At 42.0% G+C, this 114,984-nt stretch overlaps 1 protein-coding gene and 1 non-coding gene across 2 annotated transcripts; one reads left to right on the forward strand and one right to left on the reverse strand.

Annotated features, from left to right (window-relative positions):
* Positions 1-2,019: 2,019 nt before the first annotated feature.
* Positions 2,020-73,739, forward strand: LOC124622491 (lipase 3-like). Its single transcript, XM_047148205.1, has 10 exons — positions 2,020-2,154; positions 2,229-2,327; positions 8,992-9,099; positions 21,288-21,483; positions 26,999-27,113; positions 33,754-34,000; positions 39,080-39,238; positions 54,702-54,786; positions 66,789-66,931; positions 73,217-73,739. The coding sequence occupies exons 1-10, from the start codon at positions 2,041-2,043 to the stop codon at positions 73,367-73,369; spliced, it is 1,419 nt and encodes a 472-aa protein (XP_047004161.1). The 5' UTR covers positions 2,020-2,040; the 3' UTR covers positions 73,370-73,739.
* Positions 73,740-89,858: 16,119 nt separating this feature from the next.
* Positions 89,859-90,048, reverse strand: LOC124623474. Its single transcript, XR_006980688.1, has one exon. It is a non-coding gene; the product is annotated as a U2 spliceosomal RNA (small nuclear RNA).
* Positions 90,049-114,984: the final 24,936 nt, after the last annotated feature.

Genomic DNA, 114,984 nt, shown 5'->3' on the forward strand with positions numbered 1-114,984 from the left:
ACACCAGCTTCAAGTTTTAGCGTGAGACTATACGCGTCTCTGTTACGTTGCAAACATTAGAAACAAATGCCCCACCACGAAAAGTATAACGTTTCTCATTGGGTAGACAGAATTTTTGTAGGCGGAGCTTAAGGTTAACATTGAGACCCTGATTGGTCAGTTGAAAACACAGCCAGATACCTTTTTCTTAAACCCACTTTGTAGTAAAAGAAGGTAGAGAGAGTTGCTACCGAGACGGCGTGGTGTGTGGAGCTGCGCCGCCCGCCACCCATGACGGTGACTAACCACCGACAAGGTAATGAACACACGCATAGCCGAATAAGAGCACGTAAGGCTTCACTCAGAACTGCGGAAGTCTCATCTGTTACATCCCCTTTTTGCGTAATACTAGTGTCGACCGTCAATTAAAGCTTATGGTATTCACATTTGCTATCTGAAGTTAAAATCTGAAACGCGATGATTTTTCTATTATAATTATTATGAAGCCACATCAGCCACTGTAATTTACGACAAGTTAAATAAGTAATTAAAGATAATTAAGGGTCATTGTAGACCATTTGTGATAGTTTTTTTCTTTTATGAAACTTGATTTAAACCTAGATTATAGATGTGATATGGCATAGCTCATCCTTCGATCCATTACAGAACTTGGAAACCCATTCAGGGAATATTCGTTCACATTTTTGTTGAACGCAGTTGGATTTTATCATCCTGTATTAAAATATTTCCTTTTCTAAATAGTGCAATTTATAAACAATGTTTTGTGAGTAGAATAAAAATTCCAGTGATAAACTGAACTGCTTTTTCGACTTTATTTTACCAGCTAACTAAAAATAGGAAAGCCTTGAATCTTTTCCACTAAATTTAGTTAGTATTAAGATTCTTTTACAAGGAGTGCAGTGGAGCTGACGCTGAAATCATTAAGTATTTGGTTATATCATCGCTAGTCTCACTGAATTCTTCTGAGCTCTACATGTCATGTGTGGTCTGGCGTCTCCTTACCAGCAACAGGTCCCAGGTTCAAACTAGTCAATTCCCTAAAAAACACGCTCAGAGCGTCGTTGCGCGGAAGAGGTTGGGAGACACGACTCAGAACAAATAGACACCACGAGGAATGTTAGACAGTCGCCTTTGTCAAGATCGCTCTCCACAAGGTCCGACTCCACCGGATACCGTTTTCACCATAATTATGCAACGGCTTCGAGAACGGGAATCTTCACCGTCAGCAGGCGTGACTGTGGTGCTCCAAGGAGACGTTGCGTGACCCGGTCGGAAGAGATCGTGCTGCATAATGTTGAAGAGAACCCGTCAATGACAACACGAGCGATTTCTTTGGCTATTAATGAGTGGAACTGTAAAACAAGTAATATGCTGGGTCACCCCTAAACAATTACTTGTAAAAATAGTCGGGTTGCCAACACATTTTGAAACATTTGTAGTACGGAAACGGTACTTTTTCGGACATGGGTTCCAATTCAAAATATCATGTACTCTCTCCCCTCTACCAGTTCTAGAAGTCTGTAACGGGAATGTCCCAACACCCATCGAACGTACAAAAAGTTCGACCGTTTGTAGTATTCAAGGCAAATTATATCACGACAGATGAGCGGATTTTCCATCGGTAACTTGCAGTCTAAATGTATACACAATTCATGGGAGAGAACAACGACTGAGAGGGAACTCGTTATTCAGGCTTTTGACAGGGGCTCACATTATTTTGTCACTGGACAGCGTATCTTACAGTGTCCCTTGGAACTAGATTACCTGTCAACATGACGCAGTGAAAACGAGAACAATAAAAGCACTCATCTGGTTGATATAATTAACCAAAATACAGATGAGCGTCAAAGGTCTCCTCACTTTTCGATAATTTTTTTTCTGGCGAACACGGATTACTGGAGGGATTGCGACGCACGTCCCGCAGTGATACCGGTGCTCGAATGGCGATGAGTGATGACCGCCGAGATAAGAGCGGCCGCCTTTAAAGAGCGCGGGCCGGCTGTGCGGGCGCCGGCTCCTCCTGCTTGACCCGCCGTCGCCATGGTGATCGCCCCGGTGCTCGTCGTCGCCCTGGCGTCGCTCGCCGCCGTCCAGGGGGCGGTGCCCCACCGCAGCCCAGCCGCGGCGGCTCAGCGGCACGTCGACCTGGACACGGTAGGCAGCTCTCTGGCTGGTCCATCCGCACTCACCTCTGGGCCTACCTCAACTGATCCAGCCTTTTACTGTAGCTGTTGCAGAGTCTCCGAGCGAAACTAGAGGCCGAACAGGGGACGGTCTCGGATCGCAGCCCTCTTCCATATTCCCACAAGCACATCGATGTGGACGCGGTAAGTACTAATCCGTTAGTCGGTACAAAAATCGCCGGCCGGGGTGGCCGAGCGGTTCTAGCCGCTACAGTCTGGAACCGCGCGACCGCTATGGTGCGAATCCTGCCTCGGGCATGGGTGTGTGTGATGTCCGTCGGTTAGTTAGCTTTAAGTAGTTCTAAGTTCTAGGGAAGTGGTGACCTCAGAAGTTAAGTCCCATAGTGCTCAGAGCCATTTGAATCGAAACTCCCACGATATTTGTTATTAAAATTTGCTTTGTAACTCGAGAAGAATTAGGACCACCTTTCCTCGAGAAGAGTGGGCGGACCTCAATGGCATAATATGTATAGAACAACCGCGTGCACAGACCTCCATGCGTCTAGGCATGAGCATCTATCTCAAACGAATGCCATGTCGAGCACTCTGCATCTTGCGGTAGCTTACCAGTAATTGACGTAGCAAATGAGCAGGAGTCAGTAAACAAGGAAAAAGCACCAAATTTTTAGTTGTATATGCTGATGAAAACTTGAGCTGGAAGAAGTATATTACTGGGCTTTTCAAACAGTTAGTTTTGCTCTTCGTGTTACTGCTGGTCCTGGAAATCAACGAATCAGCCTCGTAACATATTTCGATATTTCCGCTCACTAGAGAAACGTACAGTGGCATCCACGCCAGATTTAGTGGTAAGATGGTCCACTGGATAACTCGTCGAAAACTGAACACAGATGAAGCATGTAAACCGGAAGAAGGTGTACTAAACTGTGAAAAAGAAAGAAAAATTGAAACAGTGAACTGTCTAGTCTCAAGAGGTGCAACATCGAGCAAATGTTAATAGCTACGGCGGCGTGGTTATGTGATCACGGTGTGGAATAGGAGCAGGTAGATCCCCGCTCAAATCTCCCTCATGCCCCTCATTTTTTACTTCTCATAATTATGAACCAACTCGTTGGTTGTAGGGCATTGCCACCGCAAGGAAGTTGTATTCAAATTTGTATTCTTGTCGTGGTGTAGCGTCCGTTTGCAACAGCGAGGTGTAAGGAAGAGACCGCCAGACGTAATTAGCTCCTATTTGTTCCACGCAAGTACCTCATGTTATGCCTCTTCCGTTCCGTTTGAAGTAATGATTCTTGACATCCTTTTTTTGTAACATAGTTCAAATCCGATTATTTGTCGTCTCCGTTTCTTTGAGAAGTCTATGCGGCATCTCGCTTTCTGTCACTATTCATCACATTTACTTGCGACGGTAATATATTCGTACCTCATGGCTCGCAATATATAACCAATATATAATATGATAACTGCCAAGATTACAGAAGGAGAAGAGACACATCAATGACTGGATGGAAAATTCAAAAATTCGTGAAAAAGGAAGAACGGAGCAGGAGGAAGATTTGAATACGGATGGTCTGCTTTGTAGGCTAAAACCGTTATCATACAACCACAACGCTATGAATCTCACATTCCGATCAATGTTTCGCATCTTGAGCTTAGACCGTTCATTGCTTCTGTTTTGCTTCTTCTTTCAGAGTTCTGTACACCTTCTTCCTGTTTTGACGCTGGATCTGTGTCCAGTTTTAGACGGGCTATGCAATATGCCATTTTACCACTAAATCTGAGGGCCTGCGATGGGGAGTTTCCCTTGCCACTAACTTTTATGGCATAATTTTCTGGAGTGACGCACCACTTAAAAACAAAGTACTTACTGCACAAAAGCGCAGTAACAACAATTATTATTGATCGCTTTCCCAGTAACATGAAATGGCTGAAAGGTAGCAAAATGTGCATTAAATCAATATTAAACTCATTTGTTCTGGAAAACTCTTTCCATCGCATAGACGAATTTGTATACAGAAAACGGTAATCTATAAAAATTAAAAAGTGGAGTAGTTGCATGTGTAGGCCTGAAAAATAAATTTTTTATTATTTATCCTGTAAACTGACTCGTTCCGGATCATTTTCCTAAAAAAGTCTTCAAAAGATGTATAGAACGTGTAACTAACATAAACAGTCGCCAAAATATGATGCTCAGATCAACAAGTAGAGTGGACGTCGTGGCCAAAATCATCAAACGCTGGCAAAGCAATCGAGACAGAGCAAGATAAATTAGATGATCTGTTATATGACTTCTTCCAGATCAATCCACGGGAAAACTTTATTGACTCGTACGGTGATGTGCTATCCGGTATATTTCAATCCCACCAGCAATCATAAAAGATCTGCTTCGTAAAATTAAAAACGATCTAGGTCTTCGATAATAAAGTATATATATCCCCATTTTGTACCAGTGTAGCATGTTATATGTAGAAAAGCTCATTAGACAGACTTCAAGAACTGCAAGGAACATTACAACATGCATGAAACATCCATGCAAATAATTTGTAGTCGAAATGAAATACCACACTAGCCTTAACGTGGTGTAGGTTCACATAGTAAAAAAAAATTCCATACAATTAAGACTTTTAGAAAATTTTATAAGCAGATGTTGAGGTTTCAATTGAACAAGGCATCGTATTTGGAACTCAATTGATCTGCATCTCACTGGCAACCTCGCTCTGACAGAGACAAACAACATCTAGGCACGAGGGCAGAGAAATAAATTTACATGTTGACCCTTAGTACTGTTGTAAGTAACATCTTCCATTTAATAGTAATGATTTATTTACATCACTTACAATCGTTGTGAGCCACAATTACAATTAAAAGACGTTGTCTCACATCTTGTTTTGGTTGTAGGGCATCGCCACCCCAAGGAGTTTCGTCAGGTGGCGAAACAAAACACGAAATGTAACGTAAAACGTGAACTATCCGTCTGAAGATGAAGCTATCGGTTCGAAACCGGTAACGGCGATATTTAAATAAATAAATAGTATTGTAAAAAGTGGCTGGTTGCTGTAATCTGTGTAAGAGACAACATATATTTTACACACAGTCACGGGCTCAATAAGACAGTTTTTGACAAAACAGAAATAAATTTAGCTACGTTAAAGACCGAGGCGAGTAGCGCGAGAAAAATTCAGCTTCAACTGCGACCACTACGCCACGATCACCTCATACTCTGCTTGAAGTCCAGGCAGTGGACACATATAAGAGCACGGACAGCGGCCCTTGAATGAGATAATTTGTTCGGTAATATGGTACCGTCTCCTCGGATGAAAACATGAAAACATAATTACCCAAAAGGGAAAAAAGACCTAGGAGACTAGAAGAACGTTACAAGTAAGGAAGAAAAAGGATAGTAAGATGGATGATCAATAACTGGGAGTCATACGCTATGGTTTGAGGGGAACGCCCATACAGGCACACGAGTGAGGAACTGGTTGGTGAGTAACTTGGGTTAGGTCGTGAACGTAAGGAACTAGGTAGAAAAGAGTGTTGCAGCTAGGTACTACTCACATGGTCGGTTTGTCTAATTTATCAGGTGACAAATATTGTCAGTGCAGCCACCAACCCTATTCCGGCAACAGATGCCATCGTGTAACGATAGTGGGAAATGGGTTGAGGTCATCGCAGAAGGTGGAGCATCTTGGCTAAACAAAGAAAATACAGGTGTCGCTTCACTAGATTAAGAGCGTAAGTGATTATAAAGTTCTGCGATTTTGTAAACAATAAAGGACAAAGGTCACTTGACGAATTTCCCTTGTAGTGAACCCCGTTTTAAATAAATTTAGGAAAATAAAATGTCGAGAGACAAAAACTGCCTCTTTATTCTACTTCTAATATTTTCTTTTATTCAGTCACATAAAAGTTTTATGCGCTATCTGATATCGATTAGCATTCTGACAAAACATTAACAGGTACCATCCGGATGCCGTTTCAGATGTTCTGATACGACCAACGGTGGCCACTCCCGTTTTCCAGTACAAATTTTTTTGTGCTTGGGACACAAGAGTGGAATTAAGCAAACTTATTCAGTTCTGGTATGGGTAGAGATCCTACAATACGAAAATCAGCTCTGAGTTACTCTCAATAATAAACCGTGTGAATACACAACTGTTGTAGAACGGCACAAAAACTACGAGGACAGCGACTGTTGGGTTACGGTCCACATTCGAATAGCACAAGCAGGAACAAATTACGTGAGCTCCTTGCCATCAGTACACCAGTCAAGTTCCCTATGGCTACAGATAGCAGAAAACCACCTTTAGACTTTAGATTGATGCAGGCAGGCGATATATGTAATAGTCGCAACAGGAGAGCTGCAAGGAAAACACGCTTTTTTGTTTCGCATAGCAGCTACGTTTTTCAGAAAGGCAACAAATATAAATATAGTTTCAAAAATTTGAAACAAGCACTTTTGCAGACACCAGCACATAAACAATACATGCTTTAGAGCTGATGGTTATGAGTGGCTAATGATCCTACCTATATGATGGTCGTCTTTTTCAAAAACTTTGCTGCTTTGCCAAACAAAATAGCGTGTTTTCATTACAGCTTTCCTGTCGCAGATATTCATGAATGGTGGACGTAATAGGAATAGGGAGAGATTCACCTTACATAACCGGTAGAATGGCCGAAGAAATATTAGGATATTTTATATCCTTCATGAACTTTGTGTTATGACCTTCAACGTTAACCATACAAAAATAACAAGGATTTTGCGGCTCCCTCCAAACCACAGGAATTGCAAGATGCATTCATTTTCTCTTCCCATTTTTCCACAGTCTCAGTGTCTCAACACATGTATGGCATATCTTGTGCGGTGCCCAGCTTTCGTCTTGATCTCCAAGCCTTACACCAAAGTGGCTGGAAGACGTTTTTCACGAAACTGATAATTTCTTATCTTCTCCTAGCAATTGCCACAAACAAAACAGAATACGTTCTGGTTCTCTGAACACTTGTGGAAACTCATTTCTAAGAAACAGCAAAACTACTTTTAACAGCACAAATATAACCTCACAACACTATAGCATGATAATAATGAACTAAAATGTTCTTCATGACCCTAGATGTGGGTGACAAATATGGATAACTGCTCTATCTTACGAAACAAAATTTCCTTCACTTGCAGTAAAACTTCTCATTAGAACTAAGGTAGAAATGAAAAATGAGCTTACTTCGTTTGTGAAAAAGTTATACGCGATGGAAAGAAACTAATCAGCTGCCTGAAATCACCTTAAGAAAGTGTTTCAGAGTAGTGAAAATTACGTAAACGTCAAAAAGAATGTTGCATAGTAAAACCAACGTGTTGTCATGTAGCACTGACAGACGCCTAGGAGGATTAGTTTATCTCTTCAGAGAATAAATGGGATAAAATTTATAAAAAATAAATTGTCATTGTCGAATTTAATGTATTACAGGACAAGTGTGAGTGATCAATTACCCAAGAAAATAATTACGAACAATATTAAAAGTCACCTAAACTGTGTGTAAAATGCTGAACGAAAACGTGCTGTACATGGAATTGGGGAACGCACTCATAGGTATTGATAAAAAAGTGGTGAAACATCTAGAAGTATGTATATTAAATCAGTCATTGGCAATTTACAGCTAGACCTCTGAAAGAAAATTTTTGAAAAAGTTATTCGGTAGCTCTCGCTTGGTTCTCATCCTGAGATGACGAGAATAATAAATCAATTGGAAACGTGGAAATTCTTACATAGTGATACTTCTAACACACCTATTTTAGCAATAAGAATCACATCACCAACCAAGTGAACGTTTCCAGGGAGATCAAAATAATGTGTTGGGAAACTCCTTTATAAAAAGTTTGGTAAGGACAAATGTCACAAGTGCAGGGGACAATATTTTTTTATAAGTTTATTGAAGCTTTTTACGGGATATAACTCATTGTTATGTAAAATTTTGGGATTTTGTGAAACTAATGGCGCACCTGACAAATGGTTAACATAGCATTTAATGAAAAATTTGTGAAACTGTATTACGTATTTATACAGTTGTAGGTGAAGACAATTTTCTCCTACGGTGAAGTAACAGAGTTCGACAACAGTCAATAATTGGTGTATGACTACGTCTCATGCAGTTAAATGACCTTCCATTTAATACACAGTGAATAGAATTGGTTGTTTTAGCAGACGTGAATATAATCAGTCCCTACAGATATACAGCAAAATAAGAAATTGCGAAAAAAGTCTATAAAATTATTCACTGGTGTTCTGCAGCTGCTCAATGTCTGAAGCTTTTTTATGTTAAGCATAGACAGTTCTGCAAATCAAAGGACAAAACACCAATTATTAATGTTATGCACGAGGAAGAACTTCTGCGTGCGTACACTTTTGTGCTATGTGTCTGTGTTGTTCTAAAATGTGATTAACGAGTTTCACCTTGTAGCAAAACACTTATAGCTGTGTTAGAAAAGAAGGCAAACCCAATCTTCATTAAAACTAGCAATAGTCTGTAGAGGTATGAACAGTTTACATTCAAAATCTTTTGCCTCAAACCTGCTATATGAAATGCCCAACAGATAGAACTATATTCTGAAGTTATCTAAAGATGTTTCTTCTTGGTTGCTACGCCTATGCGACAAAAGTACTTCAGTTTTTAAATTTGTAGCTTCTGTAGTATAAAGGAATTGAAAAATATTTGTTTCAGTTGTGTACTGGGTTACATGAATCTAAGAACTAATTTAGTATCACATTTACTGATGTGCTTCCTCTCACTATCACATATATCGTCTAACTTACTCACAGAAAAAGTACTTATTTAGCTTAGTTGCCCTGTGTTGCAGTTTCTGCAGAAACTCAGGACAAGCCTGGAGCATAAAGAGGGGGCGGCCTCAGACCGCAGCCCTCATCCAGAGGTCCTTGAACGCCATCCGGACATCGACCTAGAGACGGTAAGAGCTGACGTTCAGACACCATCCTTGACGCGTTCTGTGTCGGAATTAAGACTTGAGTAGCACTAAAAAGCTGCAATGTGTAATAGTTATGACAAAGTTAATTCACAGAATGTGCCAGATCGGGTCTCAGGCGCCGGCACATTCTATCCTAACACGTTTCGCAGGTAGGCTCGCACTTTCAACAGTGGTTATTTTACGCGTCATACTATGTAAAAATTCATAAATTTTTATTTGTGGGACATCCACAGCTTTTTTGAAACATGTTCATTGTAAACAAAGCCGCCACAGTTGTAAAATATTTTTATTGACCCAACTCTCGTTCGACAGAAGTTTGCTACAAGTTACCACGGTTTCGGAACCTTAGCCCCACCATCAGGTGTATCTGAAATCTAGTGATAATAGGTGGCCATTTCCATTCCCGAACATCGAGCGAGGTGGCGCAGTGGCTAGCACACTGGACTCGCATTCGGGAGGACGATGGTTCAATCCCACGTCCGGCCATCCTCATTTAGGTTTTCCGTGATTTCCCTAAATCGCTCCAGGCAAATGCCGGGATGGTTCCTTTGAAAGGGCACGGTCGACTCCCTTCCCCGTCCTTTCCTAGTCCGATGAGACCGATGACCCAGCTGTCTGGTCTCCTCCCACAAATAACCCAACCCAATCCCATTCCCGAACAAGTAGTAGGCAAACATTTACCGTAGGTGGACCGTCAAATAACGTTCCAGAATGTGGCTAAGTGTGGCTCCAAAGATTCCTAACTTTGAAACGCGGCCTAGGAACATGTCTTTTGTCCCAAGATTGCCGTCGGAATACAAGGCTTTCGGGCGTATCTGAGAGAACACACAGCACCCATGTAACTATTTAGATACGCCGCGATGTGTATTCGACTATTGGGTGCATACGGCAATTTCAGTGTGGGTGCATACCATCGTTTATCCCCTCGCAGGAATACAGCGAGGCTGCAAGCGACGGGGAAAATGAACGGGATCTCAACATCAGTAGAGAGCAGCACTTGGGAATATGGGTCGGATGCGAAGCACCTGGATGGCTGAGGCGGTTGAGGCAACCGTTCTAGAGAAGTGGAGCGTACGTCTTCGAGTCTCGGTCAGGCATAAGTTTCCTAGAGCAGCTGTTGAATTATTGCAACGCCCAAAGCAGCTGCGTCGTACGAACTTATGTATTTCGATCCTGTCTCGTGCTTGCTTTCACTCCAGTGTTAGTTGCACGTTAACAGCGATATACAGCAGTATGAATGTACTTACTGATGCAGAGTTGGTCGATATAAATCCCGTGCAAGAGTTCACTGAATGCAACGGGAGAGTGGCACGAAGACCTATGCTGAAATGTTCCCTCACCTACAGCCAGCACATCGCAGTACTTTTGTACCTGAGGTTCTTGCATTTCTCTGTGTTTTGTGTTTGGGGATGCATACTGCATTGTTGTGAAGGTATTTTCACAGAAACTGGGATGATCGCCGTAACAACCGAATACATGTTAATTATGTCATTACTTTGTAATGCGCCGCCGGAGAACGCGGGTCCCTTGTACCCAAATAGTCAGACGGTATTCCTGTACAACCTCTGAAGGTTTGTCGGCATAGTTCTGGTTCATCCTGTATGTCCCTCCGTGTGCACTGTGAGCAGCAAATAACTCTCTACTAATGTCTCTATTAATTCACACTGATTGCTATACCTTTCGAAGTACGTTATGCTGGCTGGAACTTGTTGAACGTTACTACCAAGTTATCGACCAATGCCTTACTGTTGCCACTCCAGAGCTTTGCATTTGAATTGTTCGACAGAAAGAAGGACCACCGCACTGTCACGATGGATGTCCGCGCGTTACTTTCTATAGATCAATGGTAGTCACACTTCCTTGCTCAGGACTCAAGTATAACATTGTACAAATCTTATTATTTGTTGATAACCTACGTAAATTAGTACGTTATGAGCCCCCAATAGACTAAGTATAGTAGGAGCTTCATAAGTTGCCCGCAAGTAATGATCGTTAGAAGTCGGCACCATTCTGGACATTCAGAGTCGATCGTTCTCTGTTTCTGATTGGTGCCATCCTCAACGAAACCAAATATGTGACATTGCAATTGCCTAACGAACTATTGTTGTGTTGTCTGTGTGAGCGAATGATTGTGTTATAACAGTAAATGTACTCATATTGAAATGAATTATGCAATATGAGACACGACCACAAATGTTTACTAAATGTTACAAATGTCGTTTAGCTTCTGCTCACTGCCTTGCACTGCAAACAACCTTAATTTAATTTCATATTCCTGCTACAATTTGATTAATTTTTCTGATTTTGAGAGAGCTGAAGGGCGATCAGTTTGTCAACCATTCAATAGCCAAGATCGCCTAAAATATGAAGAATATGTTAAAATATTACCGTCTCTGTAAGTCTTCTTCTTTGTTACTGAGCAGGAAAACTACTCTCTTAAGAAGGCATTAACGTTAGTTGACGTTCATGGAGTCTACTGTTAGTGGCTAGTAGTATATTATTACAAAGTAGGGCCGAGAACCACAGGCCGCAGAAACACTATCCGGGCCGCAAGTGGCCCACTGGCCGCAGTTAACGACCACTGTTGTAGATGCTTACTTTTTCCACGATAACGCCGCAGTGCCTCTTAATACTTTAGTGCCACAGGCTTGCCACCTTCTCCGTACTTGGTTCGGAGCAGAGCTTTTGCAATTCAAAGACAGGTGACAGCAGTTTATTTCCATTTGAGTGATTGTGCGAGTGTGAATTCGTGTGGCTATAAACAGCAGAATTTAACATTTAGGGGTCTTCCGAGACCGACCCGTCTCACTTGAAGTGTACTACTAGGTAAGAATGGTGCTCACCACGAAAAATGTCTAAGAGCGAACTGCAAATGTAAAAGAGAAAATAATCTTACATTCAAGTAACTTTTTAGTGTGACTACTATTTTCTTAATAAAATCTTCAGAGCTGCCGGTAATACCATTTCTCATATTCATAGCTCAATGTTTCAAGTACAACACTTGTAATTTCCCTTAGAGCCGTCGCTCTTCATATGACTGAAAAGATAGGCACGAAGAGACCCTTCCACTTCGAAAATCGCATGGTCACCGATACGGTTGAAACCTTTAGTGTTGCACCTTTGATTATCACACTTGGCTAAGATGTTTGTAAATGGCTGTTAGTCTCTTGAAGTCACATGGCCTAATCGCTCGGAGGAAAGAAGCAGGGCAGGATATTGAAGGCTGGTTCTCTGTTCCTAGTCCTCTACAACTTGTTACTAATGTCCTTCAAATTATCTTCAGATCCGAGAAAAAGTAGCAAGTATGTGATATAGCATTAGCCAGTGGGCCGTTACTGGATTCAGCTGTTAGTGTAAAAACCATCGGTAACGGCGAAAGACAGTGATTCAGCAGTAAAGTGTGAACTAAATCCGTCCAAACAATAATCGAGGAGTTCCTCGAAGTTCATAAAATAACTGCTGCACTGTGGTAAAAGGAAGAAAGCCAGGCACTTCGTAACTGCCGATTTTGCATAGATTGTTACAGGAAGAGCTCTCTCTCTCTCTCTCTCTCTCTCTCTCTCTCTCTATCCCTCATCTTTAATATCGACCGAATGAATCTACCTGTCACGTTGCACTCTCTTTCGGCGTTTTCCTCTTTTTCTTTTTTTTCGTGACACTTCCTGCCTCAAGGGCTGTCTTGGCACCATTGTTCTATGTTTTATATTAATCAGGCATTTCTTCTTCTGGCGGATGATGAAAATGAATTCTGTTACAAAATAGCCAGGATTCAAACGCCTTGACTTATAACTTTTTGTTGCTCTTGTGAAACAGACCAAGATTTTCTGATATCTTCAAATCAGTTTTGCTCGTAGATGGCGTGACATGCAGGACTTACCGTGCAGTGCCTTGACAACGGTTGCTGAGGCTCACTGATTTACAGCAAGACCTTCCAGAATATAGCTTACAAATCATCGGTGATGTTCACCCGTAGGGTTTGAGAAAATAATGAAAGACATCAGTTCTAAGATTTGTTACCCGACGTGACAAAGGGAAATACGAAGTTATTATGCATATTGTAGTTCTCGTGGTTTATATAAACCTCTCAAGTTCATAAGCAGAACATTAGTGGGTGGATTACTACCCACAAAAAGCTTCAACGCAGCAGAAGTACAAGAATATTAAAATTTTTATAATTTCTTAGGATCGATCGAAAGTGAAAAGAAAGGATAGGAACAGAAAAGTAGTCCACTGAAGCTTTAGTTAACTCTGTGGCAAACCGCGTTTGAGTTGATTCATAATGCCGCACAAGCAAAAGTCGATACCATTTTATTGTTCCTGTCGCTGCTATATGTTTCCCCGAGACATTATTACTCTGTCCTGAAGGAAATTTCTGCACTAACAAGAGGTACATTTTTAGAGCTCGCAATTCCACATAGTAGAAATGTGCAAATATCACCATTGAGTCTGCTACGCGATGCAGAATCTGTTGCAGTTTATTGTGAAAAACAAGACAACAGAACACTACTGGTGACACCGCCAAGGTCATTCAGTTGCTCCGTCACATTGCTGACCAACAAGGAGTCAGATAATTGACGATAATGCAGCCGTTCATTCCGTTCATAAAACAAGGCCACGTAAAATGGCAGTATTCAGCAACATTCATTACTGTACAACGTCGCCACATCTAGTCAGGCTCCACAGTCAACAGAAGCCCCTTCTGCAGTAGAAGCCACACGCAGGAACCAACAGTTGCCGGCCTGACGAAGTGCAAACGTGTTGTCGATAAATTCAGTCAGGTAAATTTGATCTACCAAAGTTGGAGTGTCACAGGAGGAAAAAGTAGTGACAACACACCATTGAATCAATGCATCTCGCACCAGCATTAGCGAATGTGATCGTCGCAACTGTTTTAGCACTGTAGATAAGTACGGAACGGTTCAACATGGAAACAACCAACAGGTATTATGATTACGTAGCAGTAGTAGTAGTAGTAGTAGTAGTAGTAGTAATGTATCATTTTTATAATATTGTCGGTCATGTTATGGTATTACAGTTAAAGGAGGGAGGAGGAGGAGGAGATTAGTGTTTAACGTCCCGTCGACAACGAGGTCATTAGAGACGGAGCGCAAACTCGGGTAAGGGAAGGATGAGGAAGGAAATCGGCCGTGCCCTTTCAAAGGAACCATCCCGGCATTTGCCTGAAGTGATTTAGGGAAATCACGGAAAACCTAAATCAGGATGGCCGGAGACGGTATTGAACCGTCGTCCTACAGTTAAAGAAAAAACGATGGAATGAGTATATACAGGAATTTATATACTTACAGGATTTACGTACTTAGAGATCTAGTTTGATAACGATAGGATAGGTAATCGGTCGCAGTCGGTCGTGTCCTTACAGCAAAAAGTATTCTGCACTTCTCCGAAGTAATTTATGGAAATTACGGAAAACCTAAATCACGGCTAATAGATGCAGATCAGTGCTTCTGTCCTCCAACACACAAGGCCAGTGAAATCTCTTTCGATTCAACCGTACTGTACAATATTGATCTGCCAAGAAGTTATTTATTTATGTAATAAGCTAGTGCCACACGATTCGTTCATTTCTTAATCTCTATCTCTGAACAAACAACACACACATTACTTCATAATGTAAAATATAGCCCCTCTCAACTGATATAGCGATTATGGCGACGATTTTTGGTATCCATTTTAAGTATTGCAACTCCCCAATTGCTTAGCTGCAAAATTGGGTCACCATCTATCCATAATGAATGAGATGTTGAGCTCAGAAAAAGGATAAAATATTGCCATTATCCATTACAAAGCTTTGGACTATGGTTTCTCAGAAAATAAAAGAAACCATTTGCAGAGCGGAAATGTTGTAAAAAGACAGGTGTTTTATTATTATTATTTCGCGTCACATTTCTTTAATAACCTTATTGGTCAATTTGTGGTACAATTTTGTTCCATTGGCGAAAATCTTGCTTATAGTCTTATGTTTATTTTTTCTTGCTAAATGTAAGCTTAATGTAGCGCTTGTTACGCTGTCATGGACAGAGTTGTTTGAGCTGTATTTGGTTTAATTTACTGATCGACTGAGCGTAGACTGCCATAACGATGCCTACCGAGTGTTAGTGTTATTTTTACATACCGTGCGATGTCGTCGAGACGCAAATAAAAGTGGTGAAATGTTGTCACTCAACAGCAAGTATCGAAGATGTGATCGTGGTACACAGTCAGCTCCAGAAAAACTACAGGAAAAACGCAGCGTCGCGACAAGATTACTGATGTCTGCTGTCGCAGTTCATTGGCTTCTGATACAAACTGTGCCACTCACAGGCTTGTTCATGGTGCACTTAACATTGAACCAATAATTCTCCCAGGAACTATACGTATAGATTATCATGACCATCGCCCACAAAATATTATTCTGTATTAATTTACGAAGCGTCATGAGCCTCATGACATAGTCAGTTACTATTGTAGTGGCCAATTTTTCCGCATTAGATACAGACTGACTTTCAAGGTGATACTGAAGTCTCCAGAGACACAATGGTACATTCCAAAGTAGCTCTTTTAAAAGAACTTTGAGATACAGTACAATACACATAGCAAACAGAATCTCTCGAGTGTAAATGATAAGATGGAGAGTTCATTCACGTTATCATATAGCTTCACCGCAACACACCCAACCTGATTCGCAGATAACATTGTTTGTGGTTGCTTGTGCAGATTTAACGTTGATGACTGACAAGATAAAGTCAAGATCGTATCTTTGAGTTAAGTATCACATATGAAACTGAGTCAACCCGTAGGCGTAACTGATATGGTCAAGGTACATAGTTGACCAACTTCATTATCTTATATTGAAAGGCGCCTCGAAAAAAGCATAATCTGCATGAGAAACGATTATTGTGGTATAAATACAAATAAAAACTGTTCACGTATTAACACAACCATCATGGTTTCAGCAACACTGTATCCCCGACTGTAATGAACCAGTTTCCATAAGTCTCCTTACTTAGTGCGTCGCATTCGGGAGAACGGCGGTTCAATTCCGACCAACCTGATTTAGGTTTTCGGTGATTTCCCTAAATCCCTTCAGGAAAATGCCGGGCACGTCCGACTTCCTCCCCATCCTTCCTTAATCCGATGAGACCGATGACCTTGCATTTTGGTCTCCTCCCCCCCCCCCCCCCCCCAAATCAACCCCGACTCAGTGCATCCCGACGTATTCCCTGGTGTCTACAACATTAATTATAGGAAAGCTATATGCACAAGTTTCAAGTGGAAATAAGTCTTCCATTAGATCGTCGTTACCTAGGTCGATATGTAGTCACGGAAAATCTAAAAAAAAAGTCCTTATCTTCCGCCAGTTCGTCTGGCTGTACGCACAGTACGTGTGGACCGCCATGGCTCATACACACTTGTTACACTTTCCGTCAACTTAGGCTTAACACCACTTTCAGGAGACAATCTTCGACTAAAGGTCTTCATTGTAAGTCCTCTGAAAACAAAGATGTTAGTCTGAAATTATCGTTTACAAACATATTTTAGTATCAAATCTTTAACAGCTGTAGGCGCCTCCGGAAGAACTGTGGATGAAATAGCTGCAGTTTTGTCACGTTTACGCTTTATGTCACACCGTGGAGGAGTGCAGCATATTTCAACCTACAGTGATTAGTATCAGTAACTCTTCTTGCACGTTGTATCTTCTAAAGACAAGATGGGGATAGCACAATGAAGTGAGAACGTGTCTTGCACTATCATAAACTTACGATAATTCAGTGGATGTAGGAATACAAGTAGAAATACAGCCTTTAACGGTTTTTGTGTATTGTTGTGATTACCTACTTCCGCATAAAAGGCGGGACCTATAATGTGAATTTTCTCCCAGTGCCATTTTGTTGTAAACGATCCACTATGTATCAGAGAGTTTTAGGAAAAATCTAAAATATACTCAAGATTTATCTTGTGGTGCCAGAAGAATTCAGTCGTTTTATAAACTATCAATTTGAGGTTTCAGGTAGAGTACGCAATATTCTGTTAGTTGCCACTATTTTCAAATATGTGTCCCGTGCCACATAGGTGAGCTGCTGATCTTCATTTGTCACATTAGTTCAGCCTGAGTGCTGGCATGTCATTATATCTCAAGTCTTAATGCTATTGTTCTTCAAATTCAACGTATTTATTTTATAAATACAATGTCTGTCTACATTGTAATTGTAAATTGTCTTTACTTTTCAACATTTTTATTGCATTGTGTTTGAGCGGAGAACTATTCCGACAAATTTGAGTTCTGAAGACGGAGGTAAATCTCCGAAACACGTGGCGAACGCTTCTGACATACACGTATGCACACTGACGAAAAAAGGCGCAACATCAAGGAGTTGTGCGGCGTAAACGAAAGTTTATAGGCGTGTTTCTACATCTGAAAGGTGATGTCTATTCAGATTTCACACCAGTCGCGCTAGTAAAGCCTTTAAGAGGATGCAAATCAGATTTGCCTTAAATCCGAGCGGTAAAGGTCAAGAGCGTTAGTTACCTTTGAGATTGGACGTTGTGAGTTGACGTTAGTTAAGATTGCCTTTGAGGTGACAAAGATGCCATTGTCAGCACCTCACAGTGTTTGAACGAGGTCGTGTAATAGAGCTACGATAATCTGGATATTCCTTCTGCGTTGCTGCAGAAAGACTTGGCAGGAATATAGCCACTGTACATGACTGCTGGTAACGGTGGTCATGAGACTGTTCGGTCCCTACACGACTGAGCTCCGGACTACCACGTGTACTTACCGAGAGGGAAGACCGTCACGTTCGGCATATGGTACTGGCGCGTCGTACTGCTTCTGGAGTAGCAATTTCAGGAGCAGATGGCACCAGAGTGACACAACGAATGACAGCTCCGAGCCATACGCACTGGTGCGTGTATTCCACTGGCCCGAGATTACTGTCATTTGCGACTTCATATGTGTCAAGCGAGAGCTCACTGGAGGGCATGGTTTGGTCTGTTGTGTTTTCTAATGAAAGCTGGTTCTGCCTCGGTGCCAACGGTGGCCGTGTTTTGCTAGAAAGAGGCAAGTTGAGGGCCTTCAACCAAACTATATGCGTGCTACACACGCTTAATCTACAACCCGGAGTTTTGGTCTGGGGCGCAATTTCGTACAACAGCTGGACCACTCTGGTAGTCATCCCACGCAACCTGACTGCAAATTTGTACGTCAATCTGTTGATTCGGCCTGTTGTGCTGCCATTCATGAACAGCATCCCAGGAGATTTTTTCTAACAGAATAATTCTCGCCCACATACCACTGTTGTAATCCGACCTGCTCTATAAACTGTCGACATGTTGCCTTGGCTACTCGATCACCCAATCTGTCTCGAGCACATATGGGACGTCATAGGACAACTCCAGCGTCATCCACAACCAGCATTAACCTTTCTTCCCCGACCAAGTCAATAGGCTCTCCATCCCACTAAATAACATCTGGTACCTGTACAACAGAATGCATGCAAGTTAGCATGCTTGTACTCAATATTCTGGCGACTACGCCTGTTATTAATGTACCAGGATTTCACATTTCCACTGGCTGACCTCGTGCTTACGTCAACCTGTGATCTTGCAATGTTAAGCACTTAAATATGTTACCTAGATGAACGTATTCCCGAAATTTCATTACCCTACATTAATTATTTTTTGGTGATGGGATTTTTTTCGTCAGAGTCTTTTAGTTACAGAGCGTTTTGTGACTTCAACGGTTTATGGCATTGAATCTGCTGTGTAATACGAAAATGATTATGTAGTTTTGAATGAAGATTGCACATTTAGTCTTCAAAGGCTTACATACTGCGTTGCGCTATTATGTGTCACTTAATTTCCGAGTTTTTAGGTTACACCTTGCAAATCAGTGCAGTACATTGCAACCACTTTGAGCATGATTTGCCCACTAGATTGCATGCCTACCGATAATGTTGTGTAACAACGGCGATTACTTCATTAATGACACTACAGCTACGAGGGTTGTCCAGAAAGTAAGTTCCGATCGGTCGCTAAAAGGGAACCACAGTGAAAATCAGAAATATTTTATCTGCAAGAGTTAGCTACATTTCCCAGATACTGCTCTACATAGTTGCCGCTCCGACTTAGACATTTGTCGGTGCGTTATACCAAATTTCCGACACCATCGTCATAGAAGCCAGCCGCCTCCGCTTTCCGATAATTCTCTACGCTGGTCTATAGCGCGTAGCCAGCGCCCAAATGTTGTCTTCGTATCCAGCGTTTCATGTGAACAGAGATGATACTCAGGACGCGCCAATTAGGGCTGTGTTGTGGGTGATCGAACATTTACCATGGAAAAAGCTGCAGGAGTGTCTTCACTGCCCCTGCAGAGTGGGGCTATGAATTACCATGAAGAGGGAAGTGCGTGGCAGTTGTGTTAGGTGGGCGGCATTCATTAAGGCGAAGCCTCTCAGCGGGCCCTCCTACTTGGCGGCAGCCATCGTTGTTCTAGGCACCTTTACTCGCTCACAGTGCGCTCACAACTGAAAAGAGCGTCTTGATGCGGTCGACTACTAGAGACACTACCCAACAAATCTGTGCAAAGCTTCATCGGGTTTTCACTGTGGTGTCCATTTCGCGGCCGATCGGAACTTATTTTCTGGATAACTCTCGTATTAGGGGAGAGAGGGGTGTGTGTGTGTGTGAGAGAGAGAGAGAGAGAGAGAGAGACAGAGAGAGAGAGAGAGAGAGAGAGAGAGAGAGAGACGTCCTGTGAAGCGCGAGAAAGTGATGACCAGTGGTATAAACTGTTGTTTTTATGATACAGGTTTCAGCACTGCATCTCACTGCTTATGAAAATGCACGACGTATTTTGTGTGGTGTGCATAAAGGCATTTTGATGCCATTTACTACAGGCACTAGAATCGAGTAACACACTCGCAACTGTCGGGTGTTTCACTTGCTTTGCAACACTAAGATACGCCACCGAGCAACTAGTCGCTGAATTTGAAGAATTTTCCTGTAGAACAAGAATTTTATTTGTAGAATTCCATCTTCACGAACATAACACGACATGGTTTTAATGTAGTTTGCGGCAGGATGTCGATTATAGTATTTATCGCCCTCGATATGTGCGATAAAAACAACGCAGTCACTTGTTTATCTGGAAGTAACCATTGTGTTAAAGTAGGAGAGATGCATTTAAGCTTTCACAACCTGTTATTTCATGAACAATGTTATCTCTGTCCATTGTATAATGTCTAGATATTTTCATTTATCCATATATAATTCTTTTAAGTTTTTCGACTCTGTGCAGACTTTGGTAGGTTGTCTTCATTCTAGGCACTCAGTCCGGAACCACGGGACTGCTACGGTCGCAGGTTCGAATCCTGCCTCGGGCATGGATGTGTGTGATGTCCTTAGGTTAGTTAGGTTTAAGTAGTTCTAAGTTCTAGGGGACTGATGACCACAGATGTTAAGTCCCATAGTGCTCAGAGCCGTTGTCTTCGTTCTACTGCTGCTGCATCTCTAGCATCTAGCAAGATATGTATTCCTTAAATCGAGCGCTCAAACTTATTTTACATTTATTTTGCAGCACTGGGTAAAGGTGATGTTATGGAAGCCATATTTGTCCAGGTTTGTGCTTGTGAATTTTATACTGCCTCAGACCATCTTTTTAGGCCATTGGTGGTGTTAAACGGGACTGAATATCTGTGTTTCGGATTAGCCAAGCCAATTTATTAGACATTATACCAAGATATGACATTTTCACACATTTAACTACTACACATATTTTATTATTTTTCATTCAATTTATTTGTTATCTGTTGTTACGTTGTATTAACCAGTCAAAGCATGTATGCATTATTTATTGCAAAATTTATGAACTGTATGTCATGTTCGAGGATTCTATGTTTTGGAGTAAACCTGTGGAATCTGTATAGCAGCAAACTGTATACTGCTTTCTTGCTGGGACGGGGAACGAGTTTGAGATAGCACTGACTCTACCAGTAGGTTTCCTGTAAGTGTCAAGAAGCAAGATACTGGCTATCTTTATTTGTATCCATGTCAAGATAAGTACAGAGATAGTCTCTTCATGTTCAAGAGTGAATTGAACATTTCAGATTAATTTCTACCCCTATTAGTCTTTTGGGTCTGCAGAAATAATAGATGTTTTGGATCTGTTGTAGCCTGAGCTCATCCAGAAGTATGGCTACCCAGTGGAGGAGCACTTCGTTACAACAGCAGACGGTTACATCTTGCGCATGTACCGAATTCCTTCGAGCCCCAAGGCGACGTACCCTTCCAAGTATCCAATCCTGGTGATGCACGGCTTGGAGTCCAGCGCCGCCGACTGGGTGGTCATGGGCCCCGACAAGGCCTTCGGTAAGTTCGATGGGCGTGTCTCGTCTATTTTGGACAGTTATTAGAATCATATTTTGCTATTTGTTTGTAATTGTCAAAATTCCTAGAAAAAGAAGTTTAGAGATCCAAAATGGCGTTTACATAGCCCATTTTCTTGATGTGCTGTTAACGACATTTACGATACACATTTATAAGTCGACAAAAGCATACACGATTCACATTCAGTAGTCCATATAACATTTTACAAGATATTTATCCCATTAATCTCCGGTGTAAGTCAAAGTAGAAGTTATTAGACTCCAATATTCACATTCCAGTTGCATTAGTGTGCCCACACCATATGTTCTGCGTCAACGTGCAATAACTACTCAATGGCAGGTATGAGCATAAGTCGTGATGGGGGACATGGGAAACAGTGCAGTCGTTGTCATAATGCGGAAATGAACCGATTTATCTGACATCAAGAGGGTAAAGAGTAGAAACATTTCCGAAACGGTTAAGTTTGTAGACTCTTTGCATACCGCGATGGTTAAAGTATATGGTGCGCGACAAAAGGGCACTATCCAAAATAGACGCCGAAGAAACTGCAATGTACCATAGACTATAGATGACACAGGTGAACGAAGGCTGTGGAGATGTGCAATTTCGAATAAACGCGCAGCTGTTCTGAAACTGACAAACCAGATGAATCAAGGTGCTACCAACAGTGTCTTCTCAACGACCGTTCAGGGAACATTGCTGCGAATGGGCCTCTGTAGCAGGTGGCTGGTCCATGCTCTTAATCAGTGATTAAGGGTGGAATTTGTACACCAGTACTCTCACTGGACACCCAATGAGTGGCGACAAGCGGCCTTGTGACATGGATATCACATTTTATGCTCCATCTGCGTAAGAGATCTGAAATCAAACACCCTGCAACGATCGTCTGAAGGGGAAAGCCGGAATAGGGAACGTTATGGTCTGGGGAATGCTTTGTGACATTACCTGGGCAGCATCATCAATCTGAAAGGCACAATGGATCGACAGGAGCATGCATCTTTCCTTGGGGACCATGTCCATCCTACATGCAGTTTGTTTTTCCTCGGTACAATGGCATCTACTACCAGGACAGTGCTAAATGTCAGACAGCTCTCAGAGTATGTGCGAGTTTCAAAGAGCCTCAGGATGAGTTTACCGTATTCGCCTGGCCACCAAACTCCTCTCATTTAATCCCAGTCGAGAATCTGTGGGACCACTTCGCGCCATGGATCCTCAACCGAAAACGCTAGTGTAACTGGGAGCACGGCACAGTGTTCGGCATAGCTCCACATCCGTGACGGTACATTCCAGAACGTCACTGACTCTCTTCCTGCACGTCCAGCCGTGCTCTGTGCTGCAAAGGTAGTTGTTGAGACTTTTGACAGATGCTCACATTAATGTGGCTGGACAGGCTATTATTAGAACGTTCCTGTACGTCGTGGAAATGATCACACAAAGCCCAGTCACCAAATATCAGGACACAAGAGTGTTCCCAGATAGCTTAGCTCAGCAAGCAGCAGCAGAAGGCGGCCTGTGAACAGAATCGCCGAGCGAGACCATCAGCTCTCGGGTAGACTCCCTGAAAATGGCTGAGGTCACCCAGTAGACGGCGCCCAGCTGGAAGACACCATTCAGCTGCTGACAGCAATGAGACTAGGAGCAGTCCATAAACCCACAGCTGGTAGAGACAGCGTCTTTGATACGAGGGCTATTCAGATAGTAGGGAACGTTTTGGCATTAAAAAAAAAACTAAACACAAGAAATACATTTTATTATATACATCTGAAAGAACGACTGAGATACCACTTTCCCACGTTTTCACTAAACACATTGAGGCACTTATCATAGCGATGGACAAGCTTTGAAAGACCTTCGCCGTAAAATTCTGCCGCCTGAGACTTCAGCCAGTGAGTCACGGCCGCCTGGAGTTCCGCGTCGTCATCAAAGCGCTGCCTTTCAAGCCAGATCTTCATCTTGAGGAAACAAGTGGGAATCGCTTGGTGCAAGATCAGGGCTGTAGGGCGGATGAGGGAAAATTTCCCGTTTGAATGAATTAAGGAGGTCTTTAGTATGGTTTGCCGTGTGAGGTCGGGCACTGTCGTGCAGAAACAAAATTTTGGACGTCAGCTTTCCTCGGCGTTTCTTTTGATCTTCTAAGGCTGTGCAAAGTTTGACGGTGCCCGGCAATAATTTATGGTTGCTTCACGTTCGATAATATCAATAAGAAGCACACCTTGCCTATCCCAAAACACTGTCGCTATCAACTTTCTTGCTGACAAGTTTTGCAAACATTTCCTTGGTTTTTGGGGGGACCTTGTGCGTCCCCACTTCATGGACCGTAATTCTGTCTCGCAATTGACGTATTTCACCCAAGTCTCGTCACCGGTTACTATTCGATCCTCTAATGAATCACCATGTTTGTGGTATGCCTCCAGAAATGTCAACGTTGCCCCCATTTGCTGTTCTTTATGGTGTTCTGTAAGCATTTTGAGCACCCATCGTGCTCAAAATTTGTGGTAGCCTAGCTTTTGAGTGACAATTTCAAACAACAAAGTCCGTGAAACTTGTGGAAAAGAAAGCGAAAGCTCCGTTATCGTGAGGCGAGGTTTTTCACGAATCGTTTCATCAACTTTAGCGACAAGATTGTCAAGTCACAATGCTCGAGCGACCACTCTTCTCTTCATCATGAACATTGGTTAGGCCATTTTTAAATCGAAGTATTTCTGGACGGAGCAATCACTCATTACGTTGTTTCCGTACACTTTGCACAGTTCATTATAAATTTCTATGGGTTTTAGGTTTTTTGCCAACAAAACCCATATCACAGACCACACCTCACAAGCGGCGGGATTTTCGATTGCAGCGCACATTTCAAATTCGAATATCGGAAAAACCAGACGCGCAGAGACGCTCCCGCTGTCACAGATGGATGCCGACTGAGCTGCCGAGCACGCACACATCAATATATGCGAGATCGGCGCGCGCCTAGCGGCGTCAGACGGAAACGTTCCCTACTTTCTGAATAGCCCTCGTCTTTGGGCAGGATGATATACCAGGTCGACGACTGGCGTAGAGTACTTCTCGCAGCTGGTTGCGGATGACAGACGCTGGATAGTTGGAATGGGTGGTATACATATGGTCACTGTGACAAGGACATCACTTTCAACCACGCATTCCACGGTAGCGGTTCAGTGCCAGGCTCGGACGTGGTCCAATCCGACTCAACATTGCGACATTCTGGCCCTCGTACTGCTCTACATCGTCAATATTCCAGTCTTGGCAGCAAGAAGTTAGGCTAGTCGTGTGGCAACCAGAGCCGTCTTAGTGTCAAGGCGGAGACTTTCGTCGTGGTACGTTAGACATTTGCAGATTCTGCTCGAGAAACGCGGTGACAACTTCCTGGTCGTTTGTGTAGCAGGTTTCAGATGCCAATTTGAAAAGCAGTGGCGCAATAGAGAACTTTGGAAGGAAAATCAAATTTCAGAAGAAAGCAATAAGAACTGCATGGTTTGCCATTAACATAGTAATTATGTCAGAGATGACGAAGACTTGGTAGATAATCTGAGTGGAACGGACTGAACTGAGTTCTAAGTTGAATATAAGCAAAAGTAAAAGATCACTTCAATATTGTAGGATTAAATCAGACGATGCTGAAGAAATTGTATAAGGAAATGAGACACTAAAAGTAGGCAATTAATCCTGTTATTCAGGCAATAAAATAAGTGACTATGGGGAAAGTAGAGAGGATATACAATACTGACGATAGGAAAGCATTCCTGAAAAAGAGAACGTCGAATATAAGCATGAATATTAGGAAGTCTTTTCCGAAGATGTTTAACAAACTTGTAAAGAAACGCTGAATCAATTTGATGAAAAATTATGTAAAACTTTTTGAAACATTTTTCATGGAAACAGCAGCGCTCGAAAACTGCCAGCAGTTACTCATCATACCTACCTAGAGCGGTTCCTGCTCCGAGGCACCGTCTCCAACAGTCCATATTAAATTTTTCTGCTCACAAGAAGAATTAAAGTTTTACCAGCTGGTAATATTAAACTCGTTGTTACTGAACTAGTGTGTGTAGCGTCTCTGGTTGAATGTCTGTGAAGAACACTATCTCTATCGGCGTCGACGATCCCCACAGCCTACGTAATTTTGTACACGAAGACAAGTTACTCTCGTGGTGGAGAAGCAGCTGCCGACTCCGACGGTTGCCTGTAAAATTCTTGAAACATAAGAGAAAGAAAACTTCTATAGGATCTTCTCGAATTGGAACACTGCCATTCGCATTTCGTCATTTGATGATTTTCTGCGAGTGAAATGAGTTCTGTTTATCAGAGAAAACTTTCTCTATGCTTCGACCGTGTGATAGAAGCAGGTTCCTCCGCAAACATGGACCACCCGATGTTCGAAGTCCTATACAAGCTTGTAGTGCATAGTAGTTCCTCACAGAATCCTTTGGAAAAAAAATTAAATACGAGCAATTACCTTTAAAATGCAACAGACAGTATTCTGGCCGTTACCAAACTCCACATTAACATTAAATACTGCTTATGAATCTCAAAAACACAAATTATCCAATATGGCGGATAACAACGGCTGTTTCATTCTACACACTTCCTACACGTCCTCTCGTTATCGTGTCTCGTAACAAAGTCCAGTCACATTCCGAATTTCTTGCTTTTCTCCGCTCGCCACGGAGCAACGCGGTGTCAAGAGGTAAATATTTTGCTCACTATATATATTCACTTTAAGCCGAAAACAAGTGAATCTCGAATCAGTGCGGTCAAGATTTTTCTTTTATTAAATTTTTTTGTAAATGATGAGCATGGCACAGCCGGCCGCGGTGGCCGTGCCGTTCTAAGCGCTCCAGACCGGAGCCGCGCTGCTGCTACGGTCGCAGTTTCGAATCCTGCCTCGGGCATGGGTGTGTGTGAAGTGCTTAGGTTAGTTAGGTTTAAGTAGTTCTAAGTTCTAGGGGCTAATGACCATAGTGCTCAGAGAGAGAGCATGGCACAACTTCACTAACAGAAGGAATCGTTTTAGGACATGTCCTGATGGTTCAAGGAATAGTCAATTTATTAATAGAGGTAATAATTGTAGACTATAGCAACCAGATTTAAAATTATGTAGGTTACAGCTGTTGTGTATGGGTAAACAGGCTTGCACGAGCTACACTAACGTGGAGACCTGTGTCCAACGTGTCTTCGGATTAAAGACCACAACAACAACAACGACAAACAACACGACACACCTTTCCTTGGCGAACGAGAGTGTTATAATCTTATGTGTGTCCAATTTTGGTAGTTTTCTGCGATGAGTGTGTAGTGTAGTGTCGTTTCTGGATTGTTGTTGACGGTGATAAATGAGTAGAGAGGAGGTGCGGTCCAGTGCCGGCGCTTGGCCTGCAGTTATTGAACGGTACACTTGGTTAGCATAGCTGTGCGTTGATACAAAATTTATTGTAGCGTAGGTTAGTAATAAGTGCAGTGAATATGATCATGTGTTTTTATTTCACAGCATACATTCTGGCGGACGCTGGTTACGACGTGTGGCTCGGAAACGCTCGTGGCAACAAATACTCAAGGAATCACACTACCTTAAACCCGGATAAGAGCGATTTCTGGCAGTTTAGGTGAGTGACAAGCTTTCTGGATATATTGGAGAGTGAACACATCATGACCAGCTACTTAATAGAGTGTTGGCCCATCTGTAAAACCTAGCATAGCAGCTATTCTGCGTGATATGAGATGGGCAAGTCCTTGGTAGGTTTCTAGAGGTGTGTGACAGCACATGTCTATGCACATATCACGCTGTTCACGTAAATTACGGGCCAAAGGTTTGCTGGCCCAGAGCTGCCTATTGCTAGCTTCCGTACGTATTTCATGCTCCATTGGATTCAGATCAATGGCCGAGTGCACTAACCTCAATTAAAAGTTAGTTTTTCTTAAGCGGCATTTAACCTTGTTCAGCGCAAATTTCCGGTGCACCATCCTCGATGAAACTCAAATGAGGGAACTAATCCTGGTTGAACTTGACAGTGGCTCACGGCCGATTTTCTCTAGATGATGATGAGTTTATAAGCGTACAGTTTGAAGATGGTGGCGCGTTCCACTGTAACGATGGACTCAAGCTATCGTATCCATATTCGATACTTATGACGAACCCAGATAGTTCATTATGAATCAAACTTACTAGGAGTAGAATTAAATTGTGCCCCCAAGTGTGGCCACATTGCCTGTTTTTCTCTAAAAGGGGCACATGACAATCAGATTTTCGCAATTTTTTGTATTTGTGACGGCCGGAGTGGCCGAGCGGTTCTAGGCGCTACAGTCTCGAACCGCGCGACCGCTACAGTCGCAGGTTCGAATCCTGCCTCAGGCATGGATGTGCGTGATGTCCTTAGGTTGGTTAGGTTTAAGTAGTTCTAAGTTCTAGGGGACTGATGACCAAAGTAGTTAAGTCCCATAGTGCTCAGAGCCATTTGAACCATTTTTTTATATTTGTGGAACTGAAGTTCAGAACTAAAATGTACCTTTCCCTAAGCAGTCCGATGTAACCCTCAAAAATTCTCAAGTTCTGAGTTTTACAATCATAGTTAATACGCTAAAAAAACACTTTTTTCTGACAAGTAGTGTGACTATGTTAGCTTGACTGCTCACTATGTTGGGGGCCTGGGTTAGATTCCAGGTAGATTCAAATTTTACAAAGTTCAATTTTAAGAAAGTTGTATGTTCTGTGAGTATGTACTGGAAGTCTAAAATAGAAAAGGATAGAAAAAATTTTATTTGTGGTTTTTAGCTATACAACCTTGAGTAATAATCTTTTATAAACGATCCATAACTAAGAATTTTTGTTCCCCACGAAAACTAGATTGTTGTGAGAAGTATATACTTACACCACTGGCCATTAAAATTGCTACACCAAGAAGAAATGCAGATGATAAACGGGTGTTCATCGGACAAATATATTATACTAGAACTGACATGTGATTACATTTTCACACAATTTGCGTGCATAGATCCTGAGAAATCATTACCCATAACAACCACCTATGGCCGTAATAACGGCCTTGATACGCCTGGGCATTGAGTCAAACACAGCTTGGATGGCGTGTGCAGGTACAGCTGCCCATGCAGCTTCAACACGATTCCACAGTTCATCAAGAGTAATGACTGGCGTACTGTGACGAGCCAGTTGCTCGGCCACCATTGACCAGACGTTTTCAATTGGTGTGAGATCTGGAGAATGTGCTGGTGAGGGCAGCAGTCGAACATTTTCTGTATCCAGAAAGGCCTGTACAGGACCTGCAACATGCGGTCGTGCATTATCCTGCTCAAATGTAGGGTTTCGCAGGGGTCGAATGAAGGGTAGAGCCACGGGTGGTAGCACATCTAAAATGTAACTTCCACTGTCCAAAGTGCCGTCAATGCCAAGAAGAGGTGGCCGACACGCGTAACCAATGGCACCCCATACCGTCACGCCGGGTGATACGCCAGTATGGCAATGACGAATACACGCTTCCAATGTACGTTCACCGCGATGTCGCGATACGATAAACCGCAATCGCGATAGGCTACAATCCGACCTTTATCAAAGTTGGAAACGTGATGGTACGCATTTCTCCTCCTTACACGAGGCATCACAACAACGTTTCACCAGGCAACGCCATTCAACTGCTGTTTGTGTATGAGAAATCGGTTGGAAACTTTCCTCATGTCAGCACGTTGCAGGTGTCGCCAATCTTGTGTAAATGCTCTGAAAAGCTAATCATTTGCATATCACAGCATCTTCTGCCTGTAGGTTTAATTTCGCATCTGTAGCACGTCATCTTCGTGGCGTGGCAATTTTAATTGCCAGTAGCGTACCTTACATGATACTGTTTGACATATATTTTGGTAGCCATTCTGCTACACAATCTACAACTTCTTATCTGCAAACAGCAAAACGTAATTTTTATTTTTCTATTTATTATGCATTTACAGACGGAAATTAGTAGATATAACGCTTTTCGTGTACAACTTACGGTTTTGAAATTGTGTTCTTTCTCATATGTTGTTGGCGAAGTGAACAGGCAGATTTCGTGACCTATGGCAGCTTGACATTACACTTTCTCTGATTTTTCAAAACATATGCAGAGTTTTCGCCGCCATTACGTGTTGTTGTGGCTGTGTAGTAAGCATTTGTTTCGTTGCCTTTTGGCTGGGTGAGGCGCGCGCACTTGAAGTGTGTTTGACATCTGTGGTGTTCGGTTGTTTGAGTGTGAATGTGTGTGTTTTTCAACTTTGGAAATAAAAAACATCCGCAGGGGCCAAATCTGAAGAATACGGAGGATGAGGCAGCACAGTGATTCCGTTTTTTGTGCAGTAGTCACGCACCAACAGGGATGAATGTGCGATCTCGTTATCGTGATACAAAAGCCACGAATTGTGTCGCCACACTACGGACCGTTTCCTCCTCACATTTTCCCGCAGGTATTGTAACGCGTCCCGATAGTATTATCGATTTACAGTTTGTCCCTGCGGCATGAATTCATGATGAACTAATCCTCCAGTCAAAGAAAACTATCAGCATAGCTTTTCACATTTTGCTTGACCTGACGAGTTTTTTTTTTTTTTTTTTTTTTTTTTCTTGAAGAAGCTTTTTCGGCCCATTGTGAAGAACCATTGGTCTCAACATCATACCCATAGGCCCACGCCTCATCACCAGTTATGCTCTTATGGAATATCTCGTTCTCATTTGCGCAAACGTCATCGGTAGTCTTTGAAGGGTGTCCTGAACGAGGGCCATCCTTAACTTCTGTCAAGCCATTTTTAAATCGTATGAACCATTCGTAGCACCGAGTACGACTTAAAAACTCATCACCGTAGGTTTCCTGTGTGTCTCTGTAAAGGTTTTCTTGAGTTTCATACAAAATATAATTCAGACTCGTTGCTCTTCTATCTCTGCCATCCCGAAATTAGCAAACATTGCTACACAACGCTCTACTCAATACAGCACTGAACAATAACTATCAGACATACAGCAATGACCCTTCCGGCAGTTACAGGTTAAACGCAGGCGTGAGCAGGGATGCCAACCATAATTCGCTCCAAAACACCGTTGACGCGAAATTACGAATGTTCCGGAATTTTGTAACACACCTCGTATAACACATATTTCAGTTCAAATACATTGTCGAACAAAATGTGCAGTGTCCTGAAGAATAAGATCATTTTATTGGGAAATGAGGTAAAAGTAATTCATCATTGTGGGAATACATGATAACAAATTCAGACAAAATAGTCACAGCAACACATAGAGTACCCCTCCCCAGTGGGAAAGCAGGCGTGTATTATCGCATGCAAACCATCATAAAGCTCCCGTATGGTATGATGTGGTACATTGTGCCATGCGTCTTGCGCCTTTTGTTGCAATTTGGCAGTGGTTCTTGCAGGCCCTGAAGAATGAGTAAGTTCTGTTGTGTCTAGACCAGACAGCCTAGACACAATGAGAGGAAGCCGAAAGGCACACGCTAAGCTAAAGCAGGATGGCGTGAGGTCTGAAACAGGATACGTAATGAATGCTATAAAGAAAAGTACGTAGCTTCTGGAATACTTAACTTTAATCCATCCTTTTGGTACATCTGGAGATTGTGGCGATACAAGTGAGACTCTTTAGATACATGCAATGTTACTAATGGCGCCTTGCTAGGTCGTAGCCATTGACTTAGCTGAAGGCTATTCTAACTATCTGCTCTGCAAATGAGCGAGGCTTCGTCAGTGTGCATCGCTAGCTACGTCGTCCGTAGAACTGGGGCGAGTGCTAGTACGTATCTCGAGACCTGCCTTGTGGTGGCGCTCGGTCTGCGATCACACATTGGCGACACGCGGGTCCGACATGTACTAATGGACCGCGGCCGATTTAAAACTACCACCTAGCAAGTGTGGTGTCTGGCGGTGACACCACAACTTCCTGCCTCATCACGCCCCGTAAGTGTTCAGTTTGTGAGAGCTCCGGTGATATTGCTGGCCAGGGTAGGTGTTGTACATCACAAAAAGCTCTGCAGGTGTGGGAATGTTCCGCTAACCACTGCTGAATGCAACGACAAACTACTGACACACTGCGCCCAACATGTTCAGCAGTCGATCGAAAGAGCCATCCAGCTTCCCACAGGCTCACAATGTGGCCCAATTCAAATGGCTGAAGCTGTTCAACAAGAGTATTCGTCGATGGGGGATGGTTGTACCCTAAAATGGATGTCGCAGACACTGTTCACAGTAACTGCTCAGTTAGCGTTCGTGGAGTCGTAGCGCCTGCACTGTTCACAGCCACCCTCTAGGATCATGGTGTGAGATCTGAAGACGGTCTAAAACATACCCAAACCGGAAATAACATTATTATTTTAGATGCATGAACAAATAGATTAAGATTGTATAGTTTCACCATTTTATGGCATGCACCATCTTGGGGTATCATAATATTTCTGTCAACTGCGGTAGCTTTCCCTGTTCGTAGATGCTATACACCAGATTAGCTTTCCTCTTTATTTAAAAAGTTCAACTGGATTGTGGTCTATACCAGGATCTTCGTTGTTTTTCGGTTTCTTCAGAGCTGTTTCATACAAATCTTTGAAGATAGGTTCTCCTAGGCTATTTGCATCTTCTTCTGTTTCCCCTTGAAAATGTTGTTAGACATTTATTCTCCGTTGTACAGTTTTCTGAAATACTATTTCCATCTTCTTGCAAAGTCTAAAAGCAGCAATCGACAACGGTTGACGGTGCACAAATGAAGCCCGTCGTAGGAAATGCACAAATTAGATTGAAATTCATCAAGCGGATCATAAGCAAGTGAAGCTTCATCAACACAGCGTTGCTTACACACTAATCGCTCTATCAATAATTGAGTCTTGTCAGTCAATCTTTAACACTGCTGGAAATAACTAACAAAAGAGACAGTGTTTTGAAGAAAGCCTTCGCCGTTCCTAAACGGCTTGTTAAGCGGGAGAAAAAGTGTTGAAGAAGTGATCAACAATCTCCAGTGGGATATATATTAAACTTTTCAATCTTCTTCTATCTGTATTCTGTCGTCTATCTATCTTCTGTAGATATACCGTAGAAACTGAAGTCTCATATTGCTATTTTGTCTTTATGTTCGGACTAAACTCAGGAGATACTGTAAAGGTTTTGACAAGATTTTCACCAACAGGCAGACTGATTTATGAGAAAGGTATGTTTGTATAATTTATAGACATTTCGTGCAAATTGGCTGAACAGTGATTAATAGCACTCCCTAGCCTCTGAGAAAACGATACCATTACCATCTAGTGGTGAGTGGCAGAACTTGAATCGCAGTAGCTCGTGCGGTCTGGAGCTGTTGCGTAGCAAAGGGTGTTTTATACCAATTTTGCGTAGCTGATGATGCTTGCTTCATACCAATGTTGTGTGATATAATTTGGTTCACGCACAAGTGGTGTGGTGAGGTGCTTCGTAGGAATGTTACGAGGCAAAGGGTGCTTTGTATCAATATTACGTGGCAGAGGCTGCTTCACCCCAGTGCCGCACAGCAGAGGGTGCTTTGTACTGGTGATGTGCTGCAGAGGACACTTCATACCAAAGTTGCGTGGCAAGGGTGCCCCCTAACGAAGTTTTCTGCAGAGGGTAATTCATACCAGTTTTATTGGCAGAGGGTGCTTCGTACCTACGTTATTTTGGGGATTATTGGAAAACTTGACGTGTTACTAGTGTAACATGTGAAGTCGTAGTCACTCACTCGGTGTAGTCACTTGATTAACTAACTGCACTGAATATTTTATTAGAACTTAATGTGTTACTTTTCCAATGAGACACAAGACTTTTAGTTATGATGATGACGCTCCGGAGCTGAAACCGCTCAATAGTAATTTTCTGTCGAATGCGATCAAGGCATTTGCGAATAAAAGAGTGAATTGCAAATACACTGCGTGCTCCAGACGACAATGTCAAATTTCATCGAGGACTGCATTACTTGCACTCACTGTTAGCGTACCTAGATCATCCCAAGATGTCAGCCAACAAATGTCTTCTCCCCGTGGTTTATTGAGTAATGCTTGTGACGGTAATATTAAAGTTATTAAAACTTAACAATCTTAAATCTTCTCGTGCTCCAGGACAGAATGAAGTAAGAAAGAGGCAAACGTGGTGAGGTTGCACTGTATAAGCATTGCCACACACCGTAAGAGGACTTCCAGAGTACCGCTGTTGCGTTAGAAGCAGATTCAGCTGGAGGGTTGTTGATATTTCCTCTTTCTTGCACAGTTGGCACGAGATCGGCTACTTCGACCTGCCCGCCATGATCGATTACATTCTCGATCAGACTCGGCGAACTGATCTGTTCTACGCCGGCCACTCCCAGGGCACCACATCCTTCTACGTCATGGCCTCGACGCGCTCCGACTACAACGCCAAGATTCGCGTCATGTTCAGCCTGGCCCCTGTCGCCTTCATGGATAACATGGCCAGCCCTCTTTTCCAAATCCTGGCACAGTTCGTTGAAATCTTGTCGGTAAGTATGTGTCTGTGTGTGTGTGTGTGTGTGTGTGTGTGTGTGTGTGTGTGTGTGTGTGTGCGTATGTGTGTGTGCGTGTGTGTGCGTGAATTCCTAAGGGACCAAACTGCTGAAGTCATCAGTCCCTAGACTTACACACTGCTTAAACTAACTTGTGCTAAGAACAACACACACACACACACCCATGCCTGAGGGAGGACTGATGACTGGAATCTCCGTCGTGGGGGGTGGGAGGGGGGGGCGCAATCCGTGACACGGCGCCTCTAACCACGCGGCCACTCCGCGCAGCGGTAAGTATGGGCTTATTTGCGATATTTAACATAATTTTAGTCTTTTTTTCTTATTTAGGGCCCGCAACAGAAACGTCACTAAGCAGCTGAATGACACGTTCTTAGAATTTGTTGCAACTATTGCAGATCATTTCCATGCAATTTTTACGTAAGTAAATTATGTCCTGCACCGATTTTAAACCAGTAACATCTACGCCAAGTTTCATCTACATCTACATCTACATGGATACTCTGCAAATCACATTTAAGTGCCTGGCAGAGGGTTCATCGAACCACCTTCACAATTCTCTATGACTCCAATCTCGTACAGCGCGCGGAAAGAATGAACACCTGTATTTTTCCGTACGAGCTCTGATTTCCCTTATTTTATCGTGGTGATCGTTCCGCCCTATGTAGGTCGGTGTCAACAAAATTTTTTCACAAGTTTGATTTTATTTATTTATTTACTTATTTATTTTCGAGATTCTGATTTTCTCCGATGCCTTCGTACTTAATAGATACAGCTTAATGTTGTTGATCCATTTTAATGGTTGTAGCTGGCCCATCAACTGCTCAAGAACACCCTCGCTGGCCTGCGTTGTCAGTAACAACGCTTGTTAAATTAACGTCACATCACTCGCTCAACTGTGCTTCCCAACGCGTGTAGAAATCAGGCCATGTCAGCAACCGCATCCAAGGAAACAGATAGCAAATGAAAAGCAAATTTAGCGACACTGATTTAAGCTCAGGTGAAACATGCGAGACAGTGTGAAAAACAAGTCCCCATAGACAGAAAACACTTTACAGAGATATACGGATGTTATGCGTAAAAAATATTTTCTGAAAGAAGTGTCCCTGTTCAGGCTAAATCACACGATAAAATTCGTCAAATTTAATGCAGAAAGAAAGTAGATAATCTTAAGAAGGTGCTTGAAGATGAAGAAGAGGATGCCCTGTGTCTTAGGCGTCTCAACCCATTTTCTCACAGCAATCCAAGTGATGAATGGATTCAATGTGCAATTTGTTGCCAGTGGACACTTCTGTCACTTGTTAAAACTGGAATAAAAGTTGAATTTTTTATGAATGTTTGAACTGTGAATACTCTATCCGACACTCAGACGAAGACTGACAAAAATTCTGGACATACTTTTCTGTCACACTGTTATTGCGAGAATGGGAACAAGATTTATGATTGTAGTTTTTGTCATAAAAGTGTTGGAATTAATATTAAAATAGACTTTGAGTATTAAAATCGATATATTTTCAATCAAACAACTAACGTCGTCAGTAAATTAAATGATGAAATCATATAGACCAACTTGCCCTAACAGCTGGGCCAACTTGCCCCGTGAGTGGGGTAGGTTGTCCCACGTAGTATTACTGTGCTAAATATTTTTTATGATTAGACAAACAGTGAGGAGTCTTTATTATTAAGTTATAAAATGCCGGAATAGTGTACCACATAAAAAAATCTAAGGAAACATTTGAATTACAAGTTGGAAAATATCAAGAAGAAAAAGTGGGCCACCATGTCCCGGTCTTCCCTACTATTTCTTCCTTTATGGGCATAGTACTCAAGGCAGTTTTAAAAAACGATCAGTTTCTTCTTATACGGTACTACTGCCGTATGTTTATGCTGATCCACGGTGGATTTTTTACAGAAGCCAGAATAGGCGGTCTTTATAGAGTTCGATGCGCCTAACACGAATATGACGATTAAAATTATCTCCTAGCTCAGGGTAATAAGTAAGCTGGGACTTAATTGAACTTACTTAGTATATTGCCGCCGTTTCTTTGCCTTCATGTTGTGGGTGGTGTGGCGCTTCTCTATGTGGCATCCAACAGAACTCACCCGTCATGTCACTAATCCACGGTACTATGTACCGCTGTTCCATGCGAGAAATATACTGGTGGAACTGCTCTCTGTGTTCAACACTCCCTGGGAAGACATCGAGGTGAGTGTAAAGGAAGCGCATCCGCACGGTTATATTGCCACCGGTGGCATAAGCACGAATACGTTCGTCCACTAGTCCCTGTAAATTTCGGCTCTCCGGTTTCCCAAGAACAACGTCGTCATACTACGACAGCAGTGCCCCGCTTGCAGCTGATCAGGTGTTAGAGCAGACTCAGGTGTATGTCTCCCAACAACCGGCGTATCTGAGGCCGAATCCTTCGTGATCACCTCTGTGCTGAGCTGTGAAACTTCTTACACAGATACCGAAATGCTACTACATTCCTGTGCACAGCCTTAACAAATGCTGTCATAAGTCCCATCGTAATGTGCGATGATTGGAGGACAATTTTTTTCGGATGCACTAGAGATTCCGCCACATTTATTTTCTCTTGAGCGACTGTCTCATTTACACAGGTAGCAGCAAATACTTAGTTTAAGCATCCTGCAAATCCAACAGCATTGAAATGACGTTGAAGTCTCCAAATACCAGCCATTCATGTTCCGAATAACAACGGATTCAACACGGTATAACTTTATTTAGCTAATTCAGCATATGCATCAGGGATGGATGGCCTTTGATTACCACTATGTAATAGTGCTGCCTACACCTTGTTTTTCAGCTATCTACATAAACACTCCACTTTTCTGGCTTGTATGTAATGTTCAGGTCTTCCAAGAAATTGTCAATGTCAGTTCAGCAATTTACATTGCCCTCGATACTGAAACTAAACTGAAGTCTTCTCTGATGCTCCCGAAACACAAACAGACGTACTGTGTCAGCGATCCACAGGTGCAGTCATGACACCAAGAGTTGGGCTTTGCGCATTGGAAGATCTACATCCGTGATCATATCACTGAGTTCACACTGTGTGATTTTATGTGATTCTCTGGATGACCATGTTGGTGTAAATGTAACAGCAGAGTCACTGACAATTTTTCGGCTGTATGTGTCCGTTCAGCATAGTCGTTCGACGGTGGGATATGTGGGGGAATAGGAACCGGTAGTTCTTCGTCATAAGCCACCGAGCAAATGACAGGTGGGATGTCAGGGTACTAAATACAGTTTTCCTCGAGGTCTTGACTTCTTCCCTCAAGGAAAGTACCTTACAAAAGTAGGAATCGGATGCAAGTTTTGTTATTTCACGCCAAATAACAGAACTCCATGGAGACGTTTTTACCGTGCATCCAAGTATTCAGTGTAGACGAATACGAGATGCAATACATGAGCGAAGCCCACGATTTATCTTGATCTGCCACTCTCCACCCGAAATACAAATCGTATGTATGTCACGCTGCTTTCGGCAATGGTCGCCTTCTTGAGCCACAATTAACGTATGCACAAAAGTAACAAAATTTTTCAGGTTTGTTACTGCAGGTGCGGGGCATTTTTGTGAAAACTTAACACAGTTTTTCAGTTCCCACACTTCACATCACATACTCGTACATTCACTGTCAACCGTGGCGACTTTCGTTCTAGTAATAAATGAACCAACGCAGCACAAGAGCACTAAGCCGTTGAAAATGACAATTGAAATCCTGTCTTGCTTCTACATTCAACACTGCCCATCTAACTGAATTGAAAGCACCTGAGTTATGGTGCAAAGCAGTGTTTGCCAAATTGTATTTTGAGTATCCACCTCACTTCGTCACGGTGCGTCTGCATGTAGCCCTTATGATGTCCCATAAGAGTGACCATGAAACGTGAAAACCTCATTTACTTGTGACCCTGACGTAGGAGATAATTTTAACCTTGATATTCGTGGTCTATGCATCTACATCTATAGTACAGCTACTTCCGTTCTGTAAAAAATAAAAAGTTAAAATCTGGATCAGTGTTACTGAAAGACATTTTGAAGTTTTCTACATCGGCTGTTCTTCACAAGTATTCAATTTATTCTACCTTGCACTATTGGCCAATTGTGCTAGATAAAATAAATTAAATACTTGTGAAAAACAGCCGAGGTGATAAATTTCAAAATGTAATTTAAATAACATTTTTCTATCCTTCCTGTTGTTAAACATAGCATCCGAGAAAAACAGCTTTTTTCTATGACGTTTATTTCTGTCTACGGTGAGAAACTACTTAGTGGATATATTGATTTCCATTGTAAAACCATTATCCATAATAAATATGAGGTTATTAAAAAATAACTCCAGTCTCTTAGAAAACAACTGCACGAAAACTACAAGACATACAGGAAATAGATAAAAATCAGCGGTCTCCCCCCGTCTGTAACCTATATTACAGGTGCTCAATAGAACACCGTTTTTGGCGAAGCAAATGTCAGTACGACAGTCAAACTCTCGCCAAACACATCTCAAAGCATCATGGAAGATTTGAGCAAGCGCATTAGTTACCCTTCCTTGCAACTCTTCCAAATGAAGTGGCAAGTGGAACCAGGAACACGCGGTTAAGGGCACTAGTTACTCTTCCTTGCAACTCTTCCAAATGAAGTGGCAAGTGGAACCAGGAACACGCGGTTTTTTAAATAACCCCATGGAAAGAAATTTTATGTACTTAAGTCTGCTGTGTGTGGGGGCCAATGGAGATCTGAAGCGGTGATGTGAAGCACGTCTGGTCCAGTACTGTGACAGTCTGGCATTGAGATAATAACGAACATGGCATAAACCACTGCCGCAGCATGTACATGTACACAAACAAGGGATTAATTGGAAATAACTTTTTCATATTTTTAATTGGAATTTAGCGCATGCAAGGTATAATAATCGCAGTCTCTAAGCCGAAACTACACTTTTCGTATATAAAGAAGAGGGTACAGCTCCTTTTTTTTTTTACCTTGAGGCATATTATCATGGTGTATCTCTGTAGCCATAAGTGTTTTGCCTTCGCAGGTGCTGACCCAACTGATTGGCCTGAATGAGTTCAACCCGAACAACGAATTCATGCAGTTGGTGACGGAGCTGATGTGCAGCGATGGGGCGTTCACGCAGGACATATGCAGCAATCTCATGTTCATGATTGGTGGGTTCAACGAAGCTGAGATGAACAAGGTAAGTGAGTCAGTTCATCGTGTGTGTGTGTGTGTGTGTGTGTGTGTGTGTGTGTGTGTTTGTGTGTGTGATACCTGTTCTGTCCGATAAATATGTAAAGGGTGAATTTTAACAAAACCGATAAACTACAAGGGCATTTTCCTAATTGGAAATGGAGGAAAAAGAGTCCTATGAACATGCGTCCGAAAATGGACAGTGCGCATGCAACAACAACAGATCACTCTCAAACACAGTACAGAGCTGCATCGCATCCACGTCACAACCGATTTTGGCTTCGTGGGATATAATGCACGTATTCGCACACACCTGTCATGCATGATACACAAAATCTTACTTTGGCTTACACCATGTTGGAGTGCAACTTGCCTGGAGTTTGTACTAGAGTTCATCTCAGTATTCTGTAGAACCTAGTCCTCCAGATTTGGTGTACGAACAGTGCTCCGCCTCCCTGCAAGTGCGTCTGTCTGAAAGGAGCTATGATTATACAAACGCTCAAAGAGGGCTTCAAATGTTGTGTGACGTGTTTGGTGTGTCTGAGGGTACTTGTTTTGGTACAGCCATGCTGCCTGTCGACCATTTCCGTCTCCTTGGCCGTGCACAAACTTTATCTTGGCTTGTTCCCGACATGAATACCACACCATGTTGCTGCTTACAGCACGCTGCGTCAATCATACAGCCTGCAACACAGAAGGAACACACGGCACGTGGTCAGAGGAACTGTCATTCGTCAGCGCCATATGTCTTGGCAAAGATGCGTTTCCTGACACATGTTCACTGGACCTTTTCCCTCAATTTCCAGTCAGGAAATGCAGTTTTTAGTTTTCATTAATGTTCATTCTGTATACAAACAGTTTATCGGTACTCGTGATTGTCTTTGTAACTTCAGTGTAGACCCACAAAAAGGCCCTGAGACTCTTGTGTAAACACAGGAATCGCTGCGAGCAGCAAGCAGGTGAATCGAATGTACAGTGTATGCTACTTGGATTTGAAGAGTTGAGAATTTGTGTCAGCTGGGGAGCCTGACCGGATGACCAAGGCAGTTACGGCAACCGCTCGCGTTAAGCAGGAGATTGTGTTTCGAGACTCAGCCCGGCATAAATTTACAACTTTCTCCATCGAATTATTTCGAACCTGATTGCAATTGGCGCCGGTCTTTCTTCGAAATTATAAAAACTTAGGCACACATTCGGTACAAATTTTGGTTTTGTTAGGCGTCAGTCCCTGAATTTCAAAACTACATCCTGTACTAAACAGTTTTGATATGTGCTGTTTGTGTGGTGGAGTGGAATTCTAAGGCATACTGATGAGATTTTTTCAAAATTTCTGTGCAGTTAATGCTTATCTCTCTCTCCTTGTAACAAAAAAGTATTAGCAAACAGTTCTGGAAAAAACATCGGCAACATAAGATAACTACAAAACAGTACGAAACTGGCACTCAAAAATTAAACTAGTTTTCTGTATCATAACAACAAGAGATTGACAACCAACGTATTTGCAGTCCTGTTCATTCAGCGCATATACATAATTCAGGTGATTTAGATGTATCAGTCTGAAAAGAGTTTAGTGTTGTAGATTGAGAGATATAAACCATTGTATGTATATTATAGCTCCTTTTACATATATATTCTGCATTGAGGGTAAGTTAATTATATACTTACTTACTGAATGACTGCGGCAGTTTTCCTACTAAGGCTATTATTTATTGAAACATCTCCTTCGTTTCAAACCCAGTTTAGGTTTTTCTAACCAATTATCGACTGATTACTTCTATGGAAAAGCACCTTTACGAAATAGAAGTACAACGGTGTGAAAATAAATTAGTCCAAGAACAATGACATATGTGTATGAATGGCAGCGAATCCACACACTATATTGCTGTTCTTCGATTTACAGAAGTTTACTGTTTTCAAGAGATGACATTTCTGCACATATGGCAGGAAACGTGCAAAGATACAACGTTGACCAAAGAATAAAAGTAAAATCCATCTAAAAATTCCAGAGATTTATTTATGTACATGTAACTGTATAGTAGAGGAGAAGTATAACTAAATAAAATAAAATTATTAAAAAATGTAACAAAATGAGAAATTTCATCATCATCATTTAAGACTGATTATGCCTTTCAGCGTTCAGTCTGGAGCATAGTCCCCCTTATAAAATTCCTCCATGATCCCCTATTCAGTGCTAACATTGGTGCCTCTTCTGATGTTAAGCCTATTACTTCAAAATCATTCTTAACCGAATCCAGGTACCTTCTCCTTGGTCTACCCCGACTCCTCGTACCCTCTACTCCTGAACCCATGAGTCTCTTGGGTAACCTTGCTTCTCCCATGCGTGTAACATGACCCCACCATCTAAGCCTGTTCGCCCTGACTGCTACATCTATAGAGTTCATTCCCAGTTTTTCTTTGATTTCCTCATTGTCCACACCCTCCTGCCATTGTTCCCATCTACTAGTACCTGCAATCATCCTAGATACTTTCATATCCGTAACCTCAACCTTATTGATAAGGTAACCTGAATCCACCCAGCTTTCGCTCCCATACAACAAAGTTGGTCGAAAGATTGAACGGTGCGCAGATAACTTAGTCTTGGTACTGACTTCCTTCTTGCAGAGGAGAGTAGATCGTAGCTGAGCGCTCACTGCATTAGCTTTGCTACACCTCGCTTCCAGTTCTTTCACTATGTTGCCATCCTGTGAGAATATGCATTCTAAGTACTTGAAACCGTCCACCTGTTCTAACTTTGTTCCTCCTATTTGACACTCAATCCGTTTATATCTCTTTCCCATTGACATTACTTTTGTTTTGGAGATGCTAATCTTCATACCATAGTCCTTACATTTCTGATCTAGCTCTGAAATATTACTTTGCAAACTTTCAATAGAATCTGCCATCACAACTAAGTCATCCGCATATGCGAGACTGCTTATTTTATGTTCACCTATCTTAATCTCACGCAGCCAGTCTACTGTTTTCAACATATGATCCATAAATAATATGAACAACAGTGAAGACAGGTTGCAGCCTCCTCTTACCCCTGAAACTACTCTGAACCATGGACTCAATTTACCGTCAACTCTAACTGCTGCCTGACTATCTATGTAAAGACCTTTAATTGCTTGCAAAAATTTGCCTCCTATTCCATAATCACGTCCACTTGTTCTAACTTTGTTCCTCCTATTTGACACTCAATCCGTTTATATCTCTTTCCCATTGACATTACTTTTGTTTTAGAGATGCTAATCTTCATACCATAGTCCTTACATTTCTGATCTAGCTCTGAAATATTACTTTGCAAACTTTCAATAGAATCTGCCATCACAACTAAGTCATCCGCATATGCGAGACTGCTTATTTTATGTTCACCTATCTTAATCTCACGCAGCCAGTCTACTGTTTTCAACATATGATCCATAAATAATATGAACAACAGTGAAGACAGGTTGCAGCCTCCTCTTACCCCTGAAACTACTCTGAACCATGGACTCAATTTACCGTCAACTCTAACTGCTGCCTGACTATCTATGTAAAGACCTTTAATTGCTTGCAAAAATTTGCCTCCTATTCCATAATCACGTAGAACAGACAATAACTTCCTCCTAGGAACCTGGTCATATGCCTTTTCTAGATCTATAAAACATAGATACAACTCCCTATTCCACTCGTAACACTTCTCCATTATTTGCCGTAAGCTAAAGATCTGGTCCTGACAACCTCTAAGAGGCCTAAACCCACACTGATTTTAATCCATTTTGTCCTCAACTAATACTCGCACTTTCCTTTCAACAATACCTGAGAAGATTTTACCCACAACGCTGATCAAAGAGATACCTCTGTCATTGTTACCACCTTTTCTGTTTCCAAGTTTAAAGATTGGTGTGATTACTGCTTTTGTCCAGTCTGATGGAACTTGTCCCGACTCCCACGCCACTTCAATTATCCTGTGTAGCCATTTAAGACCTGACATTCCACTGTATTTGATGAGTTCCGACTTAATTTCATCCACCCCAACCGCTTTATTGCACTGCAATCTATTGACCATTTTCTCCACTTCCTCAAATGTGATCCTATTTCCATCATCATTCCTGTCCCATTGTACATCGAAATCTGAAACATTACTGATCGTATTTTCACCTACATTGAGCAACTCTTCAAAATATTCCCTCCATCTGCCCAAGGCATCAACAGGATTCACCAGCAGTTTTCCTGACTTGTCCAAAATACTTGTCATTTCCTTCTTACCTCCCTTTCGAAGTCTGCTAATTACACTCCAGAATGATTTTCCAGCAGCTTGACCCAAGGTCTCCAACCTGTTTCCAAAGTCTTCCCAAGATTTCTTCTTGGATGCTGTAATTATCTGTTTGGATTTGTTTCTTTCTTCAACATAACTTTCTCTGTCTACCTGAGTTCTAGTATGTAGCCATTTTTGATATGCCTTCTTTTTCCTTTTACAGGCTGCCTTGACTGTGTCATTCCACCAAGCTGTTTGCTTCATCCTACCTTTACGCACTACTGTTCCAAGACATTCTTTGGCCACTTCTAGTACTGTGTCCCTGTACCTTGTCCATTCCTTTTCCAGTGACTGCAATTGACTACATTCAACTAACTGGTACCTTTCTGAGATCACTGTTATGTACTTGTGTCTGATTTCCTTATCCTGAAGTTTCTCCACTCTTATCCTCCTACACATGGACCTGACCTCCTGCACTTTCGGCCTCACAATACCAATTTCACTGCAGATTAAATAGTGATCAGTGTCATCAAAGAATCCCCTGAATACACGTGTGTCCCTCACAGCCTTCCTGAATTCCTGATCTTTTATTATATAGTCAATGACAGATCTGGTTCCCCTGCCTTCCCAAGTATACCGGTGAATGTTCTTATGTTCAAGAAAGGAGTTTGTGATTACTAAGCCCATACTGGCACAGAAATCCAAGAGTTGTTTCCCGTTCCTGTTGGCCTCCATATCTTCTACAAATTTACCCATAACCGTTTCATACCCTTTTGTTCGATTTCCAACCCTGGCATTAAAATCACCCATGAGCAGAACACTGTCCTTGTCCTTTACTCTAACAACTACATCACTGAGTGCGTCATAAAAACTATCCATCTTATCTAGATCTGTCCCTTGGCAGTGCGAATACACTGACACAATCCTAATTTTCTTGCTAGACACTGTCAAATCTATCCACATCAGTCGTTCGTTTACATACCTTATTGCAACTACGCTGGGTTCCATTTATTTCCTGATGAAAAGCCCAACACCCCATTGTGCTATTCCTGCTTTGACTCCTGACAGGTAGTCCTTGTATTCTCCCACTTCCTCTTCTTTCTCACCCCTTACCCGAATGTCACTACCAGCTAAAACGTCCAACCCCATCTTACTTGCAGCCTCTGCCAGCTCTACCTTCTTCCCAGAGTAGCCCCCATTCATATTAATAGCTCCCCATCTCGTTACCATTCGTTTGCCGAGTCCTATCTTAGGAGCCCCTGGTTTGTCAATTAGAGGTGGGACTCTGTCACCTCCAAAGGTCCGAGGCATTTTGCTCTGCTTGTTGCCAGCATCATATTTATAGTACCAGGGAAGCAGGTTTCTAGCCTTACTTGCCCCAGGTTCCATTGAGTTTTACCCCTATCGGTTGAAGGACTAACCGGTGGATTTGGTAGTCTTTGCCGTCTGAGCACAACTCGGAATATGTCCGAGATGCCCAACCTTATTCCAAAGTAACTGGTACCCCGACTGTCAGGACCACTTACTTGGCCACTCATACGTTGCCCGTGGTTCATGAACTAGGACATGATACCAGGAACCCACACCATAAACCACAAATGAGAAATTTGAAAACTTAAAATTTATATTGGTTTATATACATTCCTGATTTATTAAAAGTTTCATTTCTGCAGGTGGTACCCCATGTAATACTTTCAACATTGTTTCCGGTACGATATGTACGACTAATTCTGATTTTGATAAAGTCTGACTGTTTTATTGGAAATGCTACCGAAATATGGGAGACCTCAAAGCAAAAAATACAAAAAATCCAACGAAAATAATCCTTGTGCATGCATGATGCAGCTCTTACATGAGAAACACACGTCCAAAAACATTTAGGGTGGATTCTGAATACTTCATCATCCAAAGAAACGGAAGAAAATTAATATACTGTAAAAATCAACATTTTTAGTAATTTTAAGAAACAACCATTTACATCTACCAACGAATGAACTCAACTACGAATATAGAACGTACCTCAATACTTTTGCTAACTAGACAAAAATAGCAATTCCATTCGCAGTTTGTACACCAACAGATAAAAATTTTCATTTGTAGATCATGAACTGCCTCTACACTAAGTGAAATTTTATATTTTCGAACGTACCATTTCGGTAGAACATCTTACAATTTTATTGTTTCGTGTTTGTTAGCTTCTCTTCTTTGCATATGCACATATATGTAGCTAGATAGCCTGCCGGGGTGGCCTAGTGGCTCTAGGCACTACAGTCTGGAACCGCGCGACCGCTACGGTCGCAGGTTCGAATCCTGCCTCGGGCATGAGTGTGTGTGATGTCCTTAGGTTAGTTAGGTTTAAGTAGTTCTAAGTTCTAGGGGACTGATGACCCCAAGAGTTAAGTCCCATAGTGCTCAGAGCCATTTGAACCATTTGTAGCTAGATAGATCTTTTAAATTTGTTAGACGAACCTCACCTTTATTCTTTGCTCAAAGTTATATTTCTGCACATTTCTCACCTTATGTACACAAACTAACTGTCAAAATACAAAGAGCAGTTAATTTTTTCTTAATGCAAACACAAATGTAAATATGCTGCTATTTTTATACATATGGTAACTTTTCTAGTTAACTATCCTTCCGTTAAGGTATTTTCACACCATGGTGTTTCCATTTCGTAGCGGTAATGTAAAGTGGTTTTCTGTACAGATAACTTGTGGGCAACGGCTTAAAAATTCGAAACCTAATGCGAAATGAAGAAAAAGTTTAACTAAATAAACTCAGCGAAAAAGATTTCGCTATCTTATCTGTATATAACATGAATATGCTGAAAAGACAAGTTCCCACGTAAATAATAGAAGATACGCGTGTAAAAAAGTTTATGGCTGCACAAATCAACGACAAGATGTATATGACTAGTACGATACAGAGATCTGAAGGGGTCAAATACACATGAAAGTTAATAACGAAGGAATTATAAAAGTAGTCACCAAGACTGTGACCACTCTTTTTATGGACATCCTGTCAACTCTGATTTTATTGTGGAGATGATTAAGCTTTGTTGCAGTTCATCAAGCAACAGTAATCTAAGGAATTGTCAGGGTTATAGTCCTACAACCACTTCCATCTCAACTCTAGCATGTGACCTACAAGAGGTGCCTCTGTTAAGCCTATCAGCCAGGTGGCACGATTGGGTTCCATACAGAGGGTTACAGGGTCGATAGGCTGGTTAGTGCTGGAGGATCACCAAACCGACATTGTAGCAGATGTGGTGATTATACTTTTCACCTTTGAGACATATTGTATGACATTAATGTAAAATGTTCCGATATTAAATTAGTTCCATATTCGGATCTCCGGGTGGGTTCTGCTTTAATATAACAAAATCCGAAGTCTAGGTAACAAGGTTAGCAGTGCTTTCATACACTTGTCGTTCGTTAGTGGGAGATGATAGATTAACAGAAACAGAAGAGGAACTAGAGACAATCAACTGGAACGTTGTTGGTTTAAGCGAAGTACCTGGTAAACGCGAAAAATTGTTCTGTTGCCATGGTTATCCATTTGGTCGAATTTTTAGTAAACAAAATAACTGTAGACAAGATAGTAGTATTAGAAGGAACTAGAGCAGAACAGCACTTTTGGTCCTTAAAATATAAGATAATTATAAGATGCAAATATCTCAAACAGATGAATCCTAACCAATCCGATGAAGAGATACAATCCTGCTATTAGTGCCTGAAAGAAACCTGTGAAATAGATGGACATTGTTTTCTACAAATTCATAACTGAAGTATTTAATGCCGAAGTTGGAACATACGAGAAAGGTGATACTGTTTTTGGTAATTATACATAGTTAAAAGAAGCGGTAGAGGTGAGAGATTATTCCAATTTGCAAAATGCATTAAGACAAATAATGTGAACACTTTTTACAACAAATTATCCTACTCGCAAATGGACTTGGAGGACTCCTGACAATGAAGTGAAAAATGAGGTTGATTAAATTCTAACCGGCAGGCTTCAAAATGTCAAAGATACCTCTGTACTTAACAGATTCAACACAAACATTGATAATCGACTAATAAGAGCAAGATTTGAAGTGAATAGAAACGATGAAAAATTGAAAGTAATTAAAAGAAACACAAAAATTTTAAATCTCAAAAATCTGAATGAGAGGAAAGAGGAATTTCCAGAAATAATTAAGCGCAAATAAGAGTATAAAGCAGAAGCGTAACAAAAGCACCAACCACAAAGGCTGGAGGAGCATGTGGCTTGTGTAAATCTCAAAAATAACCAAAGAACTGACAAGTGAAACGATAGGTTTGATGGACAAGAAAAGAAAAGTGAAAACAGGAACAGGCAAAGATAAAACAGAATACACAGAACGTTCCAATGTTCTGAAATAGAGTATGAAAGAACACATCAAGAAGAATGAAGAAGATATGCTGAAAGCCAGTCCTGAAAATAAATCTAGATAACAAATGTCGAAGCGCAGATCGTAAGGACTCAACTAACTGCGTTAAATACAGGGAAATCTAAATTACAAATAATGATACTCGACTATACTGGAAATTTTTTTGCACCCTACAGTAAGAGGAACGATGATACCTTAATAATAGATGAATTGGATGTTTCTGTCTCGCAAACTCCACAAATTCTTTGATCAGAAGTCAAATACGCTAAAGACACGATGTAAAAATGAACTGCTCCAGTTAGTGATGAATTCTCAGTCGATATTTTAAAGCTAATGGGTGAGTAATCTATAAAGCACTCAGAAAAATATTTTCATGTTGTTTCACAGCGAAATATCCAAGAGATCGGAATAAAGTCAAGATACAAAAGTGTTAAGGCTTTCGTGGCCACTTATTGACAAACTGCCTATTGGCTTCTGTCTCGGGTTCTTCGGCTGACGTTCATCTAATGATTTTTCTGACGTTTCGCCAGCACGAGTGGCTGGCATTGTCAAAGCTTCACCCTCCATTGCCGGTGGAGAACTGGAGCCGAGCTCGCGGCCGCAGACTACATGTTCCTGGCGCGCCAGCGTCCGAGGGCTTCTCCGCGGTCATTTCCGGTGCGGTTCTCCTCTTGCTACCTGCGACGGTCGTTCGCTGCAGTACGGGAAGCCAGGATCCGTTTACCTTAAGGCTTTCCTCTTTCTTGTTCAAACTGTTCGCGTGTTTTTGTATTTCCACAGCTTCTCTGAACAAGCGCGTGTGATAGTGCTTCTCTACAGCCAGAACTTCCGTGTCGGCGAACTTTATTACGTGGTTGGTCTCACTCAGTGCGTAGCCTGCCACGACCGATTTTTCCACCTGCCCCAACCTGCAATGTCGCTTATGCTCTTTGATCCTGGTGTTAATTGATCGTCCAGTCATTCCGACATAAACTTTTCCGCATGTGCATGGTATACGGTATATTCCTGACATTGCAAGTGGGTCTCTTTTCTCCTTCGCCGATCTAAGACACTCTTTGATCTTCCTTGTCGGTTTGAAAATCGTCTTTACGCCATGTTTGCGCAATATACGGCCGATTCTGTCCGTCACTCTGGGAATGTATGGCAGAAAGGCAGTACCCGACAATTCTTTTACTGGTTCCTTACTTCGCCGAGTGTTTGGCTCTGTTACACTTCTAATATAATTTGTGGAGTACCCATTGCTCCTCAGGACAGTTTCCAGGTGTTGCAGTTCTCGTTTGAGGTGTTGCGGCTCTCATATTCATCCTGCTCTCGTTACGAGCGTACTAATCATGCCTCTTTTCTGGCTCGGGTGGTGGTTTGACAGTTTGTGCAGGTATCGGTCCGTGTGTGTCGGTTTTCGATACACGCTGTGTCCCAGGTTTTCGCCGTCCCTTGTGACCAGCACGTCTAGAAATGGCAGTTTATTGTCCTTTTCTACTTCCATGGTAAATGTTATGTTGGCATGGAGGCTGTTCAAGTGTCTTAGGAAGTCACCGAGCTGTTCTTCACCATGGCTCCACACCACGAAAGTATCATTGACGTACCTGTACCACACCTTAGGTTTGCAAGTCGCCGAGTCCAGTGCCTGTGCTTCGAATTGTTCCATGAAGAAGTTGGCCACCACTGGACTGAGAGGACTACTCATGGCGACGCCTTACAGCTGTTCGTAGAAATCGCCATGCATGTCTCACCACGAGCTATTTCACGTGGAAGGAAAAAGCAAGGATTAATAATAATATGAGAATCTATGAAAAAAAAATTCACAGGCGTTTGAAGGCCCACATAATCTAATTTCAACATAGCTGCCTGACAAAGAAACTGAAGAAAACAGAAGACATAGTCGGAGATGGATGTCAATATAATTCTGCAAACATAGACACCACTAGCAGGTATGTAAATAATTAGAGTTTCCTTATCCTTGTTCTTATGAGACTTAGTAGTGTATACAAAGGGCTCGAACAGCGTTAGATGTTGAGTAATCACTGTGAAGGACGTGGACAATCCACATACTCGTGCGTAACTATGTTATCAGCACTTGGCAGAATTTGACAGGTCCTCTCAGTATGGGACTCCACTCGGACAGCTTGTCGACTCATGCAATGTCCAGATCTGTGGGGCATTCGCATGTGATAGTTGCCCGATGTTTGACTACATGGGAATGTGATGGTATGCACGCTCATCGTCAATCTTCTGGGTGATAACACCTGACCACCATAAGGGAGCACGGTCGTATGGTGATACAAGGTCTTCGTAACCCATTCACATCTTCACTTGCCATCCCAGAGAACTATTGGACTCCTTGTAATATTCTGTGTGATCCTACAAATCTGGTCGGAGACTTGTGAAATGTCGTCCTACGCCTAGGCTGCAGTTCACACAACACATGAAATGGTGCCATGATCGGGAAGTGTGATCTGGATGAATGGCGACGCACTGGGTTCAACAATTTATCGCTGTTCTCCATTATCCCGGCTGCCGACCGTCAGCGACTTTGGTGGTCGCAATTTTCTAGTGTTTAAGTTAGGCACACTGGCGTCACCTCAAGCCTTGTGTGTTGTACCATTTAGATCTCAACTTCATCCCAGTTTCACTATCCAGGATATCAAGGACTAGTTACAACAATTGTGGGTCTGGTATCGAGCGCCGCAGGTTTCGAAACCGCGCCAGACGGCATGGAACTCGATGACCACTAGATGTCTCTTCAGCAGTCGCACTGTAAGTCGTGGCTGCGCGTGCTCCTGGCCCCGAGTCTAACGTGAGGGCGCCACTGTGGAGCACATGGTCCCAGTGGCCAATAGCGACATACCCTGTCGTGTATTTAGGCAGCTGCCTCTCACTCAGTGGGCCCCACACGGATCCTGTACGACCTTATCCCGTTCTCCCACCTCCTCCTTTTCCTTGAACGGATACGGATCCTCTACACCTCCCGTAAACTTGATACCCTCACCTGCTTGTCTCTCCCATCCTCTCCCACCCCAGTCCGCTGCCGCACCTGTATTCCCACGTCCCACCTGCTCTCCATCTCTCCACTCTCCTTACCCTCTCCCAAGGTGGCTTCGCCAGCTCCCCCTCCCTAATGATGCCCTCATCCCCTCCATTTACCCCTCCTATCAACTTTGGTATTCCCCTCCCATTTCCTGTGTTTTTTCCTATGGGCACCCTTTCTCCCTTCTCTCTCCCTTCCCTCCTTCCTCCCTTCCTCCCTCCTCCTCACCCGGGCTTCCCCTACCCCCAAACCTTCATTCCTCCCACCATCTCCTCTGCCATTGGCATCTCTGCTGTCCCCTCTCCCTCCCCCACCACCCTCTTCCCCTCTTGGCAGGTCCCAGGACTCGCACACGTTAAGTGGACATTTGCGCGTTGGAGATCATCGCCATCAGTTTTTCGTGTGTGTGCCGTCGTGTTTGTGATTCAGTGTTTTTCGCCGCCCACGCTCCTTCGTTCACATGTATCGTCTAAATCATCAGTGTTTGTGCACAGTGCCGGCAGTTTTTCTTGTTTTTCGTCGAGTGTGAACGGCTTCATGGTTTTTAATTATTGTATCTACTGTTTTTAACCGCCATTCTGTTACTTTTCTATCTTCATTGGTTTTCTATTTTATTGTACTGCTTGTGGCTGAAGAGCGGAGTAACATTTTCCGCTGCCAGCCCACCTTGTATGAGGTGCAAAATAACAATAAAGGAAAAAAAACTCAGTGAGGCAGCCTGGTATCCGCGTTGATCGGTTGATATCTCGCTTACAGACATCGTGTTTACGTTGCGTGTGCTTACGTCCTGTTTATGAGTGGACATTGTTTTGAGTTCATGAGGTTACCTCTTGTGACCCCATTGCTTAATACTTTGTTGTTGATCTTGGTGTCTTACTCGGTTGTCTGTCGTCGTGCTTGTCGTTCCATTCCCATTCGTCCGTCTTGTTTGTTCACGGGCCGCTCCCGTTTGGTCCCGCCACGTTTTCGTTAGCGGCAACCCTGCGACCGTTCCTGTCCCGGTTACAACAGTGGGCTTATTTCTCTCAGGAGAGGAAAGAACGACTTTATGGCACCCTTACCGTCCGATTCATTGCACTCATCCAGGCCAGGGAAAAGCCACGACATAGGGCTCATAACGGTATGTGATTTGTAAAACTGACTCGGTCTTTTAAGCAATGAAATAATATAACAAGCCTCTCGACCCATGATGTTTCGTTTCGCCTTAGCCTCGCCTTCCGGATGCTTCACTTCTTTTGTGAGGCAGTGAATTTATGGATGGATAGCAATGAGACTGACACTGAGTTCTCGTAATTCGATATACTTCTACAATAGTTGACAAGTTTCAACATCACATTCTCCAGAAGAGTCGGATATAGCGGAGAGTGTTGAATCTTAGGCACTTTTCAGACTTCCTCCTCTAGCCTGCTCTGCTATAGAAATTCAGCGTATTTTGTGCTGCAGGCTTCTTCTGAAATCACCAAAATTACTCCTGAAACTTAACGCTTTTCCAAATGTGAGAAAATGTTTCAAGGTACAACGTGATCATATACCTAGAAACAATATTCTAACGAAACTTAAAGGTGTTTTAGTCAACAAAATCTTGTCAGTGGTGTAAATAGTAGTTATCCGTCCCGTTATTACTCTACTACATATCGGCAATCAGTAAGTGAACTCAAATTAAGCTGTTGTATCATAAAAACCAGTAAAAAGAAAATAGTTTGTAATTGAAGCTATTTCAGCCTAATGCAAATTTCCATTTTCAAGATAGGTAAATTCATTAAATTGAATGACTCAGGTAAAATAAAGAGCTTCAAAAATTGATGAAGTCAGTAACGCCCAGGTCCACCGATGACCCTTATTCAGCTTGGCATTGATTGATAGAGTTGTTGGATGACCTCCTGAGGAATATCGTAGCTAATTACGTCCAGTTGGCGGGTTAGATTGTCAAAATCCCGAGCTCCTTCGAGGGTCTTCCCTGTAATTCAGCAAAATTTCTCAGTTGGAGAAAGATATGGTGACCTTACTGGCCAAGACAGGGTTTGGTAAGCACAAACACAAGTGACAGAAACTCTTGCCGTATGGGTTGCCATTATCTTGCTGAAATGTAAAACTATGACTGCTTGCTATGAAGGGCAACAAAAGTAGGATATCGTCGACGTACCGCTGTGCTCTAAGTTCTCCAAAGATGACAGCCAAAGGGGTCCTGATATCAAAAGAAACCCAAAACATCACTCCTGGTTGTTGGGCCTTATCACGGCGACAGTCAGGATGATATCCCACTGTTGTCCAGGGAGTCTCTAGACACGTCTACGCTGGTCATCTGGGCTCAGTTCGAAGTGGTTCTCATCACTGGAGACAATTCTACTCCAGTAATCAGATCCCAAGCCCAAGACGTCTCTGGAAACGCCTGGGAAACCAACGGGACACCAGTATGACTGTCGCCCGCCGTAAGTCCCGACAGCCAGGAGTGATGGTCTGGGGTACCATTTCTTTCCATAGCAGGAACCCCTTTGGTTGTTGTGGTGTCACCGCCAGACACCACACTTGCTAGGTGGTAGCCTTTAAATCGGCCGCGGTCCGTTAGTATACGTCGGACCCGCGTGTCGCCACTATCAGTGATTGCAGACCGAGCGCCGCCACACGGCAGGTCTAGAGAGACTTCCTAGCACCCGCCCCAGTTGTACAGCCGACATTGCTAGCGATGGTTCACTGACAAAATACGCTCTCATTTGCCGAGACGATAGTTAGCATAGCCTTCAGCTACGTCATTTGCTACGACCTAGCAAGGCGCCATTACCAGTTACTATTGATGCTGTAAAACATGTACCGTCAAGAGCGATGTTCACCAATTATGGATTAAAGTTAAGTATTCCAGCAGCTACGTACGTTTTTTGTTAGTCTCATTTCCTTGACCTGTTCCAGACCTCACGCCAGCCTGCGTGAGCTAAAACGCGTGCCTTTCGGCTTCCTCTCATAGTGGGTTGGCTGTCTTGCCAATCCACAACAGTTGTCATCCGCGGCGTCCTTATGGCAATCCATCCTGGGCTTACATTTCAGAAAGATAATGTCAGCCCGCACACGGCGAGAGTTTCTACTGCTTGTCTCTGCACTTCGCAAAGCCTACCTTGGTCAGCAAGTCGTTGGATGACTCTCTAATTTAGAACGTTTGGAGCATTATGGGCAAGGCACTCCAACCGGCTCGAGATTTTGACAATCTTACGCGCCAAATGGCTGAATGTTGCACGATATCCTTCGGGATGACATTCTATAACTTCTTTCATAACGTTTCAGAAGAGAAGCAATGCGTTATTGACTTGCTCAATTTGTGAAGCTCTTTCTCTTGAATAAATCATAGAAACTTTTCTGAAATTTTAATCATTTGTTTGTCTCTTCAAGTCTTAGAGTTTATATATCACTTAAAGGCGTAGAATCGAAAATATTGTAAGTGCAGCACAAATCACAATCTCATGTCTAACAACAACAACAAACTACATAAAATGGTGGAAACTGCTCATGGCGCTATCTAGTGCGCTTTCCTTGACTCTAAAATCGGTAGCTGGACTGAAGCGCTGGTTGAAAATCGACATGTTTTCGTAGCTACACAATCCACTATTTACGACACATATCCTTATTCTTATTGGGCATGTCATAGTTCTTGGTGCAGGAAAACGTTCCAGGGTAATGTCTGTCTGAGTAACATGCCGGTAACGAAAATGTGGAACAGTTGAATCTACGAAGTGCATTAAACAGGAAACAACCGAAACCTGAAACAATGACCACTGAAGTAATGACGTATTTTTCTACTGTTGCAGACTATGCTCCCAGTAATCCTGTCACACACACCCGGTGGTGCCTCCAGCAAACAGTTCATCCACTACGGTCAAGAAATCAAAAGCGGTGAGTACCTTGTGCTCTTCATCAGAGATAAGTCACTAAACAAGTTGTAAAGTGGAAACTGGACGGCAATAATCCAGCAGTAATTCTGAAAGAATTATTTTGACCAGCCACGTCTGGGAATGATTTGTCTTGCTTATCTCTCATATTGCGATACGGATCACACTGATGTAAGTGACAATCTAACAAATAGAAGTTATGTTGATTTATTACTACGAAGGACGAGACAAAACAATGAATTCACTTATATGAGTAACCAATTCCTCGAAATTAAACTTCACAATACAATACTGTGAATTATCGTGCATGTTACTAAAAACTGGTTGCGGATCGAATACTATTAAACGCTAAATATCTTTGCGTTCGGTACAAGAAACAAAAGATACAGAAGACTTTCTATTCATGGTAGCCACTGCCTGGATGTATCATTTTGAAGACGAAACCGTTTCAACTGTAAGTACTTTATTTATAAGAACGACCAGTATCGCAGCGTTATAGCCGCATCATCAGGTGCAATAAAATCAAGTCATGTCCTGATCAAAAAAGAGAAGTAGATGACCCAGTGTTCATAGTCAACAACTTTTCGCTACGTAGCGGACGTCAATTATAAAACAGTATCAAACAACACAGAACCCTCTCGTGTTACGCTCTCATGATAACCGGAGTTCTTAGTACCTGGTGGGCTAACGGATCCCCGTATACCGAGAAAGTGATCACAAACCTGCCGTATATGATCATCTGCGAGATTACGTAAAATTAAGCTGCACCGGTCCCTTATTTACTACCGCAAGTGCTCGCACTGGCTGTGTAATAACAGGCTGCATGACTTCCTCGGTATACTGAGACCCGTTAGTTTACCAGGCACTGGTAGTCCTGGTATCACGGAAGCGTATCATGGGAGCGTTCTGTGTTGTTTTATGCCATTTTATAAATGTCCGCTACACAGCGAAAAATTGCTGGCTATGAACGCTGAATTACCCCACGCTTCTTTTGATCAGAACACGACTTGATTTTATTGCATCTGATGAAGTAGATATAATGATGCGTAACCGGTTTGCTTCAAATAAAGTACTTACAGTAGAAGCGGTTTTGTCTTCTATGCACAAATCCATTGCCAGAGATGCAGTTCAACGTACATGTGTAGATGAACTATGAAAATAATTCGCTTTCCGGAATGAAAAGCAACAGCTTATATTTATATAATGTTTTTATTTAAAGTTACTATTCTGACTTTTCATGCGTACTGTCAGATTTTCATGATGATGAACTTATCCGCAGATGAAACCGGTCACTAAAAATGTCAAAAGCCATACAAGATGGCCGGCCGCGTTGATCTAGCGGTTCTAGGCGCTCAGTCCGGAACCGCGCGACTGCTACGGTCGCAGGTTCGAATCCTGCATCGGGCATGGATGTGTGTGATGTCCTTAGGTTAGTTAAACTAGTTCTAAGTTCTAGGGGACTAATGACCTCAGAAGTTGAGTCCCATAGTGCTCAGAGCCATTTGAACCATTTTTGAACCATACAAGATGATCAACATTAATATCAAAGAGTAACACGGATGCTCATTTCGAGAAACTGCGTGTCAAATACTGCAAAACTCCCAGTGGGGAAGACATCTTGCCGTGTGATACATGTGAGATTCATAAAACGTAGTCATCTACGTTTCCCAGCGACCGACGACTACAAGGCTGCTTGGTTTAGTAAGCATTCATCCTTCATAACAGTAAGGGCTGTTCAGTGGTATGGCGCGAACCTACGTCGGGTTCTTGGAGAACTCTTATACTTGACGGAAAAGATGCAATAGAGAATTGTCTTGATGAGCGGGGCAGATCTAACGCTGGATGCCGCAGACGGAAAAATCGAGCACACATGATATGTTAGCATATCCCTCTATGGTATGCCTGTGACAGAAAAATGAAGGCTGGTGTTTCTATGGGAATCCACGTAAACCTTTTATTAAGATAACAAAGTAAGCCTTAACCGTTCTCTTCGGGGTACTCACGCTCTGATATCTATATATGTCAATATACAATGAAGGGACAAAAGTCATGGGAAAGAAATATGAACATATACAGATGGCGGTAGCATCACGTACCCAAGGTATATAAGGGCAGTGTATTGGTGGAGCTGTCGTTTCTTCTCAGGTGATTCGTGTGAAAAGGTTTTCGCCGTGATTACGGCCGCACGACAGGACTTAAGAGACTTTGAACGATGAATGGTAGTTGGAGCTAGACTCACGGAACATTCCCGTTCGTAAATCATTAGGGAATCCAATATTCCGAGATCAACAGTGCCAAGAGTGTGCCGAGAATACCAAATTTCAGGCGTTACCTCTCACCAAGGACAACACAGCAGCCGACGGCTTTCGTTTAACGACCGAGAGCAGCTGCGTTTGCGTAGAGTTGTCAGTGCTAAGAGACAGACAACACCGCGTGAGATAACCGAGGAAATCAATGTGGGGCGTACGACGAACGTATCCGTCAGGACAGTGCAGCGAAATTTGGCGTTAATGGGCTGTGGCAGCAGATGGCTGAAGTGAGTACCTTTGCTGACAGTACAAAATCACCTGCAACGCCCCTCCTGACCATATGGATTGGATCCTAGACGACTGGAAAACTACATCCTGGTCAGATCAGTCCCGATTTCAGTTGGTAAGAGCTGACGGTAAGGTTAGAGTGTGGTGCAGGCCACACGAAGCCATGGACCAAGTTGTCAACAAGGGACTGTGCAAGCTGATGGTGGGTCCATAATAGCGTGTGCTGTGTTTACGTAGGATGGACTGGGAGCTGAACCGATCATTGGCTGGAAATTGTTATGCTTGGCTAGTTGGAGACCATTTGAAGCCATTCATGGACTGCGCGTTCCCAAACAACGATGCCATGTCATCAGGCCACAGCTGTTCGTGGTTGGTTTGAAGAACATTCTGCACAATTCGAATGAACGATTTGGCAACCAAGATCTCCCGAACTGACTCCCATCGTACGTTTACGGGAAATATCCGAGAGGTTAATTCGTGCACAACATCCTGCACCGGCAACACTTTCGCAAATATCAACGCTTCTGCAGAGGACTTCCAACGACCTCTTGCGTCCATGACACGTCGAGTTGTTGCACTACGTCGAGCAAAAGGAGGTCCGACACCATATTAGGAATTATCCCATGACTCTTGTCACCTCAGCGTAAATTTATAACTTTTATAACGCCACAAAATCCATATCTAGTAAAATTAATATACAAACCCATTCAACTGGAGAGATGAGCCTGTTGCTTTACTGGCAAATTATCAATATTTGACTCCAGTTTATTTAGGTTCAAGCTTAAATCCGCTCTCTCAGTAATTTACAGTTTGTTGCTTTTTTAATTTTTTTTTTTTTTTTTATTTTCCCTCCGAAGATTTGCCCAATGACTGGATTCCAGGGAGTCTAGCTGTTATCTTCGGTTCTTCTGGAAATAATATTATGTGCATTAGTCGAATAAACATAACGAGAGCACACTCCAATTATAAAACAAAAGTACCATAATTGGAGTGTGTTCTCGTTCTGTTTGTGCGAACCATGCACAATAATTTTGTTTGCAGATGATCCGAAGATGACATCCAGACTCTGTCGAAACTGTTCATGTAGGGAACAAAATAAAAAATATAAAAATTGAAACATGTTATCTTAGCTGCTAAATATTCTTATTTACCAAATATCAGGTCGCCCACGCCAGCATATCAGGACATTTAAATGTTGAACGTAGGTGGGAACGTCATCATTCTGGCACTCTGTGACAAACTGGGAAACTGTAAAAATTCCCCCCATTCAATGTCTTGCTTCATTACTTTAATTCTGGTATGAGATACCTGAAATGATTCGCAAATTTACATTGCTCCTTGGTACTACAAGTTAACGGCGTCACATTTAATAAACATAGCTATTAGATAAGAAATATATGGTATCCACTTGATTGAATTTTCTTCTAAAATTACATCTTAATCACCCAAAAACTCTCAAACAATCCAAAAAAGTGAGAAAAATCTTGTCAGTCGTAAGCGTTTTGACAGCCAGCGTACTTCAATGTAAAGAAGTATTCGATCTTAGTTCTCGTCATTTTTTATACGTAACTACAGAAGTATGTTCAACGCGTTGCTTCGAATTTTGTTTACTGCAATAACGAGAAACTAAAGAGATTGATGCGAGCTGCCGCTCAGATTTTTAGCAACGAAACGTTATCTATGGCTGACTCAACTTATTGCGAACACACAGGGTACGCTTTGTTTTAAATGGCTCACAAATCCACGATAGAGCCCAAATACGGCATATGTTGTATCCTCGACAAGATCATTTTTCCCCTGAAATAATCCTTCGAAACATTATGTATTGTTATTTTATCCACGTTGCTCTTGTCAGCAGCCTTAGTGATAGTTGATGAAGGACGCAACGAGGCACAAATACTTTTCAAATGTTTTATTTTAGTGCCTTAAACGGTTTCGGGCAACCATGTCCATTTTCAGATTGCTAACTTCTTTAGTTACACAAATGTTTTGACCAACAGCATGTCATCTGCTCTCACAAAGTAGATGGTGATTTGATTTGTTGTGGTCCATGTGGTTTTCCAGGTCGATGTATATGTTGTTGAATTCCACACAGCACACATACTGTAAATAACATGCTACAGCAGACTTCGTAATTTTCTTAATGTTAGTGTTGAGCGTAACACATAAGCTACACAATTGGTGTTTTTGTTTGCTTTGTAAATCATCAAACAAACGTCGGCCAAAGAACCCGAGACAGAAGTCAAGAGGCATTCTGCCAACAATTTTGTTCTACGCCTCTACAGGGAGGAGATCTGCAGGGTGTACCGACGCCTTGACCAACGACGGAAGAAGAAAGCGCGATTGATGTCCTCTCTCGCCTTTCTGTCGCGGTGCCGGGATGAAGGAACCATTTTGAAGTTTTCGAAATGTAAGCGTCTATTCACTACCGTTCAAGCACATCGTATCTACGACAGAATGGAACGAGCTTTTCCTCGTGAGTGAATTCATGTAACACAGAGATATTTGGCATGAACGCATGAGGAACGTTTGGACATTTTCTGTCAGCTAAGTAGCAGAATGCATCGAAACGACTGGGACAAGATCGACAGCATCACTCAGTCGCATGTGGAACGAAAACGAGCGCTACACTAAAGCGACAGAAGAAAAAGTTTGCAAGACGCCGGAAGCAGACTGACAAGGTGATGTCACGAACAGTAGCCAACCTCACTGAACAACAACTGACCAAAGAGAAACAGCCTGTCGTTCAAGCAGGTGGGAATTTCGCTATCATCCCCAGAACTATACCTATGGAGGACATCTTTGCTAGTAACGAAGCGATCATTCGGACCCTTTCTAATGACCGAGCGAGGTGGCGCAGTGGTTAGCACACTGGACTCGCATTCGGGAGGACGACGGTTCAATCCCGCGTCCGGCCGTCCTGATTTAGGTTTTCCGTGATTTCCCTAAATCGCTTCAGACAAATACCTGGATGGTTCCTTAGAAAGGGCACGGCCGATTTCCTTCCCCATCCTTCCCTAATCCGAGCTTGCGCTCCGTCTCTGATGACCTCGTCGTCGACGGGACGTTAAACAGTAACCTCCTCCTCTTTCTAATGAAAGAGCAGAGGAAATACGGTTGAAACAGCTAGGATACTACGCCGAACAAAAGCAACACCTTGCCGTCTGAAAAAAGAAGAGGTACAAGCTATCAACAGTGTTAACGCCGACAAGAGTATATTGGTAATGCCTGCCTATAAGGGAAATGCGACCATCGTAATGAAGACCGAAGATTATGAGCAGAAGTTCCGAGACCTATTAGATCCGACGACGTACCGAAAACTAAGCGTAAATCCGATGAAGCGGATCACGCGGAACACGAATCGGTTAATCAAGGAGTCTTAATCAAGGCGTCTCATGCAGAGGAAGCCCTACCATCTCGGCTGTATGGATTACCAAAGATTCACATAAGAATGTTCCATAAGACCTATTGTTATCGCTCCTGGTTCACCGACGTATAAATTGGCAAACCTCTTGACCTCTCTGCTCCAGCAGCACGTGGGGAGGACTGACACATACATAAAGGACTCAGGACATTTCACTGAGAAACTGTAGAAAATAAAACTTGGACCAAATGACATCCTGGTCAGCTTATATGTTTGTTCTTTGTTTACCAAGGTCACACTCAGAGACACTCAGGACCATTTCAGTTGCATTTCCCCGCAAGACGTCAACTTTCACGCACGTCTCACCACGAGTTACTTCACGTGGAATGGCAACTTCTACGAACATCTGGAAGGCGTCACCATGGGTAATCTCTTAGCCCAGTTATGTCCAACTTCTGCACGGAGCATTTCGAACCACAGACACTGGATTTGGTACCTTGTAAACCAAAGATGCGGTACACATACGTCGATGATACCTTGGCTATGTGGAGCCATGGATAGGATCAGTTCAGTGACATCCGAAGACACTTGAACAGACTCCATGCCAACATAAAACTTCCGTGGAAGTAGAAAAACTACCCTTTCTAGATGTGCTAATCACAAGGGATGGTGAAAACCTGGGACACAGCGTGTATCGAAAACCGACGCACACGAACCGATACCTTCACAAACTGCAAATCACCACTAGAGCAAGAAAAGAGGCATCATTATTACGCTCGTAACGCGAGCAACACGAATACGTGAGCCGCAGCACCTCAGACGTGAGATGCAACAACTGGAAACCGTTCTGAGGAGCAATGGGTACTTCACTAATTATATCATAAGTGTAACTCGGCGAAGTGACACGTCGGGAAAAGAATTGTCGTGTACAGCCTTTCTGTCATACATTGCCAGAGTGACGGACAGAATCGTCCGAATATTGTTCACACACGGAGTAAACACTATTTATACCGACAAAGAAGATCAAAAAGTGTCTCAGATCGGGAAAGGATAAAAGGGACCCACTTGCAATGTCGTTAAAATACCGCATAAGATTCACATGCGGAAAAGGTTATGTTGGAATGAGTGGATGATCAATCAATACCAAAATCACAGAACATAAATGACATTGCAAGTTTTGGCAGTGGAGAAATCGGCCGTTGGAGAGCACGCGCTATGTGAAGCCGACCACATAGTAAAACTGACCGACACGGAGGTTCTGGCTGGAGATAAGAGCTACAACATCCGCTTTTTCAGAGAAGCTATAGAAATACACAAACATGATAACAGCTTGAAGAAGAAAGAAGAAAGCCTCAAGGCGAACGGATCCGGCATTCCCATGCTGGAGCGAACGACCGTTGCAGATAGCAAGAGGAAAACCGCACCGGAAATGACCACGGAAAAGCCACTGGAAACTGGCGCGCCAGGTATATACAGTCTGCTGCCGCGAGCTCGACAGCAATGGAGGTTGAAGCATTAACAATGCAGCAACTCTAGCTGATGAAGCGTCAGAAAAATCATCAGACGAACGTTGGTCAAAGAATGCGAGGCAGAAGCCAATATCAGTTTGTCAACAAGGGGTCAAGAAAGCCTTTCGCGCACTAAATGTCCACTATTTGATCGAAAATATCCGGACACCTATTAGTGGGCATTAATATCAGAAGTCTCCACCATTCACCATTATGACGCTTAAACTCTGCTTGGGACACTTTAAAAATGTGGAAGAAAGGCAGCCCATTCTTCCTCAACAGCCTAAACCAGAAAGGGCGTTGACGTTGGATGCAGCGGTCCGAGAGGAGTCGGAGCTCTAACTGATCAGAAGGTTGTTCCATTGGGTTCATATCGGGACTCTGGGCAAGCCAGTGGATGTTGTTATTCACAATCCATGGCCTCATTGACGTTGCTTTTAGACTAGGTGCTTTTTTCTGCTGATGCAATCATTGTCTACAAACGGTTCCTCCACAGTACACAGTACATAATACTGTAAAATGTGTTCTTATTCTTCTGTATTTGGCATTTTGAAGTACAGTCTGTGTAACACACCATAACCACAATAAAAAGAAACGTACTCTAATACCACCTCCTCCATACTTCAGTGCTGGCAGCACACATGATGGTAAGTAAAGTTGTTCAGGAATTCGCCAATCCCAGGCCATTCCACCACACTGCTACAGGGCAAAGCGCAATTCATCACTCAAAATCACTCGTTTCCTGTCATCGAATGTCCAGTAGCGTCGCTCTTTACACCCACCTAAAGCATCACTTAGCATTGGCTACAGAAACTTTTAGTTTGCAATGAGCTCCTCGACCATTGTATCCCATTATTTTTAATTCTCGATCGATAGTCACTGTGCAAACACGAGCGATGGTAGCAGTGTGGAAGTCACGACTGATACTTTTCACTGATTTCATGAGAGTTTCTTACAACTATCCTCTGCAGTGCTTGATCGTAAGGAGTTTTGCCTGGTCTCGTTTTTGCCTTGGTGGATCCTTCATGATGTCTCTTCACAGCCGCATAACCAACCGTCGATCTGGTCAGCTTTAGAAGGGTTACAACGACCCTCTTTGTTACTCAGGACACATCAAATAATTATTCCAATTTCGAAATCATTGAGCTCACCTGACATTCTTCTGTTACTGCTTCTCGATTGTCAACACAAAACTCCCGCCTCATTTTATACCTGCGGGATCGCACCTTGTGATCTCTAGTGGTCAGTTCCGTAACACATAATGCTGTCCGGATACTTTTCGTGCCGGCTGGTGTGGCCGTGCGGTTCTAGGCGCTTCAGTCTGGAACCGCGCGACCACTACGGTCGCAGGTTCGAATCCTGCCTCGGGCATGGATGTGTGTGATGTCCGTGGGTTAATAAGGTTTAAGTAGTTCTAAGTTCTAGGGGACTGATGACCTCAGATGTTAAGTCCCATAGTGCTCAGAGCCATTTGAATCTTTTCGTGAGAAAGTGTATGTTCTCCACGGATTACGCCTTCCTGGTGTGCCTGCGGCCCATGGTCAAAGCGAATTGTAGAGCGGGTGAATGTAACAGAACCCGACAGGCAACGTGCCTCCTTGTTACGACAAGCTTCCAGCTGTCCCCGACTCATTCAGCTAGTCATGACTGACATTAGTCGGATTTTCACTTCTCTCTCATGTCAAAAATAGTAGGTTATCGTTAATACGGTTAATGGCATAATACGAGGGGCTTTCCATAAATAATGGGACACATTTTTCCTGAAAGTAGGTTGATTTTATTCGGGATTCCAGTACACCACGTTATTCCCCCATTCTCTCTGCTACAATATCCTATTTTTCAGCTTTATCTCCGTTCATTGCGACGGCCTTAAATCACTTTAGTTTGTTGGGTTGGGTTGTTTGGGGGAGGAGACCAAACAGCAAGGTCATCGGTCTCATCGGATTAAGGAAAGATGGGGAAGGAAGTCGTCCCTGCCCTTTCAAAGGAAGCATCACGGCATTTGCCTGCAGCTATTTAGAGAAATCGTGGAAAACCAAAATTAGAATGGCCGGACGCGAGTCCAGTGTGCTAACCACTGCACCACATCGCTCTGTCGCCTGAGCCCGACTGCCTCTGTGTACACATGGTACAACTCTACTGGTCGAAGTCGGAGCCAAAGTCTTTCTGCATGAATAACCTCCCCATCATCCACGTACTGCTTTCCGTGGGGTGCGTCCTTCATTGGGCCAAACAGATGAAAGGAGGTGCGAGAACCTGGCTGTATAGTGGATGAGAAAGAACAGTCCTATGACGTTTTGTGAGCTCCTCTAGAGTCGGCAGACATGAGCCATGGAGAAGAAAAAGCTCGTTTGCATTTTCGTGGTGACGAATACTCTGCAGGAGTCACAGCTGTGTGCTGTCGTCCGCGATTTTGTTGCGATGATGACCGACGTCGCGGCCAACGACTCACCGTGCTTTTGCCCACTGCCAGGTCTGTAAAGATTCTGCAAGCGCCTAGGAATATCTGCGATGTCTTGGTTTTCCGTCAAAGAAACTCAGTGACAGCTCTCTGCTTGAAACGCACCTCCGTTACTGACGGCACTTTGAATGTTACGTGCAACACCGCCACCTATCGCAGCTTCATGAAAGTATAGGAACTGAACTGGGAGTGTTCCACGATGTTCAAAATGGTTCAAATGGCTCTGAGCACTATGGGACTTAACATCTCAGGTCATCAATCCCATAGAACTTAGAAATACTTAAACTTAACTAGCCTAAGGACATCACACACATCCATGCCCGAGGCAGGATTCGAACCTGCGACTGTAGCGGTTGCGCGATTCCAGACTGTAGCGCCTAGAACCGGTCGGCCACCTCGGCCGGCCTGTATTAAGTATCTCGTCCACTGTAATTCGGCAAAGAATGGTTCTGTCAATTGTTTTCTATATACTTTTGGTTTCAATTTCTTCATGCGATTACGTGAATATTATAAAGATGGATTCAGGGATGCATGTACATGTATGTTCCACATCTCCTCCTAAACCACTGGACCGATTTGAACTACACTTGGCATACATATCATTTATTGTCTGGAAAAAATCGCTGTGGGAGTAAGAACCGCCTCTACCTATCAAACGGTGGGGGGGGGGGGGGGGGGGGTGAGATGGGATAAAGACTGTAGCCCACTACCCGCAAATACCCATATTTCATTTATACAACATTTGAAAACAAGAGCACTTAGTGACTTGCAACAAACTACACGTAATCTCAAACCCTTAATAAACCCTTCTTCTCGCCGGCAACCCCCGCAAAATGTTGAAAGGAAAAGTCTATCGCTTACTACATATTCGCTGCTCATGCTGGAAAACTTCCGCCGAAGGTATGACATTGTAATTTATTACTTTATTTACTATTCGCAACATATTTTATGAACAGTATTCGCATATACCACTGAATGCACCAGCAAAATTATATCATTATACGACACATGGCTCAGGTGATATGAACTCCTAAACACTAAGATGTGTGAAAACTGCAACATTAGGCATGACATTTTATTTATTATTTCTTTACTATTAACACTAGTCGCAAGAGATTTCGCAGGCATCATCCACAAATGCCACGGAATATACCTACAACAATACATCACTGTGCGACACATATTTCTGGTGATATGACGTCATAAACGTTGAGCTTCCTGAAAATGTAACTGCAAGTCGGAATTCGCTAGATATACGTCTGAAATATGTGTATAAAGACGTTACACATACAGTATGTTAAATATATGTGACATGTCCGTAAGCGGGTAGAGTGATGGGTGAAACACTTTGATTGATTTCAGTCAAATTTAGCACATATATTAATTACTAAGAAAGGAAACAGTTGTGGGGGTAAGAACCAGCAGCCTCCTGTTGGGGTGGAGGTGATAACTGGGAGAGAGAAGGATGGAGGAGGAGGTGCACGGAGAGGGGGAGGAGGAGATGGACAAATACAGGGAAAGGAGGACATGAACAAAGGTTGCTGGAGGAGGAGATGGACAGAGAGAGGAGGAAGGAAGAGGTTTACAGAGGAAGGAAAGAGGAGGCGATGTACAGAAACAAGGGGGAGAGGGAGAGGTCGGCGGAGAGAGGAGAAGACGGACAGCAAAGGGGTAGGATAGAATATGCAGGGAAAATAAGAGAAGAAGGGAGAAGGTCAGAGGAATGAACAGCAAGAAGGGTGAGGAGCAAATGGACACAGAGGGGGGGGGGAGGGGAGATGGACAGAGAGAGGGGAAATAGGAGATGGGCAAACAGGAGGTAGGAAGAAATGGGCAGAAGAGAATTTACCAAGTGGACACAGAGGGGATGAGAAAATGGACCGAGAGAGGAGGGCGGAATAGATGCACAGAGACAGGGCAGGAGAGGATGGACAGAGAGTTGCGGTGGAGGAGGTGGACAGAAAGGTGGTTGGAGGAGATGAGTGGCTAGAGAGGGAGGAGAAGAGGAGATTGGCAGAAATAGGGGAAAGAAGGAGATGGACTAATAGGATATTCGAATACATACATACCCGTTCACTGCCAGGCGATCAGCTAGTGCCATTACAATAATGTTGTTTCAAACACGCTTTGTTACAGGCCATTTCCGGCAGTACGACTTCGGTGCATTCGGCAACCTGCAGAAGTACGGCAGCTTCTGGCCGCCAGACTACGACCTGAGCAAAATCACTGCCAAGGTGGTTCTCCTGTACAGCAGCAACGACTGGCTAGCGGCTGTGAAGGTAAACACTAACTATAGCCCAATGAAACCGCTGATGACCTCTTATACCTTATTCCATTTATCCTTATTGACTATTTGATACTACTGAAACGTGAAATGATGCTTTATTGAATATTTTAGTTAGTTTTTAGAAATGCCAATAACAAATCTGCGAGAATTCCTAAAAATTTATCTTTTACTTGATTGTCGATCTAAGAACTTCCACCACAGGCACACTTTGGTGCTGTGGCGAGCGTTCATAGCTTGTTACGGTTAAAAGGGCTTTTAAATAAATGATGTCATTTCGTTTGACCCATTTATATCGTACACCTCTTTATGTGAAATTTAAGAACACAAATTTTCAAGGGAAATAATCTTTTATACAAGCGAGTCGATTCATTTGCTAACAACAATTTCACTTAAACATTACACCTTGTAATCTTTCAGGTTAACTGAAACAATTTTCAACCTTCAACTAATTATCTCTCAACTAGCTCGATCGTGTGAAAGAGCCCATCTCTGAAACAAATCAACTCAGATGGAAGTCTGTCAAAAACCTCTTTGGAAGGAAGACTCTAGCGTGGAAAGTATCAGTGACAGTGCTCAGCAGTTCTAGAGCTTGCGTGGCTAGAATACGGTTGCATTCGTTTTGGTTTCTTCTTTTGATTCCTTGTAATTAGTAATTTCAGTATCGAGACCTTGTTTTATCTTCATCCTTTCAGTTGTGTACTTACTTCACATAGTAATCTCACTCTAAATTTATGTTTCTCTCTGAGTACTTTGGTCTGAAGTACATATTATGATATTAGGCAGCCCTATTTAGTGGAGAGCAGATGAAGCATGTGGTTGTTATGAGTATAGAGGCAATTGGTTGGTGTCCACTGTAGAAGCTGTTCTGGGTACAGCTAATGGCTTATTGGCTGTTAACATGGAGTGGATCTGTGTTGAGGCATCTCGGATAGAACGTGCCTCTGCCGTGTCTTTGCCTTTGGGTGCACATTAGAGCACTGCATTTGCATGGCGAAACCGAGAGAGCAGCGTTCGTTACCACGCGACATGACTCACATTCACGTGGATGAGCACTCGCCAGGCGTAACTGGACAATCGTGCGTCACAAGGCAGTGCGAGGTGCAGGGAAAGAGCACAGAGCCTGCGTACAGTGCGGGCTATATGGGTATCCGAGTGGGCGCGAAGAATGGTCACCACGACCACGCCTCCTCTGCCAAATATTAGCAGTGAAAGTTTTCTGTCACCAGGATTCGACCCTGTCTACCTCTAAGTCGAGTGCCACCGCACAGGTATGCGTCTGCGACCTCGGCCATGGAGGTGTGTAGATAGTTTGTAATAACTCTCGAAGAGACCTCATATCCTCACAGATGTTAGGAGTTTTAGACGCAAAATTTCGAAGACAACACTTGGGGAGCGATTTCAAGTGCCATGACCATAAAAAATGAAGTTTTCAAAGAGAGGAAATGTTATTCACTTTCGGCCAGTTCCATCTGTTTAGTCTAGGATTGTTACATCGTAGAATTAATAGAAGTTATAAGAAAGATCCAGAAGATCGACAGAGAAGAGAAGCACGTCTAGTTACTGATTCACTTTTGTTTCACGGGGATATTAATACCAAGTCAATGGCAAACGTTGCAAGACAAGCGATATACGTTACACAGAGAGGTTTTTCCTGTTAAAAGTCAGAAGTCCGATATCGCACGCCTTATGAAAGAGTCAATCAGTGGGTAAATTCTTCAACATTATGTTCAAATATTGTCCTGACGGTAAACTTAGATAAATTCAAGATCACATGCCTTGCCGGCATCCGTTACTTCCACTCACGTATTAGGGGACAGAATAGAAAACGATTGTAGTATTTTAGCGCTGGGGAAAGAAATCAACCGTGCCCTTTCAAAGGAACCATCCTGAAATTGAGCTGGAGTGATTTACGGAAATCACTGACAAGCAACCCCTTGAGTGCGAGGCAGCATGTTCAGTCTTTAGTAAGGCTCATTTGAAAATGTTATGTTAACATTTATGACAGGAAAACTATTACCTGCTAATGACTCACAATGTGCATCTGGAGGGCGACAGAAAATGAGTGTCTAGGAGGTGCACAGATCAATTTCTGTGGAACGTATGTATTACACATCAAAAACCGTCGACACACAAGAAATGTTCAAAACAAACCATTAACTTGCACCATAAATACCGAATGAAAATTGTCGCGCCACAATTTTCACAAAGGTTTGCATCAATATCTAAGGCGATGAGAACTGATTAAATGCGATGACATGCAACCGAAAGTTAAACAGTCTGCGTGGAGCTTATCTTGAAACTGTCTTTAGTTTAAGGCTTAGCTGCAGATGGTGCGTTAATATGTTTTGTAGGCACGGAAAAACAAATATCCAGAGGCTGAATTTGTCCAGTGGTTCCAGGTGGTATGAAATGCGATGTCACACACTTTTCAGGGGGCACAGTTCGTTCTAAAGCAGTATGACTTTTATACACAGCCCAGGAATGAAGCAAAAGCAAGTTATTTTGACCACCTATTGGCCAAAGCTGTGCTCATACCATAGTTGTAGTTCTCTTAGGCCCATTTTCCGGCACTTGCGTGTTTTGACGTAACTATTCCATACTGTCTTTGGAAGAACATGTATAGGAGAAAGAATCGTAGGGGACAGAGCACCTCCAACTTCTCGGAGCACAAGAAATAACTTTCCAATTCATAATCCCGATTAACAGTCGGGGTGTACACTACTGCCCGTTAAAATTGGTACACCACGAAGATGACGTGCTACAGACGCGAAATTTAACAGACATTAGCATATCACATTATCTTCTTCCTGTGATATGCAAATGATTAGCTTTTCAGAGCATTCACACAAGGTTGGAGCCGGTGGCGACACCTACAACATGCTCACATGAGGAAAGTTTCCAACCGATTTCTCATACACAAACAGCAGTTGACCAGCGTTGCCTGGTGAAACGTTGTTCTGATTCCTCGTGTAAGGAGGAGAAATGCGTACCATCACGTTTCCGACTTTGATAAAGGTCGGATTGTAGCCTATCGCGAATGCGGTTTATCGTATCGCGACATTGCTGCTCGCGTTGGTCGAGATCCATTGACTGTTGGCAGAATATAGAATCGGTGGGTTCAGGAGGGTAATACGGAACGCCGTGCTGGATCCCAACGGCCTTGTATCACTAGCAGTCGAGATGACAGGCATCTTATTCGCATGGCTGTAACGGCTCGTGCAGCCACGTCTCGATCCCGGAGTCAACAGATGGGGACGTTTACAAGACAACAACCATCTGCACGAACAGTTCGACGACGTTTGCAGCAGCATGGACTATCAGCTCGGAGACCATGGCTGCGGTTGCCCTTGACGCTGCATCACAGACAGGACCGCCTGCGATCGTGTACTCAACGACGAACCTGAGTGCACGAATGGCAAAAGGTCATTTTTTCAGATGAAACCAGGTTCTGTTTACAGCATCATGATGGTAGCATCCGTGTTTGGCGACATCGTGGTGAACGCACATTGGAAGCGTGTATTCGTCATCGCCATACTGGCTTATCTCCCAGCATGATGGTATGGGGTGCTATTGGTTACACGTGTCGGTCACCTCTTGTTCCCATTGACGGCACTTTGGACAGTGGACGTTACATTTCAGATGTGTTACGACCTGTGGCTCTACCCTTCATTCGATCCCTGCGAAACCCTACATTTCAGCAGGATAATGCACGACCGCATGTTGCAGGTCCTGTACGGGCCTTTCTGGATACAGAAAATGTTCGACTGTTGTCCTGGCCAGCACATTCTCAAGATCTCTCACCAATTGAAAACGTCTGGTCAATGGTGGCCGATTAACTGGCTCGTCACAATACGCCAGTCACTCCTCTTGATGAACCGTGGTATCGTGTTGAAGCTGCATGGGCAGCTGTACCTGTACACGCCATCCAAGCTCTGTTTGACTCAATGCCCAGGCGTATCAAGGCCGTTATTACGGCCTGAGGTGGTTGTTCTGGATAGTGATTTCTCAGGATCTATGCACCCAAACTGAGTGAAAATGTAATCACATGTCAGTTGTAGTATAATATATTTGTCCAATGAATACCCGTTTATCATCTGCATTTCTTCTTGGTGTAGCAATTTTAATGGCCAGTAGTGTAGACGATTGCGTTACGGCATTGGTGTCAGATGATCTTCATACAACTCTCTTCGTGCCTCTAATTTCCAGGGTTCCTTTCATATGCATTTCCACTTCAAATCCTGATTGCACGGAGTTGAAAACAATTTCCTTACTGAACGGCGGGATAAGTTTGTTTATGTCATCTACATTTTGACCGACTCTGCAGTATACTGTGCATGCTCAAGTTGACGTTTGAAATTTCGTTATCCTGTGTCTTCCAGCTCTGTAGCAGCCAACCACTGCTTCCCCTGAAATCACTGTAATCTATGTCGCGCAGTTTGATGGGCGTAACATAGGTAGCTATCATGCATATACTGTAAATTGTATTGAGCATCATTGAAACAAGCAAACACCAGTTTTTGCAACAAGTGCGACTTGTAAACACAAGTTTTTGTAAAAAAAGCACCTGTCCTCCCATGACTAGCCGTAGTTTTTCTTACGCATTACACGGCCATATTGCTGCGTACTTGTTCAAAATCTTTTTATCATTGTTGTTTTACTATGCTGCCGGTGGTCTTCCATGCACGGAATTATGTTTAGTTCCAACTCCTTGGACAACGATTGTTCTTTACTACGTTTCACTGGAGACGAGATCTGTGGCTCCCTGCATGACAAGGATGACGAACAACAGGGCTCAACACCTATTTCGATAACACTTTCACGTTTTAAGCACGTATCTTCGTCACTGTTCTCCTCATGTACACTGTCCGCACAGTCGAGCGTATACGACACGACGCATCCCACTGACTCATCTTGCAGAAACGCTAATATTTCATCTGCCACTTCTTTCTCATTCCGCAGAATTTCTTGCTTTCCTTTCTACGTAATGCCGACTTCGGCAACTGTTGTAGACATAATGCAACGTTTGGTTTGTTTATCGTTGCCATTGCTCTGCTTTGTTTCAACACCACTAGCGCTGTGGCATTGTTGTGAGTTACTAAATAGTTTAAGTGCGCTCCGAAACTTCATGCCGTGCTCACCATTAGATATTTCCAGTTCCTTCTCCTGTTGCCACTAGCAATCAATACTGTGGTTGCAAGGTAGACAATGTGTGGGACGGTGGTGGTGGTTAGTGTTTAACGTCCCGTCGACAACGAGGTCATTAGAGACGGAGCGCAAGCTCGGGTTAGGGAAGGATTGGGAAGGAAATCGGCCGTGCCCTTTCAAAGGAACCATCCCGGCATTTGCCTGAAACGATTTAGGGAAATCACGGAAAACCTAAATCAGGATGGCTGGAGACGGGATTGAACCGTCGTCCTCCCGAATGCGAGTCCAGTGTGCTAACCACTGCGCCACCTCGCTCGGTGTGTGGGACGTCGAGTGCCGTAACATCACTGACCTCGCATTCAACGGGTTCCTTGTGAGGTCATAATCTGGATGGCTCGACGCGAATTTCAACCGTCGTCTTCTTGAATGCGAGACCAGTGTCGATAACAGTCGAAGGATCAAGGCGGTGGTGGTGGTACTGGTACATAAAGTACTAATAGAACCTCCTGCAACGACATGGAATTTTTTTTGCAGGCTTACAGCCAAAATGCTTTAATCTACTTTATAATGCTTTTGCAAGCATACGCAGTTCTCTGTTATTATTATATCACTAATGTCTGATCTCGCATTTAACTGGATTTGCCACAATTTGAAGGATTGTCTTAGTAAAAATGCTGCCAGTTTTGAACCTAAGATCGTGCACGTCTATTTAACTGAAGGCTCATACTTATTTCCTGCTGCAACGAAAATTTCCCCTTTGAGACAAACAATAAAGAATTTAACTGAATAGACCGATGACCTTGCTGCCTGGTCTCTTTCCCCAAAAAACAACAATTAAACTGAATATAAAGACAAGGACAGTAGAATAGTAATATACTACAGCGTATGATAAATATGTAGTGCATGTGATAAATTCCACTTGAAGGTGTTTTCTGAAAAGCAGCGCTCTAAGCATTCCAAGGCTAAAGCTCTGATCTACCCTCAAGTAATGTTTAGTTGAAGAGGTGTCTCTTCGAGCTGTTCGTTTCGTACCCTGTTCACAATCTCTTAAGTCAAGTCTTCAGATATCCTTTGCAGTTAATTTTCATATATTTCGAAGACGATATTTAATTTGTGGTTTATCTTGTTGCAGGATGTTAACAGATTATACGAGAAGTTACCCAACTGCATCTTTAAATTCCTCGTGGAGCAAGAAACCTTCAATCATCTCGACTTTCTTTGGGCAATCCATGCCAAAGAGTTGGTCTACGATTATGTCCTTCATATCATGGCCTTAAATGTGTAAATTGTGATAAAAATTTGAGAACATAGTATCTGTTTTGTTATTGTTTGTAAGCCTCAAAAACTGTAAGCAGTCTTCTTAATTTCTGTCTTCTATTCGACTTTTATGATTTCTGAAGAATACTGTGCGCACTTTCGTTCGACATATTCCAATTATCAGTGTTTAGGTCTTTTTTCCGTTCCATTGTAATGAATCATCCAGCTTAGTATACCTATTAAAGTTTGTTTTTCGAAATTTTCAGTCCAGCAAAAGAAAGTATGGCAACTGTGTGAGGCATTGTTACTTTCACGTATAAACTAAGACCTGAACGTTGTTATCCATTTCAAAATGTAATATTTCTTGGTGCCAATAATTAAAAAATAACTCTGCTAAATCTTTGTTTCAATTAGATTTTTCTTGTGCATTTAAAAAAGTAAAAGTTATCTGTTTTGACAATGTAAGCATGGAAGGTGTATTACAGTGCGTGGTTTGGAATGGAGTATTTCTAGAAGTACAGGGGACAGTAAGTTTTCAGGACAGATAATGTAATTTGCAATTTGCATGAAAACAAACCACAAATCACTTGCTCCAACACTCTCAGGTAACAACACCTTGCACGACTGATGATTGTGAATTGCTCTGAGAACCTTGCTATCAAACTTTGTGTGTAGGTAACATAGATAGCAAAGCTACAGTACCTCAAGTAGTAGTGTCTTCATCCTTGAATGTGCTTTTATTGAACTACATACCAACAGTTGATTTCTATATTCAAGAATAATTATAACCTTTACAAAAGTCACAATAATGTGTATAAGGTGCAATGGGTATAAGTCCAGATATTTCTGTCGGTGACTGAGGACGATGTACTGAACAAGAATACATCAGTATTTACTTCTTTTGCAAATTAATAATTATAGCCATCAAAAGTTGTGTGTTTTTAGGCTGGTTAATACCTTCAGCTACATGTCGCAAAAGCAAGTCTTTAATGCTTATTTTGCTCTGGGCAGCAGGTCATGTGTTGAAGTGTCGACTCACGGACACACGTCTGTTTGTCTATACTGACAGGAAAATTTGGAAATTTGTGGTAAGTTCCTATGGGATGAAACTGCTTAGATCATCGGTCCCTAGGCTTACGCACTACTTAAACTAACTTGAACGGAATTAAGCTAAGGAGAACACACACACACACACACACACACACACATCCATGCCCGATGGAGGACGAACCTCCGAGAGGAGGGTGAGGGGGGGAGGAGAGCCGCGGGAACCGTCGCAAGGCGCCTCAGACAGCCGCGCGGCCTATATTGACAGGTGTAGTCCATGTAGTGGTGCAGAACTACCGAGCAGAAAATATCAGGCTATAAAGTTGGTGACGTTTTTGTGGGAAGACAGTAAGTTGTGTAGATATTACGCACCACATACAAAAGAAAGCACTTATACCTGTTCTATCCTTGGCACGCAGTACCCGTGTCGGACTGTCTATGGAACGAAGGACAGGGTCAAAGGGAGTGAAACTTCATTCATGTTGTGAACTTTCTCTTTATTTTAGCAAAACACACGAAGTTAGATTTATTAAACACATATTGGGAAAAGACATTCAGTGGTACTGGCTACTGAGGAACAGAAAATTTACAAGCATAAAACTGTATCAGACTGATTAACAGCAAACAAATTAAATACAATAACAAAAGCTGTGGAAGTATACTTCGCAAATAAGCACCAAATCAGAAAATTGCTATACAGCTGGATAGCGGTGGTGCGCAAGGCACACAAGAAAAATGACCAAACAAAGCTGTTTTAAGTATGGTGTCCTGAATGGTTCAAATAGTCAGTGAGAGCCTTCATGATTTAACAGATCCTAAACCAACAACACAGACAAGGAGCAAATTAACAACCATTCAGTTCAACGAATTCACATGAACTAGAAATAAAGAAAAATAAAATAATTAAATGGAGAGCTGCAGTAGGAGCGCAATGATTAAGTCACAAATAAATACATCGACGTGCTATACAACCCTGTATTGGCAAGGCATAGTCGCCTCGGAGGGCGGACTTGGCTCCGCTTTTGGGCGCTGCGCCTGCTCTATCAAACAGTCAGATTTCAGCCAAGTTCCACCAAAAGAAACAAAGACCGTAGCCTAATTCACAGAGGAATAAAGAAATTAATACAGGAATTGGGCCAGGCCTCTGCTATAGTCCGGAAGCCGCCGCACGACAGTCAAAATTACAGCAACAAGAAAAACAAGTAAATAATTTTCCAGTGAATTAACGGAATCGAATCAAAGAAAAACAGTTCCAAATAAAGTTATCGAGCAGGACGTTCGACTGCCAACTACAAATTGTACCAAACTCGCACCACGTGGGCGAGGGGTAAATAAATAACCGCCACGCGGAGCAGAGCACTTAATCCCATGCAAACACGTTCGGTTGGGTAACGAACTGCTGACTAACAGCAGATACAATACAGTCTTTTGAATAACATTACAGCCACGTATAAAATAGTAGTAAAAAATCCAAAATGAAGTCCTCACTGAGAAATACTTAATAATTAAGATAAAGACGCCGCCTCTTACAAACAACAACAACAACAAAAAACCACAGCCGAACTTGGTTGTATAAACACCCAATAAGATAATAAATGAAATTGAACGCTCAGTAATAGTGTATGCAGAAAGTGGCACATAAAATGAACCCATTTAATATATGAACGCGCGCCGCCACAAATACAATACCTTACAGGCAGCCAACTGCTGAAATCGAGCTTCGCGATCAACACTCAAACTGGATCATTAAATAAAGAGACAAATTCAATAGTTTTACAGGAGTGCACATGCAACTTCCTCCCTGAAGGCAGTAGTGGGATCAATAACCAGATGTCTGATGTGGAACCGGACGTGAACCTTGAAAACAACAAGAAAACTACTGACCAAAGAGTCACAGTATTGGCACAGGAAATGGCAGTTACAGCTATGGTTACTTCCGATGCTCGGCTCATTCGCATCTGATAAACCAAATCGGTAGCTCACCAGACAAACGATCCAGGAATGACAGCGGGGAGCAGACACACAAATTCAACAAAGCGACGGTCCACCTCCGTTCTCCGGGTCGTCGGTCGCTAAAGTACATAACACGCTCCCTCTCCAGGAACGTGTCCCACACGTCCAAAGGATTCCAGCCGGCCGTAACACATTTAATATTGGTTCACAATCCAGGAACCCGCCTGAGGATCTCTTCGTGGTGTCGCTAACACGCTCAGAGCCGGTGACTGTTAACTGCCGAACTTGCACCAACCACCAACAGCCGGCACACTCCTCGGATCGCCGCCGGGTTCCAACTCGGCCGCGTCACCTCGAGCGAAACTGTTTTCACCTTCCCGGCCTCATTCACACTGCAGTCGCCACCGATATCCGCGCGAACCACGTCCTCCTAAGGCAAAGATGTTCTACTAGAGACCATGGGGCGACCTACCGATCGCGCAAAAATCGTTTAAGGCATTACTAGCAGTAACCAAAATTTGCAGTGAGACACTTATTTCATTCATCATAATTTTTTACCTTTTCTTAGGTTACAAAATTTATCAGTCTTGTAATACAGTCTTTGTATGAGATACACTGAAGAGCCAAAGAAACTGGTACGTCTGCCTAGTATTGCGTAGGGCCCCCGCGAGCACGCAAAAATGCCGCAACACGACGGGGCATGTACTCGACTAATATCTGAAGTAGTGCTGGAGGGAGCTGAAGCCATGAATCCTGCAGGACTGTCCACAAATCCGTAAGAGTACGAGGGCTTGGAGATCTTTTCTGAACAGCACGTTGCAAGGCATCCCAGATATGATCAAGTATGTTCATGTCTGGGGAGTTTGTTGGCCAGCGGAACTGTTTAAACTCAGAAGAGTGTTCGTCAAGCAATTCTGTAGCAATTCTGGACGTATGGGGTGTCGTATTGTGCTGCTGGAATTGCCCAAGTCCATCGGGATGCCCAATGGACATGAATGAATACAAGTGACCAGACAGGCTGCTTATGTACGTATCAGCTGTCAGAGCCGTGTCGTATCAGGGGTCCCGTGTCACTCAAACTGCACACGCCCCACACCATTACAGAGAGTCCACCAGCTTGAACAGTCTCCATACGCGTACGCGTCCGTCCTTTCGATACAATTTGAAACGAAACTCGGCCGACCATGCAACATGTTTCCAGTCATCAACAGTCCAATGTTGGTGTTGACGGACCTAGGCAAGGCGTAAGGCTTTACATCGTCCAGTCATCAAGGATACACGAGTGGGCCTTTGGTTCCGAAAGCCCATATCGACGATGTTTCGTTGAATGGTTCACACGCTGACACTTGTTGATGGCCCTTCATTGAAATTTGTGGCAATTTGAGAAAGGGAAGCGCTTCTGTCACGTTGAATGATTCTCTTCAATCGTCGTTGGTCCCATTCTTGCAACATTTTTTTCCGGTGTAACGATGTCGCAGATTTGATGTTTTACCGGATTCCTCATATTCAGGGTACACTAGTGAATTGGTCGTACTTCATCGCCGCCTCGGAGATGCTGTGTCCCATCGCCCTAACACCACGTTCAAATTCGCTTAAATCTTGATAACTTGCCATTGTAGCAGCAATAACCGATCTAACAACTGCGCCAAATACTTGTTGTCTTATATAGGCGTAACCAACCGCACTGCCGTATTCTGCCTGTTTGCATATCCCTGTTTTTGAATACGCTTCAGCGTAGGCGTTGGTGGGAAACGATTGTACATAAAGCTATTTGCTAATGAAGTTATTTTATGTTATATTGATTGATTTTATGTTGAGACTTGGATAACAATCTTAGGTGCATGTCTGCTCCGCATCACGACAAGTAATTAGGAAAATACACTGAGGTAACAAAAGTCATAGGGCACTTCCTAATATCGTGATTTCCCTAGATCACTTCAGGCAAATGCCGGGATGGTTCCTTTGAAAGGGCACGGCTGCTTTCCTTCCCCATCCTTCCCTAACCCGAGCTTGTACTCCGTCTCTAATGACCTCGCTGTCGACGGGACGTTAAACACTAATCTCCTCCTCCCACTTCCTAATATCGTATTGGACCTCCTTTTTACCGGCGTAGTGCAGCAGCTCGCGTGGTATGGACGCAACGAGTCGTTGGAAGCCTCCTACAAAAATATTGAACCTGCAGCCACTACAGCCGTCCATAATAAGTGCTGTCAGTGCAGGATTTTGTGCACAAACTGACCTCTCGATTATGCCCCATAAATTTTCGATGGGATTCTTGTAGGGCGATCTGGGTGGCCATATCATTCGCTCGAATTGTTCGCAATGTTCTTCAAACCAGTCGCGAACAACTGTGGTCCGGGGACGTGGTGCATTGTCATCCAAGAAAAAAATTCCATCGTTGTTTGGGAACACGAAGTCCATGAACGACTGCAGTCAGTCAATGATAGGTTCAGTTGGACCAGAGGACCCAGTCCCTTCCATGTAAACACAGCCCACACCATTGTGGAGCCACCACCAGCTTGCACGGTGCCTTGTTGACAACTTGAGTCCCCGAATGCACAGAGTCTGCGTCACACTCGAATCCTGCCTTCACCTCTTACCAATTGAAATCGGGACTGGTCTGACCCGATCAGGGTTTTTGAGTTGTCTAGGTACTTTGGTAGTATGAACCCACTTACCACTCTGACATTGTTCCCCTTCTGATCTGGATGCAGTCGGAAATGGTATTCTAGAGGCGTTATATCCTCTCCAGAGGCAATCTGGCCCATAAGTGTTGTAACTGTTCCTCGAGGAGACGTTTAGGATGAGTGTGCTTTCCCTCATCTTCTCACATCAGTCCAGTGTCACATCTCAATGCTCCACAGGTCTGTATTCTCTATGTTTCGACCGGGGGCCGAATGGGTACCCGTAATGAAGCCCCATCTCTAAATGTCAAATACTGATAACGCAGTCTCACACGAGTTCGCGGCGGCACCAAATCATTTACAGTGATCACTCAACATCTGACATTTCTCACGCTCCTCATATACCAAATCACGCCTCTTAAAAGTACTAAAAATAAACAAACTAGTGCACTCTGGTGATCATTGTGCCTTACACAGATAACTGCAACTTAAATCGTTTGCATACCAGCCGACAGGGCCGCCCATTAATGTAGCAAACCTGACAAATATCAGGATCCGGAATCTTTTTTTTTTTTGCGGAGGGGGGGACACACACGAGAAGAATTATATCTCTACATTTACTTTTATTCTTTATCCTACTGCGATTTTTATAGGAGTGAAATCTTCGCCAAACTGTCTGTTCTGGATGATCGTACAAGCAAGTATGGTCAGCGTTGCTGATGATGATGATTTTGTTAGCTTACGAATCTGAAATAACAGAAAATAAATCGACGCAACTCAATATCATTATAACTTGTTCAACTTCTCTTGGAGCTATTACCCCACAGGATTCGTAAGCTAACACCGAGTGGTGCTGCAGTAGCTACTACACAACACTATGGTTATTGTTTGACCTTGAGATGTGGCATTAATTAAGTTTTATATCACTTTCATTATTACAAATAAGTTCCACGTGTGAAAATGTACGTTACTGTACTGCGATTTCACGAAATTTTCTTACTTCCGTGCATCATTTCCTTTACAGTAAGTGGTCAGTATGCAGAGTAAGCTGCAAACGTTGTCAACTCTGCTGGAGATGTTCCCTGCGCAACAATCCTCGACCCACGGCCACCATAAGCTTACCCCTTCGTTCCCTGAGCTAGTCTATAATAAGACTCAAGAAAAGTTGCACAAACCTTCTAACTACCGAAATTTATCTTGGAACACGTAATGATAATGGACTGCGGCATAAACTAAACACCATTATCGCCAAACTAAGCGATAAATCACCACCTCCAGACCCTGCCACGTTTATCAGTGACAATCATGACGTTTCTAGAGATTAAATATATTTAAATATGGGTTTACCGAGTTTCTAAGGCCCCTTTTGTGACAAGAATAGCGTTTATTCCATTAATAATAAGCTTATAACAATTTAGAGAGTCTAGTGTTGTCATTTTTCAGTTTTCATAAAAACAGCATTGGTAACAATACTGATGACCAAATATTCACACATGGTGCTTTACATACAGTGTGTTTCAGAATTAAGTACAGCGCTCGATTCCATTTATTAAGTTATTATCAGGAGTGATGGCAGTGTGCATGTTGTTGTTTTCGTCAAAATTGGGCTTCTTTACTTGTCCAAGTACTACAGAGATCTGTGAATTTATTAAACAATTCTCTTTATATTGTTTTTAATCTGAGATATGTTACAAAATTTAAAAACTAATGTAGTGCTGTTACTTTCACAGTTATTTAAAGCTTTCCTTATTCATTTAAACATATTCTAGTAGCTATTTTAAATATTTGTTTCAGGATACTGTCGGGTTATGCACATAAGCCTAGCGCACAGAAGCGCTCATAAAAACGTAAACACGATGAAAACTTCGTGTAAGACCTGTAGAAAATAAAAACGAATTGAGTAGCTACATTACGCTAAAAGCTAATCTGGTGTTGAAAGGACGTAACACTTTAACTTCAGCAGTAGCAGAAATTTGTTCTGCGAAAAAACGTAAACTAACTGCACTTGATGCAAGTATTTTGTCGCTTGATGAAGGAGAGGAAAGCAACCAAACGCGTGAGTCTGATGGACGTATAGGCTGTGACTGGAATTCAAGTGATCCTGGGCAACTCCCATATCCATTTTGTAATAGTGAAGAGACAGAAGCGTTAGAAAGGGCGTTTCAAGTATAGACCCTCCAACAGTTAAACAGTTTAAAGACAAAGTAGAAAATCCCAAGCATCACTTGTATTCCAAATATGTAAACAACAAATTGAAATACAAATAGATGGAGGGACAGCCAGAGGAAACTCCTCTCTTGGCTATCCTTATTACTTCAGAATTACAGCAAGAAGCCTGTTACACCTAGGTTAGCTAAACTAGATAAGGGATTTGACTAAACGAAAACAACTTGGAAAGAATTCTACTCTCTTCTTCCTAGTCACGAGAACAGTTTTGTGTATAAAAACAATTATTTAGCTTGGACATGTTATGTACAAACTCTAATAGGTAGCAGTCTATATTCCGCATTCGAGAAACTATTGCTGAAAGAAAAGACCTTTTAGCTGTTTAGACATTATTATCTTATGGTCTCACGAAATCTGCCTTTTAGGGGAAGCAGTCACCAGTTAGGAAAGCCATATGATAACTACTTTGAGTTAATTTTAATAGAATATTCAATTTATGTTGAAAGCTGTCATGAGAAACAAACTATTTACCTTGGTGAACACAGAATGAGCTTTTGTCATTGTGTGGGGATAGTATTTTAAATAAAATCTTGGAAGAAAGGCAGGAAGCTCTGGTTTTTCGTTTATTTGCGATGCTGTTTCAGTTGTGTCTAAGACCAAGCCGAAAACCCTGATTTTAAGGTTTTTATTGACAAAGAGGAATACAGATTGGAAATTCATAAATCGATTCATAAATGGATTTTCAGAAATCGTAGATGCATTTAACAAGCATGAAACTGATTTACATCACTGTCGTGGTCAGTGCTTTGATAATGGATCAGGCATGGCTGGGCCAAAAGAAGTTGTATAAGCGAAAATTTTATCCGCTGGCAACATTTGCTACCTGTGTAGCTTGTACTCTGAACTTAGTACGATTACATGCTACATTAAGTAATGAAGTATGTTATTCAGTTAGTTTGCAGGCAGATGTAAGGCAAAACTGCGAAAATAGTTCGAATTTTTTACTATGTAATTTATTAGATAGAATCTTTAAGAGTAACGTTTCAAAGTTTGATAATCGAATTCTGGCTATAAATATGTTTAAATAAATGTTGTTTGGGAGTCTGTGCATACCACGTCCCCTCTTTATATGCTGTGATCCACGCAGTCTCTACGATAGAAATTTTTTGTGCGTTAATTTTTCGTTCACACAATCGAAGCGAACAGCAGATGAGTCTAGAAGGCTGTGAGAAAGATTATCTTTGCTTCTTCCTTTGTTTACTACGTGTGTTTTTGAATATTGTGTGCTACAAACTTGTTTAAGTTTTTAGTTTTGCGGATCTCAAACAGTTTTGCTCGAAATGGGTCATAACAATGGAGACATATTCAAAAAAGTGAGGATATGTCGAATTTTACGTGTAAAAGGTAAAGTAAATTTAAATAAAATAGTGTTACAGATGCTACTCGTTAGTGTAAAGAACAGTTATCGACAAACTCACTGAGTTCATCGAAGAATAAAATTAGTGAAAGACGAGTTTTCCAGTGGATTTACGTTAACTGACTTAGAAATACTTGCCCAGATAATTAACATTTCATGTTCATGTGGTAATTGTGGATCAAAGACATTGTAAGTAAGATACATGATTTGTGTAAAGTTTGCAAATATTATGTTCAGTTCAAGATTTCTACTCTCAATAGGAAGGCGTACAAGGGGAATACAAGATTGTGTTGCGCCATGAGATGCTTAGCTGTAGGCAGAGAAGGCACAAATTTATTTTGTGGCTTGATGAAAATGCCTGGACCTTTGACTAGATTCAGTGATTGCAACAGAACACTCCCCAGTGTTCTTGAAGTTGAATGCATGGATGACATGGAAAAAGCTGTTGAGGAATCTGTAGATATTAACAGTGAAGGTAAATAATGACACTGTTTAGTGAAGATAGATCTGTGTGTCTCTTGTGATGGAATCTGGATGGGGAAGGAACATGGTGTATCATCTGCCATTAGTGTGGATACAGGGAAAATCTTCCTGGTAATGGGCTAATATTCCTCTTAGTCTGACACAATAAAGAATAATGATGACAGTGAAGACGAGAGGTGGCAACAGGAACACAAGAAAGTGTGCAGAAAGAATTACCAAGGGCCAAGTGGTGGGATGGAAGCAGCTGGAATGAAACTAACATTCCAAAGAGGAGTCGAACAACAGGGTGTTAGGTATGTGAAGTATGTAGGTGATAGAGATTCCAGTGCTTTTAAGACTGTTTTAGATAGCAAAATTTATGACCCTCAAACTAAAATTGAAAAACTGGAATGCATGGGGCATGTTCAAAACCGAATAGGACATAGACTCCTCAGATTGTAGAAAGAAATGAAAGGAAAGAAATTAGAAGGTGGAAAGCCACTGACAGGTGTTAACAGACACACAGAGAAGGAAATTCACATTTTACTAATACATTATGGAGAAGCTGTAAAGGACAACTTACGTAGTATGAAAACAATACAGCAAGACTTATGGGCAATATTCTTTCACAAAATTGCCACAGATCTTCAATGCTCTCTTTGTCACTTATCGTGGTGCAAGACAGAAGTCGGGGAAAAGCCATACACCCACTTTCTGTTTTAGATGTAATAAAACCAACTTTCAGGGGCCTAGCCAATCCTTAACTGCTGAAAATATGTGTACATGGGAAAACACAGAATAAAATTCAGGGCTACATTCACCTTATATGGATGCATTGTCCAAAAATAGTATTTGTGTCCTCAATTGTTGTGATGACAGCTGTACAACTTTGGATAGTAGTGAAACGATTAAGAAATTAATTCGACCTTTTCCTGATGATATGAAAATCTTATCAAAGAAGTACAAATGTTTGAGTCAGTGAGTGCAGCTATATTTTTCTGGAATTGACAGAGACAACATTTAACAAATGGCTTGCATTTCTTGTTCTAAATGAGATTTATACTTTTAGCTTACATTATGTTTTCCTGAATGTTGCATTGCAGTGATTGTGACTTCAAATGAGAGAGGATTTAGTAAAATAGCACTAATCAAAAGACATTTAAGATATACACGTTAGGCCAAGAGACATTTAATCATGTAGCACTGTTATCAATAGAGCATGAACGTGTTTCTAAAATTAGATTAGGTATTGTAGTGGATTTCATCAACTGCAAGAACAGAACATTCCACGTTCCATCTCCAGTCGTTCGAAATTGCTTAGCTGACACTGACTATTTCTACCACAGACTTTTAAAATCAGAATAGCTATTGTTGTTATTATTATTAGTAGTAGTAGTATCTTCTTTCCTTTCTCAGACCTTAGGTCTGGTTAAAAATAGGAAATGACGTGGACCTTGATCAAGTGTGACTTCCTTTTAACTGTACGATATATGTTACATTGCAATTAGGAACTTTCGGGTAATTGAACATGTATCAATAATTACAGATTTCTGTAGTTGTATATATACGTTTGGATGTAGCTGTATTGCGTTGATGTACGGGTGGATATTGTGTGGTATGACTCTTGTAGTTGATAGTATATTTGGTATGATGTCAACTTTATCCTGATGCCACATGTCTTTGACTTCCTCAGCCAGTTGGATGTATTTTACAATTTTTTCTCCTGTTTTCTTCTGTATATTTGTTGTATTCGGTATGGATATGTCGATTAGTTGTGTCAATTTCTTCTTTTTATTGGTGAGTATGATGTCAGGTTTGTTATGTGGTGTTATTTTATTTGTTATAATGGTTCTGTTCCAGTATAATTTATATTCATCATTCTCCAGTACATTTTGTGGTGCATACTTATATGTGGGAACGTGTTGTTTTATTAGTTTATGTTGTATGGCAAGTTGCTGATGTATTATTTTTGCTACATTGTCATGTCTTCTTGGGTATTCTGTATTTGCTAGTATTGTACATCCATTTGTGATGTGATCTACTGTTTCTATTTGTTGTTTGCAAAGTCTGCATTTACCCATTGTAGTATTGGGATCTTTAATTATATGCTTGCTGTAATATCTGGTGTTTATTGTTTGATCCTGTATTGCAATCATGAATCCTTCCGTCTCACTGTATGTATTGCCTTTTCTTAGCCATCTGTTGGATGCGTCTTGATCGGTGTGTGGCTGTGTTAGATGATATGGGTGCTTGCCATGTAGTGTTTTCTTTTTCCACTTTACTTTCTTCGTATCTATTGATGTTATGTGATCTAAATGGTTGTAGAAGTGGTTATGAAATTGCAGTGGTGTAGCTGATGTATTTATATGAGTGATTGCTTTGTGTATTTTGCTAGTTTCTGCTCATTCTATAAAGAATTTTCTTAAATTGTCTACCTGTCTATAATGTAGGTTTTTTATGTCGATAAATCCCCTTCCTCCTTCCTTTCTGCTTAATGTGAATCTTTCTGTTGCTGAATGTATGAGATGTATTCTATATTTGTGGCATTGTGATCGTGTAACTGTATTGAGTGCTACTAGGTCTGTGTTACTCCATTTCACTACTCCAAATTAGTAGGTCAATATTGGTATAGCACAGGTATTTATAGCTTTTGTCTTGTTTCTTGCTGTCAATTCTGTTTTCAGTATTTTTGTTAGTCTTTGTCTATATTTTTTCTTTTAGTTCTTCTTTACTATTTGTATTATCTATTCCTATTTTTTGTCTGTATCCTAGATATTTATAGGCATCTGTTTTTTCCATCGCTTCTATGCAGTCGCTGTGGTTATCCAATAAGTAATCTTCTTGTTTAGTGTGTTTTCCCTTGACTATGCTATTTTTCTTACATTTGTCTGTTCCAAACGCCATATTTATATCATTGCTGAATACTTCTGTTATCTTTAGTAATTGGTTGAGTTGTTGATTTGTTGCTGCCAGTAGTTTTAGATCATCCATGTATAGCATATGTGTAATTTTGTGTTGGTATGTTCCAGTAATGTTGTATCCATAATTTATATCACCTCTGCATCTATTATCAGTTGCTCTATACATCCTAGTGCTCCTTTGCAACAGACTTTTTGGTCTTCATTTATAATTTTGTTCTGTGTTGTATATGTCATTAATTTCTGTGTAGTGACTGAAGTTAATATTTTGTATATTGTTGGTAGGCATGTTATGGGGCGATATTTTGCTGGGTTTGTTGTGTCTGCTTGATCTTTAGGTTTCAGATAAGTTATTCCATGTGTAAAAGTATCAGGGAATGTGTATGGGTCTGCAGTGTAATTGTTAAATAATTTAGTTACATGTGAATGTGTTGAGGTGAACTTCTTTAGCCAGAAATTTGCTATTTTATCTTTTCCAGGGGCTTTCCAATTGTGCGTAGAATTAATTGCTCGGGTGACTTCAGGCATTTGTGGTATCATCTTGTATGTGTCTGTTTCTGCTTGTATCCACCGTGCATGCCTGTTATGTTGTACCAGGTTTGACTGTTGCTCCAGAAGTGTTCCATGTCTGTTATGTTTGGTGGGTTGTCTATTTTAATGTGTGTGTTATCTATTGTCTGATAAAATTTCTTCTGGTTTGTGTTGAAAGTTTGGTTTTGTTTCCTTATATTTTCACTTTTTTTGTATCTTCTAAGTCGTTTGGCCAATGCTTGTAATTTCTGCTTCTTTTCATGTAATTGCTCTATCACTCCTTGTTCTGAGATTTTACCTAACCTTTTCGTTTTTTGTCTGATCTTACATTTCTTATAAATTGTGTTAGCTGTCCAATGTCTATTATTATTATTATTATATTACTATTGTTATTATTAGTATGTGGGCTAATTTATTCCAATGAGGTACATTCAATTAATAAATTGATCATTGTGTAGACAACATTTAGTTACTGATCACATGTAAAACAACATACTGAAGTATTTGTGATAGTACATACTGAAGAATTTGCGATAATTACCTTCTATGCACTGAGAAGGCTTGAAGGCTCTCAAAAACGTTTCGTAGACAACGAAATCTATGGGCAGCTTTGCAGTTAAGGTGTGGATGTGTATGAAAGTACACTGACATGCAATCAGGTTCAAGGAGCTGCCCTTTTTTACTGGGCAGTGGGAAAAGAAATCTACATTTCCACAAGAACTGATCAAATCACTTTATTTCAATGAAAGCAGCAATGGAGTTAAAAATCTAAATGCCTAACATTAGTGCAGCAGTCACAACTGACAAAATAACTTCTGTTGTGTAATGTGTTGACTTCAGTGGTCATAGTTTTGAAAATAAATATCACCAATATACTGGTTGTACTGTCCCAAATTTCCACATGAATAATATTACAATAGCCATCATAGTGGAACACTTGTTGATGGCTCACACACAAGAGTACTACAACTGCTTATTGTATACAGATAATTTTGATGTTGCAATCACCCCAGCTAACATAATGTATTGTTGGTTTTCGACAATTAAAAAAAAAGGTGTTGGACAATTTTTAAAAAAAGCTATTGGAAAAAGTAACTTTCTAGTTATTGTGAATGTGTTCACAGGTACCGTTACAACAGGAATTTAGAAATGGAAAATGAATTTCAAATTAATAACATTGATTGTACCACATTTTATTATATATATTTCATTTCATTGCAATATATGAAACATAAAGCAATATTTCCCACTGTATCTATAATATACGTCCTTTCCATTGTCTCTTACAACAATACATGCCTTGTGTAGCAGTTGTGGCACCTTTGTATATGCTTCTGAGGTGAGAAATTGAAACACATAATACTCTAGCACTGTGAGTAAGGTAACAAAAGAAATAGACTCACTACCAAACTGGTTAAGCTACAGTCGCTGCACATCTTTATAGACTTTAAAAGACACATTTGAATGAGGGATAAAAATGTTTTTGTGGTGAAATAATATTTCAGTACAGATTAATAATCATCCGTTGGGCACAATAGATCATCTTTCACTGATTCTTTTTTTACTTCATCAACAGCTGTACAGTATTTTCCAAATAATTGTTTCTTATACCCCATAAATTTATCCTGTATGACATTGACACTTATAGGAGCAAGAAAAATCTTTGGTATTCCATCTGTAAATTCAGCATCTATGAAGTTAATACATTTATGGCTAATAGTATCTGACTTCACTACTATACATATGCATGAACTCAAACATCCCCATATGTCTCTATGACAGGGATCCCCAAACCAAAGCAGTGGCTGCTCATTCCAATCTGACTAAACTGGACTTGAACACCATGTTTGGCATTCTCGATTTCAAGCTTTGTATTCACTATCTGCTTTTATGCCTATATTCATGTGCTGTGATCTGCAGGTAGTCAACCACTTGACTACAGCTCAATGAATCGTTGTGTGTCCAGATGAAACGTATCTGGTAGCCCATATATGTGTAGCACACCTATGTGTGGATTGTTGAGTAGATGCTTGAACAGATATGTGTCCTGCTCCAACAAGGCAGCTAGTGCTGAATCAGGAGGCTGCTTCTGCGCAGCAGCAAATAAGGAAAAAACTGTAAGTACTTATACACAAAAAACAGTGGGAGAAAACGGTTAATGATAATAATAATAAAATACCTACACTTAAATATGACAGGTTCTTCCTCTTATCTTGTCTGGCTGATCTCTGCAGACACTTCACGCTCTTTCCACTGCAGTGAACAGAACGCAAGTGACTCAGTTAGTGAGTTCCTGCAGCATTACCAACTATCTGACATCATAGCCTTCCATCTTGGCAGCCATCTTGTTATTTCATAACCTGTCATAGTCAGCCATCAGTCGGCCATTAGTCTGCTATCTGCTATCACTGTGGCACTAGTGTGCCATTGCATGTCATTTTTTCTGACAGCATTCTGTGTTGTCATAGAATGTCATATTGGGTGCCATCTTGTGACAGTACAGCACGATGTCTTGTATCTGCCATCTTGTGTGACATAACCTTGACCTTGGAGGGGGAGAGGGAACCTTCACCTTTGTAAAAAATTTTCAGTATTGCAAAACTGCACCAATATAAACTTTAGTCCACTCGTTACGACACGAAACTAATCCAGAAACATTTTCTGTGTGTTGCACAATTTTTTAAATTATTTTAAATCAGTGTAACAAACGACCTTCGCAACATTTAAAATGAAGGCCTTTGAAATATAACAGATTAACTTCATTTTTAAAATGACTGGTTTCATTTCCGTACGAAACACCTTAAGAGCTGAATTTGCTCATCATATGAGTAACCTCTCCGATTTATAACTGAAGTTTATACGCTACATCATAGGATAATTATCCTGAAGCATCGATACAATCAGACCTGAGCCTAGTAATTTTAAAAATGAAATCCGTGATCAAATAAGTAAGTCCAAAAAAGCAGAGACACTATGTCATTTTCTGCAAGGCATTTGAACGTTCAACATTTTTCGTAATAAGGCCAGTGTTTGCGCACATTATCATTCACAGAACCCTCTGAATAAATATCATGACTTGTAATTAATGCTGGTTTGCTGATAATGAGTGTATCAAGAAGCTCGGATTAAATAAGCTTGGAATTTTCACAATTACAGTGTTATTAAACAGTTATCCTTATGGGAAAACCTAATTCACCAGCGCTCACGTTGCTCACTTTTTTCACAGCAATTCCACTGTTCTTAATACATGCAGCAACATTGTACTTTGGAGAGTATTCTTGAAGTTGAAACTTAATGGTTTTGGACATTATTTAATGAAGTGGACAAACATACTACAATCTCTCACATATGTCTCACGAAGTGACTGCAATAAGAAAATTCGGGGTACAATCAACAGCAGAAGTTTTGTCTTTTGTTTTCTCGATAAATAAGAGAAAACAGTCTTTCGTGAGTTTTTAAGCCCTGAACAATCGTGAGTCAAAAATAAGTTAAATACTGTAGTCCTGCAGTGCAGCACGTATCCCTTTTTAAGTTGATAGGAGCGGATACTACACTTTGATCTTAGCCGAAAGGGTCCATACAAATGGATGGACTGACATCTTAGAGGTAGACTAAAATTACATCTACAGCTGTATGCATACTTCTCAAGTCATCGTACGGTGTGTGGGGGAGGGTACCTGTACTACTACCAGTACTCTACATATGAACCACACTTTCCTAAAATTCGTACAATAAACCGATGTCAATGTTTCGCCTTCACCGCTACCGTCCTTACGTGTTCGTCCCAATTCATATCGCTCTTCTTTCAATTGATGTGACTGTACAGGCAACACACTGCTAATGGTGCGTTCGAACATTACGAGATTGTATTTCCTATCACATCTTACATTTTTTTGCATTTAGAGCAAGGCGCCATTTATCAATCATCTTGTAACCTACTCCAGTTCCCACCTTCACGTACACCACAGCATCATCAAAGTCCCCTGGGTCACTCCTGACGATATCCTGGTCTCTGAAACACTCGCCGTAGAGGACAACATACCAGGTTGTATTGTTTAAGTCTTCGGGACACTCACATATGTTCGAACATATTGTGTATCCTCGTACCTTCGTTAACAGCCAACAGTGGGGTACGCCTTCAGTGTCTGAAAACGCCATCTTCATTCAACAGTCCAAGATTCTGAAGGTTTTTTTCGGATTACACAGGACATTCTAAACAGCATATTACGTATATGTGTTTAAAATTACAGACCGATTGGCATGGACCAACTTCACTACGCCTTCTGATTGGCAGTATTACGTTTATATACCGTACGAAATCGTTGAACAGCATATAAATATGGTGAATTGTTGTTACTAAGCAGAAAATGTTGAAGGAGTGATCATGGTACCTTACCAGCAACAGAAAAAAGTAGCGTTGACGCAATATTGCTATTATCTATTGTCACAATTGACTGGCAGGCATCCGATACAAATTGTGCTCCCGCACTGAAAAGTTCAGGGTTCATTTAACTTTAACCCAATAATATTTCCAGATGCCATGCCAACTGATCTCAAAACATTTTTCTGGACTAATTCACAAATTATCATGAGCTTTGTGACACTATCAGTTGTGAATGCAATCAACATTCCGAATGAATTTGAGTTAGATATAAACTAAATTCCAAAGAACTAAAGGGTCCAAAGACACAGTGCTAGATTCCAAAGGAGTTAACAAAGCCAAGTCGTATTAAATGCAGTTAGAATTTTGAGATAAATTCTACCACGTACATAAGAAACAGAATCTCTCGAGTGTACATGATAACATGGAGAGTTGATTTACGTCGTTGTATCGCTCCGCTATCACAGACCCAGCACGATATGCAGATAAACCTGTTTTGGATTGTTGGCGTAATTTTAACGGTGATCACTGATAAGATAATAAGAAGAACATACCCTTCAGTTAAGTATCATTTATGAAACTGTCTTTAACCCGCAGGCGTACTGAAATCATTAAAGTACTCAGTTGAACAAGTTGATTATCTCGTTATAAAAGCCTCGTTGCAGAAATCATTACCGCTATCAGAAAAAGTACTGTGGAAAAAATTCAGATAAAAGCGTTTACATATCAGTACAACCACTGTAGTTTCAACTGTTCGGAATTCCCTCCTGAAATGAAGTCTTTCCCGTAAATATCCGTGTTAAGCATGTCAAACTATATTCACAGTAGTCCAGAACATCAATTGCACTAAAAGCTGTGGGAAAAAGTGTGCAACTGATAAAAGTCTTCCATTAGATTGTTGTTACCCAGATCATTTGTAATCGCGAGAAATCTACCAACAAAAAGTTTTCGACTTTCACCAATTCGTCCGGTTGAATACTGTATTGTAACTACTACGTTTAAATCACCATATAGGTACTTTTTCTGCTAACTTTCGCTTAACTCCAAATTCAGGAGACAATCTTCGACTAAATGTCTTCATCATTAACCCTACGTACACAAAGCCATTAGATTCAGTTTCGTTGACGTTAAAACCATGATAGCATACGCTTATTCTCAACTACTGCTGAAATACCTGTAGTTTTGTCAGATTTGTGCTTTATGCTATATCTGGGAGTGCTGCAGTATTGTCAACATACAGCGATCAGTGCCAAAAACTCTTTCGTGCAACTTTTATCTTCTAAGGCTAACATCTATACAGGACAATGACGTGACAATAGATCTTGCGCTATCTTTATACTTCGATGATTCAATGGCGTTATAACAGCTGAGGAAGAATACATTGTTTCAACCAAATGATTGAAAGAATGCCTTGCCGTGGAAGATGAGTCGGTAACTAAGAAACAGTCTGACTAACTGTAATAATCTTTTGTCCATTTTTTAATACGTACCGTCTCACAAGAATATGAGGTGCATCATGCAGCTTTTCTCACAGTTCTATTTGTTTGTGTATGAGAGTTTTAGGAAAAAGGCACGAATATACTCAGGCTTTATCTTGTGATGCTGAAAGAGATCAGACGCTTCCTAAACAATTGATTTGAGGCTTTCATGTAGAATAAGCAGTAGGGCAGGTGTGCCGCAAAGTGATTTCAGTTATATGGCCAGTATTGCAGAGGTGAGTTGTTAATTCTGAATTGTTGTATTAAGACCAGTGCTGGCATGTCCTCAATGAATATCACGTCTTTATGCTGCAGCTCTTCAAATAAGTCTACTTCTGTTAAAAATTCAATGTCCATTTATGTTTTTAATTGTAAGTTCTGTTACCTTGGAACATTTCATGGCAGTTTGTTTGAACTAAGAAATAATGTAAGTAAACTAAAGTCTTCAAGATGGATGTAAATCTCCGAAACACGTGGTGATACACTCTCAAGCACACATGTGCACTATGTGATCAAAAGTATCCGCACAACTGGCTGAAAATGACTTACAAGGTCTTGGCGCCATTCATCGGTAATGCTGGAATTCAGTATGCCCACCTTTAGCATTGATCACATCTTCCACTCTCGCAAGCATACACGTTCAATCAGGTGCTGGAAGGTTTCTTGGGGAATAGCAGCCCCATGCTTCACGGAGTGCTGCACTGAGGAGAGGTATCGGTGTCGGTCGGTGAGGCCTGGCACGAAGTCGGCGCTCCAAAACATCCCAAAGGTGTTCTATAGCATTCAGGTCAGGACTGTCCATTACAGGGATGTTACTGTGGTGTAACCACTATGCCACAGGCCGTGCATTACGAACAGGTGCTCGATCGTGTTAAAGATGCAGTCGCCATCACCGAATTGCTCTTCAACAGCGGAAAACAAGAAGGTGCTGAAAACATCAATGTAGGCCTGTGCTGTGATAATGCCACCTAAACAACAAGGGGTGCAAGCCTCCTCCATGAAAAAAGACGACCACACCGTAATACCACCGCCTCCGGATTTTCCTGTTGGCACTACACACGCTGACAGGTGACGTTCACCGGACATTCGCCCTACCCACACCCTGCTATCGAATCGCCACATTGTTTACCGTAATTCGTCACTGCACACAATGTTTTACCACTGTTCAATCGTCCAATATTTACGCTTCTCACACCACGCTAGTCGTCGTTTGGCATTTACCGGCGTGATGTGTGGCTCAGGAGCAGCCGCTCGACCTTGAAATCCTAGTTTTCTCACCTCCCGCCTACCTGTCATAGTGCTTGCAGTGGATCCTGACGCAGTTTGGAATTCCTGTGTGATGGCCTGGATAGATGTCTGCCTATTACACATTACGAACCTCTTCAACTGCCGGTGGTCTGTGTTAGTCAACAGACGAGGTCGGCCTGTACGATTTTGCGCTGCACGTGTCCCTTGTCCTTTGTACTACACTGTCACTTTGGAAACAATGTAACTAGGGATGTTTAGGAGTGTAGACATCTCGCGTAGAGACCTATGACGCAAGTGACAGCCAGTCATCTGACCACGTTCGAAGTCCGTGAGTTCCGCGGAGCGTCCCATTCTGCTCTCTCACAACGTCCAATGTCTACTGAGGTCGCTTACATGCAGTGCCTGGCAGTAGGTGTCAGCACAATACACCTAATATGAGGAACGTATATTTTTGGGGGTTCCGGATACTTTTGATCACATAGTGTATGTTCACAGACGGAAAAAACCAGCAACACCAAAAAACAATTAATGTGGAGTAATGAAATCTGGGAATATATTTCTCTTTGTAACATGTTTAAGTGATTAACATTGGAAGGTCAGAAACTGAAGTGAGCATGAGAGAAGTCATTGGAAATGTGAAATGATGGTGCACTGAAACCGCTGTAGCCACCAGAATGTAGAATGAAAGCATGCCGACGTGCATCCATTGTGTGGATGTCAGTTTGTGGGGTGGATTTCCAAGGCTGTTGCACTTGGTCGCTCAGTACAGGGACGGTTAATGACGTTTGTGGATGACGCTGGCGTTGTCGTCCGATGATGTGGACCGATCTGGTGACGGGCACTCCAAGGCAACATGTCGACACCCCGTAGAGCATGTTTGGTTACGACAGCGATATGTGGGCGAGCGTTATCCTGTTGGAAAACAATCCCTGGAATGCTGTTCGTGAATCGCAGCACAACTGTTCGAATCGCCAGATTTAAGTTCAAATTTACAGTCAGGGTGCTTGGGATAGCCACAAGAGTACTCCTGCTGTCATACGAGATCGCTCCCCGGGCCATAACCGCAGGTGCAGATCGGGTGAGTCTAGCAAGCAGACAGGTTCGTTGCTGGCCCTCAACTGGCATTCTCATAACTAACGTACGGCCATCACCGGCACCTAAGCAGAACCATCTATCATCAGAAAACACAAAAGTACTTCACCCTGCACTCACTTGACACCACTAACGTCACAAATGGCGGCTGTTTAGGGTCAGTGGAATGCACGCTATAGGGCGTCTAGCTCGGAGCTGTCGTTGAAGTAATCGATTTTGAACAATCCGGTGTGTCACAGTAGTGCCAACTGCTGCTCAAATTGCTGCTACATATGCCGTGCGATGTTCCAGAGCCACACTCCGAACACTACGGTCTTCCCTCTCGGCAGTCCACGTGGCCGTCCGCAGACCGGTCATCTTCCGACCGTACATTCCCGTGACCACCGCGGCCAGCAGTCGTGTACAGTGGCTCCATTTCTGCGAAGTCCTTCTGCAGTATCACAGATGGAACATTCAGCTTCTCGTAGCCCTTTTACACGACCTCGTTCAAACACAGTGAGGCGTTGATCATGGCATATTTATTCTCTTAATAGTTTTCTAGACTAACATCAACTCACCACGTCCAATCTCATAAGTAACTGACGCTCACGACCGTTACAGCGTGTATTTATAGGAAACCTGATTTGCCCTCTAATGCGACTTGCGCGAAATTTGACTTACGTCATGTTTCAGATGCAGAAACATGCATACCAACTTTCGTTTAGGTTGTACATCTCCTTCTTGGTGTTCCGGTTTTTTTCCGTCATTATATTCGTTATTCGTTGATGTTCTCTCGATTTGAGCTACTTACAAAACTGCCGACGGCTTCAATTAAATTATCTTCTAAAATATCGTGAATTCTACAAAGAAGTACTATGTGAGATTCGGCAATAAACAGCAATATTGCAGCAAATATTTATACTTCTTCTGACAGCTCCACTGAAACAAAAGTTAGAAGACAATAGACCTTCATACACTACTGCCTTATACTGATGATCTTAACGTGATTCCATTGTTATTATTTTTATATTGTTATATTTTTTTATTTTTTTACATAACTTAAGTTACTCTTTCTCTCGGCACATCATCATTATTCATTTACGTTTCCGGTACTTCTATTCCATATTACACCGCCGAATTCCTCCTCTATGTTGTGAGCTTTATAAATTTCCATATCACCACGAAGCAGAGAGTCAGAACAGCTTTTCACTTTTTTAGGTTGTTACGATGCCGAAATGATTTTCCGTAAACAGTCATCTTTTTTTTACTCTTCAACGTATTGCTAGTCTCTGTTGTTTAGGGAAATGATTTCTCACGCCAGCTTCCAACAGTTGTTACAAATGAAGGGTGTCCCAGGAGGAATGTTCAGTATACAGGAATGTAACAGGAAAGCTCATTCAAGGTAAAAGAGTCCAGTAAACATGAGTTCTAAAATCCATATCTTAAGAGCTGTGAACACTTCATCATCTTCAATAACATGAAAAAACTCGCATCTACTTTAAGCTCTTTGGTTTCCATATTTGGAGTGGGGCAGTTATTAAATGCTATCTAATGCAAACCTTACGAGCTCTGAAAAAAAAAATGGCTCTGAGCACTATGGGACTTAACTTCTAAGGTCATCAGTCCCCTAGAACTTAGAACTACTTAAACCTAACTAACCTAAGGACATCACACACATCCATGCCCGAGGCAGGATTCGAACCTGCGACCGTAGCGGCCGCGCGGTTCCAGACTGTAGCGCCTAGAACCGCTCGGCCCCCCCGGGCCGGCTTACGAGCTATGAGCCCTTATTCAGTAGAAGAGATGCGGTTCACAGTATCGAAGATGAACAGGTGATCTTAAGGTATTCATTTTACAGCCCTGTTTTGTTTCGAATGATCATTCCTGTCATATCCCTGAATACTGGCCATTCGTAATGGGGTGCCCTAAATAGTTTTAGTCAGTGCAGTAAGTATGCTACTACGGAAATCCTACGTGACGTGTCTTATTCTACAAATGCTGGCAGCCGTATTAGTTACTACCTATATCAAACACGATCATTCTAGTTTGTGATTCTGATGGTACTTCGTTACTTCTGTTCCGGTCAGGACTGTGACCACAACTGCGGATGATTTCCCTTTTCACGTTGATCGTTCTTCATACCACGGTGCCATATATTCCTACCCTTTGATATACATTTCTATTTTATCTTTTCTTATTTCTGTGTTTTTAGTTCGATATTAATTAGGTTTGCCCTTTGTTCGTTTGGCATTAGCATCTTTCCTTTGCCAGTTTTCCTAACCGATCATATGTTTACCTGGATTCACAATTAAATTTTAAAACTAATTTTTTTTTGTATTTTTACAAAATTTCCCTTTATTTTTTGCGTGTAAAGATAACAATTATGACTCGAGTCGATTGTATCGCAATTTGAATCATAGGGTGAATAAAGTTTCATTTTTTTCCCATAATATTTTCGTTTCAATTTTTTGATCGTGTCTTTAAACGCCAATGGGTTACTCGCGTGTGACAAGTTCCCGAAACTGACGCTTGCCTTAATCTCGAATAAATTCAAAATCCGTTGCACTATGTATAATACCCACATCAGTAACCTCAGATCAACTGTGTCGTATCTTACCCAGGTTATGACCACATTATTTAAATGCGGGTTCAGGGCTTGCTACAAAAATTGCCGTTGCTACAATGGCAGGGGCTTACGCGACGACTCTGCAAAAATAAGCGATAAGGAACTTCCTTCGTCGTAAACACCGTGCAGGAGTCGATTTCTTCACTCCTCATCTTGGACCTCTGCAGAAGGGAGGCTTCTTCGCTGATCTTTGCCTTTACGAGCGCCAGAGCCACGGCTTACATTATTGTAACTGGTGGTCTAGTTTCCGCGTCGATTCTCGGTTGAATGCAGATGTATTCAAGTGGAAACAAAGCACAGACAAACAAAGAGATGAAACATGTTAGTCTAGTGGACACGGTGCATTTCACAGTTACAGAATCCTTCTACGAATTATAGAGACAAGACATTATTCACATTATGCTGTTAGCGATAGAAGAATGAAACTTCGATACAGCGTATGATGTCTTAAACACTAATGCGCGAGAAAGTAACACCGATACAAAACAAATACGAAACTTCTTATCTTGAACGAAGACCAACTGTCATGTGTTGCCACACGTGTACGGTAAATATAGACACTGCGTATAAATAATGCAACAAAGAATCCATCACTGCCATTACAACTGAGATCGCTAACTACATGTTTTTGCGCTAGTACCCAAATCCTGGTGCTGGAAGAAATTTTCATCATCATTGCTTGCTTACTACGCGAAAACGAGGCGTTTGTTTTATAACATCCATAGCTGATGTCACATCCTAGATTAAATTACAAACTTTACTGCAGTGTATCACTGAACCATACATTCATGTTCTTCCTGTTCCAGAAGGACAGTCTGTGTGGCGGCATAAGACTTCACCATTTTCATTTATTTAATTACGCTAATTACGTACAACACTAAAAAGAGGAAGCTTCAATGCACATAACACAGATACACGTTTGACGTCCTGAAGTGAGGAAAGAAGAGACTGCAGAAGTAGCAGAGACTCTTGCACTCTCGGTTCAAGCAAGAACGCGCAAATGACGATAGGCAGGAGGTAGCTGAAATTCGCGCGACTGTAAAAAGACCAGTGTGAGAAGCACACAACTACCACCGTCATATCTTAACAAAAAATCTAGCCGTGAATCAGAGAAAACTCTGGTTCTACATAAAATCGCTAAGCGAGTCGAAGGCTGCTATCCAGTCACTTTTCAACAAGTCTGGTGTGGCAATAATTTCGCGTTTCAGAAATCATTCATACAGGAGGATCGCCCAAACATGCCGGCGTCTGGCTTTCGTACAGACTCCAAAACGGCCCTTTCTGGCGCATAGAAACTACTGAAATAGCTGGAAACAAATAAGCCGCCACGTTCAGACGGAATCCCTGTTCGGCTGTATAGAGGGTGTGCTTTGGTCCTTAATTAGCTTCACATTGTCGCAAATTTCTCGCCCACTACATAGCCTCAAGCGACTAGAAAAAAGGGCAGGTAACTCCAGCATATAAAAAGGGCAAAAGAACGGACCCGCATAATTACAGACCAATATCCTTAATATCGGCTTGTTGCAGAGTTCCTGAACGATTTCACAGTTCGAATACAATAAATTTCTTTGAGATGGGAAAGCTGCAGCACATAAATCAGCACGGACATCTCACTGGGCCCTCTTCTCGCAGTATACCTTATGAACTTTGGATCAAAGGTAGCAGACAGATTCCATATTTCTAGATTTTCGGAAAGCTTTTGATACGGTGCACCACTGCACATTATTAACGAAGGTACGAGCACACGGAATAGGTTCCCAGATATGTGAGTGGCTCGAAGACTTCTTAAATAATACACCCCAACCCGTTGTCCTCGATGACAAGACCACATCGCAGACCAGTATATCGTCATGATTGCTACAGAGAAGTGTAGAGTACCATTCGTATTCCCTATGTGCGTAAATTATCTGACAGGCAGGGTGAGCAGCATTCTTAGGTTGTTTGGCGATGGCTCTCTGGTGTAGGGGAAGGCGTGGCCCTTGAGTAACTCTGACAGCATACAAGGTGACTTAGAGAAATTTCTAATAGGTGAGGTGAGTGGCAGCCTGCTCTAAATGTATGAAAATGTAAGTTAATGCAGATGAGTAGGAAAACTAATTCCATAATGTTCGAATACAGCTTAGTAGTGTACTTCTTGGCATAGTCACATTGATACAATATCAAGGCAAAACATTACAAAGCGAAATGAAATGGAATGGAATGAGCACGTAAGGGGTAGTAAAGGGTAGCTAGCGAAGGCGAATGGTCGACTTAGGTTTAGTGGGAAAATTTCAGGGATGTGTAGCTCATCTGTAAAGAAGATCGCCTATGTGACACTAGTGGGACCCATTCTTGAGTACTGCTCGAGTGTCTGGGATTCTCTTCAGGTCGGATTGAAGGAAGACATCGAATCAAATTAGAGACGCACTTCTAGATTTGTTAGTGGTAGGTTAGATCAATACACAAGTACGAGGGTTGCTCAGAATGTAATGCACCGCATTTTTTTCCTTCACCAATTCTCTATTGAACACAGTGAGAATTAGACACATGAAAGAATGGTATTTTGCCTACACACCCTATTTTTCCACGTAATCTCCATCCCATTCTATGGCCTTCCTCCAACGTGAAACAAAGGTGTGTATGCCCTGTCGGTACCAATCCTTGACCTGCTGGTGGAGCCAGTTCTTCGCTGAGTGAACCACCTCCTCATTGTCCTCAGATGTCTTCCAATTGCCGAGAGTCGTAACGCGTCTGTTCTCGCGAATGACAACTTCAGCCCGCTGCAACATGTCGGTAGTGACAACCGTGGATGGTCTCCCCGACCGTTGCAAATCTTGGAGCTCCACCGAACGGCCTTCTGATGACCTCACCCTCCGTGCCAGCGACTAACTGTACTTCTGTTGATAGCAGATGCTCCATAGACATTGCACAAGCGTTTGTGAGTATTCCACGCAGTTTCTTTCTCTGCAGTGAGAAATTCGACGACGGCGCGTTGCTTGTAACGTACATCACCTACAGACGGCATTTTGAATCTGTCCTGCAGCTACGCTATCTGTCGGAAGTGACAGAAACTTGGCGCGCTCCCTCAGGACTTCAAATAATACACACATAATGGGCAACCCTCGTGTTATGGAGATGCTTCGTAAAATCAAACAGGAATCCCTGAAGAGAAGACGGCGCTCTTTTAGCGAAACACTATCGAGAAAATTTTGAGAGTCGGCAGTTGATGTTGACTGTATAACTGCTCTACTGTCAGCAACGTACATTTAGCGTAACAACCACGAAGATAAGAGAAATTAGGAGATATAGACGTTTTCTCCCTTGCGTCTATTTGCAAGTGTAACAGGAAAACGAGTAACGAGTAGTGGTAGAAGGAACCCTCTGTCATGCACCATACGTAGACGTAGATTCCCGTAGGTCACGTGGAAATGGGTTGCAGGTTCGAGGTTCGAAGTAATAGCTACGTACCTAGTCAATAAACATATCTGACAATTTAAATTCAGTACGAGACCTGGCCTCAGTCTGTCCGCGCACTGACAGTTGGCCAATAAAATTGAAAGTTTCCTATCTCATGTAACTTATTTACCATTACCCACAAATGTTTGAGTTTGCTGTAGGTTTCCCATTTGATCCGTAGTCGGAGAGAATGTCCTACCTACCTCTAAAAAGTATTTCAGTAAGTACTGACTTTGCTCGAGACTTGGTATAACCGGCGTCTCTATTAGTGTCTTGGTTTGGTACGGCTGCACTATCTCCGTTCCAAGAACACAGAGTTCAATCATAGATGCAAAATTCGAACGTTCTGGTAAAATTATCCATCAAGATGGCTAGTGCTTCATACTGGGGTGACTCAGTTCATGTTCCCTCCCAAACACCTCAACTTAGATTTAATTTATGCCTCACTAAACAAGATCACTTCCGATTTTCTTCATTATTCGTTTACACCATTCTAAACCCTTTTACATAGTCTCTCTTTGTAGTTAATCCTCAGTATTCAGCGTCTCCCTCTCACTGCCACTGCCTATGTATGTGTCTCACTATAACATCCATGATATATATATTTTTTTCATTATGAGTGGAATATGAACGTGTGGATAATATTCATTCAATTATGTAATTATTTCTTAAAAAGATCATAATTATGTAAAACAGAGACAATATTTGTCTCACATTCTTTGTTAATCTATGTCATTCTTTTCTTTTGTTTTGTACCCTTTTGTCGTCTTCCTCTGATGTACATCGCCGACGCAAGTCGCGAATCGATTTGAGGTCTGTTAAATGAAAAACATTTAATGTAAAATTATTGTACTTTTATGTTCATTTGCTGGTAAAAACAAATAGAGCCAAATGCGTTAAAACTATTTATGATTAATTATTGAAAATTCACTTCCTCCTTTAATTATAATTTTGTATTAATTGTTTTATCAAGGCTGCAAGAAGCGCAGCCATTGTTAGTTGCGATTATATAGCAACTTCGTCTGTGCTTCTGGTTGAAAATAGCATGGGTTTGTGTCAAACTAATTTGAAAAACAATTTAATAATTTTTTTATTGGTAGCATCAATTTAAATGATTTAAATGATTTATTGGGAAAAGGAAAATCTTAATTAAAAAAGAAATCCTGTATCTTTTGTTGGTCGCCATCTTAACTTTTATCACAGCGGCAAATTTAAATTACTAGAAACTGCAAACTTTCAATATTCCGATGTGTAAGAAATAAATGTGCACCGGTGGTACTGAACTCTATTTATAAAAGAAAAAATTAATCGAATCGGACTGCATTTTCCAAGAACAGTGCTGATGGTATTTATTGTTGAACAAGATTTCATTGCTGATGTATGTGGCCAAAATTAAACTACGCACGAATCACGGAGAAAATATTTCTGGTAGCATACGTCAGTGTTGTGTGCGGGTGGTATTCTGTGGTTCCTTTTCATGATAAATTTGCTAAGAATAATTAAATCCATCGAAGACAAAAATTATAAAAGCTCTGATGTACGATCTGTAATTTTAGTGATATGAACACAGCTTACAGTCAACATTATTACACTACGTCAGGTGGAATCCTTGTGCAATTTGAACAAAATAATTATCCGGGAGAAGTTGTAGTTTGAATAATGCATTATACATGTGTATAATATTGTCAGTATCATTTACAAAACCAAATCAATGCAACAGCTAAATAACAGAGTGAATTCAAACCGCAGAATACCATAGAGTATCGTATCATCCATATTCATTGCACTTGTCCATGTTGATGATACACAAAAACCGCCACATCACCCACTGCCTTTTTTCTCCCACTGATATGTAGTATATCCCATCGCCACTGTCCCTTCTCTCACTTACACTGTCTCCTTTTGTCTTTCTTTTCCACTTTCACTGCCTCTACAATACCTCAGCAGCTCAAAAATTCTGAGAGGTTCAACTTTTTCCCCTACACCAGCGTGTTAAAAACTTTTCGGTACAAAACGCGCCCTCCCCTGTATCTACATGTTAAAGTTCATCTCGTAGGATCCGGAACACCGAAGTCTATGTATGGTCTCCACTCATCTACATTTTCTATTTCCACTCTCTCCTCTGACTCCACCCTCTCTCTTTCTCTTTTACAGCCATTGTCTCCCTAAAACTCTAAAACTCCGTCCGAATAGGTCTCGGAAGACCCTAACATCACTGACCGGCCTCAGCCTATAGGCGTCACTCGATGTGGATATGTAGGAGCTTGTGGTCAGCACACTGCTCTCCCAGCAGTGGAGTCGCTACTTCTCAGTCAAGTAGCTCCTCAATTCGCATCGCCACTGCTTGGCAACAGGGATCGGTAGACTGGACGGTCATCCATCCAAGTGCTAGCAGCGCTTAACTTCAGTGATCTAACGGGAACCGGTGTTACCACTGCGGCAAGGCTTCTGGCGCCAATGTCTCCCACTGACCATTAATACAGTACCTCCTCTCTCTTTAGCTCCCACTGCTACTGTCTTCATTTATTTCCCTAACACTTTCGCCCACCGCCACTGCCCCCTCTTTCCTTCTCTCCCACCGCCATTACCTCCTCTCACTTCCGACAACTCTCTACTCTCTTGCAGCACAAAAAGCGCTAATACTTTCGCATGCCAAAATTTTTATTGAGCTATGAGGACTGATGCAGCTGGTTCCCCTATTTTCTGTCAGAGTCTTTTAGAGAGGAACATAATCGCCTTTTTTATACTCAGATAGGGCTATTTTCCCGCTTGTTCTCTTCTTTTCCATGCTGCAGTAGGTTGTGCTGCTTATATTAATATAAAACGAATTCTATAGGTCAGTAAAGTTTTGACATTATATATATTTCGACACGTTTATACACTTTGACACATATAAACAAAAAATAAGTATGCATAATATAAGATAAACACACAATCGTCGGCTTTACAGTATTTTTGGATACTTTGCTCATCGATCGTAATTCATAGAAAACGCCTGGCTTATGTTTCGTATCTTAAAAGAATTTTCTGAATCTGCGTTATTTCCTGTTTCCCGTACATCAACGGTTAAAAAACTTTTCGGTACAAAGTGCACCCTACCCTGTATCTGCGTGTTATAGTTCGCCGGTCTGGTAGGTCCAGAACACCGACGTCTATGTATGGGCTCCACTCATCTATATTTTTCATTTCCACTCTCCCTTCTCTCTTTTTTCCCACTGATTCTGTTTCCTCTTTAAGATTATCCGAAAAAACATCTTAAGTACTTCTGGTAAAAATTTCGACGATTTTCCATGAACAGAAGTGATAGAAGTGGCCATCCCCAAAGTTGGTACTTTGGATACCTTATCTATTTGTCTTGGTAATGGATACGAATTTTCGAAAAATGGAAAATGGTGTTTCTAGATTAACGTCCAAGAAATTAACAGTTAAAATTTGATACAAGTGGCTGTCCCTATAGTTGGTGCTTTTTGTGCCCAAAAATCATGGTTTATCGGGATTTTTTTTTAATTTTCCCAGAAACTGCCCACGAACAAATGGTGCTTCTATAGGCCGTCTGAGGTCCGTTGACCATACCTAATGCAAAAGAACCAACCGATTTTCGCGATTTGCGTGGACTGGAGGATATGTGTACTGTTTAAATTTTGACGCTGTACTGTAGGATACCTGCAGTATGCCCGTTTTTACCATAGGTGTACAAAGGGTCGCTAGACCAAAGATTATCAAAAACATTTGACCCCTTATCCACACCAATGCAAAAGAACCAACCGGTCTACTCAGTTCGCCTGAGCTGGAGGGATTGTGAAATGTTTAAATTTTGACCCTGTAACGTAGGATCGCTGCAGTTAGCTGTTCCTTCGATAATACCCAAAAGACTGCTAGGCCATGAGCTACCCAAAAGACTTGGCCCTTCATCTCAGTGATCAACAGAGCTGGAGATATGACTCTCTGAAAAATCGCATTGTTGCGCGTGGCGTTTTGGAACATATCGGTGCCGTGGACTGTCGTGAACAGACCGACATAGACTCGAAAAAATATGTAGTTTAATGACAGAAGTAAGTTTTCAGTTCTTTTATACTGCAGAAGCTACAAATTTCTGAACTGAAATACTTCTATACAACAAACGTAATAGTTTAGAAGAAAGAGATTCAGATATCTTTAAAATCTATCTCGGTTATCTGTTGAGCCTTTAATATCATTAGACCAATGAACAAGTAGTTTGATTGCAGTATTGTACACGCTTTTACTAGCTAATAGCAGTTGCAGGCAGGACTGAATTAACAGAGTGTGCTTTCTGTCACAACACAATTATACATTTATCATCACCCAAACATATAAATGTTTTGTTACAAGGTAGACCCTGTTAGCTACATTTTATACAAGCATGAGAACGTAGCACAAAATGACAAGAATGGTGGGAGATGGTCGCTTTAAACAATACTCTGTATAATTATCATAAGCAAAACATCTTATTCTGTGACGTGAAATATTTTGTTCTTAAACGTTATAATGTCGTTGGCCATTATTGAAGGACAATGATTTGCATTGACACGAAATGTAATAGCGCCTGTGAAGTGTTGCTTAATAATCCAAAGATTTAATTTCTCAATTGAAATTCTCAAGTATATGTATTCAAGCCAATGGCCTTGCCGCAGTTGTAACACCGGTTCCCGCCAGACCACCTAAGTTGGCGAGCGGGAAGCACTCAGCCCTTGTGAGGCAAACTGAGGAGCTACTTGATTGAAAAGTAGTGGCTCCGGTCTCGTAAACTGACATAACGACCGGGAGAACGGTGTGCTGACCACGTGCCCCTCCATATCCGCATCCAGTAACGCGTGCGGGCTGAGGATGACACGGCGGCCGGTCGGTACCGTTGGGCCTTCCTGGCCTGATTGGGCGGAGTTTAGTTCTTTTTTTTTTGTATGTACTCAAATGTTCTCAGTGTCCTCCAATGTGCGTTAACTGTCACTCATGTTTTCTAACTATATTGGTGTTGTAACAGTTGGTTTGTAGAACTGAGTATGCTAAACTTTCAAAGCAATCGAGATACAGGCCATGGTGCAAAACATCTGTGAATATTTTTTTAAAAGCCGTATTTGCGGTTCCTGTTTATCTGTTGAAATTGGTTATGCTGCTCATATCCTGTACTAAAAGAACCGAGAATTTTTATTTTGTATTTAATGGAAAGCTATTGAGATTTATGAGACATAATTATTGTTGAATTTCGTTAATTAGTTCTACTCAGTCATAAAAATATACTGCAACTACAGTTGTGTAAATATGTAAAGCAATTTTCGCATTCTTTTTGTTGGGCATTATGGTAAGCACTTTTCAGATACACCATTAATGGCAAAAATCTTAGTTTTTGTAACAAAATAGTATGGTCTACAATGTAAAATGATTTGATAAGCTGTTTAGTGCTATTTTATTTCTACTTGTAAAATTTTAAATGTCGTTTATCTGTCAACAGTGCATTCGGAAATCAGTACTGTGGTTGCCACTGTTTTAGTGTTCATCATCATCATCATCTTCTTTTCAGCGATCACAGGCTCTGTAGACCACGCGTTGCATCAACGATCCATCTTCTCCTGTTTCTCGCTGTCTCTCTCCGCCCTGTGTTGATTCCTAATGCTGCGACGTCCTTCTCTTTGTCATCTTTCCACCGCCTGCGACGTGGTCATAATGGTCTTGGAGCGTGCCCTCAAATGCCTTCTTAGGAAATCTGTTGGTTTCCATTCTAGTCACATGCTCAACCCATTGCAGTCTCCTACTTCATAATTTCTGAACGATAGTGGGTTGCTTCATTAATTGATACATTTCAGTGTTCTTTCGAACTCGTCCGATGTCATTCTCCACCACAGGTCTCCAGAATTTTCTAGTCACTTCTCTTTCGAAAACATTCAGTTTTTCTCTTTCTTTCTTGGTAAGCGTCCAGCTTTTCGAACCATACAGTACTAATGGGCAGATGATGGTGTCATATATCTTCATCTTTGTGGTGATTGACAAAGCTTTACCTCTGAGTAGTCTACTGAGAGGATACAGCCATCTTGATCCTGAGGCTATTCTCTCATTTATATCCAATATTGTCATACTTCCACTCCTGAAGCGCGCTCCAGGATATTTAAACTGATGAAATTTTCTGAATCTAGAATGGTGGTCAGTGTCAAAGTGTGGATTTCGGTTTATAACTCGACCTATATCCATATACTCTTTTTTCTCTTAGTTTGTCAACAGTCCCATTTTGCTGGCACTATGGCTAAGAGATCTGTACGTGTCCTTCAGCTCTTTTTCTGCTTCAATGAGCGAGACTCCGTCATCTGCGTATGCCACGACTTTTACTTCACTGTGTTCGAATCGGAGACCTTTGTAAAGTTGTAAATTACTCTCTCGAACCTTCTCCAATTCAAGGCTGAAGAGAACCTAGTATTCATGCCTCAGAAAATAAAAAAAAATGTTTTTTTTTTTTGCAATGGAACGGATAATAATAATAATGACATGTGTCTATACCAAATCTTTTATAAATGAGTGTCCATATGTCATATTTTAACTTTCCTGAAAAGGTTCACTTGAATGCTGATGTTGATATTTACAGCCAAAATGACTACGTTAAAAGTACCACTACCGTACAGGCACTCTCATGTTTTTGTTTTATAATTTTCGTCACTTATGGATGGGAAGCAGTCAGAGCTACAGACGACTACTTTTTAATATAATTTTCTTTGGAAACTACTATTCTCAGTTCTCTACCGAAAATTTTATTCAGTTGTGCTTCATACATAGGAAGTATTTCTGACCCTTAATTCAGAACAATAAGCTTACAATCAAATAATTCAGTTACGAATAATTAACGACATTTAATGTAAATACTTCTTCACTTTTCAGAGATTTTATTGATAAATTTGAGTAAGCTTCTTTTCTCTCTTTACGTGATGCTCTCATTCATGGTTATTTACGCGGCTTTTCGTGTTGTTTTAAACTGATTTATGGGCAACTGATCACTCATATATCCCCATGAACCATGGACCTTGCCGTTGGTGCAGAGGCTTGCGTGCCTCAACGATACAGATAGCCGTACCGTAGGTGCAACCACGACGGAGGGGTATCTGTTGAGAGGCCAGACAAACGTGTGGTTCCTGAAGAGGGGCAGCAGCCTTTTCAGTAGTTGCAGGGGCAACAGTCTGGATGATTGGCTGATCTGGCCAGGTAACACTAACCAAAACGGCCTTGCTGTTTTGGTACTGCGAACGGCTGAAAGCAAGGGGAAACTACAGCCGTAATTTTTCCCAAGGGCATGCAGCTTTACTGTATGATTAAATGATGATGGCGACTTCTTGGGTAAAATATTCCGGAGGTAAAATAGTCCCCCATTCGGATCTCCGGGCGGAGATTACTCAACAGGACATCGTTATCAGGAGAAAGAAAACTGGCCTTGTACGGACCGGAGCGTGGAATGTCAGATCCCTTAATCGGGCAGGTAGGTTAGAAAATCTAAAAAGGGAAATGGATAGGTTAAAGTTAGATATAGTGGGAACTAGTGAAGTTCGGTGGCAGGAGGAACAAGACTTTTGGTCAGATGAATACAGGGTTATAAATACAAAATCAAACAGGGGTAATGCACGAGTAGGTTTAATAATGAACAAAAAAATAGGAATGCGGGTAAGCTACTACAAACAGCATAGTGAACGCATTATTGTGCCAAGATAGACACGAATCCCATGCGTACTACAGTAGTACAAGTTTATATGCCAACTAGCTCTGCAGATGATGAAGAAATTGATGACATGCATGATGGGGTAAAAGAAATTATTCAGGTAGTGAAGGGACATGAAAATTTAATAGTCATGGGTGACGAATTCGACAGCAGGAAAAGGAAGACAAGGAAACGTAGTAGGTGAATATGGATTAGGACTAAGAAATGTAAGAGGAAGCCGCCTGGTAGAATTTTGCACAGAGCATAACTTAATCATAGCTAACACTTGGTTCAAGAATCACAAAAGAAGGTTGTATACATGGAAGAAGCCTGGAGATAATGACAGGTTTCAGATAGATTATATAATGGTAAGGCAGAGATTTAGGAACCAGGTTTTAAATTGTAAGACATTTCCAGGGGCAGATGCGGACTCTGACCAAAATCTATTGGTTATGAACTGTAGATTGAAACTGAAGAAACTGCATAAAGAGGGAAATTTAAGGAGATGGGACCTGGATAAACTGACTAAACCAGAGGTTGTACAGGAGTTTCAGGGGGAGCATAAGGGAACAATTGACAGGAGTGGGGGAAAGAAATACAGTAGAAGAAGAATGGGTAGCTTTGAGGAATGAAATAGTGAAGGCAGCAGAGGATGAAGTAGGTAAAAAGACGAGGGCTAGTAGAAATCCTTGGGTAACAGAAGAGATACTGAATTTAGTTGATGAAAGGAGAAAATACAAAAATGCAGCAAGTGAAGCACGCAAAAAGGAATACAAACGACTCAAAAATGAGATCGACAGGAAGTGCAAAATGGCTAAGCAGGGATGGCTAGAAGATAAATGTAAGGATGTAGAGGCTTATCTCACTAGGGGTAAGATAGATGCTGCCACAGGAAAATTAAAGAGACCTTTGGAGAAAAGAGAACCACTTGCATGAATATCAAGAGCTCAGATGGAAACCCAGTTCTAAGCAAAGAAGGGAAAGCAGAAAGGCGGAAGGAGTATTTAGAGGGTCTATACAAGGGCGATGTTCTTGAGGACAATATTATGGAAATGGAAGAGGATGTAGATGAAGATGAAATGGGAGATATGATACTGTGTGAAGAGTTTGACAGAGAACTGAAAGACCTGAGTCAAAACAAGGCCCGGGAGTAAACAATATTCCATTAGAACTACTGACACCCTTGGGAGAGCCAGCCCTGACAAAACTCTACCATCTGGTGAGCGAGATATATGAGACAGGCGAAATACCCTCAGACTTCAAGAAGAATATAATAATTCCAATCCCAAAGAAAGCAGGTGTTGACAGATGTGAAAATTACCGAACTAACAGTTTAATAAGTCACAGATGCAAAATACTAACGCGAATTCTTTACAGACGAATGGAAAAACTGGTAGAAGCCGACCACGAGGAAGATCAGTTTGGATTCCGTAGAAGTCTTGGAACACGTGAGGCAATACTGACCCTAACACTTATCTTAGAAGAAAGATTAAGGAAAGGCAAACCTACGTTTCTAGCATTTGTAGACTTAAAGAAAGCTTTTGACAATGTTGACTGGAATACTCTCTTTCAAATTCTGAAGGTGGCAGGGGTTAAATACAGGGAGCGAAAGACTATTTACAATTTGTACAGAAAGCAGATGGCAGTTATAAGAGTCGAGGGACATGAAAGGGAAGCAGTGGTTGGGAAGGGAGTGGGACAGGGTTGTAGATTCTCCCCGATGCTATTCAATGTGTATATTGAGCAAGCAGTAAAGGAAACAAAAGAAAAGTTCGGAGTAGGTACTAAAATCCATGGAGAAGAAATAAAAAGTTTGAGGTTCACCGATGACATTGTAATTCTGTCAGAGACAGTAATGGACTTGAAAGAGCAGTTGAAGGCAATGGATAGTGTCTTGAAAGGAAGATGTAAGATGAACATGAACAAAAGCAAAAAAAGGATAATGGAATGTAGTCGAATTAAGTCGGGTGATGCTGCGGGAATTAGATTAGGAAATGAGACACTTAAAGTAGTAAAGGAGTTTTGCTATTTGGGGAGCAAAATAACTGATGATGGTCGAAGTAGAGAGAATATAAAATGTACGCTGGCAATGGCAAGGAAAGCGTTTCTGAAGAAGAGAAATTTGTTAACATCGAGTATTGATTTAAGTGTCAGGAAGCCGTTTATGAAATTAGTTGTATGGAGTGTAGCCATATATGGAAGTGAAACATGGACGATAAATAGTTTAGACAAAAAGAGAATAGAAGGGAGACCAAGAGATGAATACATTAAGCAGATTCAGAAGGATGTAGGTTGCAGTAGGTACTGGGAGGTGAAGAAGCTTGCACAGGATAGGGTAGCATGGAGAGCTGCATCAAACCAGTCTCAGGACTGAAGACCACACCAATATATATATATATATATATATATTGAAGAACTAATTCTCTCTCAACTCTCTATAGCAATAACCATCTTGTCTTAGTTACCTGTGGATCTTGACTGCCGCGATCGTAGCGGTCGCGCGGCTCCAAACCGAAGCGCCCACAACCGCTCGGCCGCTGCGGCCCGCGTCGTGCCAACAGTCCGTCGCACTTTATCTAGGGGTCTTTGCATCACGAAACGCCACACCGAAATGATCCCACACCTATATGCTGGGGGCAGATCTTCAACATCTCGCAGAGGGTTCAGAGACACATGTCACGTATGGGCAAGCATTGTCCTATTGAAAATTATACCCGCGTTCTATCGCACGAGAGGTACCACATGAAGCCCCCAGATGTTCGTGACATACCGTTGTGTCGCCACTGTTCCCTCAGTCATCACCAGCAGTTACTTGAAGTCATACTCTATGGTTCCCTACAGTGTGGCACCAGGAGTAACACAGCTGAGTTTTTCCAAAACTTTCAATTAACACTCTCCTCAGGTCGTCTCCAGACTCGCCAACGACGGTCCTCTAGGGTCGTGCAAAATCGCGAGTCATTGCTAAACACATTGAGACAGCAGTCGATGCTCCCACTCTATACACAGCCGTTTGCGTTGTGGCATCAACTGCATCCCGAGCATGTGACGTTAGTTTCCGAGGCTCGCTGCTGTAGTCTCCGAGCAATGGTGCGAGGTAAGGCACAATGTCGCAGGGAGTCCATCATTTATTCTCAAATGGCAGGCGTAGATGTGAGTGGGCTACGATGTACTTCGTGCACTGCACGCCGCTCCTCCTTTCTGGTCGTCATACGCCGTAGACTGGAAGCTTGACGACGGGCATTCCTGCCCTCAAGGTCCCATGCAGTGCAGCATTGGGTCACTACGGTATCATAATACTCCACATATTTGCGTAGTACACGATTCGGTCAGCCGTCCAAGTACAGACGCACAGATTGTCAGGTGCTGCTGACCTGTCTCACACGATTACGTGGTATCTCTATGTCCCTCGCAGTGACTGCTTGACATCTGTCACTGTTTATGCCCCTTACAAACGCTACCATGCTTGGTAACAAATTGAGCCCCTTCTACGTGTCACGGGGAATTAAAAGTCTAAACATTTATAAATCCGCCGTTAGTGTGGAAGAGTAAGAACTTAAATTGACATTCAAGCATGTCTTCCGTGTGCTTCCTAGTTTACATGATCAGACAGACTGAATCTGTAGGGAATTAAACGGATAATATCGGTGCAAGGGCGGATTCCCGACGTGGAAGTGTGTGTTTGCTAGCTTGGTTGAGCATTGTGTCAACACTCGATGAGTTGCACTGGAAATTGGTACCATGCAGTTCCATGAGGAACAGTAGCTACACCTCTACTATTCACTTAAACTTTATCTTGAGGCCTTTTAACCTTCCATCGAAATGGTGCTACTGGATTAAATGCACTTACGCATTTCTTGGATGAAGCCTGTTTCATGGAAGGACGTTAGTGTTCAGTAGTTGCGGTAGCCATGTATGGGCAGTCCTCAAACTTCTATTCTGAAGAGCCATAAATGCAAATTTTCTATAGGATTTGTGGACAGGTATTACTAATGATCGCGTGATTGTGGACTGCGTTTCTGAGGAACATCTTTCTCACGTTATTGGAGGGTATTCCGGTTGATCTCCGTGCACATATACGATTCCAGATTGATGGTTCAAATGGCTATGAGCACTATGGGACTTAACATCTCAGGTCATCAGTTCCCTAGAACTTATAACTACTTAAACCTAACTAACCTAAGGACATCACACACATCCATGCCCGAGGCAGGATTTTACTGCGGAATTGATGGCAATTTCCCAGGCCCTTACCTCTATTAAACAGTCCCAACACAACCGCGTTTTGTTATGTACTGACTCAATGAGTGGCCTTCTGGCTATTGACCGGTGTTTTTCCCGCCATGCCTTGGTCTCTGCCATCCATGACCATCTCGCTGATCTTCACCGTGCTGCTCGTTCCGATGACTTCCTTTGGGTCCCCGGCCATGTGGGTATCCCAGGTAATGAGCTTGCTCATCGTTTAGCTGGGTGAGCAGTCACTTACCCCCCGTTCTCTGTAACTCCTCCTGCAGCGGATTTACGGCTTCACATCAAATCCCACTTCGCACAATCATGGGCCAACTCTTGGGAGGCTATCTCCCTGTCTAACAAACTTCGTGCGCTTAAAGTGACAGCAGTCCCGTGGCGTTCTTCCTTCCGCCTCTCCCGAAAGGCCTCAACCACATTGTGTCGTCTTCGCATCGCCCATATGAGGCTGACCCATGGTTTTCTTTTGCGTAATGAGCCACCCCCACTTTGTGGTTGTGGAGCCTTCCAGTCAGTAGCCCACATTTTCGTTCAAGGAGGCTCACCATACTTTTCAGTAAGGTTTTGCAGCTGAACATCTAGAGTTAAATTAAGTCCACTTACAACTGCTATCTGAACAATTTGAGGAGCTTTTTCTCCCCTCGCAGAACCATTGTGTATCATTCAGTACCCCTGGTACTGATTATATCATATCCCGAATTGCCCCCTGTTCTGTGATAATGACAGAAACATGACGTACTTCACCAGAAATCGCTGACATAATGATGTTATAGCAACAGCAAAATGAGGCCTTCCTTCTGTATATTTTTCAAAGTTATTAATGATTCCATGAAATATAACTGAAAATTTTGGTAATTCTATTTTCGTGTATACTATTTAATAACTACGATGTTGTTATAAATCCTACGGTGGGAAGCAAGACTTGACCTGGCAGCTTCTATTCAGTTGATCAACGAAGGAATGTTCAACACATGGCGTGAGTGCGTCGATTGTGCTTAGCTATTGTCTCACATAACATTTTCTTCCATCATGTACTACGCAATTGCAACACCTTTTGTGTTGATTTTGGTTCAGTCTTTTTCTCTTCTATTGCACCAGATACCAAACTGAAAGTCTCTTACAGCAGAAGAAATGTTCTTGTGCGGTAAGAAACTCCGTTATGTCATTAATGGTGAATGGTTCCTCCGAAACGAAGTTTGCGAAGGCAATATTTTCACGACACTCCAAATCAGAACTTGTTCAGTCACCAGGTACTTACCGCTCGTGGTGTTGCAAGCACGTAAAATGTTGGCTGACGATTCCCGGATGGTCGAAATGGGTCTCAGTTTCCTCCGTGAAAGTGGTTTTTATTCTCAGTTTCAAGGTTTTTAATTTCATTCTGGTGTTGGGGTAGGGCGGTGAGGGTTGGCGTGTCTTCCACTTAAGCTGTGTTTGGAGATTCCCGACTCCCCTCCCTGGCCAGGATCCTCTTTTCTTTCCCTTTTACTCTGTTTTATCACCATTTGGGATTGGTTAGTCTCCTTTTCCCATACGCACTTCTAAATTCTCGCGGTTGAACGCTTTTAAATAGCAGGTGATCTTGCCTCTACTGCTTCAGAGATGGGATATTTCCTGCCTCTAGCATAGCCTTGGGGTTGCTCTCTTGCTGACTTCCCTCATTTTGTTTTTACCATTGACGACACGACTGCACTTTTACGTTTCTTATCCTTTTCCCTTTTATCGGTCTGGCTTTTCTGAGATGTCAAACTGCCTAAATGGACCACATTCAAAACAAGGGACTGATGACATTGCTGTTTGGTCCCTTCAACCCCAATCAACCGACCAACCAACCGAGGCAGGATTGGAACCAGCGACCGTAACAGTCGCGTGGTTCCAGACTGAATCGCCTGGAACCGCTCGGCCACCGCGGCCGGCTCCAGGTTGATAAAAGGCCCAGCCATTATGCAGGTATTACTGGCAAAAACGTGCATCAGATGTTCTCTGAAAGATGATTAGAAAGAGGATGTACGGTTTCGTGAACGGTCCCTTCAAACGATCTGTTAATAATTTTCGCTACTTATGAAGTTCCTCGAACAACGCCAGGTACTTCGAAATGGTACGACGGAGCTCTGTGACGCGATTGCTGTATATTCACAGCGACGCAATTTTGAACAACTGTTGTAAATAATAAATGAAACTCTTATGAACTTGTGTCGACTTAGATTTTAACATAGCCAGGATTTCAACGATGAATTCAACATTTTTGTATCTTTCACTTAAACATTCCAGACAATTATTTCTGCGACCTGTTTCCTTATGTCGAACAGATAGATTCTCCCTCTTCCATCACCTTTGAAACTTAGTATCATCTTCAT

Source organism: Schistocerca americana, chromosome 7, assembly GCF_021461395.2.
Source record: "Schistocerca americana isolate TAMUIC-IGC-003095 chromosome 7, iqSchAmer2.1, whole genome shotgun sequence".
Classification (NCBI taxonomy): domain Eukaryota; kingdom Metazoa; phylum Arthropoda; class Insecta; order Orthoptera; family Acrididae; genus Schistocerca; species Schistocerca americana.

Bases quoted from the DNA above. Each gene is read 5' to 3' on its own strand.
- LOC124622491 (XM_047148205.1), top strand. From the start codon at position 2,041: ATGGTGATCGCCCCGGTGCTCGTCGTCGCCCTGGCGTCGCTCGCCGCC. The intron at 2,155-2,228 runs GTAGGCAGCTCT...CTTTTACTGTAG, and splicing joins GGCACGTCGACCTGGACACG to CTGTTGCAGAGTCTCCGAGC. The intron at 2,328-8,991 runs GTAAGTACTAAT...CCTGTGTTGCAG, and splicing joins AGCACATCGATGTGGACGCG to TTTCTGCAGAAACTCAGGAC.